Source organism: Canis lupus, chromosome 19 (genome assembly GCF_048164855.1).
Source record: "Canis lupus baileyi chromosome 19, mCanLup2.hap1, whole genome shotgun sequence".
NCBI classification, from domain to species: domain Eukaryota; kingdom Metazoa; phylum Chordata; class Mammalia; order Carnivora; family Canidae; genus Canis; species Canis lupus.
Window position 1 is genome coordinate 49,474,178 of NC_132856.1, and position 114,535 is coordinate 49,588,712.

General features: G+C 41.8%; 2 protein-coding genes across 4 annotated transcripts; one reads left to right on the forward strand and one right to left on the reverse strand.

Annotated features, from left to right (window-relative positions):
* Window positions 1-13,917: 13,917 nt before the first annotated feature.
* On the forward strand, window positions 13,918-44,310 carry LOC140610658 (adhesion G protein-coupled receptor E2-like). 3 transcript variants are annotated; one of them, XM_072786951.1, is made up of 20 exons: window positions 13,920-14,079; window positions 16,780-16,833; window positions 21,024-21,173; window positions 23,159-23,209; window positions 23,507-23,641; window positions 27,455-27,610; window positions 28,345-28,473; window positions 29,000-29,046; window positions 29,187-29,264; window positions 29,637-29,814; window positions 34,626-34,733; window positions 34,900-35,123; window positions 35,326-35,505; window positions 36,570-36,767; window positions 37,049-37,284; window positions 40,413-40,479; window positions 40,886-40,977; window positions 41,961-42,129; window positions 42,215-42,325; window positions 43,072-44,310. In XM_072786951.1, the coding sequence occupies exons 1-20, from the start codon at window positions 14,052-14,054 to the stop codon at window positions 43,084-43,086; spliced, it is 2,406 nt and encodes an 801-aa protein (XP_072643052.1). In that variant the 5' UTR covers window positions 13,920-14,051; the 3' UTR covers window positions 43,087-44,310. The 3 variants fall into 3 exon arrangements, with proteins under 3 accessions (XP_072643054.1, XP_072643053.1, XP_072643052.1); XM_072786953.1 differs by lacking the exon at window positions 23,507-23,641 and having other exon boundaries at window positions 13,918-14,079; window positions 43,072-43,237; XM_072786952.1 differs by lacking the exon at window positions 29,187-29,264 and having other exon boundaries at window positions 13,919-14,079; window positions 43,072-43,237.
* A 9,829-nt stretch (window positions 44,311-54,139) lies between these two features.
* LOC140611356 (adhesion G protein-coupled receptor E2-like) lies at window positions 54,140-97,364 on the reverse strand. The gene is made up of 18 exons (XM_072788141.1): window positions 97,248-97,364; window positions 95,373-95,426; window positions 95,023-95,139; window positions 92,852-93,007; window positions 90,694-90,840; window positions 90,553-90,599; window positions 90,350-90,427; window positions 89,793-89,970; window positions 83,534-83,641; window positions 83,152-83,366; window positions 82,772-82,951; window positions 80,183-80,380; window positions 79,676-79,911; window positions 70,331-70,397; window positions 69,981-70,072; window positions 68,495-68,663; window positions 68,299-68,409; window positions 54,140-54,926 (listed from the first exon to the last, which is right to left on the reverse strand). The coding sequence occupies exons 1-17, from the start codon at window positions 97,315-97,317 to the stop codon at window positions 68,305-68,307; spliced, it is 2,217 nt and encodes a 738-aa protein (XP_072644242.1). The 5' UTR covers window positions 97,318-97,364; the 3' UTR covers window positions 54,140-54,926; window positions 68,299-68,304.
* Between the last annotated feature and the right edge of the window lie 17,171 nt (window positions 97,365-114,535).

Sequence of the window (114,535 nt, forward strand, 5' to 3'; positions counted from 1 at the left end):
TTCCATTGTATACATAAACCACATCTTCTTTATCCATTCATCTTTCGTTGGACACCGAGGCTCCTTCCACAGTTTGGCTATCGTGGCCATTGCTGCTAGAAACATCGGGGTGCAGGTGTCCCGGCGTTTCATTGCATTTGTATCTTTGGGGTAAATCCCCAACAGTGCAATTGCTGGGTCGTAGGGCAGGTATATTTTTAACTGTTTGAGGAACCTCCACACAGTTTTCCAGAGTGGCTTGGAGTTCAATTTGCCAACATTTAGCATAGCACCCAGTGCTCATCCTGCCATCATTTTTTTTTATAACGCATTCAGGAAATCACATAGCAGTTTCCAGAACCACTGCACTCCATCATGCCCACACCTTCGTGCATGCTCTGCCCTCTGCCTTCCCCTTACCTTGCACTCAGTGAACTCAGCTTCATCATCCACATATCACATCATCTGAGAGTTTGGAAATGCCCTCTGCTCTCCTCAACTTTTCACAGAGTCAGTGGCCTCTATTCTAGGCAAAGCATGTCCTGGCTCATTCATGGAGAGGGTGAGGACAAGAACAGCCCTAGATTGGACCTGAGCAGAAGTAACTCACTTTGCAAATGGTGTAAGTGATCATTTGTTTTTGGGTTTCCACTAGACTTTAAGGCCTATAAAAACAGAAGTCTTATCTTTGTTGTTTTGAATCCCCTGGCCCCAGCCTAGAGCCAGCTGCACAGAACATTCTGGGTAATGTTGGTCGAATAAAATTGGGGGTCTTCATGAAACATCATGAGCTTTTTGAAACTCACATTCTGGAGTGTCATCATAATCCTCAGTCCTAGTCAAAATGCCATCCTGGATCCAAATAGTGTTTCTTTTTGGGGAATTATTGACAATAAAGATCAAAGTCAATCACAACTCAGTCAGAAACATCCATGCAATAGATATGAAACCAGCTCTGGTTGTGTTGCTCTTTGTGCAGGCATCATGAGCCTCCTTTCTCTTCCTACCCAGGATGCTGACATTTAAAGCCACAGCTCAGCTCCTCATCTTGGGCTGCACGTGGTGCCTGGGCATCCTGCAAGTGGGTCCAGCTGCCCAAATCACGACTTACCTGTTCACCATCATCAACAGCCTGCAGGGTGTCTTCATTTCCCTCGTGTACTGCCTCCTCAGCCATCAAGTATCACTGCCCAGCTCTCACCTGGGACTCGTCCCCTCCTCAGTCCCCTCAGTGAGCTGACCCAAGAGTGATTTGCCTCGGCAGGTCCAAGAACAATACAAGAAATAGTTCAAGGGTGTCAGGAAAACCAAAACCAAATCTGAGAAGTACACTTTTTCAAGTGGGACCACATCTGATGCCTCCAAACACAGCGTGGTAAGATTTTGCAGTGTTCCCAAAGCACTTCACTAACCAATCCCCTTGAGAAGTTCATGCCTACCTCACTAGACAACCTGGATGTATAGTGGGCAATGCTTTTGGATGGCTCACACTTGATTTACCCCTGGACTCATTTGAAGGCACTTCTCTGTCTTGAAAGGAGGTCTTCCTGGACTTACACTCTATGCTCATATTGACCCTTGCACATGATTGTTCTCTTTTCCCACAATTGTACAGAACCCACTTCGTGTGACATGTTTCATATGGTTTTTAATTGTATTTGGTGAGAAGATAAAAAGATAGATACTTATAAGCAGAGAAGGAACCCTGGTCGGCTAAAAAATCAAGAGTTAATGATCTAGAGCAGTGATGCAAAAACTGCACAGAATCACCACACATCCTTTATGTGCAATGTCATTCCAGAAAGAAAGTGAGACCCACAGAGTTTATGTAAATTATGCAAGGTCTTCAGCCTCCTCTACTTTCCCCCAATTTCAGTGCCCCCTCACCCTGGCTGAGTCATCTGCACATCTCTCCCCAACTTATTTGTCCTCCTTCTAAAACCGTTCCTTCCCAAATGCTCTACTCATCAAAATCTCATCCTTCTCTTTCCTCTTCCCAGCAGATATTCTTACCTACTTCTTCATATCAAAAACATGACTCAGCAGACAAGAAACAAGGTCAATTTTGCACTCTCAAAAACACCAATCATTTGGCATCTTGTTCATTGTCTCCTTATTCCATCTTGTTACCACAGATAGACAAAATATGCTTCCTATCTTTTATGGTTAACCCCTCTACCTGCACTCCTCTTGGCTTCTCAGTAACTTCACATTACTGATCATACATTTGCTCTCTAGTATATTTGCTCTCATGTTCTCAAAAGCATCCTTTCCACCTGCATTGCAATATGCCAAACCTTTCTCTGACTCTGAAATATTAATTTTATATATTTGATTCTTCCTTCATCCTCCTCCAGATATTCAAACCCAAATTTTGCCTCCATCATTCTACCAAAAGAGCTCTATCTTAGGCCTCCAATGTTCTCCACTTAATAAATATCCTTTGGTCCTCTTAGCATTTCTGTTAGCATTTGATACTCTTTGCAGTACTGGATGCCATCTTTGCCTCCTCCGTTTTGAAATACTCCTCTTGTGTCTCTGGCTTCTATGTCTTAACAATCCCTGGAATACTTGCTGTCTTTCTACTGAGCTTTCTTCATCTTTTATATTTCAACTACTCTACCTGGCTGAGTTCTAAAAACACTTCTATTCTTATAGCTTGGTACAATATTTTATGATGTATGTAGATTAATGTTTAGGAAAGTTAGTGAGTACATTTCAAAGTGTAAATCATAAGTGCCTTTGTAAAGAAGGAAAAAAATGTATGTCCACATGTGCCTATGTATTGGAGGAGGCAGCCATGGGATGTGGGGGAGATGTTTCCTATTTTTCTGTATCTATATGTTGTTGGGGTTTTTTTAAGATTTTTTAAAAATAATTCATGGGAGACACACGGAGAGAGGTAGAGTCGTAGGCAGAAGGAGAAGCAGGCTCTCTGTGGGTACCCCAATGCAGGACTCAATCCCAGGACCCGAGGATCACGATCTGAGCCAAAGGCAGGCTCAACCACTAAGCCACCCAGGTGCCCCTATCTATACGTTGTTAACATCATATGTTGGCAAATCGAACTCCAATAACAAAATATATACAAAAAAAACACATCATTTAAAAAAGAATATTCACATATTTGTGATTTGAAAAATTAAAAAAAAAATTCTAAGTTGCTACAAACCACAAAGAAAGAAATCTACATGATGTGTAAAACTACCTACTTTTCAATTTAAAGTGTTCACATCTAGGGCAACCCTGGTGGCTCAGCAGTTTAGCCCCACCTTCAGCCTGGGCATGATCCTCGAGACCCTGGATCGAGTCCCACATCGGGCTCCCTGCATGAAGCCTGCTTCTTCCTCTGCCTGTGTCTCTGCCTCTCTCTCTCTCTCTCTCTCTCTCTCTCTCTCTATATATATATATATATATATATATATATATATATATATATATATATAAATAAATAAAATTTTAAAAATAAAGTGTTCACATCTAGAAGGGCTTCTCCAGATCTTTCCTTGGTGCATTTATATTTTCCGTACTAGTTACTCTTGCAGCAATCTCTTTTCCTGGAAACTGTTAATCGTCCACAAGACATAGAATATCCTTTGGATCGGTTAAGTAGGAGGAGTGAACAACTTTCAGTTACTCACAATATGATCTCCCCACTTCACTATGTGGAAATGCCTACCTGAAGCAGACAGTATACAGTACTTTTCCCCAAATGCAAATGCCCCTGAAAACAAGGCCCTCCCCACAAAAAGAACCTACAGAACAAAGTCCCAAGCAGAAATCCCAGAATGACCTTCTAGCACACTCCTAGGGTGTTTTTACAGCTGGGAAATTCAGTTTGTACTGGCCTGAGTTCAGATACTGGCTCAGCTATTTGCTCTTTATTACACTTTAGACAAACTATTTTATATCAGATGTCTTAACTTTCTCATTTCAAAACCCTCTCCTATCCTCCCTGACTGCTTCCAGCACTGCTCCAGATTTCTCCCACCTAGCTGCTCCTCCAGGACCCCACCCCTCTTCCCACCATCAGGCACTCACATTCTTTCATCAGGACCGCTCAACCACTCTGGAGTATCCCTCTGGCCCAGACCAGTCTTCCCCATTATCAGACTCTCTCCAATTCCTTTTCAGGCTCATTCTTACAACTCCTCACATCTCCCACATGCAGAACTCCCACTTCCCAGCTTCATAGAATCCCCAACACCCAGTCTTGGATTTCTAGGTACAGGAGGCAGGGGCTTCTTGTGCCCAGGCTCCTTGAGTCACAAAATTCCAGTTTCCAGATTCTAAGGATTCCAGCTTCCAGGAATCAGCCACAAAGTTTTGAGTCCCCGCTAATAAAGGTGCTCTTCATCCAGAGGAGTGTGTGCAGTCTTCTCTGCTCTTAAAAGCCTCTGAAGTAGGGGGCTCAGGGAAATGATGACTTCAGTATATTCACTGAATCACTGGAAGGCAGAAAAATATAAACCTCTTAAGTGAACCATCAATAAGAAATGGCAAAATGAAAAGCTATCTTGGATTTAAGGAATGCCAGTCCATAGACACAAAGACCAAATCACTTCTACCTATGTTGACATGGAAAATCTCCATGTACAAGTTGTTGGGTGTCTGTAATACAATGCTGTATAATTCTAAGAGCCTAGATTTATTAACATCTTAATGTTTGCACAGATATACTTTTTGCCTTAATTTTCTTTTTTAATTTATTTTTGTATATTTTTATTGGAGTTTGATTTGACAACATATAGTATAACACCCAGTGCTCATCCCGTCAATGCCCTCCTCAGTGCCCATCACCCAGTCACCCCGTTCCCCTGCCTACCTCCCCTTTCACTACCCCTTGTTCGTTTCCCAGAGTTAGGGGTCTCTCATGTTCTGTCTCCCTTTCTGATATTTCCCACTCATTTTTCTCTCCTTCCCTCTTTTTTTTTCTCTCTCCTTCCCTCTTTAATCCCTTTCACTATTTTTTATATTCCCCATATGAGTTAAACCATATAATGAGTGAAGTAAGTCAATTAAAGAAGGACAAACAATACACAGATATACTTTTATTTAACTTCCATAATTCAGTTAGACATTCTATGTTTGGCAGAACAAATGATAATTTGTTGATAATAGAGAATGCTTATTTAAGGGAGATTAGGTCAAGGTGAGGATCAATCAGATATCTCTTGCATTTGTGGTGTTATATTTTTTTATAACAAAAATAAGTTCATGTTTTTACTTGTTATCAAAAATAAGTTTGTAAATATTTTAAATAAGCTGCCCTCTCCTGGAAAAAGCAAGAATATAGTTGCTGAAGAGGAAAGTATAAGGCATGACATACTCCAACTCTAATTCTTTTTTTTTTAATTGGAGTTCAATTTGCCAACATATAGCATAACACCCAGTGCTCATCCCATCAACTGCCCCCCTCAGTGCCCGTCACCCAGTCACCCCATCCCCCCATCCACCTCTCCTTCCACCACCCCTTGTTCATTTCCCAGCGTTAGAAGTCTCTCATGTTCTGTCACCATCTCTGATATTTCCCTCTCATTTTCTCTCCTTTCCCTTTTATTCCCTTTCACTATTTTTTATATTCCCCAAATGAATGAGACCATATGTTTGTCCTTCTCTGATTGACTTATTTCACTCAGCATAATATCCTCCAGTTCCATCCACATCAAAGCAAATGGTGGGTATTTGTCATTTCTAATGGCTGTCCAACTCTAATTCTTAATTGGTTTTCTGCCCACAGTGCTTCTTAAAATTCCTTATGTATCCAGAACAGCTTAGATCTTTTGTTAAACTGTCGATTCTGATTGAGTAGCCATTGGGCCTTTACTTTTGCTTAGGAAGCAGACTTGTGAAGCAATCTCACACTCCCCATGGTAAATACTCATTTCAAAATAATTTGAAAATCAATACTTGAATAGGTTCACAATTCATTATGTTACCTCCAAGGTCATTCCCTTGGAAAGGAAATAAAAAAATAAGAGTCACCAGTACCTGAAAGAAAGATAAAGCAGTCATTATTTAGAGAAAGGATAATTGTCTGCCAAGAAAGCTTCAGAGAATTCACTGGAAAAATACTGACAGTCCAATCACATGCCAACAGCAAGGTCAACATTAAAAATGCAATGTGAAAGGGAATATAAGGGAAGGGAGAAGAAATGTGTGGGAAATATCAGAAAGGGAGACAGAACGTAAAGACTGCTAACTCTGGGAAACGAACTAGGGGTGGTGGAAGGGGAGGAGGGCGGGGGGTGGGAGTGAATGGGTGACGGGCACTGGGGGTTATTCTGTATGTTAGTAAATTGAACACCAATAAAAAATAAATTTAAAAAAATGCAATGGTTTTCCTATCAAAGGAAAAACAAATTTTAAAATACAAAGAGCTATTTAAAATTTAAAACTAAAACTTCTACATTACCTGAGAACAATCCTACAAGAAATGCATGAAGTTCTCAAGGAGAAAACTTATCAAGAGTAACTGGAAGAAATCATAACCTAGACAGAGAGTTAGGTTGGTAAAGGGGAAGTCTTAATCCTATAAAGAAGCTATTATTTCCAAATTCAATTACACAGTCAATGCAATACAAAGTCCCAAAACTTTTTCATGGAATTTAGTAAACTAGCCAGCAGGTGTTTATAGAAGAAAAAAATGTGACAGAGGAGAGAGTTCACTTAAAGAATAAGTGAACAGGCGCTCACAATGTCCCATGTCCTACTCTCTGCTTCATCTTGGCCTAACTTTAATCTGGCCTCTCTTTCCTAGAGGCTTCTGAATTCTGCTTACCCTCAACTCTGAGCAAGTAACCAAAAAAGTGGAACATGCCCTTCCCATCAGCCTCTCCTGGGAATTGGCTGACCACAGCAAGACCCTCTTTTTGTCACAACACAAATTGATAATTTCCCCTTATTTGTCTAGCTTCCTCTCCAAAGATGCTGCTTACTTCTGTCTGCTTCTTCCTTTACACTATAAAATAAAAATATTTTCCTGTATGATTTTGAGATGCTCATGGGTTTCTGAGATCACAATCTTCTCCTTGTTGCAATAGTCCTTCTATGTGAAATCTCTCCTTATTCAAGCCCATACATAGATCTGCCTCATAACATCTATAAAAACAAAAACATGGCATTTTTTAATGTGTGGGATTGTTCCAGGAACAAAAAATAAGTCAATGAAACAAGATAAAGGATATGTCATGTATAGCAATGCAAGGTGCCACAGAGATGGCATTTCAAATCAATGTGTGAAACATTGCATGTGAAGTTAGGGAAGTCACAGATTTTCTCAATAAATGATGTCAGGACAACAGGCTATTCATTTAGGAAAAATTATTTTTTTTAATAATTAAACTTTTTTTTAAGATTTTTTATTTATTCATTCATGAGAGAGAGAGAGAGAGAGAGAGGCAGAGACATAGGCAGAGGGAGAAGCAGGCTCCACGTAGGGAGCCCAACGTGGGACTCGATCCTGGATCTCCAGGATCAGGCCCTGGGCCGAAGGCAGCGCTAAACCGGTGAGCCACGCAGGCTGCCCAGGAAAAATTATTTACTGAACAAATTCCAGTTACATTAAAATCCACCAGAATTATTAAAATATTAGAAAATGAAGGACATGTCCTAGGCAAGGTTAAAGCAAAATTCATTTAGTCAGTAAATAAAAAAACCTGGACCAAAATGAAATTATAAGTTTATGGTGACACCACACTCAATTTCATCCTTATTACAATTATAATAGGATTGATATTTACCCAGTTTGTTATCAGTGTGAGCCTGGACACGCAGAAACATCAAGTGACATGGGTTTTTCAAGATACCCCTGCCCATGGTGGCCCCAAACCATACAATGAACAGGGTGTGGAGATCATCCTGGACCCCATACACAGTGGTAGGACTATTTGACTGGTGCATCCTCACTCACAGTGTCTGTCCTGCCTGTTGACTTGTTTACAGAGTCCCATTCCTGGGGGCAGTCCTGAGCTAGGCAATCAGATTCCAGTTTGGAAGGGGCAGCTGGATTGTATCTGGTTAATAATGCACATGATTTTTGGGTTCCTGGAGATCCTGTTAAGGGTAAGACAAGGGTTGAATCAAGAGACTAAGACCAGGGATGCCTGGGTAGCTCATTCAGTAAAGCATGTGACACTTGATCTTGGGGAGGTCACTTCAAGCACCACATTGGGTGTAGAGATTGCTTTTTTTGTATATTTTTTATTGGAGTTTGCTTTTAAGAAAATGAAATACTTTTTTAAAAAGATGCAATACAACTATGATTTTAAAACTATATTTTAATTAACATTTTGCTTTTGCAAGGAGAAACTTGGCCTTATTTCCTCTTATAAAACCTCATCTGGTGCTATTGGGATTTTTGTTTCTTCTCTTTTTGTGAAAATGGATGCTCTTGCTCTGGAAAAATATTTATCTCTTGACTTTTCAAACTAGGAATTTTCAGTATTCCATTATTGACCAGAATGGCTTGAGGCCTAAAATTTTTGGTAATATTCCTTCTAATTTAGTTGCCTCTCAAATTTGAGTGAATATTTTCTCTTCTTCCTTTACCCTCCTTCAAAAATAAAGCAGATGGCAAAGTTTCCAGAGAGAAAAAATGTTTATATTGACAAAAGACACCATATTCAAAGTCTGAACGCATATGATACAATAAAAAATTTTGCATTGTTTAACAAAAGATATCTAGATATGGATACATACATACCCACATATGATTTTAATGCCTTAAAGTCAGTAAGAAAAATACAGTGAATAAAATAAAGTGTGCAAAAGATAGGAATATATAAGTCACAAAGGGCACCATGAAAATACAAAGACATATGACAATTGCAACAACACTGCTAATAAGATCCTAATTCATAGTATGTTAAGATAAATTGTTTACCCACCAAATGGGGGGAGGGAGATGAAAACATTTGATAATGTATAATTTCAAGATTCCAAGACATCTATAAGCCCTAAGCCTCCTAATAGTCAAATAGAAACTTAGAATTATAAAGGTGAAATGTCCTTTACAGATTGTCTAGACTTGCTGTGTCATTCTATCAATAAAAGAACCTTACATCCTCAAGAAGGACTGACTTATATTCTTGAGGTCTGACTTTTTTCCTATCCACGAGTATATAATGAACATGCCTTCCTAACAATTATAAGTCCCTGTGTCTTTCTTCTATTAATTTCCTTCTAAATGAGATAAATGATTAACCAGAACTTAGACATCACTTAAGCCATAGATCACCAAAATTTTTCATGTTAAAAATGAAAAATAAAGAAAGATATGATAGCAGTGTGGAAAATTGACCCTCTCCTATAGCACCTGAGCAATATGATACAGTCTCATTAAATAGAAGAGTTGCAGAATTTATTACAATGTAAAATATATATGCACTGTAACCCAGTATATAAATCACCTGATAGCTAGTCTAAGGAAATTTTAAAATGTTCTCCTAAAAAAATAAAAAATAAATAAAATAAAAAATAAAAATGTTCTCCTAATGGTATTTTTGAGACATTCATTGTAATCTACATATACACAACAGCAGCCAAAAAGAAAGATGTGAATTTATATATAGTGACATGAAAAACCTCTTCAAATATTGTTGACTAAAGAATAAGCTAAGAACAAAGTACATAGTGGTAAAAACTTTATTTTAAAACATAACCACAGCTCAATTACATTATAAACATTATAAACATTTTATACACAAAACAAAATTACCACTCTAAAAGATAGAGGGAAGGGGGCAGCCCAGGTGGCTCAGTGGTTTAGCGCCGCCTTCAGTCCAGGGTGTAATCCTGGAGACCCAGGATGGAGTCCCATGTCAGGCTCCCTGCATGGAGCCTGCTTCTCCCTCTGCCTGTGTCTCTGCTTCTCTCTCTCTCTCTCTCTCTCTCTGTCTGTCTCATAAATAAATAAAGCCTTTAAAAAAAAAAGATAGAGGGAAGGAAGATAGAACAGGGACCTTGGAGACCCAAAAAACTACGCAGTGGTGAGTCTCAAGTTCATTTAGCCTCATCTATCCCAGGCTTGGAACTGAAGAGACTGGCAACCCAAAAATGCCAGCAGATGCAGACAACAAAAAATGTCCCCAGGAAAAGCCAGTTCTTCCTACCCAAAGGACCAGGAAAGGTAGTGCATAACAAAATAGAAAATATTTCAGCAGTAACTGCCCTACTCCAACCAAACAGCAGAGAAAAATTGGCCCCACACTTATTTTCTATCAGCAAGGGTCATGTCTGGAAGCCCAGACCTTTACCCTTGCCCAGCTGTGATGACGCATTCCTTCCCATTCCCTGGGGTTGTGCCAGAAAAGGAGCTGGGACTTTCTTCATGTCAGTAGAGGTCCTGTGGGGAGCAGTAACAAGGTATCCCTATGACCCCCACGACCCATGTCAGGGAAGTGTACTCAGATGCCTGGCAGTGAGGGAGAACTTCCAACATGGGGGAGGGGCAGCAACAAGGTACCCCTCCCACATAGGAGTGTCAGTGGGCCAAGAGGAAAGTCTGCATTCCCATCCTCATGTGCCAGCAACAAGACGGCCATTCTTCCCTCAACTCCCAGAATGTAAGTCAATTAGAGAAGGACAATCATCAAACGGTTTCACTCATACGGGAAATATAAAAAATAGTGAAAGGGATTATAGGGGAAAGGAGAGAAAATGAGTGGGAAAAATCAGAGATGGTGACAAAACATGAGAGACTCTTAACTCTAGGAAATGAACAAGGGGTAGTGGAAGGAGAGGTGGGGGGGATGGGGTGACTGGGTGACGGGCACTGAGGGGGGCACTTGACGGGATGAGCACTGGGTGCTGGGCTATATGTTGGCAAATTGAACTCCAATAAAAATATACAAAATATATACATATATATATATATATATATATACATATACACATATTTTTTTAAAAACTCCCAGCATGAAGTCAGAAGAGTCTGCCGAAAGAGATTTTAATACAATCGAGTTTCAAAACATAATAACCATAAAGACCAAGGATACAGCTTAAAAAAATCATTGTTACACCAAGAACCAAGAAAACCTCAAACTGAGATAATATAAATGTTAGAATTCTCTGACAAATATTTTATAGTAACCATCATAAAAAGTGCTCTAATGAATTTAAATTTAAAAAAAAAATTTAAAAGACAGACAGACAGAAGGTAGATTAGAGGCTACTGGGGGGCCAGGGAAGGGCATGGGAGAGTTAGTCCTTACTAGATACAGAGCTCTTGCAGAGAGTGATGAAAACATTTTAGGATTAGTGATGATGATTGCACAATATTACCGATGTAATTAGTACCACTGAATTGTATACGTTAAGATGGTTAAAATCACAACTTTTATTTTATATATTGTACCACAAAGAAAACAATTTTAAAAACTAGTTTAAACAGGGATGCCTGGGTGGCTCAGTAGGCTAAGTGTCAGCCTTCATCTCAAGTCATGATCTCAGGGTCTTGGGATCCAGCCCCACCATGGGCTCCCTGCTCAGTGGGGAATCTGCTTCTCCCTCTCCCTCTGCCCCTCATCCCCACCAACCCTGCTCCTGCTAGCTCTCTCTCAAATAAATAAATAAAATCCTTTAAAAATTTCTTTAAGAAATTTGGGGGTAAACATTTCCAATCGTGGGGCACCTGGGTGGCTCATGGTTGAGTGTCTGCCTTTGGCTCAAGTTATAATCCTGAGTTCCTGGGATTGAGTCCCACATTGGGTTCCCCACAGGGAGCCTACTTCTCCCTCTGCCTGTGTCTCTGCCTCTCTCTGTGTGTCTCTCATGAATAAATAAATAAAATCTAAAAAACAAATGTTCTAATGAGCAATTACAAGCAAGCTTTTCTGAAACAAATGAAAAAAGTAGAAAGACTCAGCAAAGAAACAGAACTTTGATAAAGAAACAGATGATTACAAAGACTTAATGGAAACTTTAGACCTGAAAAATACAAAAAGTGAAATGAAAACTCTATTGAATAAGCTTGCTAGCAGAATGGTGACAAAAGAGAGCAAAAAGAATCAGTGAACCTGAAATCAAAACAGCATAATTTATGCAATCTGAATAAGACAGACAAAATAAACTACAGAAAAAAAAATTATCAATGGTGCCTGGGTGGCTCAATCGGTTAAAGATCTGCCTTCAGCTCAGGTCAAGTCCACCATCAGGCTTCCTGCTCAGTGGGGAGTCTGCTTCTCTCTCTCTCTCTCTCTCTCTCTCTCTCTCTCTCTCTCCCTTTGTTAAATAAATAAATAAATAAATAAATAAATAAATAAATAAATAATCTAAAAATCATTATCAGAGTCTCAGGAACCTATGGGACTACAAAAAAAAGTCTAATATTTCTGTCATTGAATTCCATGAGAGATTCTTAACTATTGGAAACAAACTGAAGGTTGATGAATGGGTGGAGGATAAGGAAGGGGATGGGGTGACTGGGTGATGAGCATTAAGGAGAACACATGATGCCGTGAGAACTGAGCATTATATGCAACTGATGAATCATTGAACTCTACATCTGAAACTAATGATGTACCATATGTTGGCTACTTGAATTTCTTTTTCAAGATTTTATTTATTTATTCATGAGAGAGACACAGAGACAAGCAGAGACACAAGCAGAGCAAGAAGCAGGCTCCCTGTGGGGAGCCTGATTCAGGACTCAATTCCAGGACCCTGGGATCATGGTCTGAGCCAAAGGCAGACACTCAACCACTAAGCCACCCAAGTGTCCCTGGCTACTTGAATTTAATTTTTTTTAATGTATTCCAAAGGAAGATAGAGAATATGGAACTGAAAAAATCATTCAGAGAAAAAAATGATTAAAGTTTCTCAAATTTCCAAAAGATGAAAACATATAGATTCAAAAAGCTTAGGAAACTCCAAACAGAATCAACTTAAACAAATTAGGGCCAAGATACATCAAGATCAAACTTTTAATGACTAAAGACATAGAAAAAAATCTTGAAAGTAATGAGAGATTGTGATTTCTCATCACTAAGGGAACAAACATTTCACGTATGAATAAGCTGTTATTGCTCATCAAAAATCATGGGTGCCAGTGGAATATAGCACAACATTTTTCATGGTGTGGATGATTGAATAAATAAAATGTGGTGTCTATATATATAATGGAATTTTATATGTATATGAAAATTATTCAGCCAGTTACAAAATCACTAAGTCCTAAGGATATAGAAGTTCAGCATGGTGATTACAATTAATAATATTGTATTGCATATTTGAAAGTCACTAACAGAATAGATCTTAAAAGTTCTCATCACACACACACACACGAAATTTGCAGCTATGTATGGTAATGGATGTCAAGTAGGCTTATTGTGGTGATTATTTCACAATATATAAGATTTTAAATCATTATGGTGTATATATATCTAAAGCTAATATAGTGCCGTAAGGCAATTATACATTAATAAAATTGTCTTTTAGGGGTGCTTGGGTGACTCAGTCCATTATACATCCAACTCTTGATTTCTGCTCAGGCCATGATCTTGGAGTTTTGGAATCCAGCCTTGTGTAGGGCTCCAAGCTCAGCACGTAGTCTGCTTGAGATTCTCTTCCTTCCCTCTCCCTCTGCATCTCCCCCTGCTCACATAGGGTCTCTCTCACACTTGCTCTCTCTCTCTCTCTCTCTCTCTCTAAAATAAATAAATAAAATGTTTTTTCAAAAACTGTCTTTTAACAAATACTAAATAGATAATTCTGTTCACTCTAATCCAAGGTCTTCATGGGGTAGAAAGAGCAGCAGAGTAATTCTTCACATTGGGAAGTTCTTATAATACACAGGATCACATCTTCCCATACCACAAAGATTTAAAAACCACCTTCAAGGAGGCTTTCAATACAAACACCCAGTAATGCTATGCAAATACTTTTAAAAACAGAAGTGAGTTTCTGAGAAGTTAATCATAGGACAGATTATCGGGAAAGAAAGGATCTAGACCAGTGGTTTCCTATGTCAGATCCTCTGGAGGCCAAATAAGACTTAAAACAGGAAGTTTTTGTAACACACGCAGACCAAGACCAGACGTCCTCCGTGCTTGAGCTTGCTGGTGTCTTGCACCATGAAAAACAGAAATCTACTGCTCCCAGGTAGGTAGAATTATAACAATAATGACAGATTACTAGAGCTATCTGGGAACTCTATCCAGTTAGAGAATATTCTGTGTTCTTGATGATCTGATTTGTTTTCCCACTTTCTATAAAGGACAAAGGGAAAAGATTTTAAGAAGGATATTGGCTCATTTATATTGTCTCAAAGGAGAAAATCAGTAAAATTTATTCCCAGAGCCCATCCAACAAAGACTTCTCATTTTACTACCTCTATTGGTCCAGTTTCTCCAGAGAAACATAACCAATATAGTGTGTGTGTGTGTGTGTGTGTGTGTGTGTGTGTGGTGTGTGTGTGTGTGTGAGAGAGAGAGAGAGAGAGAGAGAGAGAGAGAGATTCATTCATTTTAAGGAATTGGTTTATAAGATTGTGGAGGTTGGGAAGTTAATATCCTGCAGTGCAGGCCAGCAAGCTGGGACCCCAGGAAGACTTGATGTTACATCTCAAGTTTGAAGTCAATCTGGAAGCAGAATGCCTTCTTCCTCAGAGGAAGTCAGTCTTTTTCCTCCTAAGGTCTTCAACTGATTGGAGGAGGCCTACCCACATTATGGAGGGTAATCTGCTTTACTCAGAGTCTACTATTTAACTATTAATTTCATCCAAAAAACATCCACACAACAAAAAGAAAAAAAAAAACACGGGGAGTATCTTCTGATTCTGTATACTTTAAGTCCCTTGACTTCCCCTGGAGCTTGTCCTTCTAGCTGGTCTTCTGGAGGAGGGGCCTGTTGTGCTGATTTTCAGGTGTTAGCACTTGGGGGAGCTGCTCTGCCCCTGCCTGGTGCAGGGCTCAATGGGGGTTGTTTACCCTGTGAGGTCCCAGGAGGAACAACCCCAGTGGCGGCTGCAGCTCTGGAAACCTGGATTCAGCTCCCACGGTAACTCCGGAGCTCTCCGTCTGCAGGGCCTGGATGCTCCGGGGGTGGGGCCGCTGATCTGCTCAGCTCGGGGCAGGAGCGTCCTCCTGGTACTGGGCCCTCCCGGCCTCTGCCTGTCCGGGGGGAGGTCGGATCCTTTCCCCCGGGAAGGTTGGTGCAGCTCCTGCTTCTCCAGGACGGGGATCTCCTGTCCTGGGGACACTCGCCCTGGCCTCAGCCCGGCTCCTCGTGGGGCCCCTCCCCCTTGGAGGCCTTTTGTTTCTTTATTTCTTTTTCCCCGTCTTCCTACCTTGATAGAAGCGCAAACTCTTCTCACTGTAGCATTCCAGCGGGTCTCTCTTTAAATCTTAGGCCGAATTCGTAGATTTTCAGGATGATTTGGAGGTTATCTAGGTAATTTGGTGGGGACAGGTGATTTGGGGACCCTACTCTTCTGCCGTCTTGCCCCTCCTCAAACATCCACACAACAAATCTAAACTAGTGTTTGACCAAATGCCTGCGTGCTGTGGTACATGAAATTACCGCCAAATTGATACATGAAATTAACCGTCCTGTCACCTATACTGTGTTTTTCACAAGGGTATATAACCAAACTCTCTGAAAATGCTAATGAGCTAAGAAAAACATCATCCTTTAGTCCATAGGCTTTGGGTGGTTGAAAGGGCAATAAAGATGCATAATGGGAAGGTCAGCTTAATTCTGATTAGCCTTTCTATCCTTTCATGCTTAGGATAATACCTGATACATAGCAAATTAAGTGTTCCTATATATTGTCCTCATTGGTTGTAATTTGTTTCCTGGTTGTGAAAATAACCACATTCTTATCATCTGATGTGTGGAACATGATTTTTTTTAATGCTGGGCACATTATAGGAAAATCCTGTAAAGGCCCTGAGATATTAAAAGGTTTTCATAGGGTTCATTGCCTCTCATGAATGGAATGACAGACTTTAACAGCTGGCCAGGTGATGATTGCCTGTGGGGTAGATTCCTTCCCACCTGCAATGGTTTTCATACCACGAGGCCTGTGACCCATTGCTCAGGACCAGCCTGGGAGAGAAAGGGAAAGGCTGTGCCCTCAGTGTGTTGTAGGAGGGCCAGGAGCTCCCTTGGAAGGAACCATAGAAACCACAGATGTTGCACCTGAAAAGGTGCAACATCTCCTTAATCAGGAGACGGTGGTTCCACCTGCCAGTGCCATAGTTCTCACCCCTCACCTGTCATCAGCTCCCCATCTCGTGATTCCAGGACTTCCTGACTAGCCAATGCCACTGTGAGCTGGGACTCAGGATTGGGGCTCTCTGATCCCTCAATACACACTCTTCTCATGGGCCATGAAACATGTATGTTGAACAGGGAGGGGAAGTGTTCCTGAAAGAGAAATGTTCAGGGTAGATTTCTGCCACTGCCAGAGAACAAAGAACCTGGCTATGGGCAGAGAACAGCAATCTAAGGACTTTGTGCTTCAAGATTTACCCCCTCCATTGGGAGAGGCTGGCATTTCTAAGTTTTGTCCCTTACATCAGCTGTCTGAATATATTCTGTCCCCTTACCTGTAGCACCAAGTCTCCGTGAGGATGGTATCCATTAGTGAATGACTCTTCAGGGAGTCCAGGGAGAGGGAGGTAATGGGACTGGTCCTCAATTCTACATAAGGTACCAGAGCCTTGTGGATGATGCTGGAAAGCTTTGCGCTGCAGGGCCAGAGCCACTTCCCCAGGAGGCAATGACCATGCCATCAGAGGTTGAAACTAGAGCTCCACTCTCCTCTCTTTGTTCTCTCGCTGTTTTTTTCTGCCCTAGAACTCTTGATGCTGCTGCTGTTGCCATTAGGAGCTTCAGCCCAGAAGACTAGAGGTGAGTCTGCCCAGACTGGAAACTGGGCAGAGCTGGGATAATGTGGGTTCAAGGTCCAGCTCACCACTGACTACATCTGACATGTAAGAAATTATTTCTCCTCTCTATGCCTCAATTTGCTTGTCTGTAAATTGGGGATAATCATTGTACCTATCCCCCATGGATGGAGTGAGGTTTAAAGTTTATGTGTGTGCAGAACAGGTAAAGACTGGTATGGAGCAGACTGTCAAATATGAGCTATTATCATGGTCACTGCTGTTATTACTGTGATTATTTTCATAAGACGAGGAAAGGACCCCCAAACCTGAAAGCTCAGGCTCTCTTCCTAGAATGAGCTCACGGGGAACTCCTGCCTCATGGTCATGGTTTGCCAATTTAAATTCCCTCCAACAGTGCGCAAGATTCCCTTTTCCCTATATCCTCACCAGCAGTTGTTATTCCTTGTCTTTTTTATAACAGCCATTCTGACAGGTGACGGTGATATCTTATTGTTTTGATTTGCATTTCCCTGATGATTTAGCAATGTTGAGTACATTTTCACGTACCTCTTGACTATTTGGATGTCTTCTTTGGAAAAATGTTTATTCAATCCTATACCTGTTGTTATTATTATTATTATTATTATTATTATTATTATTATTAATCTTTGGAAGGGTTTTTTTGCTATTGAATTGTATGAATTCTTTATATATTTTTAATGTTAATCCTTTATCAGACATATGATTGGCAAATATTTTCTCCCAAATTGTAGGTTGCCTTTTAATTTTTTTGGTGCTATCCCTGCTGTAAAAAAGTTTTTAGTTTAATATAGTCCCACTTGTCTATTTTTGCTTTTGTTGCCTTTGCTTTTGGCGTCAAGTCCAAAAAAATCATTGCCTACACCAATGTCAAAAAGCTTACTCTCTGTTTTCTTCCATGAACTTTATGATTTCCAGGTAGCATCATTTTTTAAATTATCAAATTTGGGCTCAAAGAGATTGAGTGACTTATCCAAAGTCTTACAACTAATAAAGTGGTAGAAGCATATCCAGGTATAAAACTAAGGGGTTTTTAAGTATTGGTGAGGATGTGGAGAAAAGGGAACCCTCATGCACTGTCAGTGGGAATGGAAACTGGTGTAGCCACTGTGGAAAACTATATGTAGGTTCCTCAAAAAATTAAAAATAGAAATACTATATGATCCAGTAATTATACTACTGGGTATTTACCCAAAGAAAACAAAAGAAACTTATTTACCCCAAAGATATAGATGTAGTGAAATGACAGGACACCTGCACTCCAATGTTCATAGCAGCAATGTCCACAATAGCCCAACTGTGGAAGGAACCACAATGTCCTTTGACAGATTAATGTATAAAGAAGATGTGGCATATATATTCAAAAAGATACATGCACCCTAACATTTACTACAGCATTATTTACTATGGCCAACACATGGAAGCAACTCAAGGGTCCATCATAGATGAAAGAATAAATAAGATGCAACATCTGGAGCACCTGGGTGTCTCAGTCTGTTAAGTGTCTGCCTTTGGCTCAGGTCATGATCCTAGAGTCCTGGGATCAAGCCCGGCATCAGGTTCCCTGCTCAACACAGTCTGCTTCTCCCTCTTGCTCTGCTCATTCTCTCTCTCCCTCTATCTCTCTAAAAATCAATAAAATATTTTTTAAAAAAGATGTGACATCTGTCTGCAATGGAAAATTACCCATAAAAAAGACATCTTGCCATCTGCACTTATGCCAAGTACAGTAAGTCAGACTGAGAAAGACAAATGTCATGTGATTTCACATATATGTGGAATCTAAAATATAAAACTAACAAAACCAGCCTCTTAAATACAGAGAGCAAACTGATGGTTGTCAGAGGGGAGGTGGCAGGGGGATGGACAAAATAGATAAGGGGATTAGCTTAAAGCTATAAAATAAATAAGTCATAGAGATGAGAAGCACAGCATGAGGAATAGAGGCAATAATACTATAACAACATTGGTGACAAGTGATGACTACACTCACCATGGTGAGCACTGTGTAATGTCTAGAATTGTTTTTTTAATAATAAATTTATTTTTTATTGGTGTTCAATTTGCCAACATACAGAATAACACCCAGTGCTCATCCCGTCAAGTGCCACCCTCAGTGCCCGCCACCCAGTCACCCCCACCCCCCGTCCTCCTCCCCTTCCACCACCCCTAGTTCGTTTCCCAGAGTTAGGAGTCTTCATATTCTGTCTCCCTTTCTGATATTTCCTACCCATTTCTTCTCCCTTCCCATCTATTCCCTTTCACTATTATTTATATTCCCCAAATGAATAAGACCATATAATGTTTGTCCTTCTCCGATTGACTTATTTCACTCAGCATAATACCCTCCAGTTCCATCCATGTTGAAGCAAATGGTGGGTATTTGTCATTTCTAATGGCTGAGTAATATTCCATTGTAGAATTGTTAAATTATTATGTTGTACATCTTGAACTAACATAAAACTATATGTTAATTATACTTCAATGAAAATACACTTTAAAAAAGAAAAAAGATTTCTTTTTTAAATATTTTATTAAAGCTCAATTTGCCAACATATAGTATAATACCCAGTGCTCATCCCATCAAATGCCCTCCTTAGTGCCTGTCACCCAGTCACCCCATTCCCCCCACCTACCTCCCCTTCTGCAACCCTTTGTTTGCTTCCCAGAGTTAGGAGTCTCTCCTGGTTTGTCTCCCTCTCTAATTAAAGAAAACATTTCTAAAGTCTGTTTTATTTAAGTATACGTGACACACAATGTTACATTAACTTCAGATGTACAACATAACGATTCAACAAATTTATACTATGTTCACCACAAGTGTAGCTACCATCTATCCCCATAAATCGACACATTGCTCTTACAATGTCATTGACTATATTCCTTATTCTGTGCCTTTTCTTCCCATATCTTATTCATTCCATAACGGATAGCCTGTATCTCCCACTCCCCTTCACCCAACCCCCAACTCCACTCTCCTCCTTCTTATTTATTCATGAGAGACAGAGAGAGAGAGAGAGAGGCAGAGGGAGAAGCAGGCTCCATGCAGGGAGCCCGACGTGGGACTCGATCCCGGGTCCCCAAGATCACACCCTGGGCTGAAGGCGGCGCTAACCGCTGAGCCACCTGGGCTGCCCTGGGAGAAAACATTCTATCCCTGCATTTTGATGCATTCTTGTCTTGTTGGTTCTTATTTTTTTAAAGATTTATTTATATATTCATAAGAGACAGAGAGAGAGGCAGAGACACAGACAGAGGGAGAAGCAGGCTCCATGCAGGGAGCCTGACGTGGGACTCGATTCCGGGTTTCCAGGATCAGGCCTTGGGCGGAAGGCGGCGCTAAACCGCTGAGCCACCCGTGCCACCCTTGTTGGTTCTTATTAAACTGTTATTTTTAATCAGTGATGTGTAGCCCCAGCTCTGTGGGACCTGAAACTACTCAAAGGGGACCTAGCTCACAGGCATCTTTCCTCTCATTTTTAGAGAACAAGAAGAGATAAGAGGCAAGGAACCCACCCTGCAATGACTCAGATAGGAGTATCTTCCTGTTGTTTCTTCATTTCTCATATATTATGGGCTCTGATTAAAGGGAATTCTCCCCAGAGACATCCTGGGGCACCTGTAAAGGCTCGACATTGGGATTTGGGGGAGTGCTTGATGAGGATTGTAAGGTGACCTTGGGCCACTCTGAGTATGGGCCTGACCATCTGTTTCTATCATCAGGTGCAAATGATGCATATCATCACTCTGGACAGCCCCTAAGCTGCCTCAGCATCAAGGGTGGCCTTCTATGCTACTGCCACCCTGACTAGAGCCCACCACCCCAGGTCTCCAGTGGTGCAAACAGCACTACAGGGGAGGGTCTGGAGCCTGACTCAGTGCCTCTGTCCACCCCACAAGGCCTGCAGAGGAGGGTGGCCTTCCTGTCCCCATCATGCAAGGCACAGCAGTGCCTGAATCTAGGTGGACTCAAATCCAGCCAGAGAGCAGAGATGAGCAGAGCAGTAAGCAATATTTTGGAGCAGCTGGCTCTAGCTGAGATCTCCCCCAGGAGTGCTGCCTAGGAGCTGTGTCTTTCCAACATTCATCATGGGGTCAGACTAGAGACCAGGGCCTCTTCCCTGTAGGAACTTATTCCTTTGAGAAGTGATCCTTCACCTTGTTGTATTCCAGACATCAACATGTGTGAACCATCATTGAGAAAGTCCTGTGCAGCCTATGCTGACTGCCAGGGCATGGATGGGAAGTACTGCATGTGCGGCCCAGGACAGGAGCTTATTTCTGAGACAGCCTTCAGGAATGAGAGTGAGAACATGTGTCAAGGTAAGAATGACTTTGCACCTTCCAACTCCTCGTCCCTGCGGTTTGAGATTACTCAGCCCACTTTCTCCAAGCATCAGAGAACACCCTGGGCATCTACCTGGTATCCTGTCCCTTTCCAAACCTCAAGGCTCAGATACCTCCAACGTGCCACTCACACAGTCTTAGAACATCTTCTTTGACACATGGCACTTTATTTTCAGAAAACAGCAGGGTAGCATTCAAGATACTTCACAAGCTTACAGCATGTTATGTTTCAGTGCAATATCTGTCTTCCTCTGCTTCATCAGTAGCAGCCAAGATGAGACCTTCCCACCCCTCCCCAGAATCCACAAAGGCTCAGCCATGCCAGAATGTACCCAGGAACCCTGTCCAGAAATGTGGGAAGGGAGGAAATTCGAAGGTGGGCCTACCTTTTCTGACCAGCCCTGCCCCTGGCCAACAACCTTGCCTGGAGAAGATGCCTCCTGGCACTGTGAACAGCTTCTTGGCCTTTGTCTCTAGTTTCCCATGCAAGGCTCTTCCCTGAGCCTTTCTGATAATTTTAGTCCACAGGCTTGTGGGCAGATGACTGGGACCTGAAAGATGTTGTACAAGGGTGGGTGGGCAGAGTGATGTGGACCACCCTACACATACTCTGAGATTTAGGTGAATGGAGGAGGCTGCCATCTGGACTGGATGGAAAGAGAGGGTACTATTGCCAGACACCTGACCTACTTCCAAGGAGGTCAACCCAGGCCCTATTTTGACCCAGACCACTCAGAGACAGAAGATGGAGGCTGATCCCTACTTGGCATGGCCCACAGGTCTGCATCCCTGGTGGGAGGCCAAGGGCCAAGAACACAGAAACATCTGCCACCTTTCACCCATCAGCACCTGCTCCTCTCTTCAGCCACTCGCCCTCACCCACCACTGATCTTTCTCAGATGCAAATTCTCACCACTTTCTTTTAGTCTGGATAATTCCTTCATGGGAATCAGAAAAGGTAAATTCACTGCCCCAAAGCTGCCTGACTGGATCTCAACCCCACTGTTTACTACAGCCCTGGTGCTCACTGTCCAAGTGACCTTGCCTATCTGGCATCACCTTCATTCTCCTGACTCTTTCCCTCAAGCCCCTTAAAGGGCCTGGTTCAGGTGTGGTTCTTGGCTATCTCCAAGAAGCTGGAGTCTCACAGTTAGCATGGATGGGAGTTTACTGTCCCACCAGGACAACCAGGATTCCAAGAGTTATGCAGGCAGTGAGAATCCACCTGGGAAAAGTCAGGACAAAGGCCATCTCTGGGAACCATGACAGGTCCTGGTAGGGAATGCAGCATTTCCCCTGTACTCAGTTCCCAGAAAGGCCCACCCTGGACTTGTCCAAGTCCTTAGGCTGGGACTCAGGTGGCCATGATGTCCCCACTCCACTTGGGAACCACCCAGGGAAGCTGAGGGCACTAGGCCTGACAGAGTAAGAGGGCTTGGGCCACTTCCATCCACATATGGACAGCAGAGGATCTAGCCACACTATTCTCCCATAAGAGGCTCCATGTGAAATAGAAAAGGCACCCACTCACCACAGAAGAGAGCACGGGGCCTTCTCCAGGCATATTTCTGCTATTGCCAGAGAACACAGAACATGCATATGGGCAAGACACTTGGATTTGAAGAGTTTCTCCTTCAAGATGTACTCCCTTTCTTTGGGAGAGGTTGGAGTCTCTAGGTTGTGTCTCTGACATCAGCTGTCTGTGTGTTCTCTGTCCTCTCACATGTAGCACCTCGGGTCCCATAAAGGCTATGGTTATCTTGATTGACTTCTCAGGGAGTCCAGGGAGATGGAGGAGACAAGCTGAGTCTTGTTCTGTGTTCACTATAGGAGGCTTGTGGATTCTGCTGGAAAGCCTGGGCTACAGGCAGAAACACCCCCCAGGATGCAATAACCTTGCAGACACTGGTTGAAACTGGAGCTTGACTATTCTCTCTTTGTCATCTGTTTTTCTTCCCTAGGGATGTTGGTGCTGCTGCTGTTGACACTGGGACCTGTACAGAAACTGAGAGGTGAGTCTGCCCAGCCAGCTCCATTGGTGACATAAGCTGAGGAGTGCATGCTGGGGTTTGGATTGTCTCACCGACAAGCAGTGGGGAAAGAATCTTATTCCACAGATAAGGCTCACAGATGGTCTTCTGGGTATAAGAGAAGCTGCTTCCTCCTCCCAAAATATCCAGAGTTTCCTGAGCTCTTCCAATGGCAGCCATCCCTTCCCTACCCTCCTCTGCTCTACTCCTGGACCCCCAAGCTGGCAGCTAGCTCCCTCCATTTCTTGAGCCTTCTGACTGTGGCCTTTGTTCCCACAGTCTCTGCCCCCACAGACTGTGCTCCGTGGTGCCCTCTGAAATCCACATGTGTCAATGCCACCGCCTGTCGCTGCTCTCCGGGTTTCAGTTCTTTGTCTGGGGAGATCTTCACCAGCCGCTTGGACAGTTGTCATGGTACAGGGGTTTGAGGGGGGGAGGGGCACAGACACAGTTAGTGGAGATGAGGGGGAATGGGGGGACACCTCAAGCCCTCAGCCTCACTGAGAGCATCACCCAGCACTTCAACAAGGAAAAAAGATGACAAAGCAAATAGAGTAGGAGGGAAGTGGACAATCAGGTTTTCATGATCAGTAGGTAGAGTGATGAGAGCTTACACAGCAGAGCTGGGCTACGTGGGTTCAAGGTCCAGCTCACCACTGATTATACCTGACATGTAAGAAATTATTTCTCCTCTCTATGCCTCAGTTTTCTTGCCTGTAAATTGGGGATAATCATTGTACCTACCCCCCATGGATGACGTGAGGTTTAAACTTTACATGTGTGGGAAACGAACTAGGGGTGGTGGAAGGGGAGGAGGGCAGGGGGTGGGGGTGAATGGGTGACAGGCACTGAGGGGGGCACTTGACGGGATGAGCACTGGGTGTTATTCTGTATGTTGGCAAATTGAACACCAATAAAAAATAAATTTATTATAAAAAATAAATTTATTATTAAAAAAAGAACAGATAAAGCCTAGTACAGAGCAGACTGTCAAACACAAGCTTTTATCATGGTCACTGCTGTTATTATTGTGATGATTCTCATAGCGCAAGGAAAGAGAAGTAGTGGAAGCAACAAGAGGAGAGAAACACTCAGGGCCTGGAAGCTCAGGTTCTCCTCCTACCTCGCTCCTCACAGCAGCCCCATGAGACAAGCAGTTAGCATGGCTTTTCCTTCCCACTTACATCCATTCTTCCCACTCCGCCCCCACACCCAAACAACCCCTCCCCACCTCCGGTACTCACTCATCTGCTCTCTCCATGAGTTCTAGTTTGTTTGTTGTTTGTTTTTAAATTCCGCATATAAGTGAAATCATGTGGCATCTGTCCTTCTCTGTCTGACTTGTCTCGCTTAGCATAATGCCTTCAAGATCAATCCATGTCATTGCAAATGGTGGGACTGCCTTCTCTTTTATGGCTGAATGATATTCCCCTGTATAAATACACCCACTTTTTCATTATCCACTCATGCATTGATAGAAACAGATTATTTGCCTAGTATAAATAAAACTGCAATGAACACAAGGGCACGGATATCTTTTCAAGTGAGTGTCTGGTTCCTTCAAATAAATATCCAGAAATGAAATTACTGAATCATTTTTAATTTTTTGAGGAACCTCCAGAATTTTTCCCACAGTGGCTGCACTAATTTGCATTCCTTCCAACAGGACACAAGATACCCTTTTCCCCACATTGTCACCAATACTTGTTATTTCTTAACTTTTTTTTAATAGCCATTCCCACAGTTGTGAGATGATATCACAGTATGGTTTGGATTCACATCTCCTTGATGATGAATGATGAAATGAATGAGTACCTTTTCATGTACCCGTTGGCCACTTGGATATCTTTGGAAAATGCTTATTCAGATCTACTCCCCATTTTTAAGTTGGATTGTTTAGGTTTTATCTGTTGTGTTAAATGAGTTCTTTATATTTTTTGAATGTTAATCACTTCTCAGATATATGATCTGCAAATATATTCTCCTAAATTATAGATTGCCTTTTCACTTTGTTGATGGTTTCCCTTGCTGTTCAGAAGCTTTTTAGTTTGGTGTGTTCCCACTTCTTTATCTTTGTGTTTGGAGTCAAATCCAAAAAAATCTATGCCGAGACCAATTTCAAAGAGCTTATCCCATGGTTTTTTTTTTTTCTATGAATTTTATGCCTTCATCTTTTTATTTTTTTTATTTTTTTTAACTTTTATTTATTTAGGATAGGCACACAGTGAGAGAGAGAGAGGCAGAGACACAGGCAGAGGGAGAAGCAGGCTCCATGCCCCGGGAGCCCGACGTGGGATTCGATCCCGGATATCCAGGACCGCGCCCTGGGCCAAAGGCAGGCGCCAAACCGCTGCGCCACCCAGGGATCCCGCCTTCATCTTTTTAAAAGATCATAATTGGGCTCAAAGAGATTGATTTATCCAAAGGCACAATTAATAAGGTCATAGAACCTAGATCAAGGTCTAAAACAAAAGAGCTTTTATTCTTCAAGAATGCAAGATCATAAAAGAAATTTATATGCTTTAAATATGGTTAACAAGGTAAATTTTATGTTATGGGCATTTTACAACAATAAAAAATAGTGGAGAAAAGGGGAAATGAACAATTTTTGCACCAAGAAATATTCTTCTACTCAAAATCATCTTAGATGCATATTTATTGATAATAAGGGAAAATGTTCCTGATATGTTTGAAAAGCAGAGGGAAAAAAATAACCTAAATCATCCAATGGTCCATGTAGTAGACTTACAGTTGATTTTCTTTGTTCTTATTTTTCACATTTTCTTTGTTTTCTAAGTATCCACGTGTCATTGGGAAGAAGATGTTATCAGATTTAAAAAAGAAAAGATATCATTGTGACTATTAGCCAGTCTTGATGCATTTGCACATGTGTCTGTCATGGAGATTCATGGCTGGGTGATCATGCTGAGGAGATCCTACTGCTAATATAACTGGATCCCAGCTCCTTTCTGGATTCACATCTATCTGGTTGAGGGGTTTCCTGTCCTCATGCCTTCCACACCTTGCACCTCATTCTCAACCGTCTCCTTTGAGTAGCTCAGGGACTCAAAGAGCTGAGGCTGGACACTGTTGGCTAAATACAGCAACAGTTTTATAAGAACCATGGACGCAAAAATGAGTAAGAATGCAGGGACAGAATATTTGGTCTTGTACATTCCAATCAAGGGAACAAGACTTTGAGAGTCTGAAATGACTCAGCATGATGCTGAGCAGTTTCCCACCAGAAATTGTGGACTTCCTTCTAAGGCCCCAGGTCCAGGCTATGGGACCATAGCACCAGGACATGACAGATGTGGGAAGATGCACACCTGATCCATTCATGTTCACCCCCATCTGGGCAATTGGAATGCCCTCTCCTCTTTTTAGATGGTGGCAATGGTGAGAGACCTGTCCTCAAGGTTGTGGGGTGGGGTGGAGGCCCAGCTCTGTGAGTCCCTGAGCTATTAAAAGAGGATCTGGCTATGGATATCTTTCCTGTCATGTTTAAAGAACAGGTAGAGATAAGATGCCAGAAAACATCCCCAATGGCTTAGCTGTGTGCAGCTTCTTCATTTCACATCCCCAATGTCTTTTATAAGAGAGGACATCCCTCCAGAGTGGAGATAGTATGACTCCCACAGAGACATCTTGGAGAACCTTAAAAATGCCTGACATTGGGATATTAAAGTAGCAGGTAATAAAGACTGTGGGATTTACTAGGGTCACAGTGAGTAATCAGAGGTAGAAGCTGTCAATGGGCAGGGGCCTGACCACCTGGCTTTGTCCTCAGGTGTGAATGAGTGTTATCCTGGACAGATTCCAGCCATGACTCCCTTCACTGAATCAGCATTGAGAGTGGCCTTCAGTGCCACTAGTCACCCTGACTGGAACCCACCCCCACATCTCCAGTAGTGCAAACAGGGACTCAGTGCCTCCATCCTCCCTACAAGGCCTGCAGAAGGGGATACAGATCTCCTTCCAGCCCCCGTCATGGTACAGCAGAGTGTCTGAATCTAGGTGCCCTCAGGGCCAGCCAGAGAGTAGAGATGAGCAGAGCAGGCAGCAGACTTTCTAGAGTGGCTGGCTCCAGCTCAGACCTGCTCCAGGAATGCCACCTGCAAACTGAGTTCTCTCCAGTCCTGTTGGCAGAGTCAGGCTGGAGGTAGGCCTCTGCCCTGTAGGAACTCACACCTTTGGGAGGTGACCCTTTGTCCTGTTGTGTTCTAGACATCAATGAGTGTGGACCACCCCCAACAGTGTCCTGTGGAAAGTTAGCAGACTGTCAGAACACAGAGGGGAGCTACTACTGCATGTGCATCCCAGGATATGTGCTTGCTTCTGGGGAAACAATGTTCATGGATGAGAGTGAGAATACGTGTCAAGGTAAGAACCTCCCCATCTTCCATACCCTCATCCATGAGGCTTAATCTGCTCCACTTTCTCCAGGCATCAGACAGCCATCCTCAGCACCTACCCAGTCACCCATCCAGCTTTAAACCCCAGGGCTCAGAGCCCTCTGCAGAGGGTCACTTTAAAGCATCCCCTTGCCCCCCTGCTATCTTATTTTTGTAAAATAAAAAAAAAAGGATGGCACTCAAGATATTTCAGAAAAACTGGGGCATCTGGGTGTCTCAGTGGCTGAGCATATGCCTTTGGCTCACATTGTGATCCCAGGGTTCTGGAATCGAGTCCCACATTGGGCTCCCTGCAGGGAGCCTGCTTCTCCCTCTGCCTATGTCTCTGCCTCTCTCTGTGTGTGTCTCTCATGAATAAATAAATAAAATATTTTTTAAAAAAAGATATTTCAGGAACTCACAGGATATTGTTTCCAGTGCAAAATCCCTTCTCATCATCATCAACTGCCAGGATGAGACCTTTCCTCTGCAGAGCCTACTTGGGTTTACCCATGTCAGGAAACCTCAGACTTCCTGGCCATGTTGGACCCAGGAACCCCATCCAGAAACACTGCAATGGGAATATGGGAGGGCCAGCCCCCTTTCCTGGGCCAGCATTCTCCCTGGGCAACAGTTATGACATCTAGGCGCCCCTTCTCAGCTACCCAGCCTCTGTCTATTTCCCTGCACAAAGCTTACCCTGACTGTCCCAAATAATTTCAGTTCATAATACTACGAGCAGACCAGATGACCAGAACCCAGAAGGATGTTGTGTCAAGCCTAAGCTGGATAACAAGGATCCACCATACACACATGGAGAGCTGGATGATAAGAGGTTTTCATCTAGAAGAGGTACCAATGGAAGTTATCATTGAACACCAGCAAGTAAGCAGTTGCCGTGATGGAATTAAAACAAAGTCCATCACTGGGAGCCAGACAGGATCTTGACTGGGAACTGTGGCACTTTCCCTGCACATGGTTCCCTAGAAGACCTACTCTGGCCTTTGTCCAAATGCTCAGGCTAGGACATAGATGGCCATGATTTCTTCACCTTGGCTTAAAGCTGCCCAGGGAAGCTGAGGGCATTGGGGCTGAAGACAGGGAGGACTCAGTCCAATTCCATCCACACCTAGATAGCTGAGCATCTGGGCCACCACATTGACCCATAGTGCATCTCTGTATGAATAAGAAAAGGCACCCACTCAACAGGGAGGAGACATAGGGCCTTCCTAATGCTTATATGCCCAAACTAGGGTCCCTAAATAACCAAGTGACCACCTGGGAATTTACCTAGCCTTACCTATCCCCAGACCACTCCCCTCAACACACACACACACAGAGATTCTCACAACTAGTGAACCACCGTTATCCCCTGCAGGCATCTTTTTCCCCACCTGGACTCCACCCCGTGGAATCAAGAGCCAGGTGAGTGGCCCCAGCAGGGACCATAAGACAGGAAATCCTTCCTTAAAGCATGAGCCCCTTACCCTGCCTGGCCACCATTTTCCTCAAGCTTCAGGACCCACACTGAGGCTCTTTGACTTCCTCATCTCCCCTCTCCCCAGACACTCTCTCGCTTCTTTCAAAGAGTCCAAGATCTGCACAGAGAGTTCAAACCAGACTTTGTCCAGAACACCATCCAGGTAAGACCAGAATCCAGGGGAAACAAATTGGAGGCATCCCATCAAGGCTCTCTGAGGCCCCACCTCTCCCAGGGTGGGCAGGAAAAGCAAACATCCAAGTATTTGTACTCACTATTAGACACCTACTTGCACTTACAACCCTTCCTCTTACTATTCCTGGAATTTGGGCTGATGTCATCCTTGGCATTCATGAGTAGGATTGACCATGAGTGGCTGGATTGCAGGGGTAATCCCAGGATATCCCAAACAATGCCACTTTGATCCCCCAAATAGATAGTCTCTAGGATCTTTACTCTGAGGCTAAGTGGACAGCCTTTTCATGCAGTCTGCCTGGCCCATGAATCACTTACTTCAGCAGCTGCTTTCCCCCAGGACCTCATACAGGGGGTAGATGAGCTGCTGGAGACCCCCGAGGACCTGAAGGCCCTGCCTCGCTCAGAGCAACACCGTGTGGCCACTAATCTGCTCACTGGCCTGGAGAATTCCCTGAGAAATATGAGCCAGGCTCTGTCCAATGGGACATTGACCTTCAATGCATCTGCAGGCACAGGTAAGTACTGGGCTCCTGCTCTGCCCGTTCCCCACCTCATTTGTTGCCTGATCTCACTGGAGCAGAGAGACCATACTTGTATCTTAGTGTTACAGTTATAAACAACTTTTAAAAAGTGGTTAAAAAGAAATGAATAAATTATGCTAAGTAAAATAAGTCATAGAAGGACAGTGTCATGTGATCTTACTTATATGTGGAATCTTTAAAAAACACACACACACACAAACACAAGCTCATAGATACAGATTGGTGGTTGCCAGCGGTGGGGATGAGAAGGGTATTCGTGCGGTGTGTGGGTGTGGGCAGTGAGCTAAATGGGTGAAGGAGGTCAGGAGATACAAAATAAATAAGCCATGGGATGTAAGGCACAGCATTGTGACTATAATTACTAATATGATGTTACATATTTCAAAGTTGCTGCAAGAGTAAATCTTGAAAGTTCTTATCACAGGGGAAAAAAAATTTTTGACTGTGTGGTGCCAGATCTTACCTAGGCTTTCTGTGGTGATCCTTTTGCAATATATACAAATAAGAAATCATTATGTTGTACACTTGAAACTAGTATAGTGTTCTAATAAAAAAGGAAATGAATAAAAGTATAACTAGGGATCCCTGGGTGGCGCAGCGGTTTGGCGCCTGCCTTTGGCCCAGGGCGCGATCCTGGAGACCCGGGATCGAATCCCACATCGGGCTCCCGGTGTATGGAGCCTGCTTCTCCCTCTGCCTGTGTCTCTGCCTCTCTCTCTCTCACTGTGTGCCTATCATAAATAAATAAAAAAAAAAAAGTATAACTAATATACATGTTAATACAAAATAAATTATGAGCAGATGAATTAATGATAGTGAAGAATTTAAGAGAAAGGAGAAATGGCTTCCCAAGAAAGCAATTTATTTAATTTGGATTAATATGAATTTAATACAGTCTGATATTTAAGTGTTTTATTTGAGGTAAAATTCATGTACCATAAAATTCTCCATTTTAAACAAAGTGTGCAATTCAGTGGCATTTATTTTTTAAGATTTATTTATTTATTTTAGAGGGAGAGAGAAGGCAAGAGCAGTGGGGAGGGACATAGAGAGAAGAAAATCCTCAAGCAGACTCCAAGTCGAGAAGGAGCCTGATGCAAGGCTCTCTCCCATGACACTGAGATCATGACCTGAGCTGAAATCAAGAGTCAGATGCTCAACCAACTGAGCCACCCAGGTGCCCAAATTCAGTGGCATTTAGTACACTACAAAGTTGTAATCATCGCCTGTACTTCTAAAATATATTCATCAGCCCTGAAGTAAGCACTGTGCCTCCTTCAGGAGTCATTCCTCATTTCTCCTCTCCCTCAATCCCTGGCCACACCGGTCTGTTTTCTATGCCTGTTCTGGACATTTCATATAGAAAGAATCATGCACTATGTTGCTTCATAGTGTGGCTTCTTTTACCTAGTATAATGTTTTCAAGGTTCATCCATGATGTAGATTCTATCAGTGTTTCATTCTTTCTTATGGCTGAATAATATTCCATTGCATATGGATACAGCACCTGTTCAGCCCTCCATGCACTGATGAACATTTAGTTTGTTGCCACTTTTCAACTATTGTGAATAGTGCTACTATGAAAATGGGTTCATGTTTTTTGGATGAATAACTGTTTTCAGTTCTTTGGGGATACACAATTAGCATTGGAGTTTGTGAGTTATAGGGTAATTCTATGTTCAACATTTTGAGAACCACCAAATTATTTTCCATCCCCACCAGAAATGGGCTCCAATTTCTACACCTTCAGCAACACTTGGTACTTTCCTTTTTTTGTTTTTGTTTGTTTGTTTGTTTTTTGTTTGTTTGTTTGTTTTCCTGTAGTCTTTTCAGTATATGTCAGGGGATATCTCATGGTGGTTTTGATTTGCACTTCTCTGATGATTCATGATGTTTCACATCTTTTTCTGTAAATTGTTGAACATATGTGTAAATTCTTGGAGAAATGTCTATGCAAGTCCTTTGACTATGTTTTAATTCATTTGGCTTTTCGTTGTTGAGCTGTAAGAGTTCTTTATGTATTCTGATAGTAGACTCTTTTATTTTTTTATATTTTATTTAAATTCAATTTGTCAACATATAGTATAACACCTAGTGCTCATCTCATCATGTGCCCTCCTTAATGCCTGCCACCCATTTACCCTACCCCCCTCACCCACCTCCCCTCCTGCAACCTCTTAATTGTTTCCCAGAGTTAGGAGTCTCTCATGGTTTGTCTTCCTCTCTGATTTTTCCCCACTCAGTTTCTCTCCTCTCTCTTATGGTCCCTTTCACTATTTCTTATATTCTACATATGAGTGAAATCATATGATAACTGTCTTTCTCCAAGTGACTTCTTTCATTCAGCATAATACCCTCCAGTGCCATCCATGTCAATGTAAATGGTAGGTATTCATCCTCTCTGATGACTGGGTATTATTCCCTTGTATATATATGCCACATCTTCTTTATCCATTCATCTATTGAAAGACATCATGGCTCCTTCCACAGTTTGGCTGTGGAACATTGCTGCTATGGACATTGGAGTTCAGGTGTGCTCTCTATGACACGTATGATCCACTAATTTTTTCTCCCACTCCATAGATTATCTTTGCACTTTCTCCATGGTCTTTCACTTTAATGAATAGATGCTTCCATTGTGATGAAATTCATTTTCTCTGGTTTTTTTTTTCTTTTGCGAAATGGATATTTGGTGTCATACCTAAGAATCCACTGCCAAATCCAAGGCCATGAAGATTTCTCCAAAGTGTGTTTTCTCCAAAGTGTTCTAGTTTTAGCTCATTAATGTAGGTCTTTCAGCTGAATGGATGAAGAGAATGTGTTTTGTATATATATGTTATATATATATATAATATAAATGTGGTTTGTATATATATGTATATATATGTATGCAATGAATATTACTTGACCATCAAAAAGAATGAAATCTTGCCATTTGTAACAACATGGATGGAACTAGAGAGTATTATGCTAAGTGAAATAAGTCAGAGAAAGAAAAATATCTTATGATTTCACTCATATGTGGAATTTAAGAAACAAAACAAATGAACTTAGGCAAAGGGTAGGAAAAATAAAATAAGATAAAATCAGGAAGGGAGACAAACCATAAGAGACACTTAACTATAGGAAACAAACTGAGGGTTGCTGGAAGGGAGGGCAGTAGGGGATGGGGTAACTGGATGATAGGCATTAAGGAGGACACTTGATGTAATGGGCACTGGGTGCTATATGCAACTGATGCATCACTAAATTCTACCTCTGAAACATATAATACACTATATATTAATTAAATTGAATTTAAATTTTAAAAAATGAAATAAATTTTTAAAAAATTAAATGTAAGTCTTTGACTCATTTTGAATTAATTTTTCCAGCTTCCTTTTTTGTGTGTGGATAGCCAGATGTGCCAGGACTTGTGCCAGTTTTTGTTGAGAGACTTCTCTTTTTCCACTGAAGGGTCTTGGCACCAGTTGTTGGAAATTAATGAACCAGAGATGTATGGGTTTGTTTCTGGACTTTCAATTCTATTTTACTGGTCTGTGTGACTCTCTTTATGTCAGTGCCCTACTGTTCTGATTACTGTAAGTTAGTAATCAGTTTTGAAATTAGAAGGTGTAAGTACTCCAATTTTTTTTTTTTAGTACTCCAATTTTGTTTTTCATTTTCAAGATAGTTTTCAGTATTTGGCCCACTTGCAATGCCCTGTGAAGATTAGGATGAGCTTTTTCATTTCTGCAAAATTAAATAATTAAAACTATTTTGGAATCCTGCTAGAGACTGCATTGAATCTGTACGTCTCTGAGAGGACTACTGCCATAATAATAATGAATCTTCCACCCATGAACATGGTTTACAGTTTTCTATGTACAAGTCTTGAGCAATCTTGCATAAAATTATTCCTCATATTTTATTGATGATTTTGGCATCTATGTTCATAACAGATTGGTTTATAGTTTTATTTTCTTGTGATGTTTTTTTTATTGGAGTTCAATTTGCCAACATATAGCATAACACCCAGTGCTCATCCCGTCAAGTGCCCCCCTCAGTGCCCGTCATCTAATCCCCCCAAACCCCCACCCACCTCCCCTTTCACCACCCCTTGTTCATTTCCCAGAGCTAGGTGTCTCTCATGTTTTGTCACCCTCACTGATATTTTCACTCATTTTCTCCCCTTTCCCCTTTATTTCCTTTCACTATTTTTTATAAATTTATTTTTTTTATTGGTGTTCAATTTGCCAACATACAGAATAACACCCAGTGCTCATCCCGTCAAGTGCCCCCCTCAGTGCCCGTCACCCAGTCACCCCCACCCCCCACCCACCTCCCCTTCCACCACCCCTAGTTCGTTTCCCAGAGTTAGGCTTTCATGTTCTGTCCCCCTTTCTGATATTTCCCACTCATTTTTTCTCCTTTCCCCTTTATTCCCTTTCACTATTTTTTATATTCCCCAAACGAATGAGACCATATAATGTTTGGCAAGTTGAATTTAAATAAAATATTAAAATTACATATGCTATCTAAAATATGCATATGCTATATTATACTTATATATTATGTGTGCATTCCATAAATTATACAATATGTAATATTCAACATCATATTATATATTATATGGTTTTTGTGTATTTTTATATTATATACACAGTATCTATATTATAGATTTATGTAATGTATTAAATATTTTTATAAAAATATATCTATATACACACATAAAATGATATTATACCAACCATTACAGCCACAAATACTAACTTACTCCCTTATATAACTCTGACATCATACAGACCTGTCCCTGAAACTGTGGGAGCAAGGAGACAGAAATGTCATCTTGAGTCAGAATCAGGTGAAGATGATGTTGAACTGGGATGTGGTGCATGATTCTGGTGACTCAGGTAATGGCCGAGATGGGAGGAAGCTCACAAGATGCCAAAGGATGTGACAAACAGGGAACTTAAGATTAAAGGGAAAGGGGGCTTTGGTGGGACCACAAAGAGTCCATCTGAGGAGGACGGGGTTCATTGTGCACCGCAAGATATCAACATCGGTCTCGTCCTGCAGGCCCTTCTGTGGTGGGCCTCATCTCCACTCCGGGGATGGGCAAGTTGCTGGCTGAAGCCCCTCTGGTCGTGGAGCCTGAGAAGCAGGCAGTTCTGCATGAGGCACACAAGATCTCGCTGCAAGAACCCTCCCCTGTCCTGCTCTCAGATGTCATCTCTGCATTTATGAGCAACAAGGTCACCCAGAATCTCAGTTCCCCCGTCACTTTCATCTTCTCCCACCATGTGAGTGCTGATGGCATGGGGCTGTGGATGTGGAAGGAACCTGGGTCCTGGGCACAGCCTCGCTGCCTAACTCAGCCTTGAGGTTCTGCGGGAGGTCCCCCATTAGTGCATCATTCCCCCAGGAAAGCCCTTTGCAAGCCAGCTTTGGATAAGCATTTCTGAGCACCAGAACCACCAACTCCCACCTATGTTTTTCCTACAGTCAGTGACCGCTGGGCCAACACAAAAGGTGTTCTGTGTCTTCTGGGAGCACAGTCAGGATGGATCTGGTCATTGGTCCACCAGAGGCTGCACAATGGTGAACAGTAGAGATACCAGCACCACCTGCCAGTGCACCCACCTCAGCAGCTTTGCCGTCCTCATGGCCCACTACGATGTGCAGGTGAGAGCCCTGAAAGGGGCTGCACCTCATGTCTATTACTTTTTTTAAAAAAAACAGATGTTTATATCTTGTGGTTTCTTCAGAGCAGCAGTCAGTCATGATGTGGCTCAGTTGCTGTTCAGGGTCTTACAAGTCTGAAATCAGCCAGAGCCGCATCCTCCTCTGAGGCTCAGGGTCCTCCTGTGAGCTCCCTGGTTGCTGGCAGGTTTCAGTTCCTTGCAGTTGTAAGACTGGGGTTCCACTTTCTAGCAAACTGTGAGCAGGGGACCCTGCTCAGCTCCTAGGGGCTACCTCCATTCCTTCTGTCATGGGCTCTTACACAGTGTATTGCCATTTTTAACCAGAGGCCAGCAGGAGGAGCCCTCTCACCGCAAACACTCAAACTTTGAATCTTCTCTCAGAGTACCCAGAGCTTTTAAGAGCTAACATGATTAGGCCAGGCCCACCCACAATAGACTCCCTCTCTTAGAGACACAGGACGGGAATTACAGCTCCAAAATCCTTTCACAGCAGCACCTTAAATGGCTTTAACTGAAGAAACTGTGTGTACACATTCTATCATTGCCAAATTAAAATTCTGCCTATCACAGGGGTCTTCAGGACAAGAAGGCTGTAGACAGGGGCTCTCTGGGGCCTTAAAAGAAAGATTCCGTGGTGGCAGAGGTCCAATGGGGCCAGGAAAGCCAGTGAGTGAAAGTGGGTTAGGAGTTATGTTTGCCTGCTCCCCTGGCCACGTGAACTGGTTACTTCCTCTGGATTACAACCAAAGACTTACTTAGGTGATCTGTAAAGTAAAATAAACCGTTGGGGGTTCCAGAGCTTTGTCTTAAGTAAGGACTCTCTTACTCCTCACTTCCAAGGACTGAGTTAATCAGTTCAGATTTCCATAAAATTCTAGCATTCTGATCCTGGAGGAACTTAATCAAAAACATAAACTTACCTGCCTCCTTCTTTCCTGACTTGGCTACAAAAAAAAAAAAAAAAAAAATTTAAATGGAAGAGTCATTACCCCAGACCAGGAAAATGTGACTGTGATGTCTTTGCTTCTCTTGGCTGGATCCCAGGAGGATGATCCCGTGCTGGCTGTGATCACCTACATGGGGCTGAGCCTCTCTCTGCTGTGCCTCCTCCTGGCAGCCCTCACCTTCCTGCTGTGCAAAGCAATCCAGAACACCAGCACCTCCCTCCACCTGCAGCTCTCAATCTGCCTCTTCCTGGCCCACCTGCTCTTCCTCATCGCCATTGACCAGACCAAGATCAAGGTATTGACACAGTCTCAAAGGAGCCCCTGCCCTGCCCCAGAGGATGCTCAGTTCATGGAGCTGTGCTGCATTGATATCTTAATAAAATAATATTGGGTCCCAGGGATATTTTGAAGGGTAAATAGCCTATTCCACATTGACTAACGAACTAGAAGACAAATCGTCTCCTGACAACTCCACCATATATATGAGCATTCTCTCCAATGCAAGGTATGGAACAGGTCCTGGGGCCACCCTCCTCTCTGACAATCACTCCTGGTGGCACCTTTCTCCTCCCCCAGATGCTGTGCTCCATCATTGCGGGTGCCTTACACTATCTCTACCTGGCCTCCTTCACCTGGATGCTGCTGGAGGCTCTACACCTCTTCCTCACTGCACGCAACCTGAAAGTGATCAACTACTCCAGTGTGAGCATGCTTATGAAGAAGCTCATGTTCCCTGTGGGCTACGGAGTCCCGGCTGTAATTGTGGCCATTTCTGCTGCATCCAGGCCTCACCTTTATGGAACACCCACCCGGTAAGTGCAAATTTCCACTGTCCTCTTCTCCAGCATGACCATGGCCATCATAGAACCAATAATGATTTAATTCCATCAGATCATGATAGGCAGAGAAAAGGTCAATGACCACTCCAAAAACATCTACCTGGTGAAAGATTGTGTTCACTGAAATAATTGTTTTTAAGTCATTAGGATGTAATTATTTTAAATGTTTATTATAAAGTATGTTAATAATTATTTATTTAAATAATATTGTGCATTATGTTAATAGCTGTACATTACTATAACATTAATGGTGTTTAATGATTACAAATTAATCTTTACTTAAGATAAATGAGGTGATGGTTTTTAATCTTTTAGATTTCATTATTTTAAATATAGAAGGAACATTCCAGAAAGATTGTACTCTAGTTGGTAAATTGTTGCCCACGGGGGCACTAGTTAACAATTTTGAATGGCTTTACATATATTCTAGAGTTGAAAAAAAAAACTGTAATTGGTCAGAGAAGTAAGCAGAAAGGCTGAAATAAAAAGGATTATATTAAAGACAAAAAAATAAATAAATAAATATTAAGTGTATATTATATTAATAGCTATTTTATATTAATGGATACAGTCTATAATATAAATACCTTTATATGTATTAGTAAATATATATTAATATAGTATTTATTGCATTGATTGAGGGGCAGTTTTATCCTCCAGAAAGTAAAACTGAAATGAATAGATGGCATTGATTTGTGTAAACTCTCTTCTAATTTTATTTTTTTTAAGATTTTATTTATTTATTCATGAGAGAACACAGAGGGGGCAGGGAGAGAGAGAGAGAGAGAGAAGCAGAGACACAGGAAGAAGGAGAAGCAGGCTCCATGCAGGGAGCCTGACGTGGGGATCGTGGGACTTGATCCCTGGTCTCCAGGATCATGCCCTGGGATGAAGGTGGCGCTAAACCGCTGAGCCACCCGGGCTGCCCTCTCTTCTAATTTTAAAAGAAACAGAGGGTCATTTGCATGATGAAGTAACTGACCACAGCTAAGATCTAGAAACAACTTCTGATATACAATCACTGTTTTGTGTGTCAGCTCAAATCATCCCCCCACAACCTATGAAGTAGAAACTAGTATCAAGCCATTATACAGATGAGGAACTGAGATACAAGGAGATTCACTAACATGGCCAAGGTCACACAGCAGGTTGATGGCAGAGTTGGTCACATGCAGTCTGGCACTCACAACACACACCTATCCTGATGACATGAGTACTCAGCTACATCAGCGAGCCCTGGCCAGCTAGCCTCCCTAGGGAGTTGAGCATAAAGGTCAGGGAACTTGTCCATAAAGAGCCAAATAATCAAGACTTCTAGTTTTGTGGGCCCTCTGGTCTTTGCTGCAACTACTCAGCTCTGTCATCAGAGCACAGAAACAGTCACAGACAATCCAGGAGGGAAGGACTGTGCGTTCCAGTAAAACCCACTTACAACAGCAGGTGGTAACCACCCTGGCCCACAGGCTGCAATTTGCCTCCCTTCAAAGCTTCACTTTGATGCTTCTTGCTGGGTCCGTTTGACCCTCTCCCTGGCCCTCACACCTCCCACCTCACTCACAGCTCCCCTCTCTGGGGCTGAAGTCCAACTCTGTCATTGCTCTCAGAGTGGTCTTGAGATGCCTGACCTGTGGGCATGTGAGTACCTGTGTCCTCAAGAGGAATAAAGTATGTAGTGCTCATGAGCCGTACCACTGGGGCAGGCTCACTGTGTTGTTTCATTTGTGTTTTTTTACTCATCTCTTCCATGGTCCAAAAGTTTCACCTTGTCTATACACCTACTCACCCCTCATATCTCAGCATAAATACAATTCAGTTCTTTCAGGGAAACCCTTCCCAAGTATCTGGATTTCCTATACTCTGGACCAAGTTATGGATCCAACTACATGTCCTCATAGCTCCTCATACTTTTTTTTTTTTGCATGTTATACACAATATTTTATTTTATTTTTTTATAAATTTATTTTTTATTGGTGTTCAATTTACCAACATATAGAATAACACCCAGTGCTCATCCCGTCAAGTGCCCACCTCAATGCCCGTCACCCGGTCACCCCCACCCCCCGCCCTCCTCCCCTTCCACCACCCCTAGTTCGGTTCCCAGAGTTAGGAGTCTTCATGTTCTGTCTCCCTTTCTGATATTTCCTACCCATTTCTTCTCCCTTCCCTTCTATTCCCTTTCACTATTATTTATATTCCCCAAATGAATGAGAACGTATAATGTTTGTCCTTCTCCGATTGACTTATTTAAATAAGTAAAATACCCTCCAGTTCCATCCACATCGAAGCAAATGGTGGATACTTGTCATTTCTAATGGCTGAGTAATATTCCATTGTATACATAAACCACATCTTCTTTATCCATTCATCTTTCGATGGACACCGAGACTCCTTCCACAGTTTGGCTATTGTGGACATTGCTGCTATAAACATCGGGGTGCAGGTGTCTGAGCTCCTCATACTTGATCATAAAACTAATCATCTTGTTTTTATCTAAGGGCTAATTGTTGATCCTCCCATATCACTGATGTCCCCCTGAGAACTGAGACCACTCTACCCTAATCCATCTGGGTCTTCAGAGCCAAGCACAGATCCTAACATAGAAGAGACATTCAATATTTGTCAAAAAAAAAACATAATTTGTTGATCAATACCTTTATTTTCTTTTTTAAAATTATATTTATTTCTGCCAGCATACCTGGGAGCCAAGATATAGAAGAGCTTTTTGAAAGGAACTCATCTTTTTTAAAGACCACTTTAGTAAGGTGTGATTGACATGTAAAATGATGTATGTAATTAAATGTACACAACCTGATGAGTTTGGGGCTAATACCCATGACCATTGCCACCATCAAAGGCATATACAAAGTTGTAGTTCTGCAAAAATAAATAAGTTTAGATCTATAGCACATAGTACATATCATTAACAATAGTGTATTATATACTTAAAGTTTGGTAGGAGGGTATGTTAAATGTTTTAACCAAAAAAAAAGCAGTAATAAAATAATGAATGAAGCAGGAGGAAACACTAGGAGGTGAGGGAGATGTTTATTTATTAATCCACAAGGCCCATATTTTCTTGAATCTCTTTCCATCTCTCTTAGGTGCTGGCTCCACACAGACAAGGGATTTATATGGACCTTCCTTGGCCCCATCTGCACCATCTTCTCCGTGAGTAGTGCATGATATCAGAGCAGCCCACCTGCCCAGCTGAGGATCATTCAAAGGCCAGGTGTATGAGGAGGGTTACAGGCAGGATGAGCAATCATTCCAGTTGCCCCAGGAATGATGAGAGGCTCCCAGGAGGCAGGAATTCCCATTGTAAAACCAGGACTAAGGTGTTTCCTGAGACATGGCACTGTCAGGACTAAAATTCGGAATTCCCATGCAAATTGCATTGAAGTGGTCATCAAAGTTACGGGACAGACATGGGCCTGAGTTACTACTGGGTGTTTAGTCTGCTTTTCTCGGACTGTTTGAAACTCAAATCTTCCCTGCTGGGTTAGGTATTGGGTGAGCAAAGAGGAAATTTTGCCAGATGTGGAGTGTAGGTAATATATCTGTGGGTTTTCTGCAGATAAATTTGGCTTTCTTTCTGATGACCTTTTGGATTGTGAAAAAGAATCTCTCTTCACTCAACAGAGATGTATCCACCCTCCGGAACACAAGGTGTGTTATGGGTCAGAGGTACACACCGCCACCCATACAGAGCATTATCCTCCTGGCTCCAAGGCTCTGATGTCCCTTCACAGGGCTCCCTAGGGGACTGGAGGAGAGAGGTGCCACCACCCTCCTTGGCCACCAGCTCAGATTCTGTGGTTTGTTACTGACACCCATGCCAAAAACATTCCATCTGTGCACACCCCACCAATAAACTACTTCAGCTGCAGAGAGAACCAGCTTTGTTCTGATAAGCAGGGATTGCTACTATGGCCCTATGAAAAAGGTCCTGAGAACATTCATACCCTTATAATGCATTCAGGAAATCACATAGCAGTTTCCAGAACCACTCCACCCCATCATGCCCATACCTTCATGCATGCTCTGCTCTCTGCCTTCCCCTTCTCTTGCACCCAGTGAACTCAGCTTCATCATCCACATATCACATCATCTGAGAGTTTTGGAATGTCCTCTGCTCTCCTCAACTTTGCACAGAATCAGTGGCCTCTATGCTGGGCAAAGCATGTCCTGGCTCATTCATGGGGAGGGTGAGGACAGGAACAGCCCTAGATTGGACCTGAGCAGAAGTAACTTACTTTGCAAAGGGTATAAGTGATCATTTGTTTTTGGGTTTCCACTAGACTTTAAGACCTGCAAGAATAGAAGTCTTGTCTTTGTTGAATGCCCTGACCCCAGCCTAAAGCCAGGTGCACAGAACTCTCTGGGTAATGTTGGTCGAATAAAATTGGGGGTCTTCATGAAACATCATGAGCTTTTTGAGACCCACATTCTGTAGTGTCACCATAATCCTCAGTCCAAGTCAAAATGCCATCCTGGATCCAAATAGTGTTTCTTTTTAGGGAATCATTGACAATAAAGATCAAAGTCAATCACAACTCAGTCAGAAGCATCCATGGAGTAGATATAAAACCAGCTCTGGTTGTGTTGCTCTTTGTGCAGGCATCATGAGCCTCCTTTCTCTTCCTACCCAGGATGCTGACATTTAAAGCCACAGCTCAGCTCTTCATCCTGGGCTGCACATGGTGCCTGGGCGTCCTTCAGGTGGGTCCAGCTGCCCACATCATGGCTTACCTATTCACCATCATCAACAGTCTGCAGGGTGTCTTCATCTTCCTGGTGTACTGCCTCCTCAGCCATCAGGTATCACTGCCCAGCTCCCACCTGGGACTCCTCCCCATTTCTGTCCCCTCAAATGAGCTGACCCAAGCATGCTTTGCCTCTGCAGGTCCGAGAGCAATACAAGAAATGGTTCAAAGGTGTCAGGAAAACCAAAGCTGAGTCTGAGCAGTACACTCTCTCCAGTGGGACCATGTCCAATGCCTCCAAACACAGTGTGGTAAGATTTTGCAGTGTTCCCAGAGCACTAACCAATCCTCTTGGGAAGTTCGTGCCTACCTCACTGGACAACCTGTATATAGCAGTCAGTGCCCTAGGATGGCTCACACTTGGTTTTCTCCTGGACTCCCCTGAAGGCACTTCCCTGTCTTGAAAGGAGGTCTTTTTATACTTTCATTCATTTATATGCTCATGTTGACCCTTGTACATGACTGTCCTCTTTCCCCACAATTGTAAAGCACCCACCTTGTGTGACATGGGTGCAATCCCTTTTTAATTGTACTTAGTGACAAAATACAAAGTACTCATAAACAGAAAAAGATGCTGTGGTCAACCAAGTAATCAGTAAGTAATGATCTGTAACACTGTTACACAAGATGCTCAGAGTCACCGCACATTAATTATCTCAAGTCACTCTATGCCATCCCTGTATGTGATGAACAATAAATATGTATCTATAGTCATAAAATTAAATTGAAATAAGTATTAAGCTGGAATGGAGACTTCTCTTCAAAGTTTGCAATCATTCCTAGTGTTTCCAAATACACAAATACTTCAAAACCCCACTAGAGAATCACAGAGGACAGAGGGGAAATCCCAGCAATGTGAATTATACTGAGCATTTGTATGTTCAGCTTAACAAAAACCTTTTCTCTTTTTAGGCTTCTTTTGACAGTATTTTGTAGTTTTCTGTGTACCCATCTTGCACTTTCTAACATAGAATCATGTTTACACCTTCCTTCTTAGGAGAATTATAATTAACAGCTAAACCTGATGAACTTGTCTCTTAGAAAATGAAGAAAATACTGGCTGCCATCCTTTGGACAAAGAATATAAAAAATGCTTTTTTCATGTTTGTTACAAATAACTCTTCTTGGCACCACTGTGGGAGAAAGTATGCAGGAAATATTTGACATTCAGTTGCTAGAAACTTGGATTTTCTGGTGCATACAACACTCTCATCTTACTCCCAGTATAATCAAGAACTATTACCGAATATCTCATTAGAAGCCTCTTCTACAAAAATTCTTCCTCGGGTTGATGATATATAATAAGGAAAACCTGCCCCATAGGACTTTCCTAAAATAGCATAAGAGAGGAAAGTAATTCACATACCTGCATATAGTGTAAACAACTAATCCCAGTTGCTCAAGACATTCCCAGTTTTAGTGCTGGAAGTATTACATCCCAGAAAACACTTTGGTTACAGAAAAGTAGACCAGTTGGTCTCTGTATGGCATGCCTCAACTTCACTCTCCATTTCTAAGGACTTACTAATTTTTTATTCCAAAAATACGTGCTGGGAACAGATCAAGAAGATCCAATTTCTGATTTCACAAAATTTAAATGTGAAGAAAAAAATTTCATCAGAGCAAAATTAGAGCTTGGGACTAGAATCTGCATCTTTATGTTTTTTAAGTTGAGTTGTGGAAAAAGGTGTATACAGCTACTACACATTTTGTGAAATGTATTTCAAGATAACATATTATTTCACCTTCTTCATGCAGCCTAGGCAAGATCTAAATCTAGAGCAGTTAAACCTACAGGAAACTCTACGTGGGTTTCCTCTGACCAATTCTGTGTCAATTTGAATATCAAGGAAAATGACTGTACAAGATTATATTTTAAATAAACATATCCATGTATCCATAGTGATACTTTAAAATATCAGCTAATAGATGCAGAAAATACAACAGAATTAGAAGAGCATGATTCTTTCAATATCCCGTAAGTGGCCACTAAAAGCATTGACTGAAAGGCTTTGGAGAGCAGGCTGGGACCATAGCACCAAAGAATCACCTCAAGACTGCCAACTAATTACAAAGGCTGAAGTGTACATTTGCAATGTAGAGATCTGACAGCCATCACCTGAAATTAATGAAGCTTAATATCATCAATGGTGGGCAAACTGACCTATGTATCTCCTGATATGTCATGAATTTACAACATCCCATTTTTAGTCAATAAAGAATTATTAACAAATCAGTCTGAGATCTAATCCAGCCTTTAGACTATGGGTTGACAAAGTACAGCATGCAGTCCAGATCCAGGCATCTGCCTGTTTTGTTAATAAAGTTTTATTGGAACACAGCCACACCCATTCATCGATGTATTGTCTATGGCTGCTTTCATGCTATAATGTCAGAGTTGAGTTGTGACAGAGGCTGTAAGGCCACAAAAAATATTTGCTGCCTGGCCCTTATAGAAGAAACTTGCTGGTACATATCCTTTTAGGTAACTTTCAATATATAGGTAATGCAGGAGACAAAACAATTTAAGTGACATCATGAAGAAACCATCAGGAAAATCCTGAGCATAAGCATTCAACAAGACAATTGGCTTGGCCTCTTCTAAAACCAATATCATTTTTTAAAGTGACTAGATGTTACTCTAAATTAAAAGAAATGAAAGTGACATAACAAATTCAGAGGCAATTTTAGTGGCACTCTGGTTCAGATATACAGCTGTCCATGACTTTTTGGAGGCAATTAGGGTAATTTGAATATGTATCAGACATTGAAAGTTATTTTGAAATTGTTGCTAATTTTCTTAGGTATAATGATAGTATTGTGGTTATGTAGAGAGGATTCCTTGAATTCACAAATACTTGTGAAAGAAGTATTGACGAATGAAGTGTCATGATGTCTGCCACTGACTATCATATGTTTTAGCAAGAAAATTTATCCATGTGTGGAAATACATTGAGAAAAATGTTTTAATGTGGCACTATGTTAACAATTACTGACTCTGGATGGAGAGTATATGAGTATTAATTATATCACTTTTCCAAATTCTAAGTTTAAAATGGTAAATAAAAGGTGTCAGTCTGAGTGACGGGCACTGAGGGGGGCACTTGATGGGATGAGCACTGGGTGTTATGCTATATGTTGGCAAATTGAACTTCAATTTAAAAAAATATGTAAAAAGCCCCCAAAATTAATTAATTAATTAATTAATTTTTTAAAGGTGTCAGAAAAGTAAGTAATATACTGATTAGCTATTAATTCATTAAAGATATATACCCTTGTAAATTCCTATATGTCCAGATAAAATGCCTTTTCCTCTGCACAAAACTAACTTTGTGAATGGATTTTTTAAATATTTTATTTATTTATTTGAGAAAGAAATAAAGCTTGCTAGCAGGGAGGGTAGGGGAAAGAGCAGAGGGAGAGGGACAAGCAGACTCCACACTGAGCTCAGAGCCCTACTCAGGGCTTGATTCTATGACCCTGAGATCATGACCTGCCTGAGCTGAAATCAAGAGTTGGCAGCTTAACCAAATGAGCCATCCCAGTGCCCCAGAATAGATATTTTCTAAAACTAAGAATTTTCATGACTAATGGTGGTGGATTTAAAATCAAAAATTAAAAGTAAAACAAAATCATTAAAATATAAGAAAATAGAGGGAATCTTCACTCCTAGAAAATAAAAAATGGGGGATGCCTGGGTGGCTCAGCGGTTGAGCATCTGCCTTTGGCCCAGGGATCCAGTGATCCTGGAGACCTGGGATTGAGTCCCACATTGGGCTCCCTCCATGGAGCCTGCTTCCCCCTCTGCCTGTGTCTCTGCTTCTCTCTTTCTCTCTCTCTCTTTCTCTGTGTGTCTCTCATGAATAAATAAATAAAATCTTTGGAAAATAAAGAAAATAAAAAATGGAAACAGGTATTGCTTTCAACCTAACAATAAGAAAAATCCACATAAACTACAAAATCATTCATTTTCTTGAACCTATAAGAGAGGGGAGGTAAAGACAACAAAGTAGCCTAAAGTCTAAGGAAAGACAGGATCATCCACAGAGAGACCATCTGGAGTCCTGGCTGACCTATGGCAAAGGACAAAAAGAAGTCTTCTGGGTACCATAGAAAGACTTAAAGAGAACTTACATTTCTGAATGAATTGCTCAGGCCCAAGTGTAGACAATCATGAGAGTATAGAAAGTGCCACTCTTAAGAGAGTGGCAAAAATGTGGAGAGACTCTCTCAGATGCAGCCACAAAAGGAAGGTCTACAGCTGAAAGAACAATGAGAAAAAATCTTCTGGCAAAACAGACGGTAAGTACAAATAAAAAGGTAACACCAGAATAAATTGAAGCCCAGAGTGCAAGGACTCCTGATTAGACTCAAGCTCCCTCAAAAATAGCCTAGCAGAAGAATACGTGTGCCTATTTCCAGTAATAAATAGCATATACCTCAGTGTCTGCTCTTCTATACACATTGTCCAGCATTGAATCAAAAGTTATTAAACACAAGTAAAACAGCCCATGTAGAAGTCAACCGAACCAGACTTAAAGAAAACTAGCAGCAAGGGAAGTTTAAAATAACCCTCCTTCACATTTCAAAGGCTCTAGTGCAGTAGTTCTTACCTGGGAGACACTTTTGCCCCAGGGAATATTTGGCAATTTCTAGAGATATCTGTGGTTTCACAGCTGGAGGGGTACCTACTCGCATTTAGTGAACAAAGGAAAGAGATTCTACTCAAAGTTGTACAATACGAAGGACAGCTCCAGACAAAAAGAATTATCCAGCCCTCACCTTCCCCACCCCGTGTTAATAATGCTGAGCTTGAGAAACTGCTGGAACTCCCTTACATTATATACTGGCTATAAACAGGTGTTTTCCTATCCTCCATTAGAAACAAGAAAATTTCTACAGCAACATATACGTGTAAAGAGAAACTATTTGTTAACAGAAAATTTCATATTCTCTTCTGTTATCCCCAAAGTTGAGAAATCCTGTTCTACTGGGAAAAGGAGATGATATTATGAATTTATAGAAAATCTCAAACAAAATACAGGCCACAATTTAAAACTTCATTAATAACATCCTTTTAATCAAAAGTCAAAGGCTTGGAGGGGGAGGTAAACTTTATTTTTTTATTATTTTCTTAATAATAAATTTTTTATTGGTGTTCAACTTGCCAACATACAGAATAACACCCAGTGCTCACCCCAACAAGTGCCCCCCTCAGTGCCCATCACCCATTCACTCCCACCCCCCGCCCTCCTCCCCTTCCACCACCCCTAGTTAGGTTCCCAGAGTTAGGAGCCTTCATGTTCTGTCTCCCTTTCTGATATTTCCTACCCATTTCTTCTCCCTTCCCTTCTATTCCCTTTCACTATTATTTATATTCCCCAAATTAATAAGACCATATAATGTTTGTCCTTCTCCTATTGACTCATTTCACTCAGCATAATACCCTCCAGTTCCATCCACGTTGAAGCAAATGGTGGGTATTTGTCATTTCTAATGGCTGAGTAATATTCCATTGTATACATAAACCACATCTTCTTTATCCATTCATCTTTCGATGGACACCGAGGCTCCTTCCACAGTTTGGCTATCGTGGCCATTGCTGGTATAAACATCGGGGTGCAGGTGTCCCGGCGTTTCATTGCATTTGTATCTTTGGGGTAAATCCCCAACAGTGCAATTGCTGGGTCGTAGGGCAGGTCTATTTTTAACTGTTTGAGGAACCTCCACACAGTTTTCCAGAGTGGCTGCACCAGTTCACATTCCCACCAACAGTGTAAGAGGGCTCCCTTTTCTCCGCATCCTCTCCAACATTTGTGGTTTCCTGACTTGTTAAATTTCCCCATTCTCACTGGTGTGAGGTGGTATCTCATTGTGGTTTTGATTTGTATTTCCCTAATGGCAAGTGATGCAGAGCATTTTCTCATGTGCATGTTGGCCGTGTCTATGTCTTCCTCTGAGATTTCTCTTCCTGTCTTTTGCCCATTTCAGGATTGGATTGTTTGTTTCTTTGGTGTTGAGTTTGAAAAGTTCTTATAGATCTTGGAAACTAGCCCTTTATCTGATACGTCATTTGCAAATATCTTCTCCCATTCTGTAGGTTGTCTTTTAGTTTTGTTGACTGTATCCTTTGCTGTGCAAAAGCTTCCTTTCTTGATGAAGTCCCAATAGTTCATTTTTGCTTTTGTTTCTCTTGCCTTCGTGGATGTATCTTGTAAGAAATTACTGTGGCCGAGTTCAAAAAGGGTGTTGCCTGTGTTCTCCTCTAGGATTTTGATGGAATCTTGTCTCACATTTAGATCTTTCATCCATTTTGAGTTTATCTTTGTGTATGGTGAAAGAGAGTGGTCTAGTTTCATTCTTCTGCACGTGGATGTCCAATTTTCCCAGCACCATTTATTGAAGAGACTGTCTTTCTTCCAGTGGATAGTGTTTTCTCCTTCGAATATTAGTTGACCATAAAGTTGAGGGTCCACTTCTGGGTTCTCTATTCTGTTCCATTGATCTATGTGTCTGTTTTTGTGCCAGTACCACACTGTCTTGATGACCACAGCTTTGTAGTACAACCTGAAATCTGGCATTGTGATGCCCCCAGATATGGTTTTCTTTTTTAAAATTCCCCTGGCTATTCGGGGTCTTTTCTGATTCCACACAAATCTTAAAATAATTTGTTCCAACTCTCTGAAGAAAGTCCATGGTATTTTGATAGAGATTGCATTAAACGTGTCAATTGCCCTGGGTAACATTGACATTTTCACAATATTAATTCTGCCAATCCATGAGCATGGAATATTTTTCCATCTCTTTGTGTCTTCCTCAGTTTCTTTCAGAAGTGTTCTGTAGTTTTTAGGGTATAGATCCTTCACCTCTTTGGTAAGGTTTATTCCTAGGTATCTTATGCTTTTGGGTGCAATTGTAAATGGGATTGACTCCTTAATTTCTCTTTCTTCAGTCTCATTGTTAGTGTATAGAAATGCCACTGACTTCTGGGCATTGATTTTGTATCCTGCCCTACTGCCAAATTGCTGTATGAGTTCTAGCAATCTTGGGGTGGAGGCTTTTGGGTTTTCTATGTAGAGTGTCATGTCATTGGTGAAGAGGGAGAGTTTGACTTCTTCTTTGCCAATTCGAATGCCTTTAATGTCTTTTTGTTGTCTGATTGCTGAGGCTAGGACTTCCAGTACTATGTTGAATAGCAGTGGTGAGAGTGGACATCCCTGTCTTGTTCCTGATCTTAGGGGAAAGGCTCCCAGTGCTTCCCCATTGAGAATGATATTTGCTGTGGACTTTTCGTAGATGGCTTTATTACTTAAATAATTGTTTTGGGATGATAGAAGGCAATGTTAACAAAGCCTAAAGACCAGATAAAATATTTGCTATGTTCATATGAGACTGATATCTATCATGTACAGAGAACTTCTAAAATTCTATAATAAAAAGGTTCATAAAATATTTTAAAATTAATCGGTAATTCACAGAAAGAGAAAAAACAAATTACTAAAAAATACATAGTAATCAAGGAAGCTAACAGAAGAAGCTAATTTTATCATGCATTAATTAGATTGAAATAAAAATCCTCGAGGGGAAAAAAAAAATCCTCGAGGGGTACCTGGATGGCTCAGTGCTTGAGCATCTGCCTTTGGCTCAGGTCATGGCCCAGGGTCCTGGGATCAAGTCCCACATCAAGCTCCCCATAGTGAGCCTGCTTCTCCTTCTACCTATGTCTCTGCCTCTCTCTGTGTCTCTTATGAATAAATAAATAAGATATTTTTTAAATCCTCAAAACTGTACAGTATTTAATATGGGTTAGACCAGGATGAAATGGTTATTGTTTTATGGCATTAGGGTAAATGATATAAACACTTTATTCAGCAATTTGTTATTAGCAATGAAAGTTTAAGATGCACATACCCACACACCTACATACCCAGGAATCCCACTTCCTTTGATCTTACCTCAGAGAAACACTACCATATTCATAGGAAGATATTTACAAGAAGGTTTTTATTAATAATAAATTTATTTTTATTGGTGTTCAATTTGCCAACATACAGAATAACACCCAGTGCTCACCCCGTCAAGTGCCCCCCTCAGTGCCCATCACCCATTCACCCTGATCCCCCGCCCTCCTCCCTTTCCACCACCCCTAGTTCAGTTCCCAGAGTTAGGAGTCTTTATGTTCTGTCTCCCTTTCTGATATTTCCTACCCATTTCTTCTCCCTTCCCTTCTATTCCCTTTCACTATTATTTATATTCCCCAAATAAATGAGAACATATAATGTTTGTCCTCCGAATGACCTATTTCACTCAGCATAATACCCTCCAGTTCCATCCACGTTGAAGCAAATGGTGGGTATTTGTCATTTCTAATGGCTGAGAAGGTTTTTTTTTTTTAATCCATTTTGCAAGAGTGAAGTATTGAAAACTATGCAAGTAATTGAATGCACAATGCCAAGAGTGAACCCTAATGTAAACTATGGACTATGGTATATATATTATTGGAGTTCAATTTGCCAACATATAGTATAACACCCAGTGCTCTGCTGGAGATTTACCCCAACGATGCAGATGCAATGAAACGCTGGGACACCTGCACCCCAATGTTTCTAGCAGCAATGTCCACAATAGCCAAACTGTGGAAGGAGCCTCGGTGTCCATCGAAAGATGAATGGATAAAGAAGATGTGGTTTATGTATACAATGGAATATTACTCAGCCATTAGAAATGACAAATACTCACCATTTGCTTCAACGTGGATGGAACTGGAGGGTATTATGCTGAGTGAAATAAGTCAATCGGAGAAGGACAAACATTATATGGTCTCATTCTTTTGGGGAATATAAAAAATAGTGAAGGAAATAGAATGGAAGGGAGAAGAAATGGGTAGGAAATATCAGAAAGGGAGACAGAACATGAAGACTCCTAACTCTGGGAAACATACTAGGAGTGGTGGAAGGGGAGGAGGGCGGGGGGTGGGGGTAAATGGGTGATGGGCACTGAGGGGGGCACTTGGCGGGATGAGCACTGGGTGTTATTCTGTACGTTGGCAAATTGAACACCAATAAAAAATAAATTTATTATTTTTAAAAAACACCCAGTAGTGCTCATCCCATCAAGTGCCCCCTCAGTGCCCGTCACCCAGTCCCAAATTTCTTGTTGTTTCCCACTTGCTCCCCTTCCTCCTAAGATGTTCCTGTAAGTAATGCTTTAACGTGGTCATCCTTACATTGGTTCTAAGATCACCAGTGGGTCGGGAGAATACATCCAAAGGACTGTCATCCAATACAAAAACATAAGCCCTTTTATGGGTATTTATGAGTGTACATTGATAGCCATTCATTTTCATTATGAATTAGTCAATTACAAATAATCTATTTCACAAAGAAAAACACACATTCTACATTTAAAGTAATGTTTTATACAGTTTTCTGAGGACTCTCTGTATCTGAATTTCAAGGAAAAGAGAGAAAAAGGGACGCCTGGGTGGCTCAGTGTTTGAGCGTCTGCCTTCGGCTCAAGGCATGATCTAGGAGTCCCAGGAATGAGTCTCTCTCATAAGTAAATAAAATCTTTAAAAAAAGAAATAAGGAGAGGAGAGAAATGGAGCAGAAAAATATTTAAATAATGGCTAAGAATTCCCCAAATTTGTTGAAAGACATAATTTATTGATTCACAAAGCCCTGTAAACCCTAACCAGGACAAATACAAAGAAAAGCACATCTACAGACATCCTAATCAAAATCCTAAAAAACAAAGAAAAATGACACTTTACATGAGGAGAAACCGCAACATAAGTTTTCACTGACCTCTTATCAGAAACAACTGCAGGCAGAGGACAGTGTACTGTTAACAGGAAGTAACAGTTGGAACACGTGGATGCACTGAATCAGGTGTGCCGTCACATCCAGCAGATCCAGCTTCAGGGCGGGACTATGCTGATGTAGTCAGGGCTGCAAAGAGGGCCACTTACATATGAACACTCTGTCTTACCCCATTCAATTTCTCCTCTGTCTTCTCAGATGTGCAGGTCCCTGAATTCTGACTCTGACCCTAGGACTTACTTCTGTTTATTTTAGAGGTTGGCAAACAACAGTTCATGAGCTGGCTGCCTGAGTCTGTATATAAAGTTTTACTGGCACATAGTCATTCCCATTCATTGATGTATTGTCTACATAATTGTTTTGGGGGAACAACCACAGAGTTAAGTTGAGGCCTTGTAAGAGGCCATATGGCTCACAAAGCTGAAAATATTTCCTATCTGGACCTTTAAAGAAGGTTTACTGACCTCTGGTGTAGTAGGTGAAGGATCTCAGAGATAGGCCTCATCCCCTTCCATTATAAGTGTGGTATCCAGAACAGTAGCTTCTGACCCAAATGTCCATCAAAATATCAAATATGCAACTTCTATATTCAGAATTTTCACTGCCAGGAGGTAACCCAAATGTTCATTAATAAGAAGTAGTTAAACACGATATAGCCATACTAGGGACTACTCTATAACTGTGTAAAAGCTGTGTATAAAAAATAAATTCCACAGTTTTATCCACACAGCATGAATCCATTTCTATAACATGTATGGAGATACATAAATACATATGTACATGTACAGAAATAATGATAATAAGGATAGATACAAAACTGTAAACAATAGATGCCTATAGAATGATTGTGTGTGTGTGAGAGAGAGAGAGAGAGCACAGTGAGAAGGTACACAGGAAGAGTGCTCTCACCAAATACCAAACACTGTCAAAACTAGATTTGGACTTCCCAGCCTCCACATTTGGGACAAAATAAATTTCCGTTGTTTCAGCCCTCAGTCTATGGTATTTTGTTATGGAAGTCTAAGCTAATACAAGGTCCTCAGGATTCCTGGACAGGGGAAGCATGTCTACCTTCTTCATTTCCATTTCTTTTTTTTAATAATAAATTAATTTTTTATTGGTCTTCAATTTGCCAACATACAGAATAACACAGTGCTCATCCTGTCAAGCGCCATTTCCATTTCTTTCAATTTAACATCGTGCCTTAAACAGTAAGTACTCAAATATTTGAAAAGTGCCTGAATAAATTGGTGTGGATGAAGAGTTCCCCCAAACATCCTAGGATACAGGTCAGCAAACAACAGCCCATGTGCAAAATCTGGCTCAACACCAGGTCTATGCACCATTGAGTTGCAGGTTCCCATTCATACGAGGTAAGAACAGTATTTATATTTTTAAACATGTGAAAAAAATCAAAAGAAGAATGATATTTTGTGTCATATGAACATTTCATGAAATTCAAATTCAGTGTCTAAAAATAAAGATTTATTAAAACAGTCATAACCATCAATTTATGAATGTCTATAGCAGTTTTCATGCTACAATGGCAGAGTCATATTGTTGCTATATATTCTAGCAGTGATGTCTAATTTCATGTGTTAATTTGACTGGGCCCCAGGATGCCAGATAGCTGGTTAAACATGATTTCTAGGTGTATCTGTAAGGGTGTTTCCAGAAGAGATTAGCATTTCAATGGACTGGGTAAAGCAGAAGGTGCTCTCCAATGTGGATAGGCATCTTCCAATCCCTTGAGAGCCTAAATAAAATTTTTTTAAGTGGAAGAAGGTTGAAAGAATTCAATCTGGTAAATTGACTGGGACGTACATCTTCTACAATCAACAGGCTCAAATCTCAGGCCTTCAGACACAGTATGGAATCTATACCATCAGCTCCCAGGATCTCAGGCCTTTAAACTAAACCACCATCTTTCCTGGGTCTCCAGCTTGCAGAAAGCAGACTGTGGGACTCAGCTCCATAATCACATGAGCCAATACTTCATTATAAATCCCTTCATGGGAGTTGGGTAGGGGGATGGGGTGGCTGGGTGACGGGCACTGAGGGGGGCACTGGATGGGATGAGCACTGGATGTTATACTATATGTTGGCAAACCGGACTCCAATAAAAAATATACAAATATATTATATATATATATATATATATATATATACACATATATATATACATATATATATACATATATATATATATATATATATAAAATCCCTTCATAAAAACGTGTGTGTGTGTGTGTGTGTGTGTGTGTGTTCTGTTGGTTCTATTTCTCTGGACAACCCTGACTAATACACTGGCCCACAAAGCCTGAAACATACATCTCATGATCGGAGTTTTCCAACTATCTGTATCATCAGGTGATGATGAAACAAGACAGCAATGACTGTGAAATGGATCATGTTTCAGTTGTCCAGCTATAGAGATGTGATTTATAGGAATCTTTCAGACTCTGAGTCAACCATAGCTGCGAAAATCACTTTATTTCCCCCTGAAATCTCAATGAAGGTTAAACCTGTGTCTCTTGTGATCACTCCCTTGGACCTAGTGAGAAATTGATATCTTTGAAAGTATGAATAATTAAGCTCACAGAACACAGAATAAAGAAATTTCAAAATCCAGACTCTGGGGTGAACATTTCCACTTTCATGGTTGCTGTAGGTAAGAAAATCCATTGAGGCAGGTTTTCCTGCTCATAGACGTTCAGCATCTAGAAGCATCTTTGTAGGAAGGAGAGGCTTCAGAAAAGGTTGTAAACCAAAGTGACCAAGAAATTGGTCCACAGATGGCTCTTTATATGTTGAGAGTTTTCTAAGCACACTGAAGGGCACAGACAAATTCCAGATTTTGCAGGCATTGAGTATCAAGCAAGGTTGACTTCTTTCACACTGTTGACATGGTGAATTTCTTGAAATACACACACAATGAAGTCTTGTTTATCCTCTCTCAAGGGCTCAGAGATTAACAGTTCCAATTTTCCATGGGAGATGGGGATATAATTCATCAGATTTTTTAATTGACCTAGAAAAAAAATATTTAGAAATGATATACAAGACTACAGAAAGATAATTCAAAAAATTCCTTTGAAGCATCTGGGTGGCTGAGTCAGTTACACATCTGACTCTTGGATTCAGCTCAAGTCATGATGAAAGCCATGATATCGAGCCCCATGTTGGGCTCCACACTCAGTGCACAGTCTGCTTGAGATTCTCTCTCCCTCTCCTTCTGTCCCTCCCTCTCCACATCTCTCTCTCTCAAAATTAATCAACAAATCTTTTTTAAAAGTTTCCTTTGAAAAAAAGATATAGGAAATTTAAGAAGCTTTCAGTCACAAAATCCCCTTGCCAAGTGAATATGTCAGAGTAAAATATCAGATATTTCTGACATCTTCACCAGAAGTCCCATCTCCCTATATTTCTTAACCCCTAAGTTACAAAAGATAAGAGTAATGAAATGTGCGATAGAAAAATATTATCTGTTTCAAGATGTATGTCCAAATCGCTCTGATACAGGGTTTGTGAAATGCTACTCTACATATAGAGAAACTAAAAAGATGGGAAATTTTTTTAACATTTTATTTATTTATTCATGAGAGACACAGAGAGTCAGAGACTTAAGCAGAGGGAGAGGCAGGCTCCATGAAGGGAGCCTGATGTGGGACTCAATCCTGGGACTCCAGGATCTCGCCCTGGGCCAAAGGCAGATGGTCAACTGCTGAGCCACCTAGGCGTTTCAGTAAGTGAGAAATTAACACAAGGTCAGAAACGTACCGGCACTGAGGTGGGCACTTGACAGGATGAGCACTGGGTATTATTCTATATGTTGGCAAATTGAATACCAATAAAAAATAAATTTATAAAAAAAAGAAATGTTATCTGTTGTCAATCAGCTAAGATGTAAAGGAAAAAACACTGAATTCTCCTTTTCCCACTTATCCTTGTCATTCCCAATATGAGTTATTTGTTCCTGTGTCTATAGGAACTTTAGTGTGATTTCTGGTTTTTGAGTTAGGCAACTTCACATGCTTATCTCTACACAATGAGCTTATAAAAAATATGCATCATGAAATTACTTAGAACTAAACACAAGTGCTTTTCTTGAACAAGACTACAGGACACCACAGAAGAGATGACAGGATGAGAGGGAAACATTCCTTATATCTTTAAACACCAGAGGCACCAAATTTTAGGAGACAGTAGAAGATACAAATACGTAAAGGAATGAATTTGCTTAGTCCTTTTCCCAAAGACAGTAGAAACAGTGATAAGATTACTCAAATTTTAATACATTCCTTGGCTTTGAGGTGCTATTTTTCTCACAGAAAGTATGTTTTTTCACTGTATAGATCATCACAGGGGGTGGGGGTTGATATTTACTCAAATACTATAACCTGAGGCAGATTTTGGTGGCTCTACAATAGGCAAACCAAACCTATGTACAGTAGACATCCTACCATAGTGTGGTACACAGAGTAAGGATTCCACAAAAGATGCCCACATTCTAATCTCTGGATCCTGTGAATATTTCATTTTACACAGAAAAAAATTGACTTTCCAGATAAAATTAAGTATTGTAAATGGAAAGTGAGGCAATGTAATGATTAAGGTCTTTTTAAGGGAAAGAGGGAGGCAGGAAAGTCGAAAAGAGCAAGGGAGATACAATGACAGAAGCAAGGGAGAGAGAAAATGTGTGTGTGTGTGTGTGTGTGTGTGTGAGAGAGAGAGAGAGAGAGAGAGAGAGAGAGAGAGAGAGAGAGATAGAGTTACAGTTGAAGATGCTGCACTGTAGGCTTTGAAAGGTGAATAGAGTGAGGGGCTACTAGCTAAGGTATGCAGCCAGCCTCTAGGTGCTGGAAAAAAACAAGAATTCAAACTTTCCTCAAGTCTCCAGAGGGAACTCAGCTATGCTGACACCTTGATTTTACTCCCATAAGACCCATTTGAAACTTTAAACTTCTAGATATGTAAGATAAATGTTTCTGTTTTTTTAAAGATTTACTAATTTATTTTTTAATAATAAATTTATTTTTTATTGGTGTTCAATTTGCCAACATACAGAATAACACCCAGTGCTCATCCCATCAAGTGCCCCCGTCAGTGTCCACCATCCAGTCATCCCCACTCCCCACCCTCCTCCACCCCTAGTTCGTTTCCCAGAGTTAGGAGTCTTCATGTTCTGTCTCCCTTTCTGATATTTCCTACCCATTTCTTCTCCCTTCCCCTCTATTCCCTTTCTTTTCTTTTTACCCTTTCACTATTATTTATATTACCCAAATGAATGAGACCATATAATGTTTGTTTTAGAGAGAGAGGGAGAACAGTGGGAGGGGAAGAAGGAGAGAGAATCTCAAGCATACTCAACGCTGAGCACAGGGCCTGATGTGGGGCTTGATCTTAGGATGCTGAGTTCATGACCTGAATTGAAATCAAGAGTCAGATGCTTAACCAACTGAGCCACCTAGGCACCTTTAATGCTTATGTTGTTTTTAGCAGTAGGTCTGCGATAACTTGTTACAATAGCAATAGGAAACTAATACAAAGAATCCATGTGGAAATACCCATTTACTGGAATTCCGGAGTGAGAGAAGCTCAGATATTATTTAGGGACTCCTAGGGATTAGCTTCCAGGAATGAAGATTGGCCTTGCTGAGAACTGGCTGACACCAAAAATATGGAGGGTTAAGTACTATTAGCATTCCCTAAACAGAAAGATGTGGACTATCTGTTACATTCTTGCTGAATAACTGCAATCCCCCAGTGGGACAAGGCTGTGATACAGCCAGAATGGAACATCTCAGATCTGTGTGACTGCCCCTTATGTGATGGCATCAGTTGTACTAAGGGATGTTGCATTAGCTCCCAGTTAGGTGGATGGGGTTACATTCCCCATCCTTGGCTGAATCAACATCTACAGTGTATGTGGGAGATATTCAGCCCCCCTCCCACCAATGCATGACCCACCTGAAAGCCTACATAAGGAAGCCAGAAATTAGCTCCAATTCAGTGATTCTAAGACAACTGTCTCATGTGTAAGGAAGAGAAGGAGGGGGCAACGGAAGATTTAAAATGTGTGGCAATTTGACCCAGTTCACATAGCAAGCACTTGGGAGAGTGGGATTTCATTCCAGACCTGTTTCAGTCAGTGTATCTACACAATGCTCTTGGTTCATAAGGAAATACTTGGGTCTTAATAAGTAGATGTGAAGGTCACTAATAAAACCACAAGGCTGAGAAGTAACTTGAAATTTGCGAGAAAGGGGGCATCATTACCGAATCAGTAGTTTATTCTACTGTATTATTACCCTCCTGGTCAGGCAATTCATTCTATTATTTATTCCTTCACTTGTTTGCTCTCTAGACCATTAATGAGCACTGGGAAAGTTAGAAAGAGATTGATGAGCAAGACAGTTCCTGCACCTTCTGCAGCTGCACTCTGTGCATTTAATTTAAATAGTCATGCAGCAGTTATGTATCAAGCATTTCTATGTGCCTAGCATCATGTGAAATGCTGGGGATACATTAGAGGGGAAAACCAACATGGCACCTGTTGGGCCTGGAATCTACAGGGAAGACAGATACAAAGCAAATAGTGAAAACCAAGACTAAAATGACTCTGACAAATGCTCTGCAGGAAAGGCACAGGGACCATCAGGGTGAAAAACAAGAGAACCTGACCTAACCTAAGCAGGAAGAGAAGGCTTCTTGGAGGAATGGACACGTGAACTGAGATGTGAAGGCTGACATACTTTTGAGTCGAGGAAAACAAAAGAGTGTTTCAAGGACAAGGAATATGTGCAAAGCCTTTGTACCAAAGAAACACAGTGAATTTAAAAAATTGAAAGAAATCTGATCTGGCCAGAATGATGGTACATTCATAATAGACGAAGCTGGAGAGGTGAGCAGGAGACAACCCAAGCAGGTCCTCATTGATTTACAGATTTGAGGTTTGATCCTACATGTAATGAGTTTAACAAAGAGGTGACACGATTTTATTTGTGTTTTGAAAAGATCCCTCTGATTTGTATGTAAAGGTGCACAGGAAGGTGACAAGACTAGAAAGGGGTGGTCAGTTAGGTGGAAACTGCAGCTATTTAGGCAAGTAAAGATAGCAGTGTCCTAAGGAGGGGTGATGAAGATTGAGCCTGCTGGACACACTGGGAACATATTGAGAATATAAAACAAGGATTGTATAATGGATATGCTGTGCTGGGAAATAAGATCATTACTGAGGATAACTTTTAAGGAGTCCAAACTTGTGCCACAAGATGAATGTAGTGCATCCAGAGAGAGAAAGACATCATGGGAAAGGACTGAACTGGGGTGAAGATTGCAAGTCTTTTACTAGAAGTCTGAGTTAGTTCTAGATATGAGAAATAAGAAACTGGAAATACTCATCTAGATCTCAGAGATCAGATAGAGAAATGTACATGGCTGTCATTTGTATTTAAATGGTAATTGAACCTAAAGGATAGATGCTATTGTCTAGGAGGAAAGAACTTAATGAGAACTGAAGTGCTTCTGGAACTGATCCATTGGATGGAGCTATAAAGGAAACAGAAAAAAAGCTACAGAGAATGGAAGAAAGACGTAGAAGTCTGTATGAGTAGAATCTAGAGGAGATAAGGATGGAGTGTTCCATCAGAAAAGATGAATAGTGTCCCCCGTTTCTAAGAAAACTTTCAGGGACATGGAGATCATTGTAGGTCTAAGAGATGTTTGATTGGGTGGCATGATAAGGGAAAGAAACCACACTTGCAAAGGTTGGGGAAGTAGAGAGTACGTTTAAGCAGAGAGAAGTCAACTCTTGTCTGGTAGCTAAAAGTGGGGCAAGGTGCACTCATTTTTTTAAGACAGAAGAGAACCAGAGGGAGCAGGATGGTGGAAGAGTAGAGTCCCCAAGTCACTGTCCCCACCAAATTACCTAGATAACTTTCAAATCATCCTGAAAACCTACGAATTCAGCCTGAGATTTAAAGAGAGAACAGGTGGAATGCTACAGTGAGAAGAGTTCGCGCTTCTGTAGGAAGACGGGGGAAAAAAAATAAAGAAAAGGCATCCAAGGGGGAGGGACCCCCGCGAGGAGCTGGGCTAAGGCCGCCCCGAGTGCCCCCAGGACAGGAAAGCCCAGACCCGGAGAAGCAGGAGCTTTACCAACCTTCCCAGAGGGAAAGACGCTCGCAGGGAGCTCAGACAGGACCCCAGGAGGGCGGGGATGCCCTCAGGCTCCCTGGGACAATAACAGAGGACCTGCGCCCCGGGGGAGAGCATGCCACACCCCACAGCCGAGCTCCCTAAAGGGTGCAGCACACGCCTGGCTGGACCCGGGAGCAGCTCGGAGGTGGCTCAGGTGGCGGCTCCCCACAGAGGAGGCTGAGGGTCCCAGGAGCTAGATTCCAGCAGCGCAGGCCAGGGAGCCCAGGGTGCGGGGGGGCACAGCCCAAGATCCAGACAGGCAGAGGCTGGGAGAGCCCAGGACAGCCAGGATGCTCCTGCCCCTGGGCGGCACCCAGCTGTGCAGATCAGCGGCCCACCCCCAGAGCATCCAGGCCCCTGCAGACTGAGAGCTCCATAGTTACTGCAGGAGTTGACTCTAGGGCTGGAGAGATGGCCGCCGCCACTGTTGTTGTTCCTCCTGGGTCCTCACAGGAAAAACAACCCCCACTGAGCTCCCCCAAGAGCTCACACCTCAGAATCAGCACAGCAAGCCCCTCCCCCAGAAGACCAGCTAGAAGGACAGGGGAAAAGCAAGTTATTGACCAAGCAGCACTGGAAAGTTCCAGGGGAAGTCAAGGGATTTGCAATATATACAATCAGACGATACTCCCCCTTATTTCTTGGTTTCTGTTTGCTTCCACCTCCCCCCCTTTTTTTCTTTTCTTCTCTTCTCTTTTTTTTTTTTCTTTTTCTTTCTTTTTTATTGTCTCTCTTTTTCTCCTTTTCCCAATACAACTTGCTTATGGCCACTCTGCACTGAGCAAAATGACTAGAAGGAAAAACTCACCTCAAAAGAAAGAATCAGAAACAGTCCTCTCTCCCACGGGGTTACAAAATTTGGATTAAATTCAATGTCAGAAAGCCAACTCAGAAGCACTATTATAAAGCTACTGGTAGCTCTAGTAAAAAGCATAAAGGATTCAAGAGACTTCATGACTACAGAATTTAGATCTAATCAGGCAGAAATTAAAAATCAATTGAATGAGATGCAATCCAAACTAGAGGTCCTAACAATGAGGGTTAATGAGGAAGAAGAAAGTGACATAGAAGACAAGTTGATGGCAAAGAGGGAAACTGAGGGAAAAAGAGACAAACAATTAAAAGACCACGAGGATAGATTAAGGGAAATAAATGACAGCCTGAGGAAGAAAAACCTACGTTTAATTGGGGTTCCTGAGGGTGCCAAAAGGGACAGAGGGCCAGAATTTGTATTTCAACAAATCATAGCTGAAAACTTTCCTAATCTGGAAAGGGAAACAGGCATTCAGATCCGGGAAATAGAGAGATTCCCCCCTAAAATAAAATTTAAAAAACCGTTCAACACCTCGACATTTAATAGTGAAGCTTGCAAATTCCAAAGATAAAGAGAAGATCCTTAAAGCAGCAAGAGACAAGAAATCCCTGACTTTTATGGGGAGGAGTATTAGGGTAACAGCAGACCTCTCCACAGAGACCTGGCAGGCCAGAAAGGGCTGGCAGGATATATTCAGGGTCCTAAATGAGAAGAACATGCAACCAAGAATACTTTATCCAGCAAGGCTCTCATTCAAAATGGAAGGAGAGATAAAGAGCTTCCAAGACAGGCAGGAACTGAAAGAATATGTGACCTCCAAACCAGCTCTGCAAGAAATTTTAAGGGGGACTCTTAAAATTCCCCTTTAAGAAGAAGTCCAGTGGAACAATCCACAAAAACAAGGACTGAACAGATATCATGATGACATTAAACTCATATCTGTCAATAGTAACTCTGAACGTGAACAGGCTTAATGACCCCATCAAAAGGCGCAGGGTATCACACTGGATAAAAAAGCAGGACCCATCTATTTGCTGTCTACAATAGACTCATTTTAGACAGAAGGACACCTACAGCCTGAAAATAAAAGGTTGGAGAACCATTTACCATTCAAATGGTCCTCAAAAGAAAGCAGGGGTAGCCATCCTTATATCCGATAAACTAAAATTTACCCCGAAGACTGTAGTGAGAGATGAAGAGGGACACTATATCATACTTAAAGGATCTATCCACCAAGAGGAACTAACAATCATGAATATTTATACCCCGAATGTGGGAGCTGCAAATATATCAATCAATTAATAACCAAAATGAAGAAATACTTAGATAATAATACACTTATACTTGGTGACTTCAATCTAGCTCTTTCTATACTCAATAGGTTCTAAGCACGTCTCCAAAGAAACGAGAGCTTTAAATGATACACTGGACCAGATGGATTTCACAGATATCAACAGAACTTTACATCCAAACTCAACTGAATACACATTCTTCTCAAGTGCACATGGATGGAACTTTCTCCAGAATAGACCACATATTGGGTCACAAATCGGGTCTGAACCGATACCAAAAGATTGGGATCGTCCCCTGCATATTCTCAGACCATAATGCCTTGAAATTAGAACTAAATCACAACAAGAAGTTTGGAAGGACCTCAAACACGTGGAGGTTAAGGACCATCCTGCTAAAAGATGAAAGGGTCAACCAGGAAATTAAGGAAGAATTAAAAAGATTCATGGAAACTAATGAGAATGAAGATACAACCGTTCAAAATCTTTGGGATGCAGCAAAAGCAGTCCTAAGGGGGAAATACATCGCAATACAAGCATCCATTCAAAAACTGGATAGAACTCAAATACAAAAGCTAACCTTACACATAAAGGAGCTAGAGAAAAAAACATCAGATAGATCCTACACCCAGCAGAAGAAGAGAGTTAATTAAGATTCGAGCAGAACTCAACAAAATCGAGACCAGAAGAACCGTGGAACAGATCAACAAAACCAGGAGTTCTTTGAAAGAATTAATAATATACATAAACCATTAGCCAGCCTTATTAAAAAGAAGAGAGAGAAGACTCAAATTAATAAAATCATGAATGAGAAAGGAGAGATCACTACCAACACCAAGGAAATACAAATGATTTTAAAAACATATTATGAACAGCTATACGCCAATAAATTAGGCAATCTAGAAGTGGACGCATTCCTGGAAAGCCACAAGCTACCAAAACTGGAACAGGAAGAAATAGAAAACCTGAACAGGCCAATAACCAGGGAGGAAATTGAAGCAGTCATCAAAAACCTCCCAAGACACAAGAGTCCAGGGCCAGATGGCTTCCCAGGGGAATTCTATCAAACGTTTAAAGAAGAAATCATACCTATTCTACTAAAGCTGTTTGGAAAGATAGAAAGAGATGGAGTACTTCCAAATTCATTCTATAAAGCCAGCATCGCCTTAATTCCAAAACCAAAGACTCCACCAAAAAGGAGAATTACCGACCAATATCCCTGATGAACATGGATGCAAACATTCTCAACAAGATACTAGCCAATAGGATCCAACAATACATTAAGATTATTCACCATGACCAAGTGGGATTTATCCTCCGATGCAAGGCTGGTTCAACACCCATAAAACAATCAATGTGATTCATTATATCAGCAAGAGAAAAAACAAGAATCATACGATCCTCTCATTAGATGCAGAGAAAGCATTTGACAAAATACAGCATCCATTCTTGATCACATCTTCAGAGTGTTGGGATAGAGGGAACATTCCTCAGCATCTTAAAAGCCATCTATGAAAAGCCCACAGCAAATAACATTCTCCATGGGAAAACACTGGGAGCCTTTTCCCTAAGATCAGGAACAAGACAGGGATGTCCACTCTCACCACTGCTATTCAACATAGTACTGGAAGTCCTAGCCTCAGCAATCAGGCAACAAAAAGAAAGAAAAGGCATTTAAATTGGCAAAGAAGAAGTCAAACTCTCCCTCTTCGCCGATGACATGATACTCTACATAGAAAACCCAAAAGCCTCCACCCCAAGATAGCTAGTACTCATACAGCAATTTGGCAGTGTGGCAGGACACAAAATCAATGCCCAGAAGTCAGTGGCATTTCTATACACTAACAATGAGACTGAAGAAAGATAAATTAAGGAGTCAATCCCATTTACAATTGCACGCAAAAGCATAAGATACCTAGGAATAAACCTTACCAAAGAGGTCTAAAGGATCTATACCCTAAAAACTAGAGAACACTTCTGAAAGAAATTGAGGAAGACACAAAGAGATGGAAAAATATTCCATGCTCATGGATTGGCAGAATTAATATTGTGAAAATGCCAATGTCAACCAGGGCAATTGACACGTTTAATGCAATCGCTATCAAAATACCATGGACTTTCTTCAGAGAGTTGGAACAAATAATTTTAAGATTTGTGTGGAATCAGAAAAGACCCCGAATAGCCAGGGGAATTTTAAAAAAGAAAACCATATCTGGGGGCATCACAATGCCAGATTTCAGGTTGTACTACAAAGCTGTGGTCATCAAGACAGTTTGGTACTGGCACAAAAACAGACACTTAGATCAATGGAACAGAATAGAGAACCCAGAAGTGGACCCTCAACTTTATGGCCAACTAATATTCCACAAAGCAGAAAAGACTATCCACTGGAAAAAAGACAGTCTCTTCAATAAATGGTGCTGGGAAAATTGGACATCCACATGCAGAAGAATGAAACTAGACCACTCTCTTTCACCATACACAAAGATAAACTCAAAATGGATGAAAGATATAAATGTGACACAAGATTCCATCAAAATCCTAGAGAACACGGGCAACACCCTTTTTGAACTTGGCCACATTAACTTCGTGCAAGATCCATCCATGAAGGCAAGAGAAACAAAAGCAAAAATGAACTATTGGGACTTCATCAAGATGTGGAGCTTTTGCACAGCCAAAGGTAAAAAACTAAAAGACAACCTACAGAATGGGAAGAAGATATTTGCAAATGACGTATCAGATAAAGGGCTAGTATCCAAGATTTATAAAGAACTCTTTAAACTCTCCTAACTCTGGGAAATGAACTAGGAGAGGTGGAAGGGGAGGTGGGTGGGGGGTGGGGATGACTGGGTGGTGGGCGCTGAGGTGGGCACTTGACAGGATGAGCACTGGGTGTTATTCTCTATGTTGACAAATTGAGCACCAATAAAAAACAAATTTCTTTTTTAAAAAATAATAAAAATAATAATAAAAATAAAAAATCAAAAAAAAAGAACTTCTTAAACTCAACAGCAAAGAAACAAACATCCAATCATGAATTGGGCAAACGACTTGAATAGAAATCTCACAGAGGAAGACATAGACATGCCAACATGCACATGAGAAAATGCTCTGCATTCCTTACGATCAGGGAAATACAAATACAAATCAAAACCACAGTGAGATACCACTTCACACCAGTGAGAATGGGGAAAGTTAACAAGGCAGGAAACCACAAATGTTGGAGAGGATGTGGAGAAAGGGGAATCCTCTTGCACTGTTGGTGGGAATGTGAACTGGTGCAGCCACTCTGGAAAACTGTGTGGAGGTTCCTCAAAGAGTTAAAAATACATCTGCCCTATGACCCAGCAATTGCACTGCTGCGGATTTACCCCAAACATACAGATGCAATGAAACACTTGGACACCTGCACCCTAATGTTTCTAGCAGTCCACACCCTGATGTTCTAGCAGTCCACAATAGCCAAACTGCGGAAGGAGCCTCGGTGTCCATCGAAAGATGAATGGATAAAGAAGATGTGGTCTACGTATACAATGGAGTATTACTCAGCCATTAGAAACGGCAAATATCCACCATTTGCTTCAACGTGGATAGAACTGGAAGGTATTATGCTGAGTGAAGTAAGTCAATTGGAGAAGAACAAACATTATATGGTCTCATTCATTTGGGGAATATAAATAATAGTGAAAGGGAATATAAGGGAAGGGAAAAGAAATGTGTGGGAAATATCAGAAAGGGAGACAGAACATAAAGACTTCTAACTCTGGGAAACGAACTAGGGGTGTGGAAGGGCTGTGGGCGGGGGTGGGGGTGACTGGGTGATGGGCACTGAGGTGGGCACTTGACGGGATGGGCACTGGGTGTTATTCTATGTGTTGGCTAATTGAACACCAATAAAAAATAATTTATAATAAAAAAATTAAATTAAATTAAGTTAAAAAAGAAAGGACAAATACCCACCATTGGCTTCGATGTGGATGGAACTGGAGGGTATTATGCTGAGTGAAGTAAGTCAATTGGAGAAGAACAAACATTATATGGTCTCTTTCATTTGGGGAATATAAATAATAGTGAAAGGGAATAAAGGGGAAAGGTGAAAAAATGAGTCGGAAATATCAGAAAGGGAGACAGAACATGAAAGTCTCCTAACTCTGGGAAACGAACTAGGGGTGGTGGAAGGGGAGGTGGGCGGTGGGTGTGGGTGACTGGGTGATGGGCACTGAGGGGGGCACTTGATGGGATGAGCACTGGGTGTTATGCTGTATGTTGGCAAATTGAACTCCAATAAAAAAAATAAAATAAAATAAAAGACAGAAGAGAACCAAACGTGTTTCCATGATTATGAAGAATACTGTTGAGATGGCGCCAGAGGGCGGGAGAGAGAGAGGGTGAGAATATATGAACAATAATTAAAGATAATTGATAAGGTATGAAGGATGGAATCCAAAGAACAGGTGGTAGCACTCATCCTAGAGGAGAGAAATTGCACCAATGATAAAGGACTGTGGACAGGATGCATGCTGATATTTGGTTGGTATGGTCGATGACACAGACTTCACCAGGTATCATCATCAGATGACTCTGAATTCTCTATGAAATAGGTGATATGACATTTACTGAGGAAGGTGGAGGAGACAGAAGATTCGGTGGCAGAACCAGTGCTATAAGTAATGCAGGATGACTTCCTAGCAGCAGAGTAGGCTCCTTTAGATAGGAGCAGAGACTCGGGGAAGTCTGGAGAAAATGGAAGAGGTGAGAAACATTAGGAAAGAACTCTGTTCAATCTAAGTCAGTAAGTGTTGGTTCTTAGTAACCATTCCCATGAATTATCCCTGCCATTACTGCTTTTCCTTCCTGGTTTCTCAGTGGGTAGAGGGTGTTGAAAATACCAGGCAGCCTTATAAGAAATTCCAAAATACAAGCTAACATTTCTGTTTAATATATAAATATGTATATCAACCTCCCCATGTTTCTCTTTCCGGGGCTGCTGCATAGTAACTGTGAGATATAGGTGGGTGTAAAGAAAAAGCATAGGATAACATAGCTCTGAGTAGAATGTGCATCACTGCTTCAGATCATTGACTCTTGTTTACTTAGTTAGCTATGCTTACCATATAGCAGGTGTTTCATAAGTCAATCGGAGAAGAACAAGCATTATATGGTCTCATTCATTTGGGGAATATAAATAATAGTGAAAGGGAATAGAGGGGAAGGGAGAAGAAATGAGTAGGAAATATCAGAAAGGGAGACAGAACATGGAAGACTCCTAACTCTGGAAAACGAACTAGGGGTGGTGGAAGGGGAGGAGGGCAGGGGGTGGGGGTGACTGGTTGGCGGGCACTGAGGGGGGCACTTGACGGGATGAGCACTGGGTGTTATGCTAAATGTTGGCAAATTGAACACCAATAAAAAGTAAATTTATTATTTAAAAAAAAAGATGTTGATGTGTAAGTGTTAAGATGAACACAATACCCTAAGGAGCAAAATATATTCTTAAACAAACCTTTAAAAAGAGACTATTGCTAACAGTTAAAGATAATGGATAAGGCATGAATGATGGGATCCAAAGAACAGGTGGGGGATCCCTGGGTGGCGCAGCGGGTTTGGCGCCTGCCTTTGGCCCGGGGCGCGATCCTGGAGACCCGGGATCGAATCCCACATCGGGCTCCCGGTGCATGGAGCCTGCTTCTCCCTCTGCCTGTGTCTCTGCCTCTCTCTCTCTCTGTGACTATCATGAATAAATAAATAAAATCTTAAAAAAAAAAAAAACAAAAACAAAAAAAAACAAAGAACAGGTGGAAGCACCGTCTTCATAGAGGAGTCAGAAAGTTAATAATTAATTAATAACTAAATTGTTAACATTAAATTAATAGATAAAAGATGGGCATTTAAGGGGGCACTTGACAGGATGAGCACTGGATGTTATAGTATATGTTGGCAAATCGAATTCCAATAAAAAAATATACAAAAAAAGCAAATCAAGTGTGAGCCACTGAAGGGCCTATTCTGTTGCACACTAACGTTGCTCAATGGGGTAAGCATATGGTACTTAAGCAGGTCACTTAATGAAGTGCTCTGGGAGCAATGCCTGATCTTACCATGCTCTATTTGGAGGCATCAGAGGTGGCCCTGCTGGACAATGTGTATTTCTCTGACTCAGCTCTTGTTCTCCTGATCCCTTTGAACAATTTCCTATATTGCTCCCGCACCTGCAAAGGCAAAGTATGCTCTGGATCAGTTCACTGAGATGAGTGAAGATAGGAAGCGTCCCAGGTGGGAGCTGGGCAGTAGTACCTGCTGGCTGAGGAGGCAGTACACCAGGAAGATGAAGACACCCTGCAGGCTGTTGATGATGGTGAACAAGTAAGCCATGACGTGGGCAGCTGGACCCACCTGCAGGATGCCCAGGCACCATGTGCAGCCCAAGATGAGGAGCTGAGCTGTGGCTTTAAATGTCAGCATCCTGGGTAGGAAGAGAAAGAAGGCTCATGATTCACCCAGGACAACACAATGAAAGCCATTCTCATCTCTAGCCATGGAAGCTTCTGTCTTCCCCTGATGGTGATGAGTTCTCAAGCTGACTGGTGATCAACTTTGATCTTTACTCTCAATGATTTCCTACAGTACAGATGCCACTTGGACCACGATGGCATCTTGATTTGGATTGAGGAGGACAGGGATATTTCACAATGTAAGTTTCAAAAATTTTATGATGCTCCTTGGAGACCCTGATTTCATCCAGCACTACTGAGGAGGCATTTTGCATCAGGCTCTGTGCTGGGATCTGGGCATTAAAAATAACAAAGGAGGGACCCGTGGGTGGCTCAGCAGTTGAGCATCTGCCTTTGGTTCAGGGCATGATCCCAAGGTCCAGGGATCGAGTCCTGCATCATGCTCCTTGCAGGGAGCTTTTCCCCCTGTCTATGTCTCTTCCTCTCCTCTCCTCTTCTCTCTCTCTCTCATTAATAAGTAAGTAAATAAATAAATAAATAAATAAATAAATAAATAAATAAATTCTTTAAAAAATAACAAAGGCAAGATTTCTATTTTCATTTGGAAATGATAATGATAAGAACATGGAAGAAACAGCATTAAATTTGCACAAAGGTTGCTAGAGCAAAGGACCGTCCAAGCCTCCCAGAAGATTTGACATGTACTAGGAGAAGAATGCAAGAGGTATCAGTAGGAGCCTGAACTGAGGTGGAGTATGGAAGTGTAGGCTGGGTTGTGGGAATATTCACAGGTTTTTCTAAGTGTTTTGTGGAAACATAAAGATTCCCTGCACATTTGTCATAGGACTGATGGAAAAAGTCCAGAGAATGTTTATTAACCAATGTCAATTCTTCCTGTTGCTGAGGGAGTAACAAACTTGGGTTAGGAATAGAACAGGAGCATCTGGGTGGCTCAGTCATTTATGCATCTGACTCTTGATTTCAGCTCAGATCATGGTCTCAGGATCCTGGGATCAAGCCCCAAATCAGGCTCCCCACTGAATGTGGAGCCAGCATAAAATTCCCTCTCTCCCTCTCCCTCTGCACTCCCCTCCCCGATGCTCTCACTCTCTCTGGGGAAAAAAAAAAAGGATCAACAGAAAATTCGGCCAAGTTGTTAGCTGCACCTACTGAATCTGAGCCAGCTGCCATAGAAGGGTAGCTGCCTCTCTCTACTCAGGTCCCCTCAAAAGACCCCGAAAAGAAGCATCAGGGACTGCTGAGGCACATGGCTTTGTCCTTAGGATCACACATGTCTATGGGGTTGGTCACTCTCTTCTACATCTTACCTTGTGTTCTGGAGGGTAGATACTTCGCTGTTGAGGGAAGACAGCTTGCTTTTCAAAATCCAGAGGGTCATCAGAAAGAAAGCTAAATTGACCTTTGGGAAACCACAGAAGACTTACTAAATAAAATTTCAATCTGTTCTCTGCATCCTAGCCTGTCCAACATCAATTCCACATTTAAGTCATCTTCATATTAAATAACAGTGGAGTTTCTAGTTTTAGGAGCAGGTTTAGAAAACTAAGCAAAGCCATGACAATCCAGTGACATGCCTGCCACTGTCACCCTGCTTAAAATTCTGCTCTTCTAATGACACCCAGCTGAGCATTAAGGATACTCTGATGTCATCACTCACAGAGACAATGGCACAGACTGGCCCAAGGAAGCTCCATATAAATCTCTTTTCTTGGTTGAGCCAGCAGCTGAACAAGAGAGAAAGCAAAAAATTCATTGGTTCTTAAGAATATAGAAAGAACTATTCTATAAATCATTCATTCATTCATCAACAAATAATGAGTGACTCTTTTGTGATAGGCTTTGTGGTTGGGTCTGAAGATAACGCTAAAAAGAAAGTAAACATAGTTTTAAAACCACATATCTCACCTGGAGTAGGATACACACAAATATATGGTAACAATAAAACAAAAATGGGAGTCAATGAGCTGTATCATTGGTTGTCATGCTTACTTTGGAATCAGAGGGATTAGGATGGTTAAAGAAGATTCTCTAAAGAAATTATATTTTTAGCTGAGATATTAACAGTGAATAATGTTACTGAGATAAATGGTGTTGAAGCAAAGGAGAAGCCCACACACGTGTTAACAACTTTTCAGGATCCTGGGAAACTAACATGGTTAGGGGCCTTTCTTGCACTGTTCAATTTATTTTTTTTTCCATCGGCTTCACAACCCATCCACTTGGTCTTACATTGTTTCATGGCATTATTCAGATATATTTTATAGACTATAAAATCCACCCATCTAAACTATATAGTCCAGTGATCTTTAGAATATTCCCAAGAGACACCTGCACCCTGATGTTTCTAGCAGCAATGTCCACAATAGCCAAACTGCAGAAGAAGCCTCAGTGTCCATCGAAAGATGAATGGATAAAGATGTGGTTTATGTATACAATGGAATATTACTCAGCCATTAGAAACGACAAATACCCACCATTTGCTTCGATGTGGATGGAACTGGAGGGTATTATGCTGAGTGAAATAAGTCAATCGGAGAAGGACAAACATTATATGGTCTCATTCATTTGGGGAATATAAATAATAGTGAAAGGGAATAAAGGGGAAAGGAGAAAAAAATGAGTGGGAAATATCAGAAAGGGAGACAGAACATGGACAACTCCTAACTCTGGGAAATGAACTAGGGGTGGTGGAAGGGGAGGTGGCTGTGGGGTGTGGGTGACTGGGTGGCCGGCACTGAGGTGGGCACTTGATGGGATGAGCACTGGGTGTTATTCTGTATGTTGGCAAATTGAACACCAATAAAAAATAAATTTATTATTTAAAAAATAGAATATTCCCAAGAGAAACGAACTAGGGGAGGTAGAAGGGGAGGAGGGCGGGGGGTGGGAGTGAATGGGTGACGGGCACTGGGTGTTATTCTGTATGTTAGTAAATTGAACACCAATAAAAAAAAATTAAAAAAATAAAAAAAAAATAAAAAAAAAAGATTTAACAATAAAAAAAAAAAAAAAGAATATTCCCAAGAGTTGTGCACCAGCACTAAAATCTAACTTTAGGATATTTTCAACCCCACAAAGAGAAATTTCATTCACACTAGCAGTCATGTGTTCCCACTTCGACACACTCCACTCCTCCTCTTCCCCCAGGACACCATTACTCTGCTTTCCCACTTGACAGATTCACCTATTCTGAACATTTTACATAAGTGGTATTATGTGACATGTGGTCTTTCATGACAGGATTCTTTCATTTAGCATCATGCTTTCAAAGTTCATCCACATTGCAACATGTTTTTATGGATGAGTAATAATCCTACTCTTTTCCATGGCCAAATAATATTCTGCTGGATGGATATGTTGCATTTGTTTATCCATTTATCACTTGATGAACATTCCAGTTATTTCCAATTTTGAATAATGCTGCTACAAGCATTCAGGTACAAGTTTTTGTGTGAACATATGTTTCCATTTGTTTGGGGTATATACCAGCATGCAGTAGCTATATACTGAACTTTGTGACAAACTGTCCAACTGCGTTCCAAAGCAGTTGCACCATTTTACATTCAAACCATCAAAGTATGAGTGTTCCAGATTTTCCACACTCTTCCATGCACTTTTTATTGCCTGTATTTTTTAGCCATTTCAACTAATGGGTATAAAGTAATATCTCATTCATGGTTTTTGACTTGTGTTTTCCTAATTACTAAGGTTGTTGGGCACCTTTCCATGTGCTTATTGGTCATTTACATATCTTCTTTGGAGAAATGTCTATTAAAATATTTTGTCCACTTTTTAAATTATTTTATTTATTTAAGTAATCTCTACACCCCACATGGAGCTCGAACTCAAACCCTGAGATCAAGAGTCTCATACTCTTCTGACTGAGCCAGCCAGGCACCCCTGTGTTGTCCATTTTTCTTATTTTTATTTATTTATGATAGTCACAGAGAGAGAGAGAGAGGCAGAGACACAGGCAGAGGGAGAAGCAGGCTCCATGCACCGGGAGCCCCATGTGGGATTCGATCCCGGGTCCCCAAGATCGCGCCCTGGGCCAAAGGCAGGCGCCAAACCGCTGCACCACCCAGGGATCCCTGTGTTGTCCATTTTTAAATTGAGTTATTTGTCTTTGGTTATTGAGATATTTGATTTAATTTTAACAACAGCACAAAACAGACATTCTCTTATGATCACAGATTGTTAATAATTCATAGAAAGCTTCGGTCTATTGCTGAAGGTGTTACTGATACACAGTGATAGAATTCACTTTTGATCCTACATTAAAGTAGAGTGTGCAGGGTACTTCAGAACAATGGAAAGTGTGTAAGGCCATTTCAGGACACGTGAAGTATAGGCTAAGAAGAATGTAAGCAAGGAAGAACTGAAGTGCCCAGGAAAGAGTTCAGTTGATGTAGATGAATGTAAGCTTTAGCAGCAAGTTGTGGTTTAGAGTGCACATTCTGGGAACCGACTTCCTGAATGAAGGAGTAAGGACATTGGTGAACTTGCTCTCCTTCTAAGACAACAAACAAGTAATGACAACCAACCATTTCAAGCAAATACAAGCAAAATAATGACAACCAACCATTTCAAGACTCTGGCAATTACCCAAAACCACAGAACAAATTGAAGATAGTCTGTCCAAGAGAAATTCCTGAACCTCAGTAAGACTGAGGATAAAGGAATCTGTGATGCCTTAACTTAGAGCTTAGTGGTGCATCAGGTGCACAAGTTGAGAGCACTGAAGACAATGGAGAGATCTATTTTTGGAGTTCCATTAAAAGCATCATCATCACACATACCCCCAGAACACAACCAATATTTTTTTACTCCAGTTCCCCAGCTCTTTATTCTATAAATTTGGTGGCTATTTGATTTGACTGAGAACTCATGGGTAAGGAACCTACTTTAGAGAATTGCCAATATAATTGCAAACTACTCTCACATCACCAGCAGCCTAGGCTTGTGATTTCAGGTGGGATCAACAAGAAATTGTCCATAATTTTGAAGGAAATACTAGAGGGGCATCTGGGTGGCTCAGTTTGTTAAGCATCTACCCTTAGCTCAGGCCATGATCTCAGGGTCCTGGGATTGAGTCCCTGCTGAGAAGGGAGACTGTTTTTCCCTCTTCTACATACTCATGCTCTCCCTCTCTCTGTATCCCTCTTTCGCAAGTAAATAAATAAAATCTTAAAAAATAAAAGGAAATATTGTAGAACCAAAGGATCATAACAAATTTTGAAAATCTCTGAAATACTCCTGTAAGTCTAAGGATATATGAGGATATGCCTCATTCAAAAAAGGCATGAGGATGTACCCCAATGTTTTTTTTATTTTTATTTATTTATGAGAGAGAGAGAGAGAGAGGCAGAGACACAGACAGAGGGAGAAGCAGGCTCCATGCACCAGGAGCCCAGTGTGGGACTCGATCCCAGGTCTCCAGGATCACGTCCTGGGCCAAAGGCAGTCGGCAAACTGCTGCGCCACCCAGGGATCCCTGTACCCCAATGTTTATAGCAACAATGTCCACAATAAAAAAATATGAAAAGATCTCAGATGTCCATTGACAGATGAATGGATAAAGAAGATGTGGCATATACATACAATGGAATATTACTCAGCCATCAAAAAGAAAGCAATCTTATCATTTGCTATGACGTGGATGGAAATAGAGAGTACTATGCTAAGTGAAATAAGTAAGTCAGTGAAAGACAAATCTCAGGTGATTTCACTCATATGCATAATTTAAGAAACAAAACAGATGAATATTGGGGAAGGTAAGGAAAAATAAAATAAGACAAAATCAAAAAGGGAAATGAACCAAAAGAGACACTCAGCACAGGGTTGCTGGAGGGAAGTGGGTGGGGAGATAGGGTAACTGGGTGATGGCATTAAGGAGGGCATTTGATGCAATAACACTGGGTGTTACTTACAACTAATGAATCACTAAATTCTACCTCTGAAACTAATAATACACTACATGTTAATTAAATTCAATATAGGGATCCCTGGGTGGCGCAGCGGTTTGGTGCCTGCCTTTGGCCCAGGGCGCGATCCTGGAGATCCGGGATCGAATCCCACGTCGGGCTCCCGGTGCATGGAGCCTGCTTCTCCCTCTGCCTGTGTCTCTGCCTCTCCCTCTCTCTGTGTGACTATCATAAATAAATTTAAAAAAAATTTTTTAAATTCAATATAAATTTTTTAAAAATAGAAGGGCATGGGGGAAAAAAAGCACTAGTTTCTCACCTCTGATTGACCTTGAGGCTTTGTGCAATCAGAAAGTGAAAGCTAAGACTATTATGTAAACTACCCAAAGTTTGGAGGTGTGCCTTCTCACACAGATACCTTTGAAAAAGAATGCAAAGCATGTAGGCAAAGCACTAAGGAAATCTGAACAACCATTGGGTAATCATTAAATTATACTGACCCAGATGTGACCAAAACCCTAACAACCCAGTACTAGGAATAAAAATAAGAACCTTAATAAAACTAACAGAGAACTCAGAGGTCACACACTACAAGGAATAACCAATCTACAGAATTAACCCAAAAAAGTTACCTACAAACAAACAAAAACACCAAAAATCAGAAACAACACCTTATCTTGGAGGATAGACAAGTCTGAAAACAGAAGTGTCACAATATATTATCTTAAATATTGAGTTTTAACCAAAAATTTATGATCTAGTCAAAGACAGGAAAATGTGTAACATACACAGGCAAAAAAAAAAATCAGTCAAAAGGAAATATTTCTGAGAAGGCACAGATTTCAACCTCTGTAGATAAAGTCTTTAAATCAGTTATATATATATATATGAAAAACAAAAATATATATACATATGTATATATATGAAAAACTCTAAACCATGTATAAAAAACTTAAAGGAAAATATGACAAAAATATCTCACCAAATAAATAATCTAGATAAAGCAGTAGATATGATGTAGAGAACCAAACAGTAATCCTAAATTTGAGAAGTACAATAACTGAAATAAAGATTCACCAGAAGGGGTCAACAATAGATTGTAACTGGTATAAATCCCCAGCAGTGCAATTGCTGGGTCGTACGGCAGATCTATTTTTATTTCTTTGAGGAAACTCCACACAGTTTTCCAGAGTGGCTGTGTACCAGTTCACATTCCCACCAACAGTGCAAGAGGATTCCCCTTTCTCCACATCCTCTCCAACATTTGTGGTTTCCTGCCTTGTTAATTTTCCCCATTCTCACTGGTGTGAGGTGGTATCTCATTGTGGTTTTATTTGTATTTCCCTGATGGCAAGTGATGTGGAGCATTTTCTCATATGCTTGTTGGCCATGTCTATGTCTTCCTCTGTGAGATTTCTGTTCATGTCTTTTGCCCATTTCATGATTGGATTTTGTTTCTTTGCTGTTGAGTTTAATAAGTTCTTTACAGATCTCAGAAACTAGCCTGATACGTCATTTGCAAATATCTTCTCCCATTCTGTAGGTTGTCTTTTAGTTTTGTTGACTGTATCCTTTGCTGTGCAAAAGCTTCTTATCTTGATGAAGTCCCAATAGTTCATTTTTGCTTTTGTTTCTCTTGCCTTCGAGGATGTATCTTGCAAGATGTTACTGTGGCCGAGTTCCAAAAGGGTGTTGCCTATGTTCCCCTCTAGGATTTTGATGGAATCTTGTCTCACATTTAGATATTTCATCCATTTTGAGTTTATCTTTGTGTATGGTGCAAGAGAGTGGTCTAGTTTCATTCTTCTGCATGTGGATGTCCAATTTTCCCAGCACCATTTATTGAAGAGACTGTCTTTCTTCCAGTGGATAGTCTTTCCTCCTTTGTCAAATATTAGTTGATCATAAAGTTCAGGGTCCACTTCTGGGTTCTCTATTCTGTTCCATTGATCTATGTGTCTGTTTTTGTGCCAGTACCACACTGTCTTGATGACCACAGCTTTGTAGTACAACCTGAAATCTGGCATTGTGATGCCCCCAGATATGGTTTTCCTTTTTAAAATTCCCCTGGCTATTCGGGGTCTTTTCTGATTCCACACAAATCTTAAAATAATTTGTTCCAACATCTCTGAAGAAAGTCCATGGTATTTTGATAGGGATTGCATTAAACTGTAAATTGCCCTGGGTAACATTGACATTTTCACAATATTAATTCTGCCAATCCATGAGCATGGAATATTTTTCCATCTCTTTGTGTCTTCCTCAATTTCTTTCAGAAGTGTCTATAGTTTTTAGGGTATAGATCCTTTACCTCTTTGGCTAGGTTTATTCCTAGGTATCTTATGCTTTTGGGTGCAATTGTAAATGGGATTGACTCCTTAATTTCTCTTTCTTCCATCTCAGTATATAGAAATGCCACTGACTTCTGGGCATTGATTTTGTATCCTGCCACGCTACCAAATTGCTGTTTGAGTTCTAGCAATCTTGGGGTGGAGTAGCAGCAATGTCCACAATAGCCAAACTGTGGAAGGAGCCTCAGTGTCCATCGAAAGATGAATGAATAAAGAAGATGTGGTTTATGTATACAATGGAATATTATTCAGCCATTAGAAACGACAAATACCCACCATTTGCTTCAACATGGATGGAACTGGAGGGTATTATGCTGAGTGAAATAAGTCAATCGGAGAAGGACAGTGTATGGTCTCATTCATTTGGGGAATATAAATGATAGTGAAAAGAAATAGAAGGGAAGGGAGAAGAAATGGGTAGGAAATACCAGAAAGGGAGACAGAACATGAAGACTCCTAACTCTGGGAAATGAACTAAGGGTGGTGGAAAGGGAGGAGGGCGGGAGGTGGGGGAAACTGGGTGATGGGCTCTGAGGTGGGCACTTGACAGGATGAGCACTGGGTGTTTGTTAATCTATATGTTGACAAATTTAACACCAATAAAAAATAAATTTATAAAAAATAAAATAAAATAAATAAATATTTAAACTGAAAAAAAGATTGTAACTGGTAAAAGAAAAAAATGATAAATTTGAATATAGGTCAATAGAAATTATGCCATCTGAGGAACAAAAGAAAATAGAATGAAGAAAAATATACAGACCTCAGAGACTTGTGGCACAGGACCAAGTGCACCAACATACACATAATTAGAATCCCAGAATAAGACAAAGCAAAAGAACAGGATAAACTTGAAGAATGAAAGGCTAAAAACTTCCCAAATTTTAATAAAAATATTGAGCTAAGCATCTAAGAAGCACAATGAACTACAAGTAGAATAAATTCAAATAGATCCTGAAACACTGAAACATCTCATAGACCTTCTAACAAAAGACAAAATCTTTAAAGTGGCAAGAGAAAACTGATTTTTCGTGTCAAAAGATCCTCAATAAGATTAAGGAGTGATTCCTTGTCTGAGATCATGGAAGTCAAAAAGCAGTGGAATAACCCCTTCAAAGTGTCCAAAAATATATATGGTCAACCAAGACCTCCATATCTAGCTAAATTCTCCTTGAAAACTGAAGAGGGATCCCAGGGTGGCTCAGCGGTTTCGCGCCTGCCTTTGGCCCAGGGCGTGATCCCGGAGTCCCTGGATCGAGTCCCGCGTCGGGCTCCGGCATGGAGCCTGCTTCTCCCTCTGCCTGTGTCTCTGCCTCTCTCTCTCTGTCTATCATAAATAAATAAAAATAAATCTTTTAAAAAAAAGAAAACTGAAGAAATTAAGGCACTTCAAGATAAACAAAAATAAGATAATTCTTGCTTGCTGAACAGTCCTAAGGGAAATACTCAATGAGTCCTTCAGGCTAATAGGAAAGGACACTAAAAAAAAAAAAAAAAAAAAAAGGAAAGGACACTAGATGGTAATGTGACTCCAAAGAAATAAAGAGCACCAGTAAAAGTACCTAGGTAGGTATAAGGAAAGACACTGTAAGTATGTTTTTGTTTGTGGCTCTTTGGTTTTCCTGTTGCAAAAGATACATCTGGGTGGCAGAGTCATTTAAGCATCCAACCCTTGGGCAGGCCCAGTGGCTCAGCGCTTTAGCGCTGCCTATAGCCTAGGGCGTGATCCTGGAGACCCAGGATTGAGTCCCACTTTGGGCTCCCTGCATGGAGCCTGCTTCTCCCTCTGCCTGTGTCTCTGCCTCTCTCTGTGTGTGTATCTCTGATGAATAAATAAATAAAATCTTTTTTTAAAAAAAAGGCATCCAACCCTTGATTTCAGTTCAGGTCATGATCTCAGGGTCATGAGATCAAGCCCCAGGTGGGCTCCATGCTGAGCACAGAGCCTGCTTAAGATCCATCTCTCTTTCCCTCTGCCCCTCCAAAGGCATTTTCCTAAGAACACCAGATAGTCCATAAACACAAGAAAAACTGCTCAATCTGGTGTGAGGTGGTATCTCTTTTTTATGGGTTTTTTTTTTGTATATTCTTTTATTAGAGTTTGATTTGCCAACATATAGTATAACACCCAATGCTCATCCTGTCAGGTGCCCCCCTCAGTGTCCATTACCCAGTCACCCCATCCCCGGCCCACCTCCCCTTCCACTACCCCTTGCTCATTTCCCAGAGTTAGGGGTCTCTCATGTTTTGTCACCTTCTCTGATTTTTCCCCACTCATTTTCTCTCCGTTCCCCTATGATCCCTTTCACTATTTTTATATGTATTGGAATTGCATATTAAAGTGGATTAAGTGAGTTAACATGTATAGAAATGGGTAGAAATGCATGGCATAAAGTAGGTACCATGAAAACTATGACGGAACCTATCACTTGATTATTTAAATCAACTCTCTTTTTCCAAATAAAAATATTGGAACATCCTAAAGGATTTTGACAAAATAGATTACATTTTTTTCAAAATGATGTTCCAAGCACTTATTTTGGCTTCAGTTTTACTATTCAGAGAATAGAGCTTTAAAGACATTCTGCTTGATTATAATTTTCCACCAGAAAGATGTTCTAAGAATTCTTACTTCCTGTGCCTTCTTTGCATTACGCTCTGGCATAATTAAAAACTGCTACTCTGGTTCTAGTCATGGCCATGATCGTGTAGAGAACTTGCACTTACCGGGTGGGTGTTCCATAAAGGTGAGGCCTGGATGCAGCAGAAATGGCCATAATTATGGCTGGGACTCCATATCCCACAGGGAACATGAGCTTCTTCATGAACCTGTTCACACTGGAGTAGTTGACCACCTTCAGGTTGCGTGCAGTGAGGAAAAGGTGTAGACCCTCCAGCAGCATCCAGGTGAAGGAGGCCAGGTAGAGATAGTGTAAGGCACCTGCAATGATGGAACACAGCACCTGGGGGGGTGCCACAAGGAGGGATTTTCAGAGAGGAGGTGGCCCCAGGACCTGTCCCATATCTCGCCATTGGAGTGAACTCTCATGTGTATAATAAAGGACTTGTCAAAAGAGGGTTTTTATCTAGTTGTGTCAATGTGAAATAGGCTACATATCATTAAAACTTCTTTGGGACCCAAGGCCATTTTATTAAGGTACCAATGCAGCACAGGTCCATAAACTGAGGATCCCCTGTTGCAGGGCAGGGGTATCTCTGTGACAGTGTCAGTACCTTGATTTCAGTCCGGTCAATGGCCACGAGGAAGAGCAGGTGAGCCAGGAACAAACAGATTGAGAGCTGCAGGTGGAGGGAGGTGCTGGTGTTCTGGATGGCTTTGCACAGCAGGAAGGTGAGGGCTGCCAGGAAGAGGCACAGCAGAGAAAGGCCCAGCCCCACATACGTGATCATAGCCAGCACGGGATCATCATCCTGGGACCCAGCCAAGAGAAGCAAAGAATACATCAAAGTCACATTTTCCTGCTCTGGGGTAGTGACTCTTTCATCATTTATAATTTTATTTATTGACATAGTAACATCAAGAATATATGAACCAGGTAAATTTACTCTGTTGTTGGGTATGTTCCTCCAGGTTCAGAATGCTATAATTTTATGGAATTCTGATCTGATTAGTTCAGATCCTGTAAGAACTGAGGGATAAGAAAGTCCTTTTTTTAATAATAAATTTATTTTTTATTGGTGTTCAATTTGCCAAAATACAGAATAACACCCAGTGCTCATCCCGTCAAGTGCCCCCCTCAGTGCCCATCACCCATTCACCCCCACCCCCTGCCCTCCTCCCCTTCCACCACCCCTAGTTCGTTTCCCAGAGTTAGGAGTCTTTATGTTCTGTCTCCCTTTCTGATATTTCCCACACATTTCTTCTCCCTTCCCTTATATTTCCTTTCACTATTATTTATATTCCCCAAATGAATGAGAATATACACTGTTTGTCCTTCTTCAATTGACCTATTTCACTCAGCATTATACCCTCCAGTTCCATCCACGTTGAAGCAAATGGTGGGTATTTGTCGTTTCTAATGGTTGAGTAATATTCCATTGTATACATAAACCACATCTTCTGGATAAGAAAGTCCTTATTCAAGACAAAGCCCTGGAGCTTACAGGGATTTGTTTTACTTTAAAGATCGCTTAAGGCTTTGGAGTGGTGATTCAGAGGAAGTAACCAGCTCACATGGCTGGGGAGCAGTCAAACAGTTCCTAACCCCCCTGCCCTCACTGGCTTTCCTGGTCCCCTTTGACCTCTGCCACCACCAAATCTTCCTTTCTACAGTCCTTGAGAGCCCCTGCCTACAGCCTTCTAGTCCTGATGACTCCTGTGATAAGCAGAATTCTAATTTGGCAATGAATGATGAATGTGTACACACACTTTCTTCCAAATTTTCAGTTAAATGCCATTTTAGGTGCTGCTGTGAAGGGATTTTTCAGATGGAATTCAGATCCTATACCTGCACCTCAATGTTTATAGCAGTAATTTCCACAACAGCCAAACTGTGGAAGGAGCCTTGATGTCCTTTGACAGATGAATGGATAAAGAAGATGTGGTATATATATATACAATGGAATATTACTCAGCCATTAGAAACGATGAATACCAACCATTTGCTTCAACGTGGATACAACTGGAGGGTATTATGCTGAGTGAAGTAAGTCAATCAGAGAAGGACAAACATTATATGGTCTCATTCTTTTGGGGAATGTAAAAAATAGTGAAAGGGAATAAAGGAGAAAGGAGAAAAATGAGTGGGAAATATCAGAAAGGGAGACAGAACATGAGAGACTCCTAACTCTGGGAAACGAACAAGGGGTGGTGGAAAGGGAGGTGGGCGGGGTGTGGGGGTGACTGGGTGACAGGCACTGAGGGGTTCACTTGATGGGATGAGCACTGGGTGTTATGCTATATGTTGGCAAATTGAACTCCAATAAAAAAATAAAAATAAAATAAAAAAGAAGATGTGAGATAGATATAGATATAGAAATATATTATTACTCAACCATCAAAAAATGGAATATTACCCAGCCCTCAAAAAGAATGAAATCTTGTCATCTTCAATAATCTGAATGGAAATAGAGGGTATAATGCTAAGCAAAATAAGCTAATCAAAGAAAAATAAATACCATATGATTTCATTCATATATGGACTTCAAGAAACAAAATATGAAAATAGGGGAAAGGATGGAAAAACAAAATAAGATGAAAATAGAAAGGGAGACAAACTGTAAGAGATTCTTAACTCTAGGGAACTAACAGGGTTGCTGGGGGGAGGGGAGGTGCATAGGGGAATGAGGTAACTGAGTGATGGGCATTATGCAGGGCACTTGATGTAATGAACACTAGGTGTGATATGTGCAACTGAAGAATCACTAAATCCTGCCCTTGAAACTAAAACTACAGACACATTAACTAAACTCAATTTAAGTTTAAAAATTAGAGAAGAAAAAGGAATGCTGATATCTGTGTGAGGGTCTGTGAGAGAAGGAATGGAGGTACCCCCTAGGAGCTGAGCACAGTCCCCTGCTCACAGCTAGCTAGAAAGTAGAACCCCAGTCTTATGACTGAAAGGAACTGAATCCTGCCAGTAACCAGGGAGCTCACACGAGGACCCTGAGCCTCAGAAGAGAATGCAGCCCTAGCTGATTCAAGGATTTCAGGCTTGTGAAGATCCTGAATAGCAATTCAGCCATACCATGCCTGACTGCTGCCCTAAAGAAACCATAAGACACAGATTTCTGTTTTTTAAAGCTCCTACATGTGGGGAAATGCGTTACTGAGAAATAGACATGGGATGCAGCCCCTCTCACCTGCACATCGTGGTGGGCCAAGAGGACAGCAAAGCTGCTGAGGTGGGTGCACTGGCAAGTGGTGCTGGTGTCTCCACTATTCACCATCGTACAGCCTCTGGTGGACCAATGACCAGATCCATCCTGACTGTGCTCCCAAAAGACACAGAACACCTTTTTTGTTGGCCCAGGGGTCACTGACTGTAGGAAAAACATAGGTGGGAGCTGGTGGTTCTGGTGCTCAGAAATGCTTATCCAAAGCTGGCTTGCAAAGAGCTTTCCTGGGGTAATGACATACTCGTGGGGGAGCCCTCCAGAACCTCAAGGCTGAGGTAGGCAGTGAGGCTGTACTCAGGACCCAGGCTCTTCCACATCCACAGCCCCATGCCACCAGCACTCACATGGTGGGATAAGATGTAGGTGATGGGGGAGCTGAGCTTCTTGTTGCTCATAAAGGCCGAGATAACATCTGAGAGCAGAACAGGGGAGACTCCTTGCAACAAGCTTTTGTGTGCCCCGGGCAGAACAGCCTGCTTCTCAGGCTCCAGGACCAGAGGGGCTTCAGCCAGCAACTTGCCCATCCCCGGAGTGGAGATGAGGCCCACCACAGAAGGACCTGCAGGGCAAGACCAATGTTGATACCTTGGGAAGCCCAACAGGGCCCCTTTCTCCTCAGATGGATTCTTTGTGGTCCCACTATATCCCCCCTTCCCTTTAATCTTCAGTTCCCTGTTTGTCACATCCTTAGGCATCTCATGGCCTTCCTCCCATCTCAGCCATTACCTGAGTCACCAGATTCATGCGCCACATCCCATTTCAACAGCATCTTTGCCTGATTCTGACTCAAAGTGACATTACTATGTCCTTGCTCCTGCACCTCCAGGGACAGATCTACAAGTTGTAGGAGTTATATAAGGAAGTTAGGTTAGTAATTCTGCCTGGAATGGTTGCTATAACACCATTATTTTATATATGTATTTACACATACACACAATTTACGAAGGTTTATGAGAAAATACTATGAGCATTTGAACACCAACAAATGGATGGATAACCTAAATGAAAGTGACAAATTCCTAGAGACATACAAACTACAAAAGTAATAGAAGAATAAAGTTGAACAGACCCATCATGGGCAAAGATAATGGAACAGATAAAAATTCCCCAAAATAAAAAGCTTAGACCAGATGGATTTACTGCTGAATTCTCCCAACTATTTAAGTAAGAATTAACAAGAATCCTTTGTAAATTCTTCCAAAAATAGAAAGGGAAGGAATGATACCTAAATAATCTTATGAAGCCAAGATAACCATGATAACAAAACCAGATAAATTCGTTATAAGAAAATTATAGACCAATATTTCTTATGAACATAAATGTATTTTTATATATTTTATATGCCAGTTTGATTTGCCAACATATAGTATAACACCCAGTGCTCATCCCATCAAGTGCCCCCCTCACTGCCTGTTGTAAATGTAAAAAAAATTAGCAAAACATTAGGAATAATTTAACCCAAGGGGGTTCAAGACTTGTACACAGAAAACTACGAAAAAAATTAGAAGTGAAATACCCTAAGTAACTGGGAAAATATTCATTATTCATAGATTAAAAGGTTTAATATTATTAAGATAGCAATATTTCCCAATGAGCTCTAAAGATTAAATACAATTTATATCAATATTCCAACAATTTGGGATCCCTGGGTGGCGCAGCCGTTTAGCGCCTGCCTTTGGCCCAGGGCGCGATCCTGGAGACCCAGGATCAAATCCCACGTCAGGCTCCCGGTGCATGGAGCCTGCTTCTCCCTCTGCCTGTGTCTCTGCCTCTCTCTCTCTCTCTCTCTCACTGTGTGCCTATCATAAATAAATAAATAAATAAATTTAAAAAAATTATTCCAACAATTTCTTTTTTTTAGTGTGTTTCTTTTTTTTAACAAATTTATGTTTTATTGGTGCTCAATTTGCCAACATATAGAATAACAGCCAGTGCTCATCCCGTCAAGTGCCCCCCTCAGTGCCCACCACCCTGTCACCCCCACCCCCCGCCCACTTCCCCTTCCACCACCCCTAGTTCATTTCCCAAAGTTAGGAGTCTTTCATGTTCTGTCTCCCTTTCTGATATTTCCCACTCATTCTTTCTCCTTTCCCCTTTATTCCCTTTCACTATTTTTTATATTCCCCAAATGAATGAGACCATATAATGTTTGTCCTTCTCCGATTGACTTATTTCACTCAGCATAATACCCTCCAGTGCCATCCACGTTGAAGCAAGTGGTGGGTATTTGTCATTTCTAATGGCTGAGTAATATTCCATTGTATACATAGACCACATCTCCTTTATCCATTCATCTTTCGATGGACACCGAGGCTCTTTCCACAGTTTGGCTATTGTGAACATTGCTGCTATAAACATTGGGGTGCAGGTGTCCTGGTGTTTCATTGCATCTGTATCTTTGGGGTAAATCCCCAGCAGTGCAATTGCTGGGTCGTAGGGCAGGTCTATTTTTAACTCTTTGAGGAACCTCCACACAGTTTTCCAGAGTGGCTGCACCAGTTCACATTCCCACCAACAGTGCAGGAGGGTTCCCTTTTCTCCGCCTCCTCTCCAACATTTGTTGTTTCCTGCCTTGTTAATGTTCCCCATTCTCACTGGTGTGAGGTGGTATCTCATTATGGTTTTGATTTGTATTTCCCTGATGGCAAGTGATGCAGAGCATTTTCTCATGTGCATGTTGGCCATGTCTATGTCTTCCTCTGTGAGATTTCTGTTCATGTCTTTTGCCCATTTCATGATTGGATTGTTTCTTTTTTTTTAATTTATTTTTTATTGGTGTTCAATTTACTAACATACAGAATAACCCCCAGTGCCCGTCACCCATTCACTCCCACCCCCCGCTCTTCTCCCCTTCTACCACCCCTAGTTCGTTTCCCAGAGTTAGCAGTCTTTACGTTCTGTCTCCCTTTCTGATATTTCCCACACATTTCTTCTCCCTTCCCTTATATTCCCTTTCACTATTATTTATATTCCCCAAATGAATGAGAACATGTAATGTTTGTCCTTCTCCGACTGACTTACTTCACTCAGCATAATACCTTCCAGTTCCATCCACGTTGAAGCAAATGGTGGGTATTTGTCATTTCTAATAGCTGAGTAATATTCCATTGTATACATAAACCACATCTTCTTTATCCATTCATCTTTCGTTGGACACCGAGGCTCCTTCCACAGTTTGGCTATCGTGGCCATTGCTGCTATAAACATCGGGGTGCAGGTGTCCCGGCGTTTCATTGCATTTGTATCTTTGGGGTAAATCCCCAACAGTGCAATTGCTGGGTCATAGGGCAGGTATATTTTTAACTGTTTGAGGAACCTCCACACAGTTTTCCAGAGTGGCTGCACCAGTTCACATTCCCACCAACAGTGTAAGAAGGCTCCCTTTTCTCCGCATCCTCTCCAACATTTGTTGTTTCCTGCCTTGTTAATGTTCCCCATTCTCGCTGGTGTGAGGTGGTATCTCATTGTGGTTTTGATTTGTATTTCCCTGATGGCAAGTGATGCAGAGCATTTTCTCATATGCATGTTGGCCATGTCTATGTCTTCCTCTGTGAGATTTCTGTTCATGTCTTTTGCCCATTTCATGATTGGATTGTTTGTTTCTTTCCTGTTGAGTTTAATAAGTTCTTTATAGATCTTGGAAACTAGCCCTTTATCTGATACGTCATTTGCAAATATCTTCTCCCATTCTGTAGGTTGTCTTTGAGTTTTGTTGACTGTATCCTTTGCTGTGCAAAAGCTTCTTATCTTGATGAAGACCCAATAGTTCATTTTTGCTTTTGTTTCTTTTGCCTTTGTGGATGTATCTTGCAAGAAGTTGCTGTGGCCGAGTTCAAAAAGGGTGTTGTCTGTGTTCTCCTCTAGGATTTTGATGGAATCTTGTCTCACATTTAGATCTTTCATCCATTTTGAGTTTATCTTTGTGTATGGTGAAAGAGAGTGGTCTAGTTTCATTCTTCTGCATGTGGATGTCCAATTTTCCCAGCACCATTTACTGAAGAGACTGTCTTTCTTCCAGTGGATAGTCTTTCCTCCTTTATCGAATATTATCCAAGAATAATTTCTTTAGAAATGGACAAGTCAGGGCAGCCCGGGTGGCTCAGAGGTTTAGCATTGCCTTCAGTCCAGGGCGTGATCCCGGATCGAGTCCCACATCAGGCTCCCTGCTTGGAGCCTGCTTCTCCCTCTGCCTGTGTCTCTGCCTCTGTGTGTGTGTGTGTCTCTAAAATAAATAAAATATTAAAAAAAAAGAAATGGACAAGTCTATCCTAAAATTCACAGGACATTCCAAGGGGCCCAAATACCTAAAACAATCCTGAAAATGAAAACCAAAATTGGAATACTTACACCTCCTGATTTCAAAACTGACTACTAACCTATAATAATCAGAACAGTAGTAAATAAAAACAGTGAAAGGGATCAAAGGGGAAAGGAGAGAAAATGAGTGGGAAATATCAGAGAGAGTAACAGACATGAGAGACTCCTAACTCTGGGAAATTAACAAGGGGTAGTGGAATGGGAGGTGGGCAGGGGAATGGGGTGACTGGGTGATGGGCACTGAGGGGGGCACTTGACAGGATGAGCACTGGGTGTTATACTATATGTTGGCAAATTGAACTCCAATAAAAAAATGCCCAAAAAAAACCATATAGAGCAATAAAATGAAATTGAATGTCCAAAAATAAACCCATACTTCTGTAATCAATTGATTTTCTTTTTTAAAAAATATTTTATTTATTTATTCATGAAAGGCACAAAGAGGCAGAGAGAGAGGAAGAAGCAGGCTCCCTGTGGAGAGCCTAATGTGGGACTCGATTCCAGGATTCTGGGATCATGACCTGAACCAAAAGCAGACACTCAACCACTGTCACCCAGGTGCCCCGATCAATTGATTTTCAACAAAGGATACCAAGACTCTTCAGTGGGAAAAGAAAACTCTCTTCATCAAATGGTGTTGGCACATGTGGATATCCACTTGCAGTAGAAAGAAGCTGGAACTCTACCTCGCACAACACACAAATATTAACTCAAAATGTATCAAAGGCACTTGATGGAATGAGCACTGGGTGTTATACTGTACGTTGGAAAATTGAATTTAAATTTAAAAATGTAAAAAAAATGTATCAAAGACCTAAATTTATGAGCTAAAACTAGAACAGTTAGGAAAAAAAATGCAGATGTAAATCTCCATGGCCTTGATTTGGCAATGGATTCTTACAGAAGACCCCAAATGCACATGCAACAAAAAAGACTTCATCAAAACAGAAGCATTTGTTCATTAGAGCAAAAAGACCATGAGAAAGTGGAAAGACAACCTATGAAATGAAAAAAAAATAGCAAATCACATGTCTCATACAGTCTACTATAGAATATATAAAGAATTCTTACAGCTTAAAACCAAGTCAAACAAAGAATTATTTTATAAAGGCAAAGGACTTGAACAGACATTTCTCAAAAAAAAATACTGATATTCAACAATCACATGAAAAGATGTTAAATATCATTAGTCATTTGGAAAATGCAAATCAAAACCATAACAAGATATCACCTGACATACACTATAAAGGCTATAAGAAAAAAATGTTAAGTACCAAGTGTTGCTGAGAATGTGGATATTGGAACTCTGTGTGTTCTAGGTGGGGATGTGAAATGGTGCCTCCATTTTGGAAAGAGTTTGGTGGTTCCTCAAAAAGTTGGTTGAACACAGAGTGACCTCAATGCTGAGAAATTCCACTCCTATGTATATATGCAAAATGCTGAGAACAGTTATTCAAAAAAACCTTGTCCACCAATATTCATAGTAACACTATTCAAAATAATCAAATGGTAACAACACAAAAGTCCGTCAGTTGTATATGAATGGATATACAAAAGGTGCTGTATCCACAATGCTGGAATTTCCATAAAAAGGAAAGAAATACTGACACATGATACAACATGGATTCACCTTGAAGCCATGATGCTGTGTGAAAGAAACTATGATTCTTTCATATAGATATGAAATGCCCAAAAAAGGCAAATCCATAGACATAGAAAACAGACTGGTGGCTGTCAGGGGCTGACAGAGGAAAGATGAGAAAGGACTGCATAGTGGATACACTATTTACATTTGGGGTGATGAAAATATTTTCGATGGAGGTGATAATTGTACAACTCTGGGTGTATGAAGTACAACTAAATTGTACACTTTGTTCAAAATGGTGAATTTTATGTTACATGAATTTACCTCAATAAAATAAGTCATACTTAAATATCAAATAATAGCAAATGGATATTCTTAAAATTTTTTAATTATCTCCTTTTGAAGATGTTTCTCTTTGGTTATCTTAAATTCTTCACTATAATTATTTCATTTGCTGATAATTTACATTAAAATGAAAATGTATTTGTCATTTCTAATGGCTGAGTAATATGACAAATACCCACCATTTGCTTCAACGTGGATGGAACTGGAGGGTATTATGCTAAGTGAAATAAGTCAATCGGAGAAGGACAAACATTATATGTTCTCATTCATTTGGGGAATATAAATAATAGTGAAAGGGAATAGAAGGGAAAGGAAAAGAAATGAGTAGTAAATACCAGAAAGGGAGACAGAACATAAAGACTACTAACTCTGGGAAACGAACTAGGGGTGGTGGAAGGGGAGGAGGGCGGGGAGTGGGGGTGAATGGGTGATGGACACTGAGGTGGGCACTTGACAGGATGAGCACTGGGTGTTATTCTGTATGTTGGCAAATTGAACACCAATTAAAAATAAATTTATTATTAAAAAAATAAAATAAAATAAAAAATAAAGTATTTAAAATTCAAAAAATAAAAAAATAAAATGAAAATGTATATGATTCAAGGTTTATTCATTTCTTTTTAACCTCTTAATTGGTTTATAACGCTATACACATGTTCACTCCCTCCAGTGAGGTTGGGGGACAAATGAGGTGGGGAACAGGCAGAGCAGGAGCCTGAGGCAGACCCCAGCACTTACCTGTGCCTGCAGATGAATTGAAGTTCAACAGCCCATTGGGCAGGGCCTGGCTTACATCTCTCAGGACATCTTCCAGGCCAACCAGCAGGTTAGTGGCCACATAGTGCTGTTTTGAGTGAGGCAAGGCCTCCAGATCTCCCGGAGTCTCCAGCAGCTCATCCACCCCCCATATGAGTTTCTAGAGGGATGGGGACACAGTGAGCCATGAAGACCCTGCCCACTCAGCCCAAGAGCAGACCCTGGAGATTCATTGGTAGACAAAGGTGGTACTGGATCAGATTCCCTGGGTCTTTGCCCCTGCAATCCAGCCACACACAGTCAACCCTTTCTCACAAATTCCAAGAATGAAATTAGCCCAATGTCCACAAACAGCAGGAAGAAAAGTTATTTATGGGTGCAGGTGGGTGTTAACAATGAGTACCAATGTCTGCATATCTGCTCTTCCCACCCACTCTGGGAGAGATGGGGCCTCAGACAGGCAGCATTTTGTTGGGGCTTCTTGCTCCCAGGCCTCTATGGGATGCCTCCACCTTGCTTCTCCTGGGGTGTGCCCTTACCTGGATGGTTTCCTGAGCCAAGGCTGGCTTGAAGTCTCTGCGCAGCTCTTGGACTCTTTCAAAGAAATTAGAGAGTCTCTAGAATAGAGATGAGAGAGGTCAGAGATCCTCACGTGTGGATGTGGGAGCCTAGGGGAAATGGGTGAATGAGATGGGCTGCACAGAGGGATGCCTGCCTTCTGGTCCCTACTGGGGCCACTCACATGGCTCTTGATTCCAGGGGGTGGGGTCCAGGTGGGGAAGGATATCTCTGCAGGGGATAGAACAGATGTTCATTAGGTGTGAGAGTGTCTGTGTTTATGTCTGTATCAGGGGCAGGTCTGGGGTCAAGTGAGACCAGGTACCTTCACAGGTGGTGTTCAGTTGCTTATCCTGGAATCCAGGTTTGGGCTCCCAGCCCCGGCGGCAGCGGCACTGGTAGGAGCCCACAGTGTTGACGCAGACAGTGGAGTAATGGCACATATGCTGCCCAGAGCTGCACTCGTCCACATCTGGGGGCGCAAAGATGGGAAACAGAACACCTTTCCTCTCCATGCCCTGCTCCTGTTTCCTGTGTTAGTGTCTCCCATTAATGGGAGGTGATATCACCTGCTGACCCCACATCCTGGTGATGCAGGGCTTATAGGAAGTTTGTGGAAGCCTGACACCTAGCATGTGATCCCTGTACTGATGTGCAGGTTGTGAATATAGAAATACCTTTGTCCCAGTTAGTAATTAGCTGCTGCCTGGGGTCTCCAAGGAACCTGCTCTTTGGTACCCCAGCTCCTTCCCCAGGAAACTCCAGATCTTTTCCCATCCAGCCTCAAAGGAATTAATGCCTGGTAGGGCAGGACACCCCCAGGGTTCATGCTGCTTGGTTTGTGTGGGTGTCACTGAATATGTGATCAGATGTTCTGAGTGTGTGTCTCCAGGATGTGGCGTCTGAGCTCTGGACCTTCACAGACGGTGCTGTTTGGGCCATTGGGGGATCCAGGAACCGGCTTCCATCCCAGGTGGCAGTGGCACTCATAGCCACCGATGTTTTTGAGACAGTGTGTGGAGTTGTGGCATGGGTTCTGCCCTGAGGTACTTTCATTCACATCTGAGGAAAGCCAGAGGGTCATAGTGTCCTCCCCTGACTGAACCCATCCTTTCTGTCCTTCTTTCAGACTCTTTAGCACTTCACATCAAGAATACCACACACATGTACCAGCCACCTAGCCTGTCAATATAAATGTAATGATAGCATTTTCCTCTGTAAAAACTCCATAATTTCCTTGCAAAGTGGACATGGGACAACCAGGAATATGTGTCATTCCAGACAAAGCTGAGTCTCTTCACATATAGTGCAGATTGTGTGGGTAGATAAAGGGGGGAGGCTGTGATGGGAGGTTGTGGGAGGTTGTGACACTGAGATGCCCTTGTGTTGACTGATGGGGGCTCGGGAATGGCACCAATGCTGTCCCAAGCTGCATCCCTGTCCTTATTAGACATATCCCAGAGGGTCAGCCCTGCCCTACCCAGGCCAGGTTTCCTGTCTCCTCACTGCCTGCACCGAGCACGCACCATTCCTGAAAGTATGGCTGCCTCTCCACTGCCAAACCTCCTCATGGCAGCTTCCTTTAAGATGGGCTCAGCAGAGACATTATGCTGGAACATACATGCTCTCAGATTGTGAAGTACCTTGATGCCATCTCTCTTTTGCTTTATGAAAATAAAATGCCAACTAGATATTTGCACAAAGGATACAAAAACCTGATTCAAAGGGATGCATGCACCTTGGTTTTTATAGCAGCATTATCAACAATAGCCAAACTATACAAGAGTCCAAATGTCCATCAACTAATGAATGATTAAGGAAGATGTGGTGTATATATCAATGGAATGTTACTCAGCCATCAAAAAGAATGAATTCTTGCCATTGCAGTGATGTGGATGAAGCAAGAGTATATGATGCTAACTGAAATAAGTCAATCAGAGAGAGACAAATATCATATGATTTCCCTGATATGTGGAACTTAAAAAACAAAACAGATGAACATTAGGGGGGAAAAGAGAGAAAACAGACTCGTAAATATAGAACACAATCCTCTGGTTGTGTCCCTCCAGATGGGATGTGAATGGGAGGATGAGCTAAATAGGTGATGGGCATGAAGACAGGCATGTATCCTAATGAGCACTGGGTGTTGTATGGATGTGATGAATCACTAAATTCCATACCTGAAACTAATATACTAGTATGTTGACTAAAAGGAATTTAAATTAAAACTTGAAAATTTAAAAACAATTAATTAATTAAATAAGAGGGAAAAAAAGAAAAGAAGATGCCAAGTGGCAAGGAGGATATTTAAAAATTACAGGAGTGACCAGGAGTGACCCTCTTGAGAAAGTACTGACTCTGGGAATTTGGAAAGGGACATTATACCAGGTAGATGCCCAGGGTGTTCTCTGATGCCTGGAGAAAGTGGGGTGAGTGATCCAAACCTCACTGATGGGCAGATGGAAGGTGTGGGTGGTTCCTACCTCGACATGTGTTCTCAGTCTCATTCATGAATGTCGTTGCCCCAGAAGCAAGCTCATATCCCAGGCTGCACATGCAGTAGTAGCTCCCCTCTGTGTTCTGACAGTCTGCTAACCGTCCACAGGATACCAACGGAGGTGGTCCACACTCATTGATGTCTGGAACACAACAGGGCAAAGGGTCACCTCCCAAAGGTGTTAGTTCCTGCAGGGCAGAGGCCTGACCTCCAGCCTGACTCTGCCAAAGGGACTGGAGAGAGCTCAGCTTGCAGGTGGCATTCCTGGAACAGGTCTGAGCTGGAGCCAGCTGCTCTAGAAGGCCTGCTACCTTCTCTGCTCATCTCTACTCTCTGGTTGGGTCTGAGGACACCTAGATTCAGATACTCTGTTGTTTTAGAATGGGAGCTATGAGGAGGTCTGCATCCCCTTCTGCAGGCCTTGTGAGGTGGACGAAAGCACTATAAATCTGTTTACACTATTGTGGATGTGGAGTTGGGCTCCAGTCAGGGTGACAGTGGCTCTGAAGCCCACTCTCGATGTTAAGTCAGTGAAGGGAACCCTGGCTGGGTGGTACACATCATTCAACCTGAGGATGAAGCCAGGTGGTCAGGCCCCTGCCCGTTGATAGTTTCCACCTCCAATTACTCATGGTGACCTTAGTACACCTCAGAGTACTCATCACCTGCCCCCCCCTCCAAGCTCTCAACATCAGGCATTTTCAAGAAGCCTGAGGATGTTTCTGGAGAAGACTTGCTACCTCCAACCCTGGAGGAAGTTCCTCTTATCAGAGCCCATCGCAGATATGAAATGAGGAAGCAGCATGCAGTTCTCACAGCTGAGTCACTGCGGGCATTTCTGGAATCTTATCTCTGTCTGTTCTCTAAACATGAGAGCAAAGATTCCCTCCAGCAAGGTTTTCTTTGAGTAACTTCAGGACCCACAGAGCTGGGGCCACACATCACTGGCTAAAAATAACTGTTCAATAAGAATCTACAAGACAGGAATGTATCAAAATGCAGAGACAGAATGTTTCTTCTGTACATTCCAATCAGGAAACCAAAGACTTTCAGAGCCTGAAAGGACTCGTGGCATCACGCTGAGTCAGGGCAGGCAACTTGTCTCCTCCAGAGCAGTTTCCCACCAGAACTCCTAGACTTCCCTTCTAAGGTCCCAGGTCCAGGCTTGAGTGTCAACACCAGGACATGGCAGGATGTGGGAAGACACACCTGACACATTCATATTCACCCCCACCTGGGGAATGAGACTGACCTCTTCTCCTCTCAGATGGTGGCAATGGCTGGACATCTGTCTTCAAGGTTGTTGGGTGGGGTGGGGTGGGGTGGGGTGGAGTGGGAGACAGGTGAGAATGAGGTGTGCAGGAGGGGAAGACACAATGATGAGAAATTCTCAACCTGACAGGTGTGCTCCCAGAAAGGACCTGGGATCCAGTCACACCAGCCATTTTCCTTTGTTATTAATACGTATGCATCCAAGATAATTTTAATTAATGAAGAGTATTTTTTGTATAAATACAGTGCAATTTGCTTTTTCTCCATTTTTATTGTAAAGTTCACATAACATAAAATTTATCACCTTAACCATTTTTAGTATTAATCTCCTTTTATAATTTGTGTTGTTGAAGAATAAAATCTCAGTTTTCAACCCAGATCTAGTTCTACCACCTGACTAACTACGGGACCTTGGACAGGTCAGTCAATCTCTTTGAGTCCAAATTTGATCATTTAAAAAACCACGTAGCTCTGCTTCTCTCATTGGTCTACTGTGAGGAGGAAGGTGGAAAATCTTGACTGTGAGAGGGAGGTACATGTTCCACACGAGTTCATGCTAGAAGAAGAGCCTGAGCTTCCAGGCCTTGACTGTTTCTTCCCTCTCCTTACTTTCACAACCTCTCGCCTTTCCTTGTGCTATGAGAATCATAAAGTAATAACAGCAGTGACCATGATAATAGCTTGTGTTTAACAGTCTGCTCTGTACTAGTCTTTACCTGTCCTGCTCACACATAAATTTTAAATCTGATTCCATCTGTGGGAGGTAGGTACAATGATTATCCCCAACTTACAGGCAAGCAAACTGAGGCATAGAGAGGAGAACACCTTCCCCCATCACCTCCATCCACCATCTCCATCCCCCTCCAACACTCCAGGCCCCTTTACCATCACAACTCCCCCGGCCACGGAAAATCTCCCCAGATGAAGAATTGAATCCCGGAGAGCAGCGACAGGCGTCACCATTGAAAATAGTGGATTTCGGAGGGCAATGGCGAACAGAGTCTGTGGAGGCAGAGGGTGTGGGGACAGAAACACAGTCAGAAGCCTCAATAAATGGAGGGAACCAGCTGCCAGCTGGGGGTCCAAGAGCAGGGGAAGGTGGGTGGAGGAAGAAGAGGGATAGCTGCTACTGGAATAGGAAAAGACAGACAACTCTGGACATTTGAGAAGATAGAAACAATTTCTGTTATCTGCAAAACACCAGAGCCTCAGTGGGGCTGGCTAGGATGACTTACCACTATTTATTTGGGCTCCAACACCCAATGCCAACAGCAGCAACATCAAGAGTCCTAGGGCAGAAAAAAACAGAAAGATGACAAAAAGAGGAGTGGAGCTCCAGTTTCAGTTCATGTCCGCATGGTCATTGCATTATGGTTGGTGGCTCTGATGCTGCAGCCTATGTTTCTTCCAAGGCTCTTGTAATTTATGAAGATTTCAGGACCAGTTCTCTACCCTCCCTCTCCCCAGATTCTGCAAGGAGTCAGTCACCAACAGACACCATGCCTATGGAACCTCCATTCTAAAAGTAAAGGGACAGAATAAACACAGATGATATCAGGGACACAACTTAGAAATTCCAGCCTCTCCCAGGGACACGTGGGTGGGTCACTAGGTTTAATGTCCAACTTTCACTTTCAGTTCAGGTCATGATCTCATGCCTTGGGAGATCAAGCCCTGCATCAGGCTCTCTGCTCAGTGGGGAGTCTGACTGGGATTCTTTCCCTCCTCTTCTAACCCTCCTTCCCACTCAAGTATATAAACCATTTTAAAAAGAGAGGGAGAGGGAGAGAGAGAGAGAAGTTCCAGCTTCTCCCAATGGAGGCAGTATACCTTGAAGCACAAAGTACTCAGATTGTTGTGTTATGCCCATACCCAAGTTCTTGGTTCTCTGGCAATGGCGGAAATCTACCCCAAGCATTTCTCTTCCAGGATCAATCCCCCCTACTTAATATACATATTTCAGGGAACACAAGAAGAGTGTGGGTTGGAGGATCAGACAGCCCCAAGTCTGAGTCCCAGCTCATAGTGGTTTTGGCCAGGCAGAAAGCCCGGAGTCGTGAGACGGGGAATTGATGACAGGTAAAGGGTGAGAACTATACCACTGGCAGGTCAAGACACAATCTCCTGGTTAAGTGGCCTCTCCAAGTGGAGTACCCATGGCTTCTATGGTTCCTTCCTAGTGAGCTCCTAGCTCTCCTACAGCACACTGAGGACACAGCCTTTCCCTTTCTCTCCCAGGCTGGTCCTGAGCAATGGGTCACCAGACAGGCCTCGTGGTATGAACCCGTTGAAGGTAGGAAGGAATCAAAAAAAAAAAAAAAAAGGAAGGAATCTACCCCACAGGCAATCATGACCTGGCCACCTGTTAGAATCTGTCATTCCATTCATGGGAGGCATGATGTTGCTGTGAAGGTGGGTTTTTTTAAATAAGAGTAACACTGAAGTCAGTAAACTCTGAGTCAAGTGGATTACACTCCATCATGTGGGTGGTCCTTGCCCAATCAGTTACAGACCTTAGGAGGAAAAAAACTGACCTCCTCCAAAGAAGAGAGAATTCTGCTTCCAGACTGACTTCAAACTCGAGATGCAACATCAGCGTCCCTGAAAACATGCCTGGGTTTCCAGCCTGTCCTACAGATTTTAGACTTTCCAACTTTAACAATCTCATAAACCAATTTCTTAAACTAACACATTCTCTCTCATCTCTCTCTCTCTCTACACACACACACACACACACATACATATATATCTACACACACATTTACATCTCTATACATATGCGCACATATACACATATAGATAGACCAAAACTTGGTTCTATTTCTTTGGAGAACCTGGTTTAATACAGACTGTAAAATGAGAAAGGTCTGAAAAGTATCCGAGTGTGCCTAGAAAAAAATTTCACCAACTTCCTTCCTTGAGAACTTAGTATAATTAAATTAATACCATTCCTCAAATTTTATCCCTGTTCTCCCTTACAGAGATAGTAGAAACAAACAGTGAAAAATAGAGCAAAAACCAGAAATAAAGCAAAGAACAGAGAAAATTCTCATGCTGCATAGAGTTCTTGGTTGCTTTAGTTGCCTTATGCCAATTGTAATTCTGCCTACCTGGCAGCAACCTTGGATGCCCATTTCTCTTGGTGCAGACACCAGTGAGCACAGCCACAGAGGATGCCATCTGGACTTGATCTGTGTGTGCTAAAAAGACTTCTGTTTACTTGTGCGCTAGATGAACTGACTTAGTAAACTGCTGGTCTGGAGGTTTCTTTCCCCTGTTTCCTCATGATGAACATCTCTGAAACTCATACTTCTCTTTTTAAGTATTTCCTTCGCATTACCAATATTCACGTAGAAAGCTTCCTTGATGGCTGTTCTATCTTTTTTATATAGGAAGACCTCTCAAACACGAAGACTCATTCCACTAGTGTCTTTGCCCCTACAAGGTCTGTTTTTTATCTATTTATTGTCTATTCACAGACATCTTTATTTTTAAGTCTTTATTTTGAAATAAGTGTAAGTTGACAAGAAGTTTCAAAAACAATAACCAAGGTCTTTCACCTGGTTTCCTGAAAAAGATACATTTTAAATATATATGTATTTTTGTAATGATACTCAAATATCTAAATCATGAACAAGGGGTAGTGGAAGGGAAAGTGGGCGGGGGATTGGGGTGACTGGGTGATGGGCAATGAAGGGGGCACTTGGCGGGATGAGCACTGGGTGTTATGCTGTATGTTGGCAAATTGAACTCCAATAAAAAAATTTTTAATAAAATAAAATAAAATTCTGATAAAATGGGGGGAAAAAACTTGACAACAGCATGATACACACATACTCTTCTGTGGCATTTTATCACATGTGTAGATTCCTGTAACTGTCACTGCAATAAAGTAGATAAGTATCCTGTCAACACAAACCTCCTTCTCATGTGACCCCAAGATCCCTAAGCCCTGTCTGGTCTAGAAACAAGATGTTTTTGCTCTTCAGCAAAACTCAACACAGACTGAGATTCGTATTTTTTTTTGTATATTTTTTATTGGAGTTCGATTTACCAACATATAGAATAACACCCAGTGCTCATCCTGTCAAGTGACCCCCTCAGTTCCCAACACCCAGTCACCTCATCCCCCTGCCCACCTCCCCTCCCACTGCCCCCTGTTCATTTCCCAGAGTTAGGAGTCTCTCATGTTCTCTCACCCTCACTGATATTTCCCACTCATTTTCTCTCCTTTACCCTTTATTCCCTTTCACTAATTTTTATATTCCCCAAAAGAATGAGACCATATAATGTTTGTCCTTCTCTGATTGACTTACATCACTCAGCATAATACCCTCAAGTTGTATTCACGTTGAAGCAAATGGTGGGTTTGTCGTTTCTAATGGCTGAGTAATATTCCATTGTATACATAAACCACATCTTCTTTATCCATTCATCTTTCAATGGACACTGAGGCTCCTTCCACAGTTTGGCTATTGTGGACATTGATGCTATAAACATTGGGGTGAAGGTGTCCTACCGTTTCACTGTATACGTATCTGTACAGCATACAGTAGTGAAATTGCTGGGTCATAGGGTAGTTCTATTTTTAACTCTTTGAGGAACCTCCAAACAGTTTTCCAGAGTGGCTGCACCAGTTGACATTCCCACCAGGAGTGCAAGAGGGTTGCCCTTTCTCCACATGCTCCTCAACATTTGTGGCCACCTGTCTTGTTCATTTTCACCATTCTCATTGGTGTGAGGAGGTATCTCAAGGTGGTTTTTCTTAATATAAATTTATTTTTTATTGGTGTTCAATTTGCCAACATATAGAATAACATCCACTACTCATCCCGTCAAGTGCCCCCCTCAGTGCTCACCACCCAGTACCCCACGCCACCCCCGCCCACCTCCCCTTCCACCACCCCTAGTTCGGTTCCCAGAGTTAGGAGTCTCTCGTGTTCTGTCTCCCTTTCTGATATTTCCTACCCATTTCTTCTCCCTTCCCATATATTCCCTTTCACTATGATTTATATTCCCCAAATGAATGAGAACATATAATGTTTGTCCTTATCCAATTGACTCATTTCACTCAGCATAATACCCTCCAGTTCCATCCACGATGAAGCAAAGGTGGGTATTGGTCCTTCCTAATGGCTGAGTAATATTCCTTTAATACATAGACCACATCTTCTTTATCCTTTTATTATTTTTATTTTTTTATAATAAATTTATTTTTTATTGGTGTTCAATATGCCAACATACAGAATAACACCAGTGCTCATCCCATCAAGAGACCCCCTCAGTGCCCGTCACCCATTCACCCCAACCCCCTGCCCTCCGCCCCTTCCACCAGCCCTAGTTCATTTCCCAGAGTTAGGAGTCTTTATGTTCTGTCTCCCTTTCTGATATTTCCCACACACTTCTTCTCCCTTCCCTTATATTCCCTTTCGCTGTTATTTATATTCCCCAAATGAATGAGAACATATAATGTTTGTCCTTCTCCGATTGACTCATTTCACTCAGCATAATACCCTCCAGTTCCATCCACGTTGAAGCAAATGATGGGTATTTGTCATTTCTAATGGCTGAGTAATATTCCATTGTATACATAGACCACATCTTCTTTATCCATTCATCTTTCGATGGACACCGAGGCTCCTTCCACAGCTTGGCTATTGTGACGTTGCTGCCATAAACATCGGGTGCAGGTGACCCGGCACCTCATTGCATCTGTATCTTTGGGGTAAATCCCCAGCAGTGCAATTGCTGGGTCATAGGGCAGATCTATTTTTAACTCTTTGATGAACCTCCACACAGATTTCCAGAGTGGCTGCACCAGTTCACATTCCCACCAACAGTGCAGCAGGGTTCCCCTTTCTCCACATCCTCTCCAACATTTGAGGTTTCCTGCCTTGTTAATTTTCCCCATTCTCACTGGTGTGAGGTGGTATCTCATTGTGGTTTTGATTTGTATTTCCCTGATGGCAAGTGATGTGGAGCATTTTCTCATGTGCTTGTTGGCCATGTCTATGTCTTCCTCTGTGAGATTTCTCTTCATGTCTTTTGCCCATTTCATGACTGGATTGTTTGTTTCTTTCCTGTTGAGTTTAATAAGTTCTTTATAGATCTTGGAAACTAGCCCTTTATCTGATATGTCATTTGCAAATATCTTCTCCCATTCTGTAGGCTGTCTTTTGGTTTGTTGACTGTGTCTTTGGCTATACAAAGCTTCTTATCTTGATGAAGTCCCCATAGTTCATTTTTGCTTTTGTTTCTTTTGCCTTCGTGGATGTATCTTGCAAGAAGTTACTGTGGTCGAGTTCAAAAAGGGCGTTGCCTGTGTTCTCCTCTAGGATTTTGATGGAATCTTGTCTCACATTTAGATCTTTCATCCATTTTGAGTTTATCTTTGTGTATGGTGCAAGAGAGTGGTCTAGTTTCATTCTTCTGCATGTGGATGTCCAATTTTCCCAGCACCATTTATTGAAGAGACTGTCTTTCTTCCAGTGGATAGTGTTTTCTCCTTTGTCGAATATTAGTTGGCCATAAAGTTCAGGGTCCACTTCTGGGTTCTCTATTCTGTTCTATTGATCAATGTGTCTGTTTTTGTGCCAGTAGCACCTGTCTTGATGACCACAACTTTGTAGTACAACCTGAAATCTGGCATTGTGATGCCCCCAGATATGGTTTTCTTTTTTAAAATTCCCCTGACTATTCGGGGTCTTTTCTGATTCCACACAAATCTTAGGATGATTTGTTCCAACTCTCTGAAGAAAGTCCATGGTATTTTGATAGGGATTGGATTAAACGTGTCAATTGCCCTGGGTAGCATTGACATTTTCAAAATATTAATTCTTCTAATCCATGAGTATAGAATATTTTTCCATCTTTTTGTGTCTTCCTCAATTTCTTTCAGAAGTGCTCTGTAGTTTTTAGGGTATAGATCCTTTACCTCTTTGGCTAGGTTTATTCCTAGGTATCTTATGCTTTTGGGTACAATTGTAAATGGGATTGACTCCTTAATTTCTCTTTCTTCAGTCTCATTGTTAGTGTATAGAAATGCCATTGACATCTGGGCATTGATTTTGTATCCTGCCATGCTGCCAAATTGCTGTATGAGTTCTAGCAATCTTGGGGTGGAGTCTTTTGGGTTTTCAATGTAGAGTATCATGTCATGGGCAAAGAGGGAGAGTTTGACTTCTTCTTTGCCAATTTGAATGCCTTTAATGTCTTTTTGTTGCCTGATTGCTGAGGCTAGGACTTCCAGTGCTATGTTGAATAGCAGTGGTGAGAGTGGACATCCCTGTCTTGTTCCTGATCTTAGGGGAAAGGCTCCCAGTGCTTCCCCACTGAGAATTATATTTGCTGTGGGCTTTTCATAGATGGCCTTTAAGATGCTGAGGAATGTTCCCTCTATCCCTACACTCTGAAGAGTTTTGATCAGAAATGGATGCTGTACTTTGTCAAATGCTTTCTCTGCATCCAATGAGAGGATCATATGGTTCTTGTTTTTTCCTCTTGCTGATATGATGAATCACATTGTTTTATGAGTGTTGAACCAGCTTTGCATCCCAGGGTTGAATCCTACTTGGTCATGGTGAATAATCTTCTTAATGTATTGTTGTATCCTATTGGCTAATATCTTGTTGAGAATTTTTGCATCCATGTTCATCAGGGATATTGGTCTATAATTCTCCTTTTTGGTGGGGTCTTTGTCTGGTTTTGGAATTAAGGTCTTCTGGCCTCATAGAATGATTTTGGAAGTTATCCATCTCTATCTTTTGGAACAGCTTTAGCAGAATATGTATTATTTCTTCTTTAAACGTTTGATAGAATTCTCCTGGAAGGCCATCTGGCCCTGGACTTTTGTGTCTTCGGAGGTTTCTGATGACTGCTTCAATTTCCTCCCCAGTTATTGGCCTGTTCAGGTTTTCTATTTCTCCTGTTCCAGTTTTGGTATTTTGTTGTTTTCCAGAAATGCGTCCATTTCTTCTAGATTGGCTAATTTATTGGTGTATAGCTGCTCATAATATGTTTTAAAAATCGTTCGTAATTTCTTGGTGTTGGTGGTGATCTTTCCTTTCTCATTCATGATTTTATTAATCTGAGTGTTTTCTCTCTTCTTTTTAATAAGGCTGGCTAATGGTTTATCTATCTTATTAATTCTTTCAAAGAACCAACTCCTGGTTTTGTTGATCTGTTCCACAGTTCTTCTGGTCTCGATTTCGTTGAGTTCTGCTCGAATCTTTATTAACTCTCTTCTTCTCCTGGGTGTAGGATCTATATGCTCTTTTTTCTCCAGCTCCTTTAGGTACAAGGTTAGCTTTTGTATTTGAGTTCTTTCCAGTTTTTTTTTTTTTTGTCCTTTAAAGGTTTTCTTTATTTATTTGAGAGACAGGGAAAGCACGCATGCACTGGCCAGGAGGGGCAGAGGGAGAAGGAGAGAATCTCAAGCAGACTCCACATTGAGCACAGAGCCCCAGTGCGGGGCTTGATCTCATGACCCTGAGATCATGACCTGAGCCCAAATCAAGAGTCTGATGCTTAACCCACTGAGCTACCCAGATGCCCTTGACATCATTCTTGAAATGAGATGCAGTGGGTGCTGTCCTCCTCCCTTGGTGGGCAAGCTTCCTTGTCTTCAAAACACATTTCCAGAGCAGAAGGAAGCCCAAGCACCACATTTCTTTCTTTTTTAATTTATTTTTTATTGGTGTTCAATTTACTAACATACAGAATAACCCCCAGTGCCCATCACCCATTCACTCCCACCCCCCGCCCTTCTCCCCTTCCACCACCCCTAGTTCGTTTCCCAGAGTTAGCAGTCTTTACGATCTGTCTCCCTTTCTGATATTTCCCACACATTTCTTCTCCCTTCCCTTATATTCCCTTTCACTATTATTTATATTCCCCAAATGAATGAGAACATGTAATGTTTGTCCTTCTCCGACTGACTTACTTCACTCAGCATAATACCCTCCAGTTCCATCCACGTTGAAGCAAATGGTGGGTATTTGTCATTTCTAATAGCTGAGTAATATTCCATTGTATACATAAACCACATCTTCTTTATCCATTCATCTTTCGTTGGACACCGAAGCTCCTTCCACAGTTTGGCTATCGTGGCCATTGCTGCTATAAACATCGGGGTGCAGGTGTCCCGGCGTTTCATTGCATTTGTATCTTTGGGGTAAATCCCCAGCAGTGCAACTGCTGGGTCATAGGGCAGGTATATTTTTAACTGTTTGAGGAACCTCCACACAGTTTTCCAGAGTGGCTGCACCAGTTCACATTCCCACCAACAGTGTAAGAGGGCTCCCTTTTCTCCGCATCCTCTCCAACATTTGTTGTGTCCAGCCTTGTTAATTTTCCCCATTCTCACTGGTGTGAGGTGGTATCTCATTGTGGTTTTGATTTGTATTTCCCTGATGGCAAGTGATGCAGAGCATTTTCTCATATGCATGTTGGCCATGTCTATGTCTTCCTCTGTGAGATTTCTGTTCATGTCTTTTGCCCATTTCATGATTGGATTGTTTGTTTCTTTGGTGTTGAGTTTAAGAAGTTCTTTATAGATCTTGGAAACTAGCCCTTTATCTGATATGTCATTTGCAAATATCTTCTCCCATTCTGTAGGTTGTCTTTGAGTTTTGTTGACTGTATCCTTTGCTGTGCAAAAGCTTCTTATCTTGATGAAGTCCCAATAGTTCATTTTTGCTTTTGTTTCTTTTGCCTTCGTGGATGTATCTTGCAAGAAGTTACTATGGCCGAGTTCAAAAAGGGTGTTGCCTGTGTTCTTCTCTAGGATTTTGATGGAATCTTGTCTCACATTTAGATCTTTCATCCATTTTGAGTTTATCTTTGTGTATGGTGCAAGAGAGTGGTCTAGTTTCATTCTTCTGCATGTGGATGTCCAATTTTCCCAATACCATTTATTGAAGAGACTGTCTTTCTTCCAATGGATAGTCTTTCCTCCTTTATCGAATATTAGTTGACCATAAAGTTCAGGGTCCACTTCTGCATTCTCTATTCTGTTCCACTGATCTATGCGTCTGTTTTTGTGCCAGTAGCACACTGTCTTGATGACCACAGCTTTGTAATGCCAGATTTCAGGTTGTACTACAAAGCTGTGGTCATCTTTCCAGTTTTTGGATGGATGCTTGTATTGTGATGTATTTCCCCCTCAGGACTGCTTTTGCTGTATGCCAAAGATTTGAACAGTTATATCTTCATTCTCATTAGTCCATGAATATTTTTAATTCTTACCTAATCTCCTGGTTGACCCTTTCATCTTTTAGCAGGATGGTCCTTAACCTCCACGTGTTTGAAATCCTTCCAAATTTCCTCTTGTGATTTAGCTCTAATTTCAAAGCATTATGGTCTAAAAATATGCAGGGGCTGATCCCAATCTTTTGGTATCAGTTAAGACCTGATTTGTGACCCAGTATGTGGTCTACTCTGGAGAAAGTTCCATGTGTACTTGAGAAGAATGTGTATTCAGTTGTGTTTGGCTGTAAAGTTCTGTAAATATCTGTGAAATACATCTGGTCCAGTGTATCATTTAAGCTCTTGTTACAACAATCCAATCATGAAATGGGCAAAAGACATGAACAGAAATCTCACAGAGGAAGACATAGACATGGCCAACACACACATGAGAAAATGCTCTGCATCATTTGCCATCAGGGAAATACAAATCAAAATCACAATGAGATATCACCTCACACCAGTGAGAATGGGGAAAATTAACAAGGCAGGAAACCACAAATGTTGGAGAGGATGCGGAGAAAAGGGAACACTCTTACACTGTTGGTGGGAATGTGAATTAGTGCAGCCACTCTGGAAAACTGTGTGGAGGTTGCTCAAGGAGTTAAAAGTGGACCTGCCCTACGACCCAGCAATTGTACTGTTGGGGATTTACCCCAAAGATACAGATGCAATGAAACGCCGGGACACCTGCACCCCGATGTTTAAAGCAGCAATGGCCACAATAGCCAAGCTGTGGAAGGAGCCTCAGTGTTCATCGAAAGATGAATGGATAAAGAAGATGTGGTCATGTATACAATGGAATATTACTCAGCCATTAGAAATGACAAATACCCACCATTTGCTTCAACGTGGATGGAACTGGAGGGTATTATGCTGAGTGAAATGAGTCAATCGGAGAAGGACAAACATTATATGTTCTCATTCATTTGGGGAATATAAATAATATTGAAAAGGAATAGAAGGGAAGGGAGAAGAAATGGGTAGGAAATATCAGAAAGGGAGACAGAACATAAAGACTCCTAACTCTGGGAAACGAACTAGGGTGGTGGAAGGGGAGGAGGGCAGGGGGTGGGGGTGAATGGGTGTCGGGCGCTGAAGGGGGCACTTGACGGGATGAGCACTGGGTGTTATTCTGTATGTTGGCAAATTGAACACCAATAAAAAATAAATTTGATAAAAATAAATAAATAAATAAATAAATAAATAAATAAATAAATAAATTTGTTATTTAAAAAATAAGTAAATAAAGCTCTTCTTTCTTTGGAGATGTTGTGCTTAGAAGACCTGTTGATGGTCAAAGGGCTACATTCAAGTCACCGAGTATAAGTGTATTATTATCTAAGTATGTCTTAACTTTTTATTAATTGATTGATATACTTGGCAGCTCCCACATTTGGGGCATAAATATTCATGATTGTTAGGTCCTCTTGTTGGATAGATCCTTTAAGTATGATATAGTGTCCCTCTTCATCTCTTACTACAGTCTTCGGAATAAACTTTAGTTTATCTAATATAAAGATGGCTACCCCTGCTTTCTTTTGAGAACCATATGAATGGTAAATGGTTCTCCAAGCTTTTATTTTCAGGCTGTAGGTGTCCTTAGATCTCAAATGAGTCTCTTGTAGACAGCAAATATATGGGTCTTGTTTCTTTATCCAGTCTGAAACCCTACGCCTTTTGATGGCGTCATTAAGCCCAATCATGTTCAGAGTTACTATTGAAAGATATTAATTTAGTGTCATCATGATACCTATTCAGTCCCTGTTTTTGTGGACTGTTCCCTTGGACTTCCTCTTTCTTTTACAGAGTCCCCCTTAATATTTCATGCAGAGCTGGTTTGGTGGTTACATATTCTCTCAGTTTCTGCCTATCTTGGAAGCTCTTTATCTCTACTTCTATTGTGAATAAGAGCCTTGCTGAGTACAGTATTCTTGGCTGCATGTTCTTCTCATTTGGGACCCTGAATATATCCTGCCAGCCTTTTTGGCCTGCCAGGTCTCTGGAGAGGTCTGCTGTTAGTCTAATATTTCTCCCCATAAAAGTTAGAGATTTCTTGTCTCTTGCTGCTTTAAGGATCTTCTCTTTATATTCGGAATTTGCAAGTTTTACTATTAAATGTCAAGGTGTTGAGCGGTTTTTATTGATTTCAGGGGGGGATCTCTCCATCTCCTGGATCTGAATGTCTGTTTGTCTTCTCACGTTAGGAAAGTTCTCAGCTATGACTTGTTCAAATACATATTCTGGACCTCTGTTCCTTTCAGCATCCTCAGAACCCCAATTAAACGTAGATTTTTCCTTCTGAGGGTGTCATTTATTTCCCTTAACCTATCCTCATGATCTTTTCATTGTTTTTCTTTTTTCCTCAGTTTCCTTCCTTGCCATCAACTTGTCTACTATGTCACTCGTTCTTCCATCTCATTAACCCTCATCATTAGGACCTCTAGACTGGATTGCATCTCATTTAATTCATTTTTAATTTCTGCCTGATTAGATCTAAATTCTGCAGTCATGAAGTCTCTTGAATCCTTTATGCTTTTTTCTAGAGCCACCAGTAACTTTATAATTGTGCTTCTGAATTGGCTTTCTGACATTGAATTGTAATCCAAATTTTGTAACTCTGTGGGAGAGAGGACTGTTTCTGATTCTTCCTTTGAGGTGAATTTTTCCTTCTAGTCAGTTTGTTCAGTGCAGAGTGGCCAAAAACAAGTTGTATTGGGAAAAGGAGGAAAAGAGAGAAAATAAAAAAGAAAAGAAGAAGAAGAAGAGGAAGAAGAAGAAGAAGAAGAAGAAGAAGAAGAAGAAGAAGAAGGAGGAGGAGGAGGAGGAGGAGGAGGAGGAGGAGGAGGAAGAAGAAGAAGAAGAAGAAGAAGAAGAAGAAGAAGAAGAAGAAGAAGAAGAAGAAAAGAGAGAGAGAAAGGGGGGTAAGCAAACAGAAAATAAAAAACAAGGGGGAGTATCCTCTGATTCTATATACTGTAAATCCCTCGACTTCCCATGGAACTTTCCAGTGCTGCTTGGTCAACAACTTGCTTTTCCCGTCTGTCTAGCTGGTCTTCTGGGGGAGGGGCCTGCTGTGCTGATTCTCAGGTGTGAGCACCTGGGGCTTCCTCCCCCCTGCCTGGTGCACAGCTCAGTGGGAGTTGTTTATCCTGTTTATCCTATGAGGCTGCTGTGAGGCCCAATGGGGGGTTGTTTTTCCTGTGAGGCCCTGGGAGGAACCACAATAGCGGCGGCGGCCAGCTCTCGAGCCCTGGAGTTAGCTCTAGCAGTAACTACCGCAGCTCTCAATCTGCAGGGGCCTGGATGCTCCGGGGGCGGAGGCTGCTGATCTGCACAGCTCGGCAGCCAGGGCAGGAGCGTCCTTGCTCTCCTGTGTCCTCCCAGCCTCTGCCTGTCCCAGAGGGAGCACCGGATCCTGCGCTGTGTCCCCCAGCATCCTGGGCTCCAGGGCTTGCACCACTGGAATCGGGCTCCCGGGTCGCACAGCCCGCTCTGTGGAGCCACCGCCGGAGCTGCCTCTGAGCTGCTCCTGGGTCCAGCCATGCGCTAGCTGCAGCCCTTTAGGGATCTCGGCTGCGGGGTGTGGCATGCTCTCCCCTGGGGTGCAGGTGCTCTGTAAGTGCCCCTGGGAGTCTGAGGGCATCCCCGCCCCTCCTGGGTCCTGCCCGAGCTCCCTGCAAGTGGGCCTTTCCTTCTAGGATGATTGGTGAAGCTCCTGCTTCTCCCGGCCTGGGCTTTCCTGTCCTGGGGGCACTCGCTGGGCCGCCTTAGCCAGGCTCCTGGTGGGGCCCCTCCCCCTCGGATGCTTTTTATTTCTTTATTTTTTTTCCTACCTTGATACAAGCGCGAACTCTTCTCACTCTAGCATTCCAGCTGTTCTCTCTTTAAATCTCAGGCTGGAGGGAGGAGCAAGATGGCGGAGGAGTAGGGTCTCCAAATCACCTGTCTCCACCAAACTACCTAGAAAACCTTCAAATTATCCTGAAAATCTATGAATTCGGGCTGAGATTCAAAGAGAGACCAGCTGGAATGCTACAGTGAGAAGAGTTCGCGCAGCTATCAAGGTAGGAAGACGGGGAAAAAGAAATAAAGGAACAAAGGCCTCCAAGGGGGAGGGGCCCCGCGAGGAGCCGGGCTGAGACCGGGGCGAGTGTCCCCAGGACAGGAGAGCCCCGTCCCGGAGACGCAGGAGCTGCACCGACCTTCCCGGGCGGAAAGGGGCTCGCAGGGAGGTGGAGCAGGACCCAGGAGGGCGAGGATGCCCTCGGGTTCCCGGGGACACTGACAGAGCAACTGCGCGCCCAGGAGAGTGCGCCGAGCTCCCTAAGGGCTGCAGCGCGCACGGCGGGACCCGGCGGGACCCGGAGCAGCTGAAGGGGCTCGGGGGCGGCTCCGCGGAGGGGGCTGCGGGGCCCCGGGAGCAGCTCGGAGGGGCTCGGGCAGAAGAAGAGGCTCCGTGCGGAGGGGGCTGCGCGGTTCCAGGAGCAGCTCGGAGGGGCTCGGGCGGCAGCTCCGCGGAGGGGGTTGCGCGGCCCGGGAGCGCGAATCCACCAGCGCAGGCTCCGGAGCACAGGGCGCCGGGACACAGCCCAGGATCCCGCCTCCCCCGGGACAGGCAGAGGCCGGGAGGGCCCAGGACAGCAAGGACGCTCCCGCCCCAGCTGAGCAGAGCAGCGGCCCCGCCCCGGAGCCTCCAGGCCCTGCAGACGGAGTTCCTGCCGGAGCTGAATCCAGGTTTCCAGAGCGGCCCCGCCACTGGGGCTGTTCCTCCTGCGGCCTCACGGGGTAAACAACCCCCACCGAGCCCTGCACCAGGCAGGGGCACAGCAGCTCCCCCAACTGCTAACACCTGAAAATCAGCACAACAGGCCCCTCCCCCAGAACACCAGCTAGACTGACAACTTCCAGGAGAAGCCAAGGGACTTAAAGAACACAGAATCAGAAGATACTCCCCGGTGGTTCTTTTTTTGTTTGTTTGTTTTTGTTTTTGTTTTTGTTTTTGTTTTTGTTTTGTTTTGCTTTTTGATTTGTTTCCTTCCCCCACCCCCTTTTTTTCTCCTTTCTTTTTCTTTCTCTTTTTCTTCTTTTTTTTTTTTTTTCGTTTTTTTTTTCTTTTTCTTCCCTTTTTTTTTCTCTTTCTCTTTTCTTTCCTTCGTTCTCTCCTCTCTTTTTCTCTTTTTCCCAATACAACTTGCTTTTGGCCACTCTGCACTGAGCAAAATGACTAGAAGGAAAACCTCACCTCAAAAGAAAGAATCAGAAACAGTCCTCTCTCCCACAGAGTTACAAAATCTGGATTACAATTCAATGTCAGAAAGCCAATTCAGAAGCACTATTATACAGCTACTGGTGGCTCTAGAAAAAAGTATAAAGGACTCAAGAGACTTCATGACTGCAGAATTTAGAGCTAATCAGGCAGAAATTAAAAACCAATTGAATGAGATGCAATCCAAACTAGAAGTCCTAACGACGAGGGTTAACGAGGTGGAAGAACGAGTGAGTGACCTAGAAGACAAGTTGACAGCAAAGAGGGAAACTGAGGAAAAAAGAGACAAACAATTAAAAGACCATGAAGATAGATTAAGGGAAATAAACGACAGCCTGAGGAAGAAAAACCTACGTTTAATTGGGGTTCCCGAGGGCGCCGAAAGGGACAGAGGGCCAGAATATATATTTGAACAAATTCTAGCTGAAAACTTTCCTAATCTGGGAAGGGAAACAGGCATTCAGATCCAGGAAATAGAGAGATCCCCCCCTAAAATCAATAAAAACCGTTCAACACCTCGACATTTAATTGTGAAGCTTGCAAATTCCAAAGATAAGGAGAAGATCCTTAAAGCAGCAAGAGACAAGAAATCCCTGACTTTTATGGGGAGGAGTATTAGGGTAACAGCAGACCTCTCCACAGAGACCTGGCAGGCCAGAAAGGGCTGGCAGGATATATTCAGGGTCCTAAATGAGAAGAACATGCAACCAAGAATACTTTATCCAGCAAGGCTCTCATTCAAAATGGAAGGAGAGATAAAGAGCTTCCAAGACAGGCAGCAACTAAAAGAATATGTGACCTCCAAACCAGCTCTGCAAGAAATTTTAAGGGGGCCTCTTAAAATTCCCCTTTAAGAAGAAGTTCAGTGGAACAGTCCACAAAAACAAAGACTGAATAGATATCATGATGACACTAAACTCATATCTCTCAATAGTAACTCTGAATGTGAACGGGCTTAATGACCCCATCAAAAGGCGCAGGGTTTCAGACTGGATAAAAAAGCAGGACCCATCTATTTGCTGTCTACAAGAGACTCATTTTAGACAGAAGGACACCTACAGCCTGAAAATAAAAGGTTGGAGAACCATTTACCATTCGAATGGTCCTCAAAAGAAAGCAGGGGTAGCCATCCTTATATCAGATAAACTAAAATTTACCCCAAAGACTGTAGTGAGAGATGAAGAGGGACACTATATCATACTTAAAGGATCTATTCAACAAGAGGACTTAACAATCCTCAATATATATGCTCCGAATGTGGGAGCTGCCAAATATATAAATCAATTATTAACCAAAGTGAAGAAATACTTAGATAATAATACACTTATACTTGGTGACTTCAATCTAGCTCTTTCTATACTCGATAGGTCTTCTAAGCAAAACATCTCCAAAGAAACGAGAGCTTTAAATGATACACTGGACCAGATGGATTTCACAGATATCTACAGAACTTTACATCCAAACTCAACTGAATACACATTCTTCTCAAGCGCACATGGAACTTTCTCCAGAATAGACCACATATTGGGTCACAAATCGGGTCTGAACCGATACCAAAAGATTGGGATTGTCCCCTGCATATTCTCGGACCATAATGCCTTGAAATTAGAACTAAATCACAACAAGAAGTTTGGAAGGACCTCAAACACATGGAGGTTAAGGACCATCCTGCTAAAAGATAAAAGGGTCAACCAGGAAATTAAGGAAGAATTAAAAAGATTCATGGAAACTAATGAGAATGAAGATACAACCGTTCAAAATCTTTGGGATGCAGCGAAAGCTGTCCTAAGGGGGAAATACATCGCAATACAAGCATCCATTCAAAAACTGGAAAGAACTCAAATACAAAAGCTAACCTTACACATAAAGGAGCTAGAGAAAAAACAGCAAATAGATCCTACACCCAAGAGAAGAAGGGAGCTAATAAAGATTCGAGCAGAACTCAACGAAATCGAGACCAGAAGAACTGTGGAACAGATCAACAGAACCAGGAGTTGGTTCTTTGAAAGAATTAATAAGATAGATAAACCATTAGCCAGCCTTATTAAAAAGAAGAGAGAGAAGACTCAAATTAATAAAATCATGAATGAGAAAGGAGAGATCACTACCAACACCAAGGAAATACAAACGATTTTAAAAACATATTATGAACAGCTATACGCCAATAAATTAGGCAATCTAGAAGAAATGGACGCATTCCTGGAAAGCCACAAACTACCAAAACTGGAACAGGAAGAAATAGAAAACCTGAACAGGCCAATAACCAGGGAGGAAATTGAAGCAGTCATCAAAAACCTCCCAAGACACAAGAGTCCAGGGCCAGATGGCTTCCCAGGAGAATTTTATCAAACGTTTAAAGAAGAAATCATACCTATTCTCCTAAAGCTGTTTGGAAAGATAGAAAGAGATGGAGTACTTCCAAATTCGTTCTATGAAGCCAGCATCACCTTAATTCCAAAGCCAGACAAAGACCCCGCCAAAAAGGAGAATTACAGACCAATATCCCTGATGAACATGGATGCAAAAATTCTCAACAAGATACTGGCCAATAGGATCCAACAGTACATTAAGAAAATTATTCACCATGACCAAGTAGGATTTATCCCTGGGACACAAGGCTGGTTCAACACCCGTAAAACAATCAATGTGATTCATCATATCAGCAAGAGAAAAACCAAGAACCATATGATCCTCTCATTGGATGCAGAGAAAGCATTTGACAAAATACAGCATCCATTCCTGATCAAAACTCTTCAGAGTGTAGGGATAGAGGGAACATTCCTCGACATCTTAAAAGCCATCTATGAAAAGCCCACAGCAAATATCATTCTCAATGGGGAAGCACTGGGAGCCTTTCCCCTAAGATCAGGAACAAGACAGGGATGTCCACTCTCACCACTGCTATTCAACATAGTACTGGAAGTCCTAGCCTCAGCAATCAGACAACAAAAAGACATTAAAGGCATTCAAATTGGCAAAGAAGAAGTCAAACTCTCCCTCTTCGCCGATGACATGATACTCTACATAGAAAACCCAAAAGTCTCCACCCCAAGATTGCTAGAACTCATACAGCAATTCGGTAGCGTGGCAGGATACAAAATCAATGCCCAGAAGTCAGTGGCATTTCTATACACTAACAATGAGACTGAAGAAAGAGAAATTAAGGAGTCAATCCCATTTACAATTGCACCCAAAAGCATAAGATACCTAGGAATAAACCTCACCAAAGATGTAAAGGATCTATACCCTCAAAACTATAGAACACTTCTGAAAGAAATTGAGGAAGACACAAAGAGATGGAAAAATATTCCATGCTCATGGATTGGCAGAATTAATATTGTGAAAATGTCAATGTTACCCAGGGCAATATATACGTTTAATGCAATCCCTATCAAAATACCATGGACTTTCTTCAGAGAGTTAGAACAAATTATTTTAAGATTTGTGTGGAATCAGAAAAGACCCCGAATAGCCAGGGGAATTTTAAAAAAGAAAACCATATCTGGGGGCATCACAATGCCAGATTTCAGGTTGTACTACAAAGCTGTGGTCATCAAGACAGTGTGGTACTGGCACAAAAACAGACACATAGATCAGTGGAACAGAATAGAGAATCCAGAAGTGGACCCTGAACTTTATGGGCAACTAATATTCGATAAAGGAGGAAAGACTATCCATTGGAAGAAAGACAGTCTCTTCAATAAATGGTGCTGGGAAAATTGGACATCCACATGCAGAAGAATGAAACTAGACCACTCTCTTTCACCATACACAAAGATAAACTCAAAATGGATGAAAGATCTAAATGTGAGACAAGATTCCATCAAAATCCTAGAGAAGAACACAGGCAACACCCTTTTTGAACTCGGCCATAGTAACTTCTTGCAAGATACATCCACGAAGGCAAAAGAAACAAAAGCAAAAATGAACTATTGGGACTTCATCAAGATAAGAAGCTTTTGCACAGCAAAGGATACAGTCAACAAAACTCAAAGACAACCTACAGAATGGGAGAAGATATTTGCAAATGACATATCAGATAAAGGGCTAGTTTCCAAGATCTATAAAGAACTTATTAAACTCAACACCAAAGAAACAAACAATCCAATCATGAAATGGGCAAAAGACATGAACAGAAATCTCACAGAAGAAGACATAGACATGGCCAACATGCACATGAGAAAATGCTCTGCATCACTTGCCATCAGGGAAATACAAATCAAAACCACAATGAGATACCACCTCACACCAGTGAGAATGGGGAAAATTAACAAGGCAGGAAACAACAAATGTTGGAGAGGATGTGGAAAAAAGGGAACCCTCTTACACTGTTGGTGGGAATGTGAACTGGTGCAGCCACTGTGGAAAACTGTGTGGAGGTTCCTCAAACAGTTAAAAATATACCTGCCCTACGACCCAGCAATTGCACTGTTGGGGATTTACCCCAAAGATACAAATGCAATGAAACGCTGGGACACCTGCACCCCGATGTTTCTAGCAGCAATGGCCACGATAGCCAAACTGTGGAAGGAGCCTCGGTGTCCAACGAAAGATGAATGGATAAAGAAGATGTGGTTTATGTATACAATGGAATATTACTCAGCTATTAGAAATGACAAATACCCACCATTTGCTTCAACGTGGATGGAACTGGAGGGTATTATGCTGAGTGAAGTAAGTCAGTCGGAGAAGGACAAACATTATATGTTCTCATTCATTTGGGGAATATAAATAATAGTGAAAGGGAAAATAAGGGAAGGGAGAAGAAATGTGTGGGAAATATCACAAAGGGAGACAGAACATAAAGACTGCTAACTCTGGGAAACGAACTAGGGGTGGTAGAAGGGGAGGAGGGCGGGGGGTGGGAGTGAATGGGTGATGGGC

Coding starts and splice junctions, on each gene's coding strand:
- LOC140610658 (XM_072786951.1), top strand. CDS start 14,052: ATGAAAAACAGAAATCTACTGCTCCCAG. Junction 23,642..27,454: donor CCGCTTGGACAGTTGTCATG/GTACAGGGGTTT, acceptor GTTGTGTTCTAG/ACATCAATGAGTGTGGACCA. Junction 40,978..41,960: donor TCCACCCTCCGGAACACAAG/GTGTGTTATGGG, acceptor CTTCCTACCCAG/GATGCTGACATTTAAAGCCA.
- LOC140611356 (XM_072788141.1), bottom strand. CDS start 97,317: ATGGCATCCTCTGTGGCTGTGCTCACTGGTGTCTGCACCAAGAGAAAT. Junction 89,971..90,349: donor TGGCTCAGGAAACCATCCAG/GTAAGGGCACAC, acceptor CCATCCCTCTAG/AAACTCATATGGGGGGTGGA. Junction 70,073..70,330: donor CAGTCTGTGCCATTGTCTCT/GTGAGTGATGAC, acceptor GGTTTCCCAAAG/GTCAATTTAGCTTTCTTTCT.